Raw genomic sequence first — 110,127 nt, 5'->3', positions numbered from 1 at the left:
AATGCCCCTCATCAAATTCTGGAATTACCAAATACCCCGTATATAAACCACATTTTCACACTGTTCACTCTGAGTGAGAGAGAGAGAGAGAGAAAGTGTGGCGATTTTCAGCGAGGGTGGCGATTTTCGACGAAGGTTGCGATTTTCTGACGTTTCTGCTATCCAAATACCACGTCTCTTCTCTCTCTCTCTCTCTCTCTCTCTCTCTCGAACGACCTTTCACTGTCACTTTCACAATTGAGGGGCAAAACCCTAACCGTTGCAATCGATCTCAAACCCTAGAGCCCAAACCCTAGCGCCGTCGGTGACATCTGAAACCCTAGTGTGATCAATCTCAAACCTTAGCACCATCTGAAACCCTAGTGCGATCAATCTCAAACCCTACATCCGTCGGTGACGATCTGAACCCCAGCGCGATCTGTCACGCCCCAAACTCGCCCCTAAAAGTTTGGGCATGACCTATTCAGAACCGGACACTTAACCTGATATACAAAATATATGGGGCTTGAACAGAAGCATTTAACAACAGAAATTAATATAAATAAAAGAACTACATCCATTGAGCGACCACTATCATGCCAGGATCACAAACAGAACATAAGGCAGATAAACATACAGTGACGTGCATCAGAGAATTTAGCTATGTACATATATATATACAGACCCAGCCCTCAAGATTGGGCGTATAACAAAACATTGAAAGGTAAAAGGATTATATACATTTCAACCTTTTACAGATAATTAGGGTACAAAACCAAAAGCTTAGCAAAACCCTATAAAATGAGCTGCCTTCATATGAGTGCCTAGACCCTCTGAGGTTGACAAAAGAGGAATGAATGCCATGGGTTAAGACTGATCTCCAAGTGGAGTGCCTACAGAAACAAACATCACATAAAGTGAGCCAAGCTCAGTGAATAGTAGTACGTAACAATTTAACAATCAACTTGAATTACAATGTACATGTAAAAGGGCAGAGGACATATAGTTAACTTTATCCTGTAATTATTTTCAAAATGGCCTTAGGCCTAAACTTAAACAGAATGGCTTTAAGCTCTTGAACCGAGTGGCATTAAGCCCTTAAACAGAATGGCAATCAGCCCTTAAACAGATCGGCATTAAGCCTTTTTCACACATACATGAACTCAAGAGGTGGCTCGCACGGATTCAAGAGGTGACTCGCACCGTGCTGCACTTAGTTCCGTGCAGCACTTTGTTTCATACTAACAGATCACAGAGAATGGCCATAGGCCCAGATGCCACAGATTGGCCATAGGTCTCACATATATCACAGAACAGCCATAAGCCTCATAACTTTCACAAAATGGCCATAGGCCTCATAACTTTCACAGAACGGCCATAAGCCTTATAACTTTCACAAAACGGCCATAGGCCTCATAACTTTCACAGAATGGCCATAAGCCTCAGTTCACATATGTATGGACTCAAGAGGTGGCTCGCATTGCAGCACTTAGTTTCGTACAGCACTTTGTTCCATACCAGAAATCATTAGGTCTTAAAGACCAAACCATCCATATCATGTCATTACAGCATGCTTAACAAAGACAGAACAATTTACATTCTAACGTGGGTTACTTAATGATGTTAACCCTTTGCATTCATGTCGTAGATTCTAAACGACCTCAGGTCCATACGTAACACAACAAAATAATCTTGGATTCATACAAATACCATTGTTCAAGGATGAACATAAGTTCCATTTATTCTTTAAGAAGTAACGTAGTATGCTGATAGATAACAGAGGGTTAATATTTGTTATTGACAGAACAAAAGGATTCCAAAGTCGTACCGATGTACGCATATCTTTCAGCATTTTCATAAGTTCACATTGATTTCCAATCGTCATAAATGTTCGTGTAACACTTACAAGGAATACAGCGTTAGTGACAATAATTATCAATGGTAAATAAAATGTACATTTCCGTACTATTACTCACAGTGCGTTGATGGAGCAACAGTTCCTTCCGGTATGTGGCCTAGGCACACATACAACCCACAAATTAGTCAACTTCCTTTTCTTTTGAACTCACATTTGATTCGATAACTTCTAGTACATTAATAAGCATTTTAAAAAAACTTCAAATACCAATTCTAGCCATCCTAGAGGGTTAAACAGATAAAATGAAGCAGACAAAATTTTACAGCATGGGCCGCACGTGCAGCTGTGAGCCCCGCACGTGCGGCAGTGGCTCTCGCACGTGCGGCGATAGGGTCTCGCACATGCCTTTTTTTTAGTGTCAACAGCCAAATTTTTCCCTTTTTTCCGTACGTGCGGCCGTGAGCCCTACATGTGCGGCCGTGAGCCCCGCACGTGCGGCGATTCCCCTATGAGAGCAGTTCGAAATTCACACAAAGTTCAATTTTTGGGGAGCATGTACAAGGCTCAAAATAGACTCATTAATTGCTCAAACATGGTTCAAAAAGCATGTAAATAGGAATTATACACATGTATCAATCCAAATATGAATTAGATCTTTAATCTTAAACTCACCACATAACTTAATGTCAAAATATTTCCATCTTTCACACACATACTCATACACACACACACACATACACATACAACCATTTATTCATGTAGATGAGCTCAAGCTTGATGTTAATTTCTCACTAGATACTTCAATTCAATTCCAAAGCAATTCAACACAAGAGACAACAACTCTATTAATCATTTGATATAACAATATAGAGGAATTCCTACACAATTCAAAGAGAGGGCCAATTAAAAAGGATTAGACATACCTTGAGTTAAATCCCTACAACCCTCTAAATTTTTCCCAATTCTTCCTTGAAGAACTTTCCTCTTCCTCTCAAACTCTTCTCTTCTCATTCCTCTCTTAGGAAAATATCTTGAGTAATGGCTTTTTAAGTCAAAATGAGTCAGATATACAAAGAACATAGATATATTGCTAAAGGTGAGTAAAAACAAAACTTAATCAGTTTAATCATTCCAAATTGAATTTCACAGAAACATTTATTATTACCTAAAAATTATGTTGATCTCAAATATAAGATTAATTTCGGATTATTGATCTCCTAAGGCTTTCAATTCCTGATCCAAACATTTTAATTATGACAGATTTGTTTTCTTATTAAACAGATATGGATCTATAATCATAAGGTTCACTTAATTAAACTTAATTTCTCATGAAATTTCACAATAAGCATTTAAATGCGTAGAATAAAGGGACTGAAAGTATATCAGAAAACATGTACGAGAGTCGGGTTATTACACTCTCCCCCCCTTAAATAAGTTTGGTCCCTCAAACTTGTTCTACCATGTAACAGATTAGAAATCTCAGTCTCACACCCTTGTTCAATTCCGTTATAGATGTTCAATTACTTTCTCCATTCAAACCATTCACAGGTGAATCCAATATTTATCACAGTTACATAATAAACATCTCATAGTGTTTTCCAACTAGTCGTTTCAATGTCTATTTCAGGTGTGTAGAAATAAAATATCAATTCCATATATCTATTTCATAGGATCATAAGTCGTATGAGATGAGACCACAAAAGTTCACTGCAGAATACTCAAGGCATAATTCCCCAGTAGGCAGGGTTTATAATCACAATATTTTCCTATCAATAAGGTCCATAACATCAATTTTCAAAAAAACAGAAACATAATTGGTATCACTTCCTTAAGCACATAATGCATATATTCCCATAATAACAGAAACGTTCTCTACTATGTTTATGACCAAATTGATCCAGCAGTCACAAATGAGTTGCTTAGGTACGTAGCCACTAGCTTTATTATTAGTTTCTAGTATTTCTCTATTTCCGAAAACATATCAAAGTCATATCGTTATATTGCTTCAAAACCATATATACTAATTCTTAACAAGGTCAGAACAATGGGGAGAAGAATCCCAATCAATAGCGTTAATTCCTCACAGTTTCACTTCTAAATACTGTAGCACAAGGAGAACCATATTCCGAATCAAATAATGACGGTACTACCAAAACAAATAACATACAGTTTTACAAATTCATGCAGACACACCATTGTAGCCACTCGGTCATGCCATCATAAGTTCAAATCTGAACAATAAATACGACTATAACAGCCATTATTTTGAACAAAGGAAGCCACTAAAAAACAAAACCAGAAATCAAATTCAAAATCATGCTTGACAAATCAATCATAACCATAAGGTGTAACATCTTTCTTTAATAAGCATTTCTACTTGTTATAGCACATATTAATTTGGCCTCTTTTTAGTCATTTCAGTATTCCACTATTCAGATGGTTCTTTCTTTTCCTACTATAAAACACGAGATCAACCACATGGTTTCGTATCCATAACTTATAATTACCGTGGGTCAGCAATAGCCATACAGAAATTCTAGACCAGTCGTCTGGCTCAGTCAATTAACATAACAGAGTATCTAGTTACTTCACATACGTAAGTCCTACTAGGTTCATTCATAGGTCAACAATTTCATTACATATACAGTAATCACATCCATCCAGATTCCATAATGGCTAGGAATTCAATAGTATAGCGACAAAATGATTTGACCATTAATATCAAAGTTAGGATTCTTAGCAAAGTCAGTTCAATATGACAGTAAGTCAATTCGTAATCATATCATGAGTGTGGTACACATCGGTATAAGCATACAAAAGGAAGTAAATGCCCAGTACATGTCGTTAACCCACCATCAATATCGAATATCTCCATGTCCTTTCGTTTTATCAAAGTTTACCATATCCTACAGAACAGCTCATATTATAGCTTCCAATACAAAATAGAGGACTAGAGTGGCAATTTGTAATATTCAGTATTTACATATCTACACAGAAATACATCACAGAAATGATTCCTTACTCTTAAGTCACTCATACACCTAGGCAGGGTTTTCGTTCTTGCAGTAAATTATTAGATTACCAATCATATATTTTAGTCAGTCTCAAAGTAGTCAATAACTACCTATCCTTCAAATATAGAATAGGGATTAATTTAACAATTTGCAATATCTAACATTTGCATATTTACACAGAAATATTTCACAAAAATGGTTTCTCAATCTTAAGTCATTGATATACAGAAACAGGTTTTTTTTTTTTTTAATTCTTGCAATAGTCAATAACTGCCTCTCTTTTTACAAGTCTCATATAAGCAAACACGTAAGGTGGGTGAGGTCCTTCATGTCGTTCAACCATTCTTTATAAGAAATCCTGATTGCGGATTACAATTTATACATAACAGAACAAATTACAGATTACAAATAATAGAGTACAGATTTCAGATTACAGGTTTCCCTAAACAAATTAAGCATTTCTTAAAAGGGGTCATTATATGCATAACTTCTTCTTACAACCAATTGTACAACACAATTTCAGTTAGCATACAAACATATCGCATCAAAATACTCAAATGCTGTAATTTCTCAAAATCACAGATCTAAACATTGTTATGACAAGGAAGAATATTTCATTTTCTTTAGTCTTAGAAATATGCCATACTTAGAGTTTAATTACTTTATCTAAACAGATGATACGTAACTTCCAATCTAAAAATAACAACCGATAGCATACATCTTACTTAATCATTGGCATATAGATTGTCTTACCGATCAACTCGAACCCTCATTACACATTCACAGTGCAACACTGTTGATTCAACCCATCTATATGTCTTGCATTGTTCACCAATCTACGTAAGGTAAACAGAGGTAATAATTCCCATAATTATTCATTATTTAAATTTTCACAATTCCTTTCAATTTTCCTTTTCTTTTTTTTTATCTAACTAGGCGGAGGTAGAATCTTCCAGACCTTCCATCTTTATGCTCACCATGTTCTACGTAGCAATCAATCATAATATATTCAAGGAATTTACAACAGACATAAATAGTAACCATTGCAGTTAATGATATCACATGTACCTTTATCGTTGTATCAATTTCTTTCTTATACACTAAGGATGTCATGCATGATGCCTAAGTCTTTTATGGATTCGTGTGTGAGATAACAACTCGTGCTCTGATATCACTTGTCACGCCCCAAACTCACCCCTAAAAGTTTGGGCATGACCTATTCAGAACCGGACATTTAATCTGATATACAAAATATATAGGGCTTGAACGGAAGCATTTAACAACATAAATTAATATAAATAAAAGGACTACATCCATTGAGCGACCACTATCATGCCAGGATCACAAACAAAACATAAAGCAGATAAACATACAGTGACGTACATCAGAGAATTTAGCAATGTACATATATATATACAGACCCAGCCCTCAAGATTGGGCGTATAACAAAACATTGAAAGGTAAAGAGATTATATACACTTCAACCATAGACATACAATTAGGGTACAAAACCAAAAGCTTAGCAAAACCCCATAAAATGAGTTGCCTTCTGTAGACGTCCCCGAACGCCCCGGGAGGGAAATCCGTTTTGTTCATTTGGGGCTTACTACAGTTTGGACTCAATGTCACGGTCCTGTATCTAATCTCGCGGAGTGCAATGCAAGACCGATGAATCATCAAAGAGTCTAAATCCGGCAAATCGTTTTGAAAAATAGATTTTTAGAAAGAAGTGCCAAACATGGACTGCTTTGCCAAATACAAAATCGGCACCTAAATATTTTATTTTGGGAAATTTAGGAAATCCTGACTCGTTTGCCTAAGGCCACGTGTCCGTCATCACCAAAGTTGCCTCGGCTTAGGAACTTGGGTACGATTGGGGAAGATCACTTCGTGAGCACCCCCGCTCGCCCGATCAAAGATCGGCCTCTACTAACCATGATATCTAGTTTCGAAAACATTATGCGTTCTCATTCCAGTTATTAGCCTAGATTTACTATGTGATGCGCACAGCATACAAGTATAGACTGGATCGCCTGAATTGAAACAAAACATTTCATGTTTGTTTTTAAAAGCGGTTTGCTACTCGCAAGTAAGCTAAAAATGCAGATTTTGCCACCCTCGGGTGGGCTTAGAAAAGATGGTTTTGCCACTAACTAGTGGGCCTAAAACTCACAGTCAATGCATTATTCCAATTCAGATAATCCAACCTTCACCCACAAGCATTCAGGCAGATATATCACATAAGCACATAGCTTCATGGTAAGCATGCTATCATGGCAGTCACTCACACACATGCAAGGATGCTGAAACATAAACACTTACCGAGTACTCCAAGCCAAAACAAAAGCTATGTTAGAAATCCATGCATGATCCTAACTATACAGAAGTGCCTAATGCAACACAAGCAAAAATGCAACTACAATAGGCTCGGCTATTCTAAGATGGCATGTGATGATGTTACAGCTAACATTTATTCAACTTGGAATTGTAATACAATGCAGTTAGTATGATGCGCCGAGCCCGGTGCATGCAAGACAGATGAATGAATGCAAACATGCGAGCGTAAGTATGCTAATTGAAACATGCCCTAATCTAACCATCATAAGCTGATAAATAAAAGGGAGAAAGACGTGGGGTTGGAAGACATACATTACGCACACGCACACTTATTACAACATTACCCCCCCTCGAGGGATCCAAATAAATAATACAGTCCGAATAAATAACAGCTACAGCTAATTATTACACAACATTAACTAATTAACAAACTAGCTAAGTAAGCATGTAAACTAAATGAATGTGACTGCCTCGGCTCTGTTTTGGGTGACGATGGATGCATGCATGCTCGAGTCGCCTCGTCGGGAAATTCCATCACGATACCTCGTCTCACCTTTGTTTGCAACTAATTTTAGAAATTTACACAAGGCTCCAAGAGGCTGAAACTCCACCCTGGGAAGGTTGCCGACCAAGTATTGGCTTGGGAGACACCTGCCGACCCCCCTTTGTGGTGGAAACCAAAAAAGGTGGTCGGCCTGCCAGAAAACCTAGTCGGCCGACCACTTTTTGCCCCTAGATTCTGGTTTTTTTGCAACAAAGGCAAGAGAGAGAAAAGGCAATGTATTTTCAACAAATGTGTGCATGACCACTCTCCCCGTCCTTGCACAAGCTTAAGGGAGTGTAGTTCTCAATCCTCGTGCCACCAATCACGCATCTCGATGCATGATGGCCGAGGAATTAAATTGCACGACTCGATGTGAAATGAATGCACATATGAACACAACAAGGCCTAAACTCCATCATGAATAATCCAGAGCGTTGGCGACCGAGAATCGAGGCACGTTTCGTCACTTGGAGTACAAAACGTCCCTCGTTTCTCGTGTATGGACTAAACTCTACTCCAAACACAATGCAATATGCATGATATGCATGAATGCAATTCTAACATGCAACCTAGCATACGCAATGCTATGGACTAAAATGGCATACATAATGCGCGTGATATGACATGGCATACACAATGCTCTAACATGCAACCTAGCATACGCAATGCTATGGACTAAAATGGCATACACAATGCACGATGCGCTTACACCAATATGAGTGGACCTCAACCACACTCACATCAGTAGCCATATGAGGAAAATGAGACAACCGAAATACATGCAAACATGCACGAATGCAATGGACCGAACCTAAGGCATCAAATGCCACTCTACCAAAACATGGCAAGGGATGAAAGATGGCCTACAAACATGCAATTTCCAGCTCTGAAACATGATGCGCAATGGTTCCGAATCATGAAAATATGTCACACAATGCAAGCTAGATAACCCGAATACCGAAACTAGTGAAGCGGATTACACTAGAGGTACATAAAGCAATGCACGAATGGCAAAACCAACCCCAAACATACCCTAGGCAGGTCTGAAATAGTGGGGAAATGACCTAAAATGATGGCTCAGAATGCAAAGAAATGGAGCTCATTTAATGGTCGGTAAATGAGGCATACAAGCCCGACTCTCAAACGCATTTAAAGAGTGTGAAACATGGGAATATGGCATTCACATAAGCTCTGAAATGTGATGTATAATGGCCCCAAAACAAGAAAATGCCTCAGCATATACATGTAATGGACCTCGAAGCTCAAAGCTAGGCAAGTATATTGAACTACAAGCATGCAAAACAAACATCATTCGACCATAAGACCCAAAAATAGAGCTAGGTCAGTCCAAAATATGCACAAAATCAGTTTAAAGCAAGGCCAAAAAGAGCTAAAATCAAGGGTCAACAAAGCATACGAAGTAAGCTAGTGAACCATGATTTGCACTACAGCTATATGAAGCACATGAGAACTCACCAAACCAGCCAAAAATAGAAGTATGCCATGCCAAAATATGCCCAAAAAACCACTGAAACTCAGTCAACACATGCAAGAATGAAGTGCTCCTTTGAAAGGCCATACAAGAGGTTATTCTACACATGTATGATGGACACACAAAATGGTAAAACCACCTTTGAACAGAGGTTATGAGGGTCCTAAAACCCACTAAAAAGGCCCTGAAATTAGTCTAGGAAGCATGCAAGTGAAAGCCCTTTTGAAAGGCCTTGAATAGGATTGTTCTACACATGTATAATAGACATTCAAAATGGCCAAAAAGGCTCTGGACAGAGCTTATGCAGACCTTAAAACTCACCAAATAGGGCCTAAAACATGACTTCAAAACATGCAAATAAGGGGCCCTTTGGAAGGCCAACAAAGCCAATAAACAAAACAAGGGGTGAGAGGGTCACCCTCTCTAATTTTAAGGCTCAAAAACATATGTTAGCCACTGAAAATCCGCTAGATTTCAGTGGCTAAAAGGCCAAACCAAGGCCAACACAAATGCTCTAATGCATAGCTCAAAACAAGAGAAAATGAAGCATGCAAGGGGGTAGATGACCCCCAACTGAAAAATGACCTTAAACAAACATGTTTATAAGCTCAACACAAAAAGTTTTTAAGTTTATGACGAAACCCAAAAATACTTGCAACTAAGGCTAAACAATGAAGCAAAATAAGGGCCAAAAGACGGAACTAGTGTCTTACCCTTGTAGAGCAGAGGGCCAGCAACTTCTGGACCAAAATAGGAACTCTCCAACCTCTAAAAATGATCTCCTAGGTGCTTAGGTTGATAATGGAGGTGTTGTTCTTGGAGGTGTAGTGCAATGGGACCAAGAACAAGGGTTTTTGGAGCTTGGAATATAGAGATATAGAGGGAAAGTGTATGTATGCTCAAAATAGGTTCTGAACCCTAGCAATGGAAGAGGGCCCTTTCCTTTATAGAGGAGAAGGTCTAAAACTTCTCTAAGAAGCTTAAAAGCTAGCTTAAACATCCTCCATACACGTGTATGGAGAATGCATTCTGAGGTTTCCAGCTAGCACAGCTGGCTTCAGCTCATTGAGACAAAAAAGGAGAAAGCTGGCCGACCAGTTCAGGTGGTCGGCCGACCACCTTTTCTAGTCGGCCTGCTACTTTTTCTGATTTTTCAGGACAAAAAATTGGTCTGCCGGAAAGAAAGGTGGTCGGCCAATGATTGGGAAATCCAAAAGTGGTCAGCCAGGTGTCCAAATTGAAGCTCCAGAAGTTATCTTTCCAATGGAACCAGCCTTGCATCAAAATTCCTCCTGTGCAAAAAGTTATTCCTGTTTTGGTGAAGCCGCGCAGATTCGGTCCAACCGGGGTGATGCCCTACTTCAATCAACCATATCTCCCCCGTCCGGACTTGGCTTTAGGAGATTCTTGAGTGAAAAATGAAGCCCCGGAAGTAAGCTTTCCAATGGTGGTGGCCTCATAGCTGAAATCCAAGTATGCAAATGAATAAGCCTGATTCAGCAAGGACTGCTCGTCCCTCTCTTAACGGTTCATGCCCATTTTCTCCCCCAACTGGGTTTCTTCCCCCTTCTCTTCTTTTCTTCAACTCCAAACCCCTAAGTAACATGTTTTGAAAGATTTTTCAAAGATCTCATCTCTCTTTCATTCATTTCCACTTTGTCCTTGCTCGGTTTACCGAAAAGCGCAACATTTAATTAAATGTGTGCATCGGAACATCGTAGAAACTTTATTTTTAAAACATTTTGAAAGAGAGGGTTTCAAGGTCCAAAATCTTTTGATCAAGATTGTTTCGGTCCAAAAGGGGTGTGAAGTTGAGATTTGACTCTCTCCTTGCCGAAGAAACTGAACCTTTGCCTTGCACACCTTTCTCCACCAAGTAAACCATCAGTAGTTCCAAAGTCTTAAGGGCGGTCAAAAAAATGGGGTGTCTGCAGTTGCCCCTCTTTGACAGAACTTAAAAGTCAAGAAGTGACAGGAGTGAGTGTCAAAGCCTAGAGACGACCCATTTTTGACAAGGCTGAAGACTTGGACAAACAAACAAAATATAGATAAATAAATGGTTGTGCCCGTAGGCTGCCTATGTATCCCTTTGCAAGGAATCAAACCAGCGTAGTTCAAGGGCAGGATGCAAAATAATATGCGGGAAGATTTTGATAATTGGACTTATACACTACGCGAAGCCGGTTTTGAAAATTGGACTTATACGCTACACGAAGCCGGTCTGATAATTGGACTTATACGCTTTCGCAAAGCCGGTTTGATAATTGGACTTATACGCTTAGCGAAGCTGGTCTGAAAATTCAGGGTTTATGCAATGCAATGTAATGATACAATGCGGATGATATGCAATGGATAAGGTGCGTGGCCAAACCGTATCTTGCCTAGACAAGGCATGGACACAAACAAACCACATCTAATACGGAAATGGTGTCGTCACCCTCAAACCACAATCCCTCTAGTGGAATAGATGCGTACACAAAAATCTCATAACTATGCTTGAACGTGAAAAGTATGGGCACATACCAAACCAAGCTTAACATGGAAAGGCACAAGGCACAGATGGATAATGCAGTGAATGCATGCGCATAATATATGCTATATACAATGCGATAGACATACTAGATGACGTAGTAGTTAGGAAGTGAAGATACCTTACAGGGGCAATTGGCAATGACCTACCTCAGCAATGTCCTACCTCATGCTGATGTGGGAATCTTTCTCTTCTTCTCAATTGAACCACAGGTACTACTTTTCACCCTGACTATGGTTGCAGCTTTCCCTATTCTCCAACAGGGTGACAGACTAGGTTGATTCAGTATCCAAAATTAAGGCGCATACACATGTTATCTCAATCTATGGGGCTGCCATACAGATTTCAAGCCGAGGATATACCCCTGGGTATTTAAACTAGACTTTAGTCTCGAAAATCCCGAACCTTTGCATTCTAGACATGAGCCATTCAAACTCTAGTGTCCACCGTCTCAGTTGGTCCCCTAAAAACTCACTGCAAACACAGGCAGGTGGCTATACCAGACCACCAGAAGTCGTTCGGGCACGACAAACACCAAAGGAATTACACCTTTAGAGGATTTAAGGTCTCCTAGACCGGAGGATTTAAGGTCTCCCGGACCAGAAGATTTAAGGTCTCCCGGACCAGAGAGTGCACAAGACAGTGCGAGCTAAAGGTGTACAAAACAATGCGAGTAGGGTGAATGCACAAAATAGTGTGATACAGGTAAGGTGCATAAGATAGTGCAATGCAATGCATGCAAAATGCAATGGTGAATGCAAAGGGAAAAATACTCCAACCATGCTGGAATCATGAGAGGAGGAAAAACAATCAATCAGGCGCGCATACGACGCAACCTAAGTCAATTTCCAAACACACTGAAATCGTGTGAGGAAAGGGACACTCAAACCACGTTGAAAACGTGAAAGGAAGTCCAACAATCCACCTAGCGCGTCTACAACACAACCTAGGATAAATTCTAAACACGCTGAAATTGCGTAAGGAACGGGACACTCAAACCACGCTAAAATCGTGAGAAGAGGCCTGAAAACAACCGCCTAGGTGCGTACACAACGCAACCTGAGAAGAATTCCAAACACACTGAAATCGTGTGAGGAAAAGAACACTCTAACCACGCTGAAATCGTGAGAAGAGGCCTGAAAACAACCGCTTAGGTGCGTACACAACGCAACCTGAGATAAATTCCAAGCACGCTAAAATCGCGTAAGGAACGGGACACTCAAGCCACACTGAAATCGTGAGAGGAGGTTCGAAACAAAGCATCAGGTGCGTGCTCGGCGCAACCTGAGAAAGTCCCGGAGGACAACGATCCTAGACGTAGCTCGACGTAAAAGGATAAATGGTACAAGATAACACAAGATGCAAATAAACGCAATAAGTGCGATGATACAGTACATGTTACAAGCGATGTAGAGCATGATACTAAGGGAATGCAATAAACAGACAAAACGGCACTCTAGAAAGCACCTTATGGAGTGAGTGGCGGTAAACCGCTTTACTCTGGCGGGGAATGGTACTCAAGGAGAGCACTTCTGATCGCCATTCTGGCTTGCAACAGTGAAACAGTCAACACAGTACTCTGTTCACTTTGAACACACAGCTCGTATCAGCACACTGCTCATTCTGAACACGCAGCTCATAACACAGTATTCTATTTATTCTGAACACACAGCTTATACAAGACACTGCTCATTCTGAATATACGGGGTGCAATGACGGAACTTGCAAAAGTTGAAACAAACTCAGATGCCTGACATTTTCCCTCTTTTCTTTTGCTTTGCAGCCTGGAACTTTCATAGCTTCAGATAGGTCCTGGTTTTACTGTTCCCACATGACCCGGGTTGAACCCTGCGGTTTTTGAAACAACAAAATCTTGTTTTGCACAAATGTGGAGAACGACACGGCACTCTGAGCACAAAACGATTCATTTTTGAAATTGAAATGAGAAAAGGGTTCTCAACTGGGTATTGAGCCTATAACTGACCACAGCCACAACGACTCAACAACGGAAAATAAAGGTGGAACAACCTAAACACCACTCAACAAAGGAAAACCAACCTCAACACATCTATTGACACTCAAATGACTCAAAACAAGAATCGAGACAAACAAAAACACACAAGCACCACACTTAGCTGTGTTACAAAGGCAAGAGACCTCTTGGTGCACGAGGAGCTAGTTTCTCCGGGTAATGTTTCCCACCTTTCTCATTTGTGATTCTCACATCACTCGGCCCTCAGGCTCTGTTTTTCTGAATAAGCCATTTTCCTCACTTTTTCTCTCAACGCACATCTCTCTATTCTTCAATCTCTCATTTTTTATCCCTCCCCTGGGTGGTTGATGGGTAAGCATGAAGTTGCGGGCTCTTGCCCGTAGCATGCTACTAGATTCTTTTTCTTCTGCGCACAGCCAGTGAGTTCCTTCCACAGAGGGGTTGCCCTAAGACTGGGTATGTAGCAAATCTGCAGCTAACATTGGTTAACGATGCTCTGCTGGGGAGTTTGGGCGTGATCAGATCTATCCAGATGAGGGAGTGGAATATCTTGATCCATTCCAGTTCGTGCTTCGCACTTGATATGATACCTCACTGCTTGGAGGATGAGAGAGCTTTTCGGCCCTTTATTGTTAGCTTCAGTTATGCCCCTTTCTGGCAGGTAGAGTGCCCTTCTTGGCAAGTATGGTGCCCTTTCTGGCAAATGCATTGACAACGGGGAAAAGACAGGACACTTGACTCAACTGTGCCCGTAGTTCATCATTTTGACCATTTTTTATTTTTTTGGCATTCTACTAAAACAATTTTGACCAAAATGAGAGTTAGATTAACATGCTTGTTCAATTTTCTGATTTAAAATCATGCAAGTCAGGCTATGAACGTTGAAAATTTTCCTTTTTTGGGTCCAAGAAATGGTCCAGTTTTGAAAAATGGAATACTTTTCGAGAAAATCAGTCAACCTCGGTAAAAATTCTCAAAAACTATTTTTGCAAACGACCACTGCTCAACGAGCACGGAACCTACTCTTGAGATGCACAACCTCAGATCTAAAGGAAAATTGCCCCTTGCTTGAAGGACACTGCATGGCAACGGAAAGTTGCCCCTTGTTTGAATAGCGCCACAGCACATGGCAACCAGTCCTCACTAGCGCCACAACACATGGCAACCAGTCCTCACAGTGACAATTACAACCAAATTCTCGGATACAGAGAAGACAAAGATGACCAGAACCATCACATGGACACAGTCGGATTTGAAGTGTTTTATGGCTGGACTTCAGAGTGAAGTTGCCTACGTATCTCAAAGATGGGAATCAAGCCTTACGTAGTTCGAGGGTAAGGTACACTCATGTATTTAATCTCTCCTTTTGCGCTCTAACTTTTGTCAAGGTCGCCTTTCTGGGTTTTCAACCTTGCGAGCTCTGTTCTTCTTTTCTTTTCTTCTTTTTTCATCTTTTCTTTTTATTTTCTTCATTTTTCTTCTTTTCTTTTCTTCATTCTTTGCATTTTTCTTTTTTTTTCTTTTTTTTTGTTCTTTTTCTTCTTTTTCTTGCTCTAACTTTTGCTTGGGTCGCCTTCCGGGTTTTCGGCCCAGCGAGCCTCTCAAGGGTAAAAGTGTAGCTTTGTCTATATCAAATGGTTTTGAGATCCTGAAGTCATCTGAATCCAGGAGAATGGCTGCTGTTTGCTAACGATGCTGGAGTCTATCCAAAGGGGGGCTAAATCTGCCCCTAGTGTTGTGGGTAGGAACTTAGTTATCCTTCAACAATACTTTCTTCTTTCCTCCCTTCTGGGATTTGGCATTCTTGCCGATCTTTGTTAGCTTGAGAAACATCCCAATTTTTTGACTCTTCGAGCACATCTGACATCTTTGCCCCTAGTTCGAGGGCTTTTGATCTAGCTTCACAAGCTTCCATTTGATTATTTCTGACCTCCTTGCCCCTAGTTCATGGGCTGCTTCAAATCTGGCCACACAAGCTTCACATTGTAGTTGACCATTGAACATTCTGAATTTCAAGTTCAAGGTTTGAAAGTGAGGGGTCGAGTCTCGGGGCTGAGAGCGATCCTAGGCTGCACAATCTCAAGAGCGATTCCACACAAGTCTTCGCAGGACTGCGCAAAATTTTTTTTGAAATCTTTTAAGAAAGCGACTAATCGCTCGCGCTGAAGATAGTGTGGAACCAATCTGGATCAAGCCACAGTCCTTCTCAGTACTCACATTAATAAACACAATTTCATTCATTAAGGGCTTAGCACGCCTCTCTTTCTCTCAGTTGATCAAATTTTGCAAATCCCGAGGAATTCCTTCCTCTTCGTTTTCATCACAATGTTCAAAAAGTTTTGAAAAAACTTAGGTCAATATAATGAGTTCGAGGCACAGAAAAGTAGGCAAAAAGTACTGCCGTTTCATTCAAACTTTCTAGCACAAGGCAGAAGCAAGCACAAAAGCATGAAAGACCACTGCTGTTCATTCAAATCTGTTGGCATTACCGGCTCCAAAGCAGAAACAGACTCAAAAGAAAACGAAAAGACAAACACAAAACAAGCAAGTGATGTCTGAGGTAACACCCCCGAAATCACCCGACTTCAACAAAGCAGGACTGACTCAATACAACCAGATAGACCCTACTGACTTCACATGAAAAGACTGACTCGATACAAAACGACAAGACTGACCCAATACCCAAGTCAGAAAGAACAAAAGCTAGATCTCGCAAATGCTCAAAACAATGCGTGCCATTCCCACGTCTGGAGTAAATCGAGCGCCACCCGCAGCTGGTTCATCCCCCGATCACATGGTCACATTATCCCCCAAGTTCACCGATCCAGTGCCGATAGACTTTGCAGGACCTGACGCGACGATGACCTTTTTATCAATCAGATCTTGTATTTCATGGTGAAGACGAACACACATGTCAGTGTCATGGCCAGCTTGTTGATGAAAGACACAGTACTTCGCCGGGTTGTGGGAGAGAGAAAGTTTGTTTAGTAATGGCCGCGGCTCCAAGGCCTTCAGGTGCCCCTTTTCGATCAAGACCCTCAGGGTCGTTGACAAAGACATGTCCAGTGGGGTGAACACCCTTTGGCCCCGAGGTGGGTATTTGGCAGGTTGTGAGCTGGTTATGTTGGATGTACCGGCGAAGGGGTCGGTAGGTGCTGACTTTCGATGATCTCTTCCGAGTGTAGGATTGGAGTTGAAAGGGGTGTTTCTGGTACAACATCTCTTGTCTCGGCTTGCCCCTTGATTCAGAATGTCCCCAACTTGAGTGGCAAAAGTATCATCCACAGTTTTTGCGACTACTGCAAGCACTTGCTATTTGTTTAGTCCTTCGGCCTTCAAAGCCTCAACAACCCGTTAAAGGTGTTCATGGAGACCAATGCTTGCCCCTACCTTGTTCTTACCACCTGCTTCCCCTTTGCCAAGGGTTTGGCTTTCTTCAAATGCAGCCAGTCCCAAGATTGGGGAGCCTTTTGTCATGAAATTCCCGGCATGTGATGTGGTCGATGAGGGAGCCAATGTCCCGAAAGCTAGATCTGTCACAGTTTTTTGAAGATCTTCAATCATTCTCATCAACTCAGAAGTAGTGGGCTCACGGGTTTGAGATGATTGGGGTCTAGGTGCATCCATCATGCATAAGTCCATGCTTTCTGGAATGAACACCTTAGGCTTAGGTAAATGGGCCGGGGTGATGTATATGTTGGGGTCGAAGGTGGATGGTAGTGTATGGATGAGGTTGAGGTGGGGAGGTGACGAGTCAGTACTAACCTGAGGTCTTTTGGGTGGAGCTAGGGTCTCTTCATCAATAAGATCCTGAATCTTATGACGGAGGCGGATGCAACGGTTCGTGTCATAACCGTGTTGTTGATGATAGGCACAGTATTTAGCTGGGTCATATCTTGGTGGAAGAGGACTTGGAAGGGGTTGGGGTTCTAGGAGTTCTAAGTGCCCTTCTTCTCGTAGCTTTTTCAAAGCTTGAGAGAGACTCATGTAAAGATGATAGAATTTTCGGGCTTGGGGCCGATTTGCAGTGGGGGTTTTTTGGCCATTGAGGGAAGTGGTAATAGAGTCTACTTCTGAGCATTTCACAGCTGCACTACCATCAGTAGTAGCGTTGGAACTGCGAGCAACATTTCTCTTCAATGGCTCATTATCTTCTGCAAAGATCCCTTGTCGGATGGCATCCTCGATTTGAACCCTCATTCCATGAAGGTCTGGAAAGGTAAACAGTGGTAGTACGATTATTTTCTACAACAACATGCCATGTAAATTCTGAATAATCATCCTAATCTGATCTTTGTCGGAAGGCCTTGTAGTCATCATTGAGGCCTTTGCTCTCCATCTCGTCACGAACTCTGAGAAACCCTCATTTGGTTCTTGGCGGGTGACTTCGAGATCATGAGTTGTGACCTCGATCTGTGTGTTATAGGAGTATTGAGCAATAAAGGCCTCAGCCAGCTCTTCCCAGTTCTATTTCACAGAGTCCTCCAATTTCGCATACCAGATTGCGGCTATTCCAGACATGGTTCGGCCAAAGAGAGACAACTTCTGAGCTGTGGTCAAACCCATTGGCCTTAAGATATCAGAAAACAGGTGGAGGTGCACCCTTGGGTCTCCAGAGCCGTCAAAGCGATCGATATGCGGCATTTTGAATCTATCCGGCAGTGTCACAGCTGCATCGGTATACCCATCCTCGATGTCCGAGATGGACTTTACTCCCTGAGATTTCTTGAACATCTTTTCAAGCTTGCTCAACTTCAACGCTGTATGGTCTATCTCGAACTCAAAGGGAGAGTCCGGTAGGTTGATTGGTGCTTTAGACAGCTGGGGTAAGATTGTGGGCGGAGCCGGCCCCGTCGGAATGTCCGTACCTTCCTAGACATTTGGTGTCTCCCCAGGTGCTGGAGCTCCTGGTGGAGGAGGAGCTTGATGCAAAGCAGATGCTCCGTTTTACTGTTGCAACCTGGTGATTAGCTCAGCCTGCTGGGCCATGATTGCAGCCTACTGTTTGGCAAATTCCGTCTGGCGGGCAGCATCTTGCTGTATGAGTTTCATACTTTCTAGGAGTTGACGCATCATTTCCTCTATGAGTTTCATGTTCTGCTGTTCCAGCTGACTGACTGGTATATCTATCTCTGTGATAAAAACTGAGGCCTCAGCCTGATTGTTCACTGGTGGGGTGGATAAAGGCAACTGATCTGGTAACTGCTGAACTGGTGATCTGTGCCTGACTGGCCTTTTTACCCTGCCCCTGGCAAAGGAACACTGATTGCCCTTGAATTGAATCTCTGACCCGACAAAGTCTATCAACACAATTCCAATGAATCTGGGGGATCTTAGAGCCTTCTGAAGCTATGGTTCCAAGATTACCCTAGCAAAAGAGAAAACAGACAGCATCTCAGCCCAATTTCACCAGAACAGATTTGAGCATAGCTGAATGACTGCACTCGTTACTGATTTCTACCCTAAAATTCTACCTCAAATCTGATACCCTCGAGTAAAACTGATTCCCCAAATAGTAATGCTCGCAGGCCTGATGCCTGGACTCGTAAACTGATACATGCATTCCTGTAGAGACGCACTCTAAAAGCACATAGCAAGAAAATGAGAGCCAAAACACCCCCTATGGTGGGGTAGGGTTTCCCTGTCCTATTTTGTCAGGAGCTAGGGTTTCACTACACACACAGCGGTTTCAAACAACCTAAACTCGAGTAAGCAACCTATCCTAGCTTGGAATGAATACTATGGATTCCAAATATACACTAGGTCGAATGGTCAAAAAGGGTGCCCCGGTAAACCCAGGGTTTGTGTTCCCGTCGTGGCAGAGCCCGCAACCGGTCAGCCTTATGGCACGCTTCTCGAAGCGAGCCTCCGTCAAATCGTTCAGGAATAGCATACGGCAAACACGGGGCCCTAGGCGCACCAATGCACATGCAATGCAAAGAAACACATAAGTGTAATCAAAACAAGATATCATGAGTTCGAGTCAAGTTCTCTAACGTCCCCAGTAGAGTCGCCAGAAACTGTAGACGTCCCCGAACGCCCCGGGAGGGAAATCTGTTTTGTTCATTTGGGGCTTACTACAATTTGGACTCAATGTCACGGTCCTGTATCTAATCTCGCAGAGTGCAATGCAAGACCGATGAATCATCAAAGAGTCCAAATCCGGCAAATCATTTTGAAAAACAAATTTTTAGAAAGAAGTGCCAAACATGGACTGCTTTGCCAAATACAAAGTCGCCACCTAAATATTTTATTTTGGGAAATTTAGGGAACCCTAACTCGTTTGCCTAAGGCCACGTGTCCGTCATCACCAAAGTTGCCTCGGCTCGGGAACTTGGGTACGATTGGGGAAGGTCACTTCGTGAGCACCCCCGCTCGCCCGATCAAAGATCGGCCTCTACTAACCATGATATCTAGTTTTGAAAATATTATGCGTTCTTATTCCGGTTATTAGCCTAGATTTACTATGTGATGCGCACAGCATACAAGTAGAGACTGGATCGCTTGAATTGGAACAAAACATTTCATGTTTGTTTTTAAAAGCGGTTTGCTACTCGCAAGTAGGCTAAAAATGCAGATTTTGCCACCCTCGGGTGGGCTTAGAAAAGATAGTTTTGCCACTAGCTAGTGGGCTTAAAACTCACAGTCAATGCATTATTCCAATTCAGATAATCCAACCTTCACCCACAGGCATTCAGGCAGATATATCACATAAGCACATAACTTCATGGTAAGCATGCTATCATGGCAGTCACTCACATACATGCAAGGATGCTGAAACATAAACACTTACTGAGTACTCCAAGCCAAAACAAAAGCTATGTTAGAAATCTATGCATGATCCTAACTATACAGAAGTGCCTAATGCAACACAAGCAAAAATGCAACTACAATAGGCTCGGCTATTCTAAGATGGCATGTGATGATGTTACAGCTAACATTTATTCAACTTGGAATTGTAATACAATGCAGTTAGTATGATGCACCGAGCCCGGTGCATGCAAGATAGATGAATGAATGCAAACATGCGAGCGTAAGTATGCTAATTGAAACATGCCCTAATCTAACCATCATAAGCTGATAAATAAAAGGGAAAAAGACGTGGGGTTGGAAGACATACATTACACACACGCACACTTATTACAACATTACCCCCCTCGAGGGGTCCGAATAAATAATACAGTTCGAATAAATAACAGCTACAGCTAATTATTACACAACATTAACTAATTAACAAACTAGCTAAGTAAGCATGTAAACTACATGAATGTGACTGCCTCGGCTCTGTTTTGGGTGACGATGGATGCATGCATGCTCGAGTCGCCTTGTCGAGAAATTCCATCGCGATGCCTCGTTTCACCGTTGTTTGCAACTGATTTTAGAAATTTACACAAGGCTCCAAGAGGCTGAAACTCCACCCTGGGAAGGTTGCCGACCAAGTATTGGCTTGGGAGACACCTGCCGACCCCCCTTTGTGGTGGAAACCAAAAAAGGTGGTCGGCCTGCCAGAAAACCTAGTCGGCCGACCACTTTTTGCCCCTAGATTCTGGTTTTTTTGCAACAAAGGCAAGAGAGAGAAAAGGCAATGTATTTTCAACAAATGTGTGCATGACCACTCTCCCCGTCCTTGCACAAGCTTAAGGGAGTGTAGTTCTCAATCCTCGTGCCACCAATCACGCATCTCGATGCATGATGGCCGAGGAATTAAATTGCACGACTCGATGTGAAATGAATGCACATATGAACACAACAAGGCCTAAACTCCATCATAAATAATCCAAAGCGTTGGCGACCGGGAATCGAGGCACGTTTCGTCACTTGGAGTACGAAACGTCCCTCATTTCCCGTGTTTGGACTAAACCCTACTCCAAACACAATGCAATATGCATGATATGCATGAATGCAATTCTAACATGCAACCTAGCATACGTAATGCTATGGACTAAAATGGCATACATAATGCGCGTGATATGACATGGCATACACAATGCTCTAACATGCAACCTAGCATACGCAATGCTATGGACTAAAATGGCATACACAATGCACGATGGACTTACACCAATATGAGTGGACCTCAACCACACTCACATCAGTAACCATATGAGGAAAATGAGACAACCGAAATACATGCAAACATGCACGAATGCAATGGACCGAACCTAAGGCATCAAATGCCACTCTACCAAAACATGGCAAGGGATGAAAGATGGCCTACAAACATGCAATTTCCAGCTCTGAAACATGATGCGCAATGGTTCCGAATCATGAAAATATGTCACACAATGCAAGCTAGATGACCCAAATACTGAAACTAGTGAAGCGGATTACACTAGAGGTACATAAAGCAATACACGAATGGAAAAACCAACTCCAAATAGGCCCTAGGCAGGTTTGAAACAATGGGGAAATGACCTAAAATGATGGCTCAGAATGCAAAGAAATGGAGCTCATTCAATGGTCAGTAAATAAGGCATACAAGCCCGACTCTCAAACGCATTTAAAGAGTGTGAAACATGGGAATATGGCATTCACATAAGCTCTGAAATATGATGTATAATGGCCCTAAAACAAGAAAATGCCTCAGCATATACATGTAATGGACCTCGAAACTCAAAGCTAGACAAGTGTATTGAACTACAAGCACGCAAAACAAATATCATTCGACCATAAGACTCAAAAATAGAGCTAGGTCAATCCAAAATATGTACAAAATCAGTTTAAGGCAAGGCCAAAAAGAGCTAAAATCAAGGGTCAACAAAGCATGCGAAGTAAGCTAGTGAACCATGATTTGCACTACAGCTATATGAAGCACATGAGAGCTCACCAAACCAGCCAAAAATAGAAGTATGCCATGCCAAAATATGCCCAAAAAACCACTGAAACTCAGTCAACACATGCAAGAATGAAGTGCTCCTTTGAAAGGCCATGCAAGAGGTTATTCTACACATATATGATGGACACACAAAATGGAAAAACCACCTCTGGATAGAGGTTATGAGGGTCCTAAAACCCACTAAAAAGGCCCTGAAATTAGTCTAGGAAGCATGCAAGTGAAAGCCCCTTTGAAAGGCCTTGAATAGGATTGTTCTACACATGTATAATAGACATTCAAAATGGCCAAAAGGGCTCTGGAAAGAGCTTATGCAGACCTTAAAACTCACCAAATAGAGCCTGAAACATGACTTCAAAACATGCAAATAAGGGGCCCTTTGGAAGGCCAACAAAGCTAGTAAACAAAACAAGGAGTGAGAGGGCCACCCCTCTCTGATTTTAAGGCTAAAAAACACATGTTAGCCACTGAAAATCCGCTAGATTTCAGTGGCTAAAAGGCCAAACCAAGGCCAACACAAATGCTCTAATGCATAGCTCAAAACAAGAGGAAATGAAGCATGTAAGGGGATAGATGACCCCCAACAGAAAAATGACCTTAAACAAACATGTTTATAAGCTCAACACAAAAATTTTTTTAAGTTTATGATAAAATCCAAAAATGCTTGCAAGTAAGGCTAAACAATGAAGCAAAATAAGGGCCAAAAGAGGGAACTAGTGTCTTACCCTTGTAGAGCAGAGGGCCAGCAACTTCTGGAACAAAATAGAAACTCTCCAACCTTTGAAAATGAGCTCCTAGGTGTTTAGGTTGATAATGGAGGTGTTGTGCTTGGAGGTGTAGTGGAATGGGACCAAGAACAAGGGTTTTTGGAGCTTGGAATATAGAGATATGGAGGGAAAGAGTATGTATGCTCAAAACATGTTCTAAACCCTAGCAATGGAAGAGGGCCCTTTCCTTTATAGAGGAGAAGGTCTAAAGCTTCTCCAAGAAGCTTAAAAGCTAGCTTAAACATCCTCCATACACGTGTATAGAGGATGCATTCTGAGGCTTCCAGCTGGCACAGCTGGCTTAAACTCATTGAGACAAAAAAGGAGAAAGCTGGCCGACCAGTTCAGGTGGTCGGCCGACCAGGTCAAAAGGTTCAGGTGGTCGGCCGACCACCTTTTTTGGTCGGCCTGCTACTTTTTCTGGTTTTTCAAGACAAAAAATTGGTCTGTCGGAAAGAAAGGTGGTCGGCCAGTGATTGGGAAGTCCAAAAGTGGTCGTCCAGGTGTCCAAATTGAAGCCCCAGAAGTTAGCTTTCCAATGGAACCAGCCTTGTATCAAAATTCCTCCTGTGCAAAAAGTTATGCCTGTTTTGGTGAAGCCGCGCAGATTCGGTCCAACCGGAGTGATGCCCTACTTCAATCAACCATATCTTCCCCGTCCGGACTTGGTTTTAGGAGATTCTTGAGTGCAAAATGAAGCCCCGGAAATAAGATTTCCAATGGTGGTGGCCTCATAGCTGAAATCCAAGTATGTAAATGAATAGGCCTGATTCAGCGAGAACTGCTCATCCCTCTCTTAACGGTTTATGCCCGTTTTCTCCCCCAACTAGGTTTCTTCCCCCTTCTCTTCTTTTCTTCAACTCCAAACCCCTAAGTAAGGTGTTTTGAAAGATTTTTCAAAAATCTCATCTCTCTTTCATTCATTTCCACTTTGTCCTTGCTCGATTTACCGAAAACTGCAACATTTAAAAAAATGTGAGCGTCGGAACATCGTAGGAACTTTATTTTCAAAACATTTTGAAAGAGAGGGTTTCAAGGTCCAAAATCTTTTGATCAAGATTGTTTCGGTCCAAAAGGGGTGTGAAGTTGAGATTTGACTCTCTCCTTGCCGAAGAAACTGAACCTTTGCCTTGCACACCTTTCTCCACCAAGTAAACCATCAGTAGTGCCCAAGTCTTAAGGGCGGTCAAAAAAATGGGGTGGTTACACCTTCATATGAGTGTCTGGACCCTCTGAGGATGACAAAAGAGGAATGGATGCCATTGGTTAAGACTGACCTCCAAGTGGAGTGCCTACAGAAACAAATATCACATAAAGTGAGCCAAGCTCAGTGAATAGTAGTACATAACAATTTAACAATTAACTTGAATTACAATGTACATGTAAAAGGGCAGAGGACATATAGTTAACTTCATCCTGTAATTATTTTCAGAATGGCCTTAGGCCTAAACTTAAACAGAATGGCTTTAAGCTCTTGAACCGAGTGGCATTAAGCCCTTAAACAGAATGGCAATCAGCCCTTAAACAGATCGGCATTAAGCCCTTTTCACGCATGTATGAACTCAAGAGGTGGCTCGTACGGATTCAAGAGGTGACTCGCATGGCAGCACTTAGTTCCGTGCAACACTTTGTTTCATACTAACAGATCACACAGAATGGCCATAGGCCCAGATGCCACAGATTGGCCATAGGCCTCACATATATCACAGAACGGCCATAAGCCTCATAACTTTCACAAAACGGCCATAGGCCTCATAACTTTCACAGAACGGCCATAAGCCTCAGTTCACATATGTATGGACTCAAGAGGTGGCTAGTACGGATTCTAGTGGTGGCTCGCATTGCAGCACTTAGTTCCGTGCAGTACTTTGTTCTATATCAGAATCATTAGGTCTTAAAGGCCAAACCATCCATATCATGTCATTACAATACGCTTAACAAAGACAGAACAATTTACATTCTAACGTGGGTTACTTAATGATGTTAAACCTTTGCATTCATGTCGTAGATTCTAAACGACCTCAGGTCCATATGTAACACAACAGAATAATCTTGGATTCATACATATACCATTGTTCAATGATGAACATAAGTTCTATTTATTCTTTAAGAAGTAACGTAGTATGCTGATAGATAACATAGGGTTAATATTTGTTATTGACAGAACAAAAGGATTCCAAAGTTATACCGATGTACGCAAATCTTTCAGCGTTCACATAAGTTCACATTGATTTCCAATCGTTATAAATGTTCATGTAACACTTACAAGGAATAGAGCGTTAGTGACAATAATTATCAATGGTAAATAAAATGTACATTTCTGTACTATTACTCACAGTGCGTTGATGGCGCAGCAATTCCTTCTGGTATGTGACCTAGGCACACATACAACCCACAAATTAGTCAACTTCCTTTTCTTTTAAACTCACATTTGATTTGATAACTTCTAGTACATTAATAAGCGTTGTAAAAAAACTTCAAATACCAATTCTAGCCATCCCAGAGGGTTAAACAGATAAAACAGAGTAGACAGAATTTTACAGCATGGGCCGCACGTGCGGCTGTGAGCCCCGTACGTGCGGCAATAGGGTCCCGCACGTGCCTTTTTTTCAGTGTCAACAGCCAAATTTTTCCCTGTTTTCCGCACGTACGGCTGTAAGCCTGGCCGCACGTGTGGCGATTCCCCTGTGAGAGCAGTTCAAAATTCACACAAAGTTCAATTTTTGGGGAGCATGTAGAAGGCTCAAAATAGACTCATTAATTGCTCAAACATGGTTCAAAAGGCATGTAAATAGGAATTATACACATGTATCAATCCAAATATGAATTAGATCTTTAATCTTAAACTCACCACATAACTTAATTTCAAAATATTTCCATCTTTCACACACATACTCACACACACACACACATACACATACAACCATTTATTCATGTAAATGAGCTCAAGATTGATGTTAATTTCTCACTAGATACTTCAATTCAATTCCAAATCAATTCAACACAAGAGACAACAACTCTATTAATCATTTGATACAATAATATAGAGGAATTCCTACACAATTCAAAGAGAGGGCCAATTAAAAAGGATTAGACATACCTTGAGTTAAATTCCCTACAACCCTCTAAATTTTTCCCAATTCTTCCTTGAAGAACTTTTCTCTTCCTCTCAAACTCTTCTCTTCTCATTCCTCTCTTAGGAAAATATCTTGAGTAATGGCTTTTTAAGTCAAAATGAGTCAAATATACAAAGAACATAGATATATTGCTAAAGGTGAGTAAAGACAAAACTTAATCAATTTAATCATTCCAAATTGAATTTCACAGAAACACTTATTATTACCTAAAAATTATGTTGATCTCAAATATAAGATTAATTTCGGATTATTGATCTCCTAAGGCTTTCAATTCTTGATCCAAACATTTTAATTGTGACAGATATGTTTTCTTATTAAACAGATATGGATCTATAATCATAAGGTTTACTTAGTTAAACTTAATTTCTCATGAAATTTCACAATAAACATTTAAATGCGCAGAATAAAGGGACTGAAAGTATTTCAGAAAACATGTACGAGAGTCGGGTTATTACACGATCGATCTCTTCTCTCTCTTCTGCGATCACTTTCTTCACAATCTCTTCTCCGGTGGAGAAGAAAAAGGTAGCCTTCGGTGATAATGGTGGCGCTCTCTTAAAAACTCTCTCTCTGCTCTTGTTGTCTCTGTGCCTGCCGCCGCTAGGGTTTTATAGATCAATCTTTTTTCCTTTTTTTTTTTTTGTGTTTGCGTGGAGGTTTTCTGTGTTTTTTTAATAAAAAATAATAATAATTAATGAATAAAAATAATAATTGATGTTAATTAAGCCATTAATTGACAACTAATTAATTTATAATGAAAAATGAAATAATTTTATACTAATTGATACTATTAATAATTTTAGTATTAATTGATGGTAATTAAGTCATTAATTGACACTAATTGATTTGTAATGAAAAAATGAAATAATTTTATACTAATTGATACTATTAATAATTTTAGTATTAATTGATGGTAATTAAGTCATTAATTGACACTAATTGATTTGTAATGAAAAAATGAAAAAAATTATACTAATTGATACTATTATTAATTTTAGTATTAATTGATGGTAGTTAAGCCATTAATTGAAACCTAATTCATTTATAATGAAAAAATGAAAAAAAATTATACTAATTGATACTATTAATAATTTTAGTATTAATTGATGCTAATTAAGTCATTAATTGACACTAATTAATTTGTAATGAAAAAATGAAAAAAGTTATACTAATTGATACTATTATTAATTTTAGTATTAATTGAGGGTAATTAAGTCATTAATTGACACCTAATTCATTTATAATGAAAAAATGAAAAAAATTATACTAATTGATACTATTTTTAATTTTAGTATTAATTGATGCTAATTAAGCCATTAATTGACACTAATTAATTTGTAATGAAAAAATGAAAAAAAAACTATACTAATTGATACTATTATTAATTTTAGTATTAATTTATGGTAATTAAGCCATTAATTGACACCTTATTCATTTATAATGAAAAAATGAAAAAAATTATACTAATTGATCCTGTTATTAATTTTAGTATTAATTGATGCTAATTATATTAACTTTTGTAATACTAATTATATTAATTTTTATTAATAAAATATTTTTTTTTTAAATTAAAACTAAAAAAATGAAAAAATAATCATTTTTATATCATATAAGGGCAAAATTGACAATTATACAGTAAAAAGTTATTTTACAGCTTATTAACCAAATACTATTCTGCTGCTTAAATCCATAATCTCACAGCTACATCAAACAGGTTAATAGCTTATGTTCACAGCTATAAGCCATAATCTGTTAAGTTATAATCTATAATCACTTTTCCACAGCTTTACCAAACGGGAGCCTATGAATTATAAGTTTTTTAATCAAATATCATATGTCATATTAAAAATTTCAAATTCAATTCAAAACTCATAACCAAACAAATTTTACATACTCAAATCATAATTCCAAAACTTATAAACTCAAAATACAACTCTATTCTCAAATCATAATTCTAAAATTCTACCAAATGCTATCTTAGTTTTTGGTTATTTTAGTAGGTTAAAATTTTTGTGTTTGGGAATATGATTTGATTTTTTTGTAATTGGATGGGAAGTTTGTGAAAGAAAAAGTGAAATGATTGTGGATTTGATGTGACATTTTGTCTTTTTGACTATTTTAAATTTTTTTTTTTTTTTGAATTTTAATCCAAAAAACAAAAAATAACATTTGCCAAACAATGCCCAAATAACAATATGTTTATCACTATACAAACAGTGAGTTCTGGTTGGACCATTTTACGATAACATATAAAATATGTGTACAATAGATTAAAATAAAAAATATATACATCTTTCCTTGCAAAGGGTCTCTAAACCTGGTTGGTGTTGATGATTAGACAATAAATAATAAGAAAAATGTTTGGGAGCACTAATTAGTGCTCCCACTAATTAGGTGACAGTGGGTCCCGTCATTAATGATGTGATGTTTTGGTCTTGGAGTTGTATTTTTTTTTTCTTTTTTAATGCATTAGTACTATTAGTGGTGATATTTTTAGTGGGATGAATCATTGTTGTAAATAATAAATAAAAAAATAAAGTAATATAAAAAAGAGAAGAAGAAGAAGATAGGAGGCCACACTATGCATATATTTGCAAAACATGTCATATTTGAGTATAGTAATAAAAGTGAATTTGAGTAATCTAACGGATGATAAAATAAATATTATAAAAAAATTTATGAAATTATAATCCAAAAATGATTGTAAAACATACAATACAACACTATAAATTAATCTAAAAGTGAAGAATTTTCATAAAGACTTTTTATAACATTTCTTTATGATATCTAGTATTGATCAGTAGGGAGTCATGGCCACCCGTTGTCTATACACGGGTCTATCCCTGCACATGTTTAATATTTAGTTAAAAGAAATTATTTTGTTAAGTAACTTTTTTAAGATTCTCATTATAATTTTTTACTAATTTCTTTTCAAATTTCCGCTTGTCATTGATGTCTTTTAACCAGTGAAAGGATTTGTCCAACTAAAGACTCAAGTATGTAAATTACGCAAGAATTTCTCAAACAATTCCTTCCCACCATCATATCCATCAAATTCCATGGTGTTGATGTCAAAAGAGGAGTGGACCAAGATGAATTAGTTACCGCTTTTTTTAAAAAAAAAAAAAAATTCAATACGTAGAATATTAATTTAAAGGGTAAATTACACTTACACCCCTGAGGTTTGTGTTTGATACATATCATTTCCTGACGTTTAGAAAATTACACTAATCCCCCCTGTCATTGTAATTATTTAGACGGAATGAAGATATTGTACTTATGCACTCTCTCTTTTTTTGTTTTGTTTTACTTTTTATTTTTTTTCCCTTTTCTTTACTTTTTTTTAATATAATTTTTTTTGTTTTTCTACTAGGAGTTGATATTTTTTTTATATAAGTATGAACGTTTGTAAAATGAGACTATTATTAATTTTTAAAATGTCAGGGATGGATAGTAATTAAACCAAATCTCAAAGGGTGTCAATATAATTTTTCTTAATTTAAAATATATGAGATTATATAAATGGAAAATTAAAATCGGCCAATAACTAAAAAGCTAACAATCACAAAACCCAATAATCACCTTAAGAATTGACCCAACAACCACATGCAATCTTCATAGTGGAGGATAAATAAACGTCAAATGATACTTCTAGAAGAGGTAAAAATTCATGATCTAGGAGCGGCCTCTAACAAAAGTATGAAGGGAAAGACGCAAAATGTAGAGACCTAATAAGGGCCCAAAGACTTGGCGTTGGCCCAATAACAACTCATAAAGGGAATACCAAAAGAGCTAATTAAAGCAAGTCGGCTAAAGAAGCACAAGATAGCCGATCAAATAAATGAAAAGACATTTATCAAAACTAGACCACTCGATGTCTGACGGGGAACGTACTGATAAGTCCCATGTAACAAGTTCAAAACCCAATTAATCTCAAAACAAAATACTTGCACCAATTAATCCAACACATTTTTAATTGTTACCAAAAAATCCTTTTTTTTTTTTTTAATTTATAGACACTGTTCACATCTTACTACAGTCGGACTTCCGTTTAACGGTCGCCGGAGACTCACCGGAATGTCTAGAATATTGCCGGAAAAAAAAAAATTAAAAAACATGTTATGAAACTGTAAAATTTTACAGTTCTAAAGAATGTTATAAAACTGCAAAATTTTACAGTTTTCACCGCCTGTAACTAAAACTCGAAAACTGCTTGTTCAGAATTCGAAAATTTTCTCCATTAGAACAGAAAAACAGAAGTGTATAGCAGAGAGAGAAAAAAAAAAAAAAGAGATCGAAGGGGAAAGACGGATGTCTAACCAAATCTATGTAGATCTACTCAGATCTAATGTAGATCTGAGTAGATCTATATCAGATCTAAGTAGATCCATTCATCTTCTTCGTCGGAAAATATATCATCTTCTTCGTCGAAAAATATATCATCTTCTTCGTCGGAGCTGATTTCAATGCTTGGTGGTTATCAATGAACCCCGATCAATGGAGAAAGATATGATCACCGGTGGTCCTCTTCCATGACAAACACGGTGACAGAAAAATGTAGAAAAAAAAACGAGAGAGGAAGGGAAGCAAAAAGCAAAGAGAGAGAGGAAATGACTTTTGGGTGTAGTGAAAAAGTTATGGGATTAAATGGAGATCACATGTTTCCCATGGGACCTATGGGTAATTTCCCCATGTCTGACAGACCAATTGGATGATTAGATTTCAGCCTAAGAAAGGGAGTCTGGATCCTCTGCCGTGGAATCCTGCGACGTTTCCTGCCGGGTCTTAAAACGACGTGGTTTTGTGTCATTCTTTTTTTTTTTTTTTTTGCTTTTCTTTTCCCCCTGTTTTCTTTTCTCAAGAATCCCAACGACAAAGAACAGAGAGACGAAGATGGCCGACTAATCTCTCTCAGTAAAACACCAAAAAGTAGAAAACAATCGAGTCTCAAACTTTTCTGGTGGAATTCCGAGTGGGTTTGATTTTGTGGAGGTTCTAGATCTATCTTTGAATCTCTACAATGGGTCTTTGCCTGATGATTTTGGTGGAGATGGATTGATACAACAAGGTTTCTGGGTCTGTATCTTCAGAATTCACGAAAACTATTCCGGTGAATTCGTCAATCAATCTCTCATTCAATAATCTCAGTGATGAAATCCCTCAATCAACGTCGTTGATGAACAGAAAATAGATTTGTTTTCCGGCAATGCGGATGTATGCAGGAAGAATCTGAAGAAAGAAATGCACAATTCCATCAACACTCTCAATCCCACCCAATGTCACTTCAACAACATCAACTCCAGCAATCACAACAATACCCAAAACAATCAATTCAAACCCATAATCAAACTCATCTTCAACAAGCCCAAATGGGAATTAGAATCAACAACATAATGATTTTTTTCTTTCAAGCTTTTTTTACTTAAATGGATAATACTGTGTTTGATTTTGAATTAGAAAAAAAAAAATGTGAAATGGTCAGAACTCCATATATTTATACGCATTATAGATAAATGTTTGTATTTATGTTTTGTGAGGTTGTTCATTTGAGGTTTGTGGGTAATTTGGGTTGTTTGATTCTGATTCTCCATTCAAAATTCTCATTTCTAACTGGGTGTTCACTACTTCTCTATTTGGTTGATGAGAAAAGTCTAAAATTAAAGAACTACAGAGATTATTTTTTTCTGTTGTTTGTACCAGGTTGATAATACTACCTCTTTTTCTCACTCTCAGCTGGGGATGACACAACAATTAGGCTGATTTTGATCTTCCTTTTGAAACATGTTTGGACACCAAAATCAAGCGAGAAATTTATTTCATTTTCTAGATTTTCTGAGCTACCAAACATTGAACTTCAGAGTAAATCCTCTTTTTTTTGGGTGCTTTCTCCGCGTTGTCGCCCTCTTCGTCTCTGTTCTTGCTTGTTAGGGTTCTCACAGAACAGAAAACATGAGGAAAAGAAAAGGATCGGAAAAAAAAAAAATACTAAAACGACGTCGTTTTGATACCACGGCAGGAAAGACCGCAGGATTCCACGGCAGAGGATCTGCACTCCTAAGAAAGGATCCTTAGCATTCTAAAAGGAAGGTGAAGCAGTAAAAGTACACAACAATAACAAATCATTTCTTATATAGTCTATTTCTTCTCCATCAGATATTAATTTGATCATCAGAAGGATTTTCCTGACCAAAAATCATGCCGGAGAATTCTCTAATGGCAAGCGTTTTATCTATCTCTCAACTAGTGCAAAGCAATCTATCATTTACAATATCAAACTGCTCTTTCTATGAATTAAATCCATAATCTCAACATTCTTTTTTATTGGATATGTAGCAAACTCATAAATATGATGATAACTAAGTTTGACAGAGAGTAACCCTTTCTATGGTAGAGCTTATTTCTAACTTATTTCAGTTTTTAGCTTAATTTAAGTTATTTTGATGTGTTTGGTTCAACTTAACAATACAACTTATAACTTTTTGTAAGTTAAAAATCAACTTATTCTTTGAGTAGGGGAGGAAAAACTTAATTTATAAGTCAAAAATTAGCTTATGTTCGCAGTTATAAGGTATAAGCTGTTAAGATATAAGTTATAATCAATTTCCCACAATTCTACCCAACGAGGCCTATGACATGTTTATCAAATTCCTTTCAAAAAAAAAAAAAAAAAAAAAGACATTAAGATCTCCTGTACAGTATTAAATCATATTCCGCAGAGACAATTGGTTTGCATCCTTGGAGCTTAATACAAATCAATTGAGTGTTGACTCTTCGGACTCGGTTGGTTTTTCCAAAAATTAATTATAAATTCATGAAAAAATTATGATTTTATTTTTTAATATTTGTCAAATTTATTAAGAATTTTAAAATATTTTTCTAAATATACACTATTCCAATTTTCACTACAATAGAAAAGTTACATAAAATTAGTGAATTATAATTGATTATATTTTGACATGAACTTGATTATGACATAATATGATAACAAAATAAATAAAATAGGTCAAATCAATATCGAACCACATATTATAAAGTTAATACAAATTATACATATTTTAATCCCTTATTTAACCTGATTTTGAATTAAAAAAATATGTAAAATATAATTTTGTCGGTCAATATAGTCGTTCTAATTTTCATTTAAGATAATCTAACTTTTTTCGTTTATTATTTTGAAGTCATTTTAGTAAATAAATAATAATAATATATTAAATTAGTGTTTTATTTTTAGAAGAATTCTATCATACACTCCTCATACTATATGCATTCTTGGTTACGTCATTTTCTTTTTTTGTTATAACTCATTTTTTTCTTTAGTTATGACATTATTTTGAGATTTTGATTATGACTTTTATGTTTTATTTTAATTATAATTCAAAAAGTATACAGTTATGCTATTTTCTTCTGTTGTTGTAAAGTGCTTAGGGGTGTGCACCATACTCATTTCCTTTATTTTAACATCATTGAATGATTAATAATTTATATGTGTATTTAATTTATATATATAATTTAAGTTTTAGGTTGTCCGATATTTTTGCCCAATCCATTTCAAATTTAATTCAGGCTTTTAAAATTTTTGTCTGGTCCATTATGGGCGCCGTGCCTTTTTCGAGTCTAAGGTTCGTTTCCCACACAAATGTTGTGCAAACTTGCTTTAACAACAAAGAGTCGTTACTTAACTTTTAAAGGGAAATTAAGAAACCTTTAATAATGAAAACTAAGTTATGGACTTATCCGTCATAACCAGAAAATTTATAGATTCGAGAGCTTAGGTACAAAAAGCGAAGGTCATTGAATGATAGCACCCCATTTTGCTCAATCCGAAGATTGGCCTCTACTTACTTTCTATTTTATAATTTTAGTGGCTAATTATACACAAACTTCATTTTAAGCCTAAAAACCTAAAACTAGATGATTGAAGCCTCATTTGGCAAGTGATTTTTTAAGCCAAAAAGTCAAAAAGTTATTAAAATAGTCAAAAAATCAACAACTTATACCAAAAAGTTAAATATTCTCTTTTCACTCTACTTTTTGCACATCTTTTCGTAAAAAGTCAAAAGTCATTTCAAACATACTAGCTTTTTTTTTCATCATATTTTAGCCAAAAAGTCAAAAAATTATTAAAAAAGTATGTTTCCAAACGAGGCCTGAATAAATATAATTTATTTTGGATTTAAAGAAAGTCATATCTTTTTCTAAAAATGATGATTACAGAGTAAAGAATATATTTATTGATTTATGGCCTTAAACTTAATCCAAAATAAATAATATTCATAAAAATCATTCAAAACAATCAATTTTGCGGCGGGGGGGGGGGGGGAACACATAGACTTGGATTATTGAAAGAGACAATGCAACAAGGGCACACAAATACTATAAAGATTAAGAGAACTTACCAAGATGTCCGCTCAAACGTCTTACATGCATTACATAAAATAAATATAAACCCTAATATGCAACTAAGCACACACAATGCAAACCTAAGCCTTCTTTTATGACTACTAACATGATTTAATGCAAACAAAGCAATTAACACATAAAAGCTAAATATGTTGACTATTATACAATAATTAAATTGGGCTATATGCATGACAATATCAAGAATAATCTAATCTGTGGGTGTTGATTTTTGATCTCACAATTAAACATGGAACTTAGCTAGAGAGTACGTGACAGAATAGATTTAACCAAGCACTTGCCAACAAGAAGACAAAAATACCACAGTGGCTCATCCACCTGGGCCGGCACTCTGATGATCAAGTCAGTCAACTTATCACTCAAAGATATCAAACAAGTACTTAATGCACAAATAAAAGTATACTTTAGACCTACGGAGGTGCCTCACTTTTATAGCCAATAGTGCCCTCGTCTCCTAGAAGTCTCATTTCATAGGATTCAAGCACAATGCTTATCTTGGACTCTTAGTTAGTTATGAATGAACTCCTCAAAAGTCTCATCATTATCCGAACTAAGCTTATCACTTTTTTAGGATTCTTGTCCTCTATCCAAATATCTCGAATTCCGATATTACCACACCAAATCTCGGCAATACCATAATCATATCAGAAAATCTAGCTTGTCCACGTGGCACCTCGGCTAATACCTTGGTCACGTGGCATGACCTAAAAAATACACCCCCACATAACCTAAATATGCTGCAAATATAACCTAACTAAAACATGCAATAAAAAGCAAAAATATATGCAAATCTAAGAGCATACATGATGATTATGCTAGACTAACACCCTAATCATGATCTTCTAAGTAAAACTTGATTAAAACTTTATGAAATCAGAGAAAAAGATGAACTTATTTGTTGGTATGAATATTAAATCGAAGAGCAACCAAAACTAAAAGAAAACTTGCTTGAATACTTTTCTTAGGTTTTATTTTGCTTTTATTCAACTTTTTTCAGGCCTTAGACTTACTTTTAGGTGTTAGAGTTGTTATGGAGGGATGTATTTTCTGAGCCTAGGGCTTGAGAGAAGGGGAGCAAGGAATTTTACACAAAACTCACACTTTTTGCTCAAAAAGTTCCACCATCTGAAAGAGGAAGAAATGGGCTATATTTATAGGGTTAGAGAACTTGGAAAACAAGCCAAAGGGGCGTGCTAGGGTTGAACATTGCTCCCCCTTGCGCCTCCCTACAAAATTGCACTTAAAACTGAATTTTTGGGTGTCGGGAGAAGGTGTTGCCGTACATTTTCGTGGCACTTTCGTATTTTGAGCATGTCTCTCTCTTCTGATATTGGATTGAGGCGAATCAAGCGGTGTTGGAAAAGATAATTCAAAGGGATACAATTTTGTGTGAAATATCAATTTCCAAATTTCAACTTTTTTGTAGGTGAAAACAGGACATCAATACGAACAAACAAACAGTAATTTTAGCAAAAAAGTTTTTGGCACGAAAATGGCAATACAACAACTCTAATAACTTCAAACATCTTTAAGGTTGAAAATATGATACCTTTCATCATTGGGAAGCATTTCAAGTGCCTAAATCTTAACGGTCAGTCAAAATGAAGTGTCTACACCCATGTCAAATTCAAAATATATTGCCCAAGTCTTAAAAAATTTTGATTTGGACTTGGGTTGCTTGGGTTGACCCTGTCGGAGTTGTACCACTATGACCAACACAACATGATTTCCAATCCTATCGATCACATGTCTCTAATTAGTTTTCTCATTTTTTTTAATATCTAAATTCCCTTAAATTCATTCAAATATATATTCCCCTAAATTGAGATTCATATATGGGATGGCTTCTATCAAATTTTAAAAGTTTTATGAAAGTTATTTTTTTTATTATTTTTTTTGAAATTCCATCAAATATTAAGAAAGTTTCCTATTCTACAAACTTGGATTGTTTTTATTTATTTATTTTAATTTCACCAAATAATTCTATCATCACTTTTCAATTCAAGGTTTTGAATATTATTTTTAAGGACAAATCCAACTTCAATAATAAAATGGATAAATTAGTGATACCTCATTAAGCATAAGTTTATACAAGTTATTATTCTACTTGCAAGTGTTTTGTAGTTGAGGTTCTCGGATTTTTAAATATCTTGAAGCTGTAGGTCCACTATCCACGTTTTTTGTCACATGAATAGAAGAATTAAATGAAGAATAAAGCTTCGGACCCCTAGTGGGGGTGCTGGGGGTCGGCTGTGATTGGGCGAAAAAACTGCTTTTTTTTTTTTTTCTTTTTTTTGGTTTTCAGTCAATGATAGGCTGACACGTCACTGGGGGTTGTCAGTGGGAGTCACCCCACTGGGGGTCAGAAGCATGACTGTTAAATGAATAAGTATAGATAAGGGGAAAAAAATTATAGTGTGATTTTGCCGAAGGAATAGTAGAGCTGAATGAATAAGGGTAGATCAAATACAAAAAATATATAAACGTGGATAGTGGACTTACACATTCAATATTTAAAAACTCAAGAATCTCAATTACTAAAAACTTGCAAGTTTCTATAAATTTATGCTTAAGTAGGTATTACTAATTTCCCTAAATTCTAATAGATTATTGTGTGGGAAAAAACTTACCACGCGAAGGAGATAGTGCTGGAAAAATACTTTCACATTAACTGATTCTCTCTTACAAAAACAAGTTACTATCTCTCCGACTGAGGTGGTTAGCCGGGGGACTCTCCTATGTCTAAGTCAATATTTCCAAAAGAATTCTACATGGAACTGTGAGCTTGAATGCCAATAATCGTGTACTTGGTTTCCTTTGTATTTTTATTTTTAGATAATTTTTTTTTAATATTTTGGTTAATTTTTTATTTATATTTAGATGTATCTAATCTATATATACTCAAAAAGTATAAAATATTTGTGAAGAATTTTTTTAAAAATTCAATAAATAGAAAAAGGAATAGCAAACACTTTATACACAATGACAAATGCTTCATACATCAATTTAGCATCACTAATATATCACTAATGACGTGGCATCATGTGGACCCCACCATTGATGTGATAGTTTGGCTTTTGTTATTGTTGTTGTTGTTGTTGTTTTTTTTTTTTTTTTTTACATTGCTACTTCATTAGTAGTGCTTTTAGAGCTTTCAGGTTAGTGCTCTAAATTGGAACTGATACACAAATTACAAGAACAAACAAACAAAAAAAATCCCAATAAAACACTTACCAACACTCCAAATTGCATATGCAGCAGTACCTAACACAAAACTTCAAACTTTGTTCCAAATTTTCTTCGAAATCACAAGAACTTGGTTACCACTTTCTGCCCAAATAGACAAAATGGGGTAAACTGAAACCGATTTGGGGCTCTTATATGGGGCTAGGGCAAAACGATATCGTTTTGGGATGAAAGTGGCGCAAAAAATGAAGGTCTCCGTTAATTCATAAGATGGAGATGGACACAGGTATACATTATGACACGGAAGAAACATCAGAGTTTTAATTATGAAAATGGAAATACTGGCGTTTAAATTAAAAAATACACAAAACCTTGTGGGTTTTTTTTGTTTGTTAATTTGTGCTTTATTTTTTGAATACATCTAGATTAGATGTATTTAGAATTTTTTTTTTTAAAAAAAGACCAAATTATTATAAAAATTTACTAAAAATACAAAAGACAAATTAGAAGTTCAAAATCTGATTTTAAAACAAAGTAACTGATAGAAATATAAAATTATTACAATATTTTAATAACCAATTAAACAATAATTGTGCATTGGAGATGCTATTGAGAGTGTAAGTTGAATCCAATTATAAAGAAGTTGGGGATGATTTCACAAGTTTTGCATTATGCAATAGTGGCCTATTTTGACAACAATGTTAAAAGTTAGTTTTTTTTGTCCCTTTGACATTGTAATCATCTCTCTATTTTTCTTATATATTTCAACATACTTCTCAAAATAGGCAAGTATTAATGGTAGGTTTTATCCAATTAGATTTTGTGGACTTGTCCTATTTTAATGACGTAGGCACAAAATATACGTAAATAATTTATAAAATGTAAAATTAATTTAATAATTATAATTATATAATTTTATTAAATTATTTTTTAATAAAATAAATAATTATTTATAATATAATACTCTTACTAATCATTTATTTTTTTAATTTAAATTATAGATTAAAATTATCCAATCAATCACATATTTCTCTTTAACAAATAAATAGGCACATAAATTTTAAAACGGTGGTACTATATGCATCAATTAATCTACACATTAATATACCAACTAATATTATGATATAATTATTGACCATATTTATTATATAAGTTACAAATATTCAAAATTATACAAATATATCACATTATCTGTTAATATACTAATATGTACATTAATTTGGGCCTGGCTTTGGTCCAATCCACCATCGGACTGGACCGTGTTGTTGGGCCCGTGGGGGCCACCATGGGTCCCGTTTTGAAAATCTGAACCGTTCAATGTATAGAACTCGTCGAGTACTACATGTTTATAAAAAATCACGTTGATCGGATATTGATAGCTATGTGATCAAAATAGTTTTTTATCAACTGTTAATTTATTCACCGTTCATTTTTTTTTATACAAAACTAATTTGATCACATAGCTATCAATATCCGATCAACGTAATTTTTCATAACCATATAGTACTCGACGAGTTGTACACAATGCACGGTTTAGATTTTCAAAACGAAACCCATGATAAATCCCCATAGATCCAACAGCACGATCTAATCCGATGACAGACTGGACCACAGCTGAACCCTATTAATTTATACATATGACCTTATTCATTTTAAAAAATAAACAGTTTGAATAATAAAGTAGTAGTAGAGCTGGAGTTGAACTGAACAAAATTAACCTTGTGTGCAATTGGAGAGAAGCTAATACCTAAAATTGGTAGAGCTAGAGTTGAACTGAACACAATTAGCCTTGTATCCAATTGGAGAGAAGCAAATGTCTAAAATTGCACAAAGGGTTTGAATTCTATTCAGTCCAATTGGAGGATTCATTCATTGTTCCAATCCACATTGAGAGAGGTTCACTCATTCACAGTCAACTAGAGAGAATCCAATCTCCTAACGAAGGGGGTTTTCCACAAAATTTTGAAGTTCCATAAATGTCTCGCCGATTTTGCCACTGAAATCGAGTTTTTCCCTAATTCGCTTGGGATGTGAGCACACAAGACTCTCATCATCACTTATACATATACATATATATCTACATATATGTGTGTGTATGCTTGCTTGTACCCAGTTCATAATCTACTGGCGGCTTGCTTTCTCTGCTGTTTTTCACCGAGTTAGCTCACAATTCCCTCTATTCGTTTCTAGTTTCTTCAATTTTTAATTTGTTAAGATTTTTTTTTTTTTTAGGGTTTTGATGGTTTTTTTGTTTTTGTTTTTTATATATAGATTTTTGATCGCTCATTTGGTTTCAGGACCATTACATACATATACTGCATTGTTAAATTTTGCTGATTGTTTAAGAGGGGAAGATGGATATGGTGTCGACTTGCAAGGTATGTCGCATTTTAACTCAATTTTTATTATAATAGTTGTGCGATTGTAGGTTCATTTAGTTTGGATTGGGTTTTTTGATGATCGATTATTCAATTTTTTTTTTAATTTTTAATTTTTATTTTAATTTTTGGAAGAAATGTTGGTAGAACCCTGAATATATGAGAACCACTGTTACTTTTTTGATTGAATGACTTTTATGGGTAGTGTTTGGTTCACTGTATTCAAGGAATGGAATGGAATGGAATGATCATTCGTTCACTATCATTCACTTACAATGGTGAATGATGATTCAATTTGTAGTGCATTTTCCATAATTTTTTGAGTGAACCAAACACGAGAATGGACATTATGATAGAATGATCATTCCAGTCCACCTAGTGAACCATACAATTCCTTTTATTACATTTACTTATGTTTGTGATCGTGGTGTACACACACACATATATATATATTTTGATACCCATTACTCTTCGTTTTAGTCCTTCTTAGATTGTTTTTGGTTGCACTAAAATTTATATTCTGAAGTTGCAATATCATTAGTTTTGCACTCTTTATTTTACTATGCTTCTTGGGTTTGTTTGAGTGTATAAATTCCCTACTTGTCTTGCATTTTGGATAATACAAATAGTTGTATGCTTATCTTTCAGAAAAAGTTGGCTTATTTTCGAATTAAAGAGCTTAAGGATGTCCTCACGCAGCTTGGTATTTCAAAGCAAGGGAAAAAACAGGTATGCTGTTAGACATATGTTACACTTTACAATGTTCACTTTTCTTTTATGTATGTTCTGTTACTTCTTCATGTTACTCATTAGTCTTGAAAAAAAAAAAAACACTAATAAAAGAAAAAAAAATTGTCCCACTCGTACTGGCATTTAAACATTGTTTTTGATTCTTCATTTGCAAGTATGTATTATTATATAATGTTGGGGTTTTGTTGGTTATTTTTGACGGATTGTTGCTGCTTTAATATATGGTTCTTGGTCACTGCCATTCTGTTCCTCGGTTGAAGTTTGGGCTTTAGAAGGGTAGGCAAGTAGGGGTGTGCGCGGTGCGGATCGGTGCGGTTTGAGGGAAAAATAGAAACTGTATGGTGGGTGGCGGATTGATAAAAGTGTCACTAGAATTTGCTATTTTCCTTATCAAAAACCGGCGGTTCGGTTAGCAAATAATGACGGATTTGCCTTGGCGGTTCGGGCGGATTGACGGTTTATAAAAAATATAATTTAAATTACAAAACTTAAATAAAGAGTAAAAAAAAGACGAGAGATACCGTGACGTTAAGCATCTTGCGAAGCTTTCTTCTGATGGAGCAAGTGTCTCAACAATATGATAATATCAACGACTATGCCATCAGTTCATTACAAACATCTGTGGAAGCTACAATGATAAAATACAATACATAAAATTAATATCATTCAGTGTTTACAATATATTAAAAATGTTTACTGTTGAAAGGTATTTAGATTGAAAAGTGAGCTGATGTAAGTTTGCAACATGGCCAGAAAAAAAAAAGATTGAAAAGTGAATTGGAATCCAACTTTATTTTGGATTACTGACATCTTAAATTTCCCTCGAACAGTAATGTAATACTATATTCTAAGGTATAGAACAACAAGCAAAATTAAGTAAAAAAGAATTTTTAGAATCTTATAAAACATGATTTAATAGCGGTGCGGGTCGGTGCGGTTTGGAAGAAAAATAGAAACCGGCGGATTGATAAAAGTGTTACTAGAATTTGCCATTTTTCTTACCAAAAATCGGCGGTTCGATTGGCAAATAATAACGAATTTGCTTTGGCGGTGCGGCTCGGTGCGGTTTTGACGGTTTCGGCGGTATTATGCACACCCCTATAGGCAAGTACAAGTATGCTTTGTCAATATGTGTTATTTATTTATTTATAATTAATATCTTATATATGTGTTTTGAGAATACTCAAATTGCCAGTGTATCCTTCACAAATGTGTTGTAAAAGTTTCATCCTCGCCTCATTTGAAACATAGTATGTTTCTTCCGCTAGGCTATCATTTTGTTCCATGCTCTTGTAGTTGTGCAAATATAACTAATTTATTAATTTGTACATTGCTGCTCTATGTTCAATGGCTTTCTTTCTTTAAATTTCCTTTTAATCTTACAATCATAATAAAGTCTAGCACCTAAAAAAAAGTAGTATATCCATTCTTTATCTTAATGTATCTAGTATCATTATTTGTATGCAAGTGGTTTTATGGAGATTGTTTTTCTGTATATATGAGGTTGATTTACACATCTTGCAGGACCTTTTGGACAGAATATTAGCCTCGCTTCCTAATGAAGGTAAGTTGTTCAGCTCTGTAGTATCTTTGTTGAAGTTGTTATGTTTTGGTGTTTTGGATGGGGGGTCAATACCTTGCCAAACTCACGGGTCACTTACTCTTTTAATCATTATTTTAATAATATTTTTTTTGAATGTTGAAGACTTGATGATCTAAGTTGACCAGGTCTTTTAGTATTCCATATTAGAAGTCTGAAAAATCACATAAAACTGTTACCATGCTTTATATTTCTTGTCTTTGTGGTTACTTTCATTTAAATTGAGGAAATTGCAATGACCATAAATATGCATTGTATTTTGATTCTTACTTTCTTGTAGTTTAGCCAAAATGTTATTTTGATTTTTTATGTTGTTGGTTTTATTTGCCTTCCAACATCAAGTTAAAGAGTTACTAAAGGTTAATTTTGTGCACTTCAACTTATGCATAAGGTATTGACATAATTGTATTAGTTCTTATATTGCTACATTTGTATAGCATAATCATATTGTTATACATGGTATTATGATGTGTTCATATTTTGTGCATCAGTGGTGCATGCCACTTGGCTTGATTCCCTTGCCACTTTCAATGTATTTTTCGTTGTTGACTTTCCTTTTTATCTTTTTGAATGAAATGCACTTTTGGAGGAGTCATACTGAATTGCCGTGTGTGCTGGTTAATTCTGTATCAACTTTAGTGCTGTTGTCTACTACGCATTGATGGATGAGGCTTACACCTTATTCTGCATTTGATCATTTTTGTGTTGTCTTTGGATTAGATCAGTTCCAAGTAAAGCATCTTGTGTATTCTTAATTTGATGTGCAGCGCCAGACATGCATGGTTTGGGGATGACAAATTTTACTGCGAAGCAAAGGGTGGCAGAAATAATTGATGATACTTATAGGTGGTACTTCCATTTAATATTCTGAATAGACATCTTGAATCATGCTGCCATTCTGATTTATTCTATTTTAATCTTTTTTATTCTAGCTCACCATTAGTTGCTGCCCTTTCTGTATGTGGCAAGATTATATTTTCACCTCTATATAATGTTCCTCTGATCTGCACATTCATTTTGCTATCCTATTCTAGAAAACTGCAGGGTACAGGGGCCACTGATTCATCAATGAACGGAGAGAGTTTTTCTGAAATACACAATGTTAATTGTGAAGAAGTTGTAGGAACTATTTATTTGGATAAGAAGATTCGCTGCCCCTGTGGTAGTTCATTGCCAACGGAGTACATGATTCAGGTTGTACTATATTCCTTTGCTTGTGGTTGGGCATTTGTCATTTAATTTATATGTATAGCTATATTGTTGCTCTCAAAAAAAAAAAAAAAAAAAAAAAACCTGAAACCAATTGGAGGAGACATCTTGATTTATTATTATATTGCAGTGCGTCAATTTAAAATTGTTTTTCTACAATTACTTCTCTTGTTGCTGGTTAATATTACTCTGGAAGACTAGGAAATCATTGGATTCCATTATCTAGTAGATTATTTGTTGAGTGTGGAAGTAATATGCCAAATGAAGAATCTGGTCTTGAATATGTTTAGTACTTTGTGGTGAGCTATAGGTCCGAATTGTGAAATATATTTTGGGTAGTTTATATTTACCATAGGGGTAATTGTAGTCTTTAGGGTTAATTAGAATTTCACCCTGTTATGTATTTTGTGTAAGTTACGTTATTAGGTCTTGAGAACAGTTTAATGGAATATTACACAATTTTCTCCCTTTTCTATAGTTGTTCACACAATATTAAAGCTTAGGTTGGGAGAGGTCTTTGGTTTCAAGTCTTTTCATTTGCATTTGTTCTCCGTTTACATTTTGTTTCTTTCTATGTATTTATGTTTGCATTTTCATGTGCAAGACGAGATTGCACGTGAGGGAGGGTGTTGGATTGATATATGTTATTGGACCCATTTCTTAATAATTTAAGCTTTTGGGACAATTGGTGACTTACCATGGTATTATACCCGAATCATGGTTTGCAACACTAACGTCCAAAAACACATCGCCGAACCTTCGCTGGAATGATTGAAGTCTCTTTGTAGCTTTCTTTCTGGTTCGCAGTCCTACGTATTGCCTGTTAAGGTCAGACAGTGGGAAATCCATCACCCAATCATATTCCACCTCCGAATTGCATTCCATTGCATAGTTGCAACTGTAGTCAGCTACATTCAGTTGCAATCAGTTTGCAACCATTGCTGAAGCCATAATTAACTATCGCGACAATTCTTGAACATTGACTCGACCTGACTAGAAGCATTCTTTGTTCACAATTTCATGTGGAACGCAATTTCTGTTTGAACCTTGTTCGTATGTGAACTAGTTGGACTTTGACCCATAAACTTCACATTGGTTATCGAAGCATTCTCTCTTATTGTGGTTAGTTGATGGGAGTTGCAGATCTCTAGTTGCACTACATTCTCTGTCGTCATTGAAGTACTCTTTGCTTTGCCGAAGCCCCCTCTATGTTGCAACTTTGAACAACAAAATTGGGAACTGACCTGACCCCATTCATCCCATCTTTGAACTCTAGATCTCATCTTTGTCTGGTTAACATTTCATCTTTGACCAAATTGACCAAATCCTTGAGGAAGTTTGGCTAGATTGATGAACTTTGACCAAAGTTGACAACATTGGACCAAAGTTGACCTGCTTTGATTAATACCTTAGACTTAGATTTGTCCTATTATTTGGACATGTTCAAGGAAACAATCACATAGATTTAGTCTACGCTTGCGGTTCCTACCTCAAGCAATGATTTTCCTTTCTCAGTCTATGATTCAACGGCTACAATGCTTGTGTCTTTTTCTTTGACTTCCTCTCATGTTTCTACCATGTCCTCTATACATTCATGTTTGCATTGTTCTTATGCATCTAATTTTTTACCCACTATTGGGATCTTTGAATTTAGCTATTCTCATTATATGACACCAAAAACTTGTCCATTCCAAGTAATTTGTATCTTTTCCTTTTCTCCCATTTCTATATTTATTGCAACTGGTTCTTCTATGCATCTTGTTTCAGTTGGTTCCATTATTCCATCTACATACATACTCTTTTTTGTCTATACCTAATGTCTTTTATATGCTGGAGTTATATCTCTACCTCTTATTTGTTAGTCAACTTTATGATTCTGGCTTTGATGTTTTGTTCTCTTCTTTTGGTTGTGCTGTTCAGAACCAAAAGTCCAAGAAACAGATTGTGACTGGGCATAGGGTTGGTGAATTATACATTTAGGAGAGTTTACATATTCCCATTCAATCCATCTCTTCAGCATTGCCTTAGTTTCGTTTAGATCAGAGTTCATCTCCATTCTATCTTCGGCATAATAGGTTTGGTCACCTGTCTAGTGAACGTTTGAAGAGTTTAATTTAATCAAGTGTTTTGGGTAAAGTATCTTTCAGTGGAATTTCTGAATGCAGTGGTTGTAAATTTGCCAAAATGTCCGCTTCGCCTTTTCTTAAGAGTAGTTCTATTTCTACTTTTTCCTTTTTATTATTTATACCGATATGTGAGAACCCTCCCTTAAAGGTGCATGTTTTACTAAAGGTGGAGCTTTGTACTACATTTTATTTATTTATTGGTGGCTACAATCGCTTCATTGGGTTTATCTCATGTCTCACAAATTTGATTTCTTCCACATGTATCTTACCTTTCATTTCATGATTCAAAGCTATTACATGGACTTTTCAAAACAATCAAGGGGCAAATTACACATTGCCCACTTGAACTATGGCTCGATATCATTTTATCCCTTTCAACTAAAAGTGCCACATTTTACTCCATGAATTATCAATTTGTATAAATATACACCAACTGTTATTTATCAAAAAAATAAATATATACACCTACGTTAGCAATCTGTTAAAAAATGGATGGAATTTATCATAGGCAAGGCACGTGACATCTAAAATATTATGAAATGTAAAAAATGCCCTAATTTTGGGAAAATAGTAGGTTAATGAACCTATATTTTCACAAAATTATGGCATTTTTGACATTTCGTAATAGTTGAGATGCCAAATTAATAGGTAATTCTGTTTGCACGCCACAAAAAATCTCAATACATACCATTTATATCTTTCGGATATAAACTTTTGAACAAAAGTCAAATGTTTGAACATAAATTTCTGAACAAAAAATAGTTGTTTGGACATAAACAGCTGAACGAAATGTATATCTAAATAATTCATTTTTGTTCGAAGTTTATGTTTGGACGTTTGACTTTTGTTCACAAGTTTATACTCAAACAACATAAATGGTGTGTATTGAGATTTTTTGTAGTGTGCAAATAGAATTTCCCCAAATTAACTTATATTTTCCCAAAATTAGAGCGCTTTTGACATTTAATAGTATGTGAGATGTCATGTTCCTTGCATATGATAAATTTTCATCAATTTTTTAACAGATTGTCAACAGTAGGTGAACTTTAAGAGAAAAAGAGGAGCAAAAGAAAGAAAAAGAGAGATATTTGAGGGAGAGGGACAGAAGATCTTATGTTGAAAACAAAATGAAAACACAAGGAAATTGGGAAAAATTGGGAAAGGGGAGTGTTTGTTTATCAAGAAAGTGATAGAAAGAATTAAAGGAGAGAGATTTGAGAGTGTTAGAGATATATAGGTAGTGTTTCAAATCCTTGAAAGTGAAAATAAATGAAAAGTAATAGTTCGTCTTGGTGTTTGTCTTGAAAGAAAATCGAGGGAAAGAGAAAGAAAGAAAACGAGGTTATTCAAAAGGAATAGGGAGAGTTTGTATGTAAAGAAGATGCAAAATGAAGACTGGGGTGTCAACCAAGAGGGAAGTGAGGTAGTAGGGGAGATTTGTTCAATAGTCTCATGATCCTTCAAGCGCTCTTATAAAGTAGAAATGGTTCTTGTATACAAGTTGGGCAATAGGAGAAGTCTTACAAAAAAGGGTGGAGTGTCTGTGGCTATAATAGGTGTCAAGACTTGATAAGAGGTATAAGAATGTGTAAGAGTGATTAGATGGGAGATTGAATATAATAATGCAATCTAGGTCAACTTTGATCAAATGAGAGAGAGAGAGAGAGAGAGAGAGAGAGAGAGAGAGAGAGAGAGACATGTTTCCAAATATATTTCATGTATATACGGCACAATATAATAATCATATAAATGTGCAAGGTGGCTGGCCATAGGAGAGAGGAGAAAGAAAAGGTGGCAACTCGTTCATTTCGAATGCAATTTTATCAGATAATCCAATCGATGCTCAAATAATCCTGGCAATTGAATTAATCACTATAATAATTTAATTTGCATTGTTTAATACCAAATATATGCAATTATGTTAATCTCTAACATAGCACATGACTCACACAATCCAATTATCAGTCTATCTTAAACTGCTTCCGTCTTAAGTTTTGATTCATTTCAAGCAATAAGGAATAATTAATTTTCAATTAATTATTTTAATAAAATATATTTCTCTTTAATAATATATTAATAATGAAAAAAATTAGGGTCGCTACAAACCAAGTCAAACATATGTCATCTAATACTTGAGGTGGCTTGGCTTGTCTGCACCACTGCATATTTTAATACGGCAATCAACATCTTAACTGTAGTACTTGTTTATCTGTCCTCTTTCTTATATATATACACAGAGAGAGAGAGAGAGAATTTCTATTCCTTATTGTTTTATAAAACTTTCAGTGTTTGCTTGTTCCTGTTTTGGATAATTTTCTCTTGTTTATAGCGTGTTTCAGCACACAATAAATTTTCACTCTTGTTTGCAGTGCACAGACCCGGAATGCCGTGTGTTCCAACATATTTGTTGTGTTATTATCCCAGAGGATTGTGCAGAAAGCATTCCACCAATTCCATCTCAATTTTATTGTGAAATTTGTCGAATCAGAAGGGCAGACCCGTATGTACCACATTTTTTCCTTTTTGCTATTTGATAATTGCAAATGATTTCGAGATCTCTGATTGGTTAGCTCCTCTGTCTTGTTGCCACATAACAGCTGTGTTTATTTATTTTGTTGTTGCAGGCTTCCAATATGTTTGTGTTTTATCTAGCTATTGACTTGTTGAGTTTTTTTTTTTTTGTGCTGAGCAGTTTTTTTTATTTTATTTTAACCAAGTACATCATTTGTTTTGTCTCCCCCTTAAAGAGAGAAATAGCCGCCAAATAGTAAATGACTTTGAAATGTTTGATTGCTTAACCTAGTTGCTTGTTGCTACACAACAGGTATAATTTGTTTTATGTTGCAAAATTTCATGTGTTTGTTTCATTGAGCTATTGACTTGTGTAGTTATTTGGGCTGAACAGCTGTTTATTTTGACTAAATGATTTTGTTTACACCCTTTTAAGAAAGAGAAATAGGCAGAGGTTAAAGGGTTAGTATTGTGACCAACATCATGCATCTCTCTTTGAAGGCAAATTATTTTGATGATGTCCTTTGTTGAGCTTATTCTTGTCTTTGAAGCTATTCCACATGTTATGGATCACTTGCTCCTACTGTGAGCTTTTTTTTGTCTTGTTCAAGATTTGTGTTTTTTGTTGACTGATGACTACTCAATTGATTCCTAAAAGAGAGAAATAGTACATATGACTGTTCAATTGGCAAGACAAGAGTACTAGAATGGGAACTTTTTTCCTAAATTTCTCTACTCCTAAAAGAGATACATATGACTGTTTAAGGACTTAATTGTCTTTTTAGGTTTGTGTTAGATCCTTTTAATAATGGTTAGGATTTAGAGTTACTAGAATTGATTGTCTTTTTTTTTAAATAAATAAAAGATCATGACATTGACTACTTTTTAATGGGATTATGAACAAAATTTTGCATTTGGTTAAATTCTTTGATATTGGGGTCCACTAAAATTAGCACCTTGCCGGAGGTGGTTTCCCTCATTTCACTCAAGAAATTGGGTTTCAAATCTATTGAAGTATGACGTTGTCACTTCAAGCTCGCAACTTAATCAAGTACCAAGGATGTCATGACCCGAATCCGCCCCCAAAGGTTTGGATAGTAACCGGCTAGTAATCATGAGATTACCTACGGCCTCAGATAGAAGTTCAAACCGTAATTACGTATACGAGGCCAGAAGCGGAAGTAGAATAATAATAATATGATGTGTCCAACGAGCTGTGCATATATGGTATATCGGATAACTTATAAATTAATAATCCACATCCAAAATACATTCATACATACATGGTTACGTATTCAAAAGACATACATGAGTACAAATCATAATTATACAAAACCCAAATCTCTTATAAACAAAACATGATCAAACATGACCAACAAAAACAAAAAGTAAAAGCCTCGACCAAGAGGCACTTCTCGGCACTCATAGTGATTAGATTGCTGTTACGTCTCCGCCGATCAAGCTGCACAACACATAAACATATACACACATTGGAACACATAGCTTAATGGAATCATTTCTTTCTTGATCAATTTCTTTAAGTCCACACCTAACTTATTAAATCATTTATAAGGCTTAATTCATGATTAAGAATGCTCGGAAAGAAATAAGAATGAAATATGTACAGAATGCAACTTTTCAAAATAAGCTGAAACAAGGTAGTTTGCTCGAGCGCATAGTTGGTCGCTCTAGCGGACTGCATGGTCTACAAAAGTACTGGATGGTTGAATTCTAGGCTCGATGGTCGCTCGAGCCAAGTGCAACGAAAAACTGAGGTCGCTTGAGCGGACTCTTGGTCGCTCGAGCGGATTGCAAAGCTACTGGATGCTTGCATTATGCGCTCGATCGAAGACTTCATTGCTCGAGCGATGAGGTTGAATTTTGGGTTTCAATACTTGAAGAAAAATGCTCCAAGCTCAATTCCAAAGAAAAATTCATGCATGGCTTGCTCTAAAACTTGAAAACATGCCAATAAACATAATTACTTAATGATCTACAAACCTCATGCTCAAAACTTCATGAATTTAACAACTTGGAGCCTAAAACCTCAATTCATGTATGAGCTTCAACCTCTTTCCCTCTTGCTTTTCAAAGATGTGATCTTTAACTTTTAAATATATGAAATTCAACCTTCAAAACCTTGGAAATCAATGATGCATGTATGATTTAACTTTTAAATTCAACAAGGATGACAAAATTCAATGATGAATCACTTCATAGTTATGCATGCATGTATGTCTAGCTTCTAATTCCATCATCTTTGGTTAATTTCTTTCAAATTACTTGCTTTTAATCTCCAATCCTTCATGAATTCATTTACTAGGTGAGTTATCTTCATGAATTAAGGTTGAATTCCATACCTAGAGCCTTGAATTAGATGAAATACAAGCAATCCTTCCTTGGTTCTTCTTCCTTTTCAATCCTCTAGTTCCTCTTTCTCTAAGTTTAGAACTCACTCTCTCTCTATATGATACTCCAGCAGATTTTGGTGTATGTTTTTAACTCAACCTCTTGTCTTAACATATTTATATGTATAGGTTAGATTAGCTTAGGATGCTAATTAAGGATTAAGCTAATTAATTATGACTTAAGATTAATTAAGCAAAACTTAATTTTACTAAATTGAATCAAATTTTTAATCAAACTTCCCAAAAGGCTCTAAAAATTATGACAACCTAATTAAGCTCATCAATTTCGATTTTTGAAGTCATCTAGGCTTTCAATTTCAAATTTAGAACATAATTCCTAACAAATAATTCACAAATTAGACAGATACTTACAAATTAAACATAAAACACATTTAAAATTCAAATCTCACACAAATTAAAGAAATGTAATCATGTTACGTGGTGGGGTTATCACGAAGGACATTCGATGGCCATGTCCTTGAACACATTTAATGATTATTGAGTAAAGCAATTTAATAGAATCTTAATAAAATTGTAAAACTAAAAGAAATACTAATTAAATAATTGAAATCGTGATCTTTATTAAGATAATTTATATTATAGTTAATCTTTTACCCAAAAAAAAATACTGTATCAATAAAAATAAATCATTTAAAGAACTAATGTGATGGAAAATATACAAAATAGTTAGTAGTTGGGACATATAAACAGGTTGGACTTGATGCAAATTTGGCCTTATTCGATTTGTATCTGTATAAAATATTCTGTAGTCCTAATACACATCGAAACTTTTGGTTCTAAAGTAATAGACTGAATTTGATTTTGGTTACAAATTTAAACATTCTGTTAAATTTGGCCTTATTCGATTTGTATCTGTATAAAATATTCTGAAGTCCTAATACACATCGAAACTTTTGGTTCTAAAGTAATAGACTGAATTTGATTTTGGTTACAAATTTAAACGTTCTGTTCAAACTGTGATTGGAAGACCATCCTAAATTTGGTTGGTGGATTTATCATAACCGATTCACTATGTTAAAGTTGGAATTAATTTTTGTTTCTAGGGCAGAACTTTTGTCTTGCTTGAACACTTGAACACGATACCTATGTGTGTTATGACATCCTGTTCCTCCTTATGAGATTTCATTCCTGATTCTTCATTCTGCTGTCCTAATAGGGCTTAAGAGTTATGATAATGCTATCACTGAAATGAAATTTGTTCAGTCACCTCTCCTCCATGTAGATGTATCGATTTGTTTTAAATTTAATTGGTGACGTCTTATTTGATCATAAAGTGAGACTATTATAGTGGATGTTATTAGACTTTTGTTGGCCATGGGTTATTTTAAGTAGTGCTGAATTTAATCTTTTCCATTCAATAGTAGCTAATTATATTCCTCCATTGTAGCATATTGAGATCCATGGTTAAATTGCATTTCTTTGCTTGGTTAACAATGTTGAAAAGTTTTATGTTTTTTACCCCTAGGGTGCACGTCTAGTTGAGTTTTTTAGGGCCACTTTCAAGGGTTTTAAATCACCCATAAAACTGCTAATGTCTTGTATAAAGTCTAATGCGGCTTTCATATGCAGAGAATGCCTTGAGAGACGAATTACTTCCACGAAGGGTGATCATAGTAAAATTTGTTCACGAAATCAACTGCCATGTAGAGAAAGGAAATTATTCAAAAAAAAAAAAAAAAACTAGTTACTTCTTTGACACTGAAAACATGGTTTAATGTGTTGATGAGAATTTTGAGTTTACAACAAATTTCTAGATAATGTGGGATAAAGTTAAAGGATGCAGTCATCCAGAAGTTTGTGTTATAGGGGCAAGTAATAGAGTGACAGGACACCATTTGTACAGATGGAGTGCATTCTCAATGAGTTGAGTTAAATCCCCATAATCGAATTCTGGTGAAAGGGAAAATATCACGCACCGTATGGTGGTAAGTAGCCATCCCTAGTGAAAGGGAAAACGTCACACAATCACACACCTTGTGGCAGTGAGTAGCCATCCATAGTGAAAGGGAAAACATCACGCACCTTGTTACCATATCCCCCCTTCTATGAGTGCATGTTTATCTGCCATTTTTCTTTTCCCTGTTGTTACTAGTTTTTAGCAAATGCTCTTTTATTGGATACTTCACCTTTGGTGCGCCTATTGGCAATAATAGTTTGTTTATATTCTTTTGGACCCCATTGAGGGCAAGTAGCTTCTCTGGTTTCAATTTTTGTTTTCAGATTTACACTCATTTTCATGGTTTTTTACAATTTTGAAACACTAGTTTGTGAGTGTTCTGAAATATTTGTCCGTGACAGATTTTGGGAGACCGTGGCTCATCCATTATCCCCTGTCATGCTGGTTGCTTCAGATATTCCTGTTGATGGGTGAGTGTAGCGCAGATTCACATATATATATATATATGTATGTATGTATGTTCTTTTAGGTTGTTGGACAATCGACCTTTCTGCATGTCCAAAAATTTTCGGTTATACTTTTGAATCTATGTGATAATAAGTGCAATAAAAAAGGGTGACCTGGTCCACGAAGCTCCCATTAAGGTGGGGGCCTAGAGAGGGCAATGAAGAAGTAAAATTGCAGATTAGGTTTTTATCAGATCAGAGGACTGCCTCCTCCTTCTTTGGGTGTGAAATAGAAACTTACTTATAAACCAAACTTAGCCCTGTGTCCCAATCAAGAGGGGTCAGCTAAGAAACTTACTAATAACTTTTTTTTTTGAACGCGGACTTACTGATAAGTATAATTTTTTTGTGTATTCTTAACAAGGCACCGAGGGGACACCACCCAATAAAATAGGTATATGACAAGGAATACATCAGGAAAGGAAAGAAGTATAGAAACTAATAATACTCTAAAGAAGCTAAAGAATGATAAAATTGTCCTCTAAACTCTATTTGTCATGCAGTTAGCTTAGAATTCACTACTGATTAGCTGATCTGTGAAACCCAAGGATTGGATGCAGTGGTGCTTTGAGTTAAGTCCCAGATCTATCTGCTTTAAACATTCCCCTGTCAACTGGACCTTAGGCAAAAGCTATCTCCTTTGACATAAATGACGTCTCTGTCTCTAAGACTTAAGCAAAGGAACATTTCAGCATAACATGCCACATCCCACAGGACAAAGAGAAACTAGACATAACTTTTTTTGTACCTATGTCTATTAATCTTAGCATTGATCTAGCTGGCCTAGTCAAAATAATTAACAGTACTGTGAGCAGCTGCCCTTTGCTATGACATTTTTAAACGTCATGTTTTTGTTTTTGTTACCTTGTGCATGCAAGCATTGTTTTTAGTGGAAAACAATAAGATCATTATACATTACTGGGGTGCTTTACATGTATAATAAATTAATTTTTTAATACAAAATACTTAATGTTGTAAGCCCTATGTTGCTAGCTATTCTTCAGGAAAGCAGCTCCTTGGTGGACTTACCATTGGAAGGAGGGAGGTGCACTTTGGTGTAATACTAGGGATAATCCATCTATGTCTAGGATTGACAGATTTTTAGTTTCCATAGACTGGGAGAAACATTACTTGGATGTTACAATGTCATGCCTTCCTCGTCCATTTTCAAGTCATGTACAAATTATGCTCGACTAATGGAGCCTTTGTGCAGGCCCAAGTCCATTTGGATTCAAGAATATGTGGCTGAGGGAGGATGGCTTCATTTGACTGAGTTAGATGATGGTGAGGGGGATATAGGGTGGAAGATTCCCCAAACTTTTTCCTAGCTAAATGTTGAAATGCCTGAAAGAAGATTTGAAGAGGTGGAATAAGGAAGTTGTGTGGAGGTGAGAATGGCTGAACTGTTGGAAGAAATAAAGATAGATGAAAAGAAGGATGCTAAGGGCTTTTTGAAGTTTAGCAAGTAGAATAAATTTATGTGGCGAAGGGGATAGGAACACTTGATTTTTACAAAGGATGTCCAACACTCACCAATCACATTGGGTGGTTGACCATTGAAGTTTAGTCTTTGTCATTGGAGGGGGATATCTTTAATGGTATTGTGAGTTTATGAGAAGCTATACTAGGAGATGGAGATAAGGACGCCATCATTAGATGGTATATATTTTGTCACTATTGAGAGGGAGAGAGGATGGTAGAAAGACTGTAGAAATTTAATGTATAAAGAGAAAAAGAGAATTGTATTATTGATTGATATTTGTAATTGTTGAATTATTGAATGCTACAATGATTCCTATATATAGAAGAGTAGGTGGTAGTAGGTGGTAGATGGAGTAGGTAAAGTGGAGGTGGTAGGTGGAGTAGGTGAAGTGGAGGTGGTAGTGGTGTAGTGGGTTTAGTGGAGTAGGTGAGGTGGTAGTGGTGTAGTGGGTTAGGTTTAGTGGAGTAGGTGAGGTGGTAGTGGTGTAGTGGGTTAGGTTTAGTGGAGTAGGTTTAAGTGGGTGAAGTAGGTGGAGAGTAGGTGGTTTTTAACAGCCCCCCGCAAACTCAAGGGGGATAGGAACTAACCAACTTGAGTTTGGAGAGAGTAACAAAACAAGAAAATACATAAAAATAAAAGAGGATAAGAGACACTGTATGATCGTGTCAGACCATTGGTGAAGACACTGGATGGTGGTGTCATAACGTTGTAGAGGACACTGTATGGGGGTGTCATAACCATGTAGAGGACACTGTATGGTGGTGTCATAACGGTGTAGAGGACACTGGATGGCGGTGTCAGACCGATGTAGAAGACAGTTTATGGGGTCATGTCGGACCGTTGTAGCAGACACTGTGTGGTCGTGTCAGACCGATGTAGAAGACAGTTTATGGGGTCATGTCGGACCGATGTCGAAGACAGTTTACGGGGTCATGTCGGACCGTTGTAACAGACACTGTTGTGACAGTTGTTGTGACAGTTTACGGAGTCTTGCTGGACCCTTGTAGAAACTAACCGGAATCAATGTCGGGACAGTTTACAGAGTCTTGTTGGACCCTTTGAAGGAGCTAACCGGAATCAATGTCGGGACAGTTTACAGAGTCTTGTCGGACCCTTGAAGGAGCTAACCGGAATCAATGTCGGGACAGTTTACAGAGTCTTGTCGGACCCTAAAAAAAGTCGCACCCTCAAAAGGTGTGCCCAATCTTTCAAAAGGCGTGCCATCAAAAGGCGTGCCCAATCCATAAAAAGGCGTGCCATCAAAATGCGTGCCCAATCCATAAAAAGGCGTGCTATCAAAAGTTGCGCCCTCAAAAGGCGCGCCCACTTCATCAAAAGATGTGCCCGACAGAAAGCGTCGAGCCATCAAAAGGGGCGCCTGACACGCGGCGATGCACGTGATTGACAGAGCGCGTGTCGGCCTCGTCGTCTCTGTCTTTATAAACCAAAGCGAAGTCTGAGGCTTGGAAGCATAACAAACCAGTTGAAACCTCTTCGTTCTCTGTAACATTCTGTAACCAACCCTTCTCTGAAACACTTAGCAACCCAAAAACATGGCTTCTTCTTCCCGTTCAGCTACCCAGAACATAGCCTCATCTTCCCGTGGTCTGCTCACTCTCTTTCCCGACCTCAACGAGTCAACAGGAGAGATAACAGGTGCGGTGGCCCGTGAACCTCAACCAAACACCTCTGGTTTTGCTCCGTTGAACTTTCCGATGCGGTCGGTGGAGCAAAGAATGGCAGTGCAGTCGGATGTGGAGGCCAATCAGTATACATTGAAGTCATGTGTGGAAACCATGACTGCGGTTACAAATTTGTCGAACCGGCTGCAGAGTAGGTCAAATGAGGTGCAGCAGTTAAACGCCCAACTGGCTCTGCTCCAACGCATGTATAAGGATGCGCGAGCAGAGATAAGTGTGCTAAAGGCGGAAAACAAGGAGCTGAAGCGGAAGGCCACCGTTATGTTCCGATTTGGAGGGCCGCCATATGCTGTAGTGGAGGAGCAGGGTGGAGGCAACTTGCTTGGTGGTCTAGGAAACACGGAGGCAGCACCGGCAAGGGCCACCCAGGACGGAGGCAAGAAGAAGAGACCGGCGGCAGAGTAGAGAAGAAAAATCCCGCCTGTGGATGTGGTTGTTTGGGTTTGTTTTTTTTTTTTTTGTTTTTTTTTGTTTTTTTTTGGTGTAAAAGTGTGATCAGGGCGAAATCCCGATAGAAATAAAATGAGTGTATTGTGCAAATCCGAATGGCTTGAAGGTACAAGACTGAGCAGAAAAATTAGATGGAATGAATTTTTTTTTTTTATTTTTTTTTTTTTTTAATTTTTAATAATAAAAAATTGAGGTTCAAGGAAAAGTTGGGCTGTGGAAAGAAGAAAAAGAAAAAGTAGCACCCACATGAGTTCCATCCAATTTTTTATATATATAAGATAAAAAAAAAAAGGTTTGGACGGTGGAAAAATATTTTAAAAATAGAAAAAATTATATAATATAGTTATCTCTTTGAAACTATATGCTGGTGTTGATCAAAAAAGTGGGCCAAATTACCAATACCGCCAATCTTGTAGACATCCTGAAGTGGGAGACGAAGAGGCTTGTCTGATGGCCTCTTGGGCTCTGTAATCATGTCGAGGGCATCAAGAAGGGTTGGGCCCTTGTACCATGTTACCGGTGTAGAAGACACTGTATGAGTGTGTATATAGACTGCCCAAAAGATATACATGGATATAGATATCGAGCCCTCAAAAGTCGTGCCCTATTTTGTGGCTTGGAATAGCAGGGGATTGAAACCAGACGCAAGGAAGGCCGGTGTCGCGACGGAGCTTTGGCAGAGGGACATCGACGTGCAAGCGGTGGTGGTCTCCGGCGACTGAACAGGAGTGCACTCAGAAAGGAAATTTCAAGGTATGTGTAAAAAAAATTTTAGCAGATTAGGTTGAGGTCCGGCGGACGGCCAAGGCGAGGTTGCCGCCCGCCGGTGAAGCGAAAAATACTAAGTGCTTAACCTTGCTCTGATACCATGTAGAAATTTAATGTATAAAGAGAAAAAGAGAATTGTATTATTGATTGATATTTGTAATTGTTGAATTATTGAATGCTACAATGATTCCTATATATAGAAGAGTAGGTGGTAGTAGGTGGTAGATGGAGTAGGTAAAGTGGAGGTAGTAGGTGGAGTAGGTGAAGTGGAGGTGGTAGTGGTGTAGTGGGTTTAGTGGAGTAGGTGAGGTGGTAGTGGTGTAGTGGGTTAGGTTTAGTGGAGTAGGTGAGGTGGTAGTGGTGTAGTGGGTTAGGTTTAGTGGAGTAGGTTTAAGTGGGTGAAGTAGGTGGAGAGTAGGTGGTTTTTAACAAAGACCGTTTGAGGAGAAATAAATATTGGGGTGCTTAACAACTTGAGGACGAAGCTACTGGTTCAGATGGATTTTCTATGGCTTTTTTCCAACATTGTTTGTGGTCGGTGAGACATGATAAAAAATTTCTAGCATTTTCATGAATGAGAAGTGTTTGATACCTCTTTTATTGTTTTAGTACCTAAGAAAAAAGGTGTAGGGGATATTGAGGAGGTAGACCTATTTGTGGATGCAAGACTTGGAAGTGGGATGTGAGGTGTCATCTGTTGACATTGAGAAGGCATATGATCATGTTTGCTGGGGCTTTCTTGTGTTTGTGTTTTCTAAGATGGGGTTTTGAGAGAGACAGGCGATTGATTCATTTTTGTATTTCCATTATGAGATTCTTAGTTCTTTTGAATGGTGTTTGGAAGATTTTTTTCCCAAAGTTCCAAGGTTTGAGGGAAGGATGTCTGGTGTCCCTGCTTCTATTTGTTACCATTATGGAGGCTTTCAGTCACACGCTTCATAAAGTAAAGGAATGAGGGATCTTGAAAGGCTTTGAGGTGTGGAATAGGGGCAGAAAAGTCATATCCATATCTTATTTTTTATTTGTGAATGACAATATAGTTTTTCTGAGGCCCAAAAGGAGGAGTTAAGATGTTGATGTGTGCTATGTTTGTCTTGAGGTTGTGTCTAGTCTGGAATTAATACAGCCAAGAATGAACTTAGTCCAATGGGTGAAGTTTGTAACTCTAGTTCTATTGATCTGGCTCTCATTTGGGTGTAGGATTGGGGTTTATGCCTTCTTCTTACTTAGCTCTACTGTTGTGATTCAAATCTAAAGTTATGTAGGATGTTAACTTTAAGAAGAGATTGACTAATTAAAAGTAGTTTCTCTCCAAGGACAATTAACTCTTATTAAGAGTATGTTGTCCAACTTTCCTACTTTTTTCACTTATTTATTTATTTTTTATTGTTACGTTGCTGTGCCTATACTGTGCGAAGACTTGAGAATATGATGAGGGACTTCTTATTGGGAGGGTTGGGAGACAAATTTAAGTATCATTTGGTAGATTGGAAGGTTGTGACCTGGTGTAATGGGAAGTGTTATTTGTTCCCAACCTTGTGATGCTAGTTTGAGTCATGAAAATTAGCCTCTTCACAAAAAGTGAGGGGAAGACTGTCTGCCTACTACCTCTCCCAAACTCTATTGTAAGTTGAAATCTTGTGCATTAAGTATAACCTTTTTATTTTATTTTATTTTTTTATTATTATTATAGATTGGATGGTGCTTACTAATTAATTATGGGTGCATGGTTGTGGATTCTTTGAAAGTGAGTCTTTGCAGGATAGTGATTGTGGAGAAATATGGCAGTTGGTCGGGCGGGTGGAGGATTGACATGATCAAAGTCTTGTATGAGGTTGGTCTTAGGAATAGTATTATGGGAATATGGGAGGATTTCTTCAAACTCTCTGTCAAGGTTGTGAATGGTCACAAAATACGTTTTTGGTAGGATATATGGTGTGTAGACTGTTGATGGAGGCGTTTCTTGATCTCTTCCAGTTTTCAAGGGACAAAGAAGTAGTTGTGGCAGATTTCTTGAGCACCTCAAGCAGTGGAATTGTTTGGACTCCTTAGTTTAGAATAGTATTGATAAAAGCATGCTTAAAGCACAAAGCGCAACAAGAGAAGAGTTTTTAGTAGTTAAAGTGCAATATTTTTTGTGCTTTTTTACATTTTTATTTTTGTTTAAATTTTTTTTTTTATAATAGTTTTAACCTTTGCATCATGGTAGTATAAATACTGATAGTATGGTATGATGCACTACATGAGATCAAGAGTGTGGTGAAGGAAGGGAAATGGGTTTTAGTGCGCTGGTAGAGATCCATAGCCAACGACTACGAAAGTGTATTGTAATGTCAAGCTGTAACATGCCCCACCATCATCATTGAAGTTTACACTCGTTTTATGTTTCTGTACTGTATATACCTGTAAGAAATAATGTATAGAGAAAGAGAGAGAATAAATTGTATGTATTATTATTGATTGATATATTGATTTCTATTACAATGATTCATGATTCCTATATATAGAAGAGGGTGAGTGTGTAGTAGGTAAGGAGTAGGTGAAGTGGAGGTGGTAGTGGTGTAGTGGGTTAGGTTTAGTGGAGTAGGTGAGGTGGTAGTGGTGTAGTGGGTTAGGTTTAGTGGAGTAGGTGAGGTGGTAGTGGTGTAGTGGGTTAGGTTTAGTGGAGTAGGTTTAAGTGGGTGAAGTAGGTGGAGAGTAGGTGGATTTTAACAGCCCCCCGCAAACTCAAGGGGGATAGGAACTAACCAACTTGAGTTTGGAGAGAGTAACAAAACAAGAAAATACATAAAAATAAAAGAGGATAAGAGACACTGTATGGTCGTGTCAGACCATTGGTGAAGACACTGGATGGTGGTGTCATAACGTTGTAGAGGACACTGTATGGGGGTGTCATAACCATGTAGAGGACACTGTATGGTGGTGTCATAACGGTGTAGAGGACACTGGATGGCGGTGTCAGACCGATGTAGAAGACAGTTTATGGGGTCATGTCGGACCATTGTAGAAGACAGTTTATGGAGTCTTGCTGGACCCTTGTAGAAACTAACCGGAATCAATGTCGGGACAGTTTACAGAGTCTTGTCGGACCCATAAAGGAGCTAACCGGAATCAATGTAGGGACAGTTTACAGAGTCTTGTCGGACCCATGAAGGAGCTAACCGGAATCAATGTCGGGACAGTTTACAGAGTCTTGTCGGACCCATGAAGGAGCTAACCGGAATCAATGTCGGGACAGTTTACAGAGTCTTGTCGGACCCTTAAAAAGTCGCACCCTCAAAAGGTGTGCCCAATTTTTCAAAAAAAAAAAGGCGTGCCATCAAAAGGCGTGCCCAATCCATGAAAAGACGTGCTATCAAAAGTTGCGCCCTCAAAAGGCGCGCCCACTTCATCAAAAGTCGTGCCCGACAGAAAGCGTCGAGCCATCAAAAGGTGAGCCGGAGATGCGGCGAGGCACGTGAGCGACAGAGCGGCGTGTCGGCCGCGTCGTCAGTGTCAATATAAACCAATGCGGAGGCGGAGGAAACCAAACCAGACTGAAACCTCTGAACTTGTCATTCTGAAACAATCTGTAAATACTCTGTATCCAACCCTTCTCGGAAACACTCAGCAACCCAAAAAACATGGCCTCTTCTTCCCGTTCAGCTACCCAGAACATGGCCTCATCTTCCCGTGGTCTGCTCACTCTCTTTCCCGACCTCAACGAGTCAACAGGAGAGATAACAGGTGCGGTGGCCCGTGAACCTCAACCAAACACCTCTGGTTTTGCTCCGTTGAACTTTCCGATGCGGTCGGTGGAGCAAAAAATGGCGGTGCAGTCGGATGTGGAGGCCAATCAGTATACCTTGAAGTCATGTGTGGAAACCATGACTGCGGTTACAAATTTGTCGAACCGGCTGCAGAGTAGGACAAATGAGGTGCAGCAGTTAAACGCCCAACTGGCTCTGCTCCAACGCATGTATAAGGATGCGCGAGCAGAGATAAGTGTGCTAAAGGCGGAAAACAAGGAGCTGAAGCGGAAGGCCAGTTTTATGTTCCGATTTGGAGGGCCGCCATATGCTGCAGGGGAGGAGCAGGGAGTAGTGATCATGCCCAGTGGAGTGGGAAACACGGAGGCAACACCGGCAAGGGCCGCCCAAGACGGTGGCAAGAAGAAAAAACCGGCAGAATAGGCGAGAAGAAAAATCCCACTGTTCCGATTTGTGTTGGTTGTGTTTTGTTTTGTTTTGTGTTTTTTTTATTTTTATTTTTTTTTATTTTGTGTAAAATGCTGATCGGGGTTGATCCCCGGCATGAAGAAATGACAAGTTTGTAAAATGTTGTTTTTTTTTTTTTTTTTTTTTTTTGGAGTGTTTTGTTGAAAAAATAAAAATAAAATGAAAGAAAACAAGGGAGAAAGAAAATAGATAAAAAATATTTATAGATGGATTATATGAAAAACATCAGTGCGATTGTTTCAAAATAAAGTGGGGTATTTAAAAAAGAGGAAAAGTGACTTGGAAAAAATAAATAAAAATAAGTGATTTTTGAAATCAAATGGAGGAGAGAGAGGGACAAACCCATGTGATAAAGTGGAGAGAGAGTCGGTGAGTGGGGTGCAAAAGGTGAAGGAGAAATGATGGATTGAAAATGGTTTGGGTCAAAAGTGGACACTGTTAGTGGGGAACATGAGTGCATTGATTATTTGATATAATAATAATAATAATAAAAATAAAAAGTTAGAACAGTTGGAGAGAATGAGTGGAGTATGGTAAGGGTTTCATCCAAAGCCAAAATTCCTGCAGCGAATCACTTCGCAAATCCTAGCATGAGCTTTTTCTCTTTCCAGGCTTATTCATGAATTTCCTGGTGATTTCAAGAGCCTCTGGTGGCATTGTGGCAGAGAACACCCCAACCTGGATTTTGGGTGGCAGCAACTGAGAACACCCCAACCTGGATTTTGGGTGGCAGCAACTGGAAAATATCATAGATCTGATTTTTAAAAACCTCGTGACAGCATTTCATCAGCTTCATCCAAGACAAACATTTTGATGTAAACAGGGCGAAGTGATTGTCTCCGCAACATGTCAAACACACGACCAGGAGTACCAACAACAACATGAACCCCACTGGAGAGAATGCACTGATCTTCGCGCACACTAGTCCCTCCAACACAAGCATGAACCTTCACACTTTGCTGGGCAAGTTCAAGAGTGGGTGGAAGAACCAAAGCTTGGCACTCAACCAAGCTATAATCTAGCTGCTGCAGAATTCCAGAGCAGAATGTTGCAGTGTTTCCAGTTCCAGACTGTCTCGTCATATGAGGTGAAGAATTCTTCTCCATCAGCCTCACACATGACTACAGTTGCACAAATCTTTGTTGATTTTATCAGCGGAATAGGTTGAGGTCCGGCGGGCGGCTAAGGTGAGGTTGTCGCCCGCCGGGGAAGCGAAAATACTAGGTTTTAAACCAGCTCTGATACCATGTAAGAAATAATGTATAGAGAAAGAGAGAGAATAAATTGTATGTATTATTATTGATTGATATATTGATTTCTATTACAATGATTCATGATTCCTATATATAGAAGAGGGTGAGTGTGTAGTAGGTAAGGAGTAGGTGAAGTGGAGGTGGTAGTGGTGTAGTGGGTTAGGTTTAGTGGAGTAGGTGAGGTGGTAGTGGTGTAGTGGGTTAGGTTTAGTGGAGCAGGTGAGGTGGTAGTGGTGTAGTGGGTTAGGTTTAGTGGAGTAGGTTTAAGTGGGTGAAGTAGGTGGAGAGTAGGTGGATTTTAACAATACCTTAGATATATGTAGAGAGAGAATGGGTCTGAACCTGCTGTAACTTCTTGGGAAGAACTTTGGGACTTGGAAAACTAATATGAATTATCGAGACAAGTGTTTCATGTATTTGTGATGTTATGCATAAAATGTAATTTTAAAAAAAGGTTTTAATAGGATGGCATGATCGTGTTATGGCATGATCGTGTTTACATGCTAACCAATTGAAAATATTAGGAATAAGTTCTAAAATATTATATATATTTAAAAAAAAAAAAAAGACTGATAGGATAAGTGTTACATTTTCTTCAACATATACATTAAATTTAAAAAAATGTCATATTTATAAATAACTATGAAGCACGGACATGGACACGGGACACGTCAATTTCCAAAAAATGGGGACATGGACACGGACACGGCCACGGCAGGGGACACGGCAAATTTTTTAATTTTTTTATAAATATTTTTATTTTAATACACATTAATTATTTTATTTATTTATTATATTTTTTAAATAATGTGTTCCAATTAATTTTTTTATTTTATTTTACATACATGTGTTTATTTTTATTATTAATATGTATAAGTATATATTATCTTATAATATGTATTATATATTATCTTATAAATATATTATATGTTATATAATAACTATTATATAATATATAATAATAATAGTTAAACCCTAACTCAGATCACACCTCTTGTATATATATATGAATTAAGAAGATAAAAATGAGAGAGAGAGAGAAGGAGACAGAAGTGTAGCGATCAATCGCGATCGTGAGGGAGAGAGAGAAGGCGAGAGAGAGAGTGGCTTACCTTCGAAGTCGTCTGGGGTGTTCAACTGTTCGATCGACTGATGGAGCTTTGATCTTCGACTAGATGGAGCTTCGACTGGATTGACTGGATGGAGTTTTGATCAATTGGTTCAAGGAGGTGGTGGATCGAGTGGTTTAGGGCACTGATGATACTTTTCAGCAACACTGATCGACTATATTAGGCCAGCTAATTTTTTTTTTTTTTTTTATAAACTTTTTAAATATTACACTTTGACCCCAAATAAATATAACAAAATTAAAATTGAGCCTCGCCGTGTCCCATGTCGTGTCTCGACATTGACACGCGTGTCCACGCCGTGTCCTCTGCAAAAAAAATTCGTTGTCCCTGGCGTGTCGGACACTGCCACGGCACCGATTTTGGAGTGTCCATGCTTCATAGATAAATAAATTATAAATTCAAAACAGTATATGAAAATGCACTGGTACTGATATGTACCTTACCAATGATAAAAAGGTTACTATTACTGGTATGGGATTCATAACCTTGGTGCAAACTTGCAAGCAGAGGCAAAGGCAGGGCCAAGGGGGTAGCTGGCCCCCTCAATTTTATAAAAGTTTTTGTTCAACTTGTTTTTGTAAAATAGTTTCTCAAATTGTCCCCTCTAAAATTTTATATATGCCCCTTATTTTTTCCAATGTTATTTAAGGCGAAAGGTGCACTGAGGCACCAAGGTCTCCTAAGTCCTAGGCACGAGGCATGGGCTTTATTGAAGCAAGGCACATGTTATAGATATTGCAAAGAATATGAGAAATTTGTGTGTTTTATCTAACCAACCAAAGACATTGCATTTTTATTTGAGATTATTTTCACCCAGCGCATTACATTGTGCATAGTAATTTAGACTCTGTTAAGAATTTTGAATGAAACAATTAAACAATTAAAAGCAGTTAAGCAAATATGAATCAAGTAATTAAGCAAATTAATCAATTAAACATTTGAACAATTTAAGAAATAAAATAAAATAAATTAAGCCAATTAGTCATTAAATAATGAATTATTTGGTGCAACTTCTGCTTACAACTTATTAGTCATAAATAGTTTAAATAAACAAAAAAAAAATGATTATCTGGAAGCTAGGGAAGGGGTACTTTAGACTTTTTTATTTTATTTTATTATCAGTTTTTAGCTTACAATAAGTTACACCAAATAGGCCCAACAAACACTTTTAGATTGGAAATTACTATTTGCCCATTGTTACTATTGCCCCCGGGGGGGGGGGGGGGGGGGGGTGTGTGTGTGTGTAAAGCAAAAGCAAAAAAATGTTATGCAAGTCAAAATGTTAAAAACTTGGGTATGTATCTTCAATACGTTGGTTAGGATTGACGCTCTCTATATATTTTAGGGGCTTTGATAGGATGTTGGCAAAAGCATAAAATATTAACAGGCTTCATTAGATTAAATGGCTGATAGCATCTTAATATTGCCCCAACCTAAGCCAAAATTATAAGCCTTTATCTTAAATTGTCCCACCCTAAACCAAAATCCTGGCTTCGCTGATGTTTGCTGGGGGTATATTCTTGGTAAGATGTCCTACGCAACATCAAGAGGGAAGGGGTTTAGCTGCTAAGGAGCCTATTTTGACCTTGGATAACTTGTGGTTGAGGGGAAAGTGCTTTTGGATTGGTGTTGCATGTGTAAGTGTGTAGGGCAGGACACCAACCATCCTGGAGGTAAATGCAAGATGGCTTTGGAGATGGCCCTTTTATATGTATTTTTGTGTTAATAGAATGTGAAAGGACTAGAAGTTATTTAGAGAATGAGGAGAGTTCTTTATTTTGACTTCTCTTGTTGAGGGATAGTTTCCCTTTTGCTCTTGATTCTTAAAAAATAAATAAATAAATAACAGATCATTTCCAAAATTAACACTAACCACTTCTCCTACCGGCTTTCAATTTAATCGTTAAAACCTTAAATTACTTGTCCATATCCTCCAATTGTGCCAATTCCGAAAGTCAAGCAATTTGCAACTTTCGAAATCAAACCAGTTTAAGCATTTTTTCTTCAAGCATATGACTTTTGTTTATTATTCATGGCAAGTTATACGATCCGATGTGGCATGTAAGAAAATATTACCATTATTGGTTTCATAATTTAAAAATGTTGATTACATTGGTTGTGTTGGTCAGTATGAATGTTGCTTTTTTCTTATTTATGTTTCTTCAACTACTCCTAATATTAGACTTATATACTGAGATGTTTATGGCAATTCTGTAGTTTTTTAATCTCATTTTCAATACTTTTCAGTACAAACCCCCTGCTGAATGTGGAACAAACATTTGAAGTTACAAGCATAGATATAGCCTTGTTGCAGAATGCAGAGTATGAGGTTCAGGTTGGTTTCAAATTGGTTACCTTCCTAGATTCAGTTATACTTATTGATAATATGAGGTGTTGCATTTGGATGGATTTATTATTAAGTTTTGGGAGCTTCTTGTCAGGCTTGGTGCATTCTTCTCAATGATAAAGTTCCATTTCGGATGCAATGGCCACTATTTGCAGATCTAAAGGTCAATGGTATGCAACTTAATGATCCTTCAAATATTGAAAGCATGTCTCCTCACTTGTGCTGAAAGCCATTGCGTATTTTGAGTTCATTTACTGGAAATCCACTTTATAAACCACTGTTTTGGGGGGCATTTGAAGTGTTTTTTGCAAGGCTTGATTTGTGACCAGGGAACTTGTTACAAATTTATAAGATGTTAGTTACAACTGCTGCATACATTTTTTTTTCATGAGGGTGTACGCCCCACCAGGGGTCACTTGAGTCATATTCCTCATTTCATAGGGTGTACGCTTGATTACTTGATCAACTTATTTGTCAATACAAAAAAAAAAGAAAAAAAAAAACAAAAATTGTATAAGTAAATGGGTAAATTGTGCCATCTCACTTGATGTTTTAGAATCATGCACTTAGAGACCCTTCTTGTTTGGAAAATAAGCAGGCATGGACCTCCCCTGCCATTACATATTGTGTTTTGAAGTTAATAGATGAGGGATGTAATGGTCAATTAACATTAAAATAAAAAATAACAATAATCAATTAAATGTAAACCACTTATCTATGCAAGTTTTAAGTATCAAATGATTATATGGCATGTGGAAAATAAGTCAAAATATTATTTGATCCCCAATTGAATCAATGCAGTACAAGCATACTCTAACTCACAAGGGGAGAGATAATGACCCAACAAAATAAATAAATAAATAAAACAATGCGAACAACAAAAGCTGTTTTGCTTCCTTGTTTTGAACCTTGATTAATTTATCTATTGAGAATGGTGGCATGCCCAAATCTTTCACTTGAATACATGCAGCTATGCAAGAGAGTAGCTTATATGGGTAACCAGGTTGAGATCACAATTATCCAAAAACTAAAAGCATCGCATCTATAATTGGGTAGTGATGAAGCACACTTGGCCAACAGTGGGGTCTATTAATTATGATATTGTCATATGTTTGTGTGCTATTGCTTATGTTAAAATTTTCTATATTGTCATTTTTTCTCTTGGTTGTTGGAGAAAGATTGAAAACATACTGTTGAGTTAAAGGCCCCGCCCAGCTTTCTACTTTCACATAGACCCAAATGCCAATAGAGAGAAGCCCGAATATGTACACCGAATGATGAATACATGAAAGGCTTGGAATTGAAGGTTAATGGAAGAAAAACGAAGGAGAAGGGATGGCACTGTTGGTGGTTAGTGGTGGATGAAGGATGGTTTGGATTTGGGTTGGGTGAAAATAGGTTGAGGATGAGAGAGAGAGAGTATTTTTTTTATTTTTTTAAAATATTGGTTATCTTTGTCATTTTCCAATCTTTTTAAGAACATAATTTGGGTAAATTACACTGACCTCTCGTAAGGTTTGGAAAAAATACAATAAGCCCCATAGTTTTGACATAATTACATTGAGATCCCTTGAGTAACACTCAGCCCCCTTTTCGTTGTTTATTTTTGTGTTTTCGCACCATTTACATTGACCTCCTTTTCAGTAAAGTTAAATGGATTGAAACTAATGCAAATGGTGCGAAAAATAAACAACGAAAAGGGGGCTGACTGTTATATGAATTAAAATCTCAAGGGAGCTCAATGTAATTATGTCAAGATTGTGGGGCTTCCTATATTTTCTCCAAACCTCAAGGGAGGTCAGTGTAATTTACCCCTTATTTTATTGCATATGAGGGTTAAGAGGTTATTTTGTACTGTTAACTTTGCCAACAGTTAACTCTTCTTAGATTGCTATGGCAGGGGAATGTCCCTGCCTATTTTCGGAACAATGGGGGTCTTGGTGCTTGATTTTGAAACTTCAAGAGATGTTAATGCTATTTACCCTTTAATATACATATGTATATATATATATATATATAATGGTTGACCAGGGTTTAGTTCTATCCAATTGTACTTGGTACAGTAAACATTGACACCAAACTTTTATCATAATTACTATTTCATTACTCCTATCCCAAATTAGTTGTCCATCTCCCTTTTGGAATTCCCAAAAGTATTGTCCACTTCGAAAGCAAATAGACACGATTTATATCTTTTTTAAGTTACTTACTCGTTTTGTTTCTTGGTTAGAAGACAAGTTTTTTTGAGTTTTGCGTGCGTGGGTGTCAGGGGGTCTGGATCCTGATTTGTTTACTTTTCTAGATTTCCTTGATGATCTAATTGGTAAGTTTGTTTTCCCCTTTTGGGGCTCCTGAGTTTTGTATTCTTTAGCATCTTCTTGATGCTCCTTCTTCAATAAAGTTTATTTATCAAAAAAAAAAAAAATGTTAATGACGATAGTTTGAAAATTGATATGTTTCTGGTTGAATGTCATTGAATTACATGAGTGAGGTCTTTTAAATAGTTCAATTTTGTAGGATTGACAAATGACAAACAATTCAGGATGGTGAGTTAGTTGCTTTCAAACATCAGTAATTATCTAGCTTTGTATTCTTGAAGTCATGCATGTCCATGTTAATCATATTAATATGTTCTCTTGTGAGGCCCACACTCAAATTTTTTGCATTGTGCCTTGTGCTTTAGGCAACTGAAATGCTTGACTTCATGTTTTTTGGCTCATGTGTTGTGTTTTAGGCAACTAAAATGCTTGACTTCACACCTTTGGTGCTTCTTCTTTGAAGACACTACGTAATAATGTGTATAAATTTGTTTGTGTCTCGGTTGCATGAATTATATTTTTAAAAACTAGCTAAAATATTTTACGCTAAGATTTTCTTTATTTGTTGAGGCTGGGTCAAAATCACTAAAATGCCTGAGCCAACTGTGCCAACTATTGATGCTTGTCATAAGAGTTGATTGCTTTGAGCCCAAACTTGTTGGGATCTAAACTAGGCCAAGCCAAGTTTAGCCAGGCTGGATGATGTCCTGATGGGCTCACATTCCAGGAAACTTATTCAGCTTGTTTGGTTTTGATTTTCAGAAAACAATTTTCAAAAATTTTACTTTTTTATTTTCCATATTTTAATGTTTTCAATGATTTTTTTTAATATTTTAAGCATTTTTTATTTTTTAATATTTGTGAAAAAAATCTTTAAAAAATACACTAAATACCAAAAAATATTAAAAAATACAAAAAATTCAGTACATTTTTTTTTTTGTATTTTTGTGTATTTATTAATATTTTAAAATATATTTTCACAAATATTTTACTATTTAGATACATCTACGTAAGGTGCCTCTAAAAAAGTAAAACAATTACTTAAAATTTAAAAAATATTCACTAAAAACAAAAAAAAACACGAAAAACAACAAACTACTGAAACCAAACACACTGATTTCATGATATTATTGAAGCGAATAATTTTACCTTTTTATCATGTTAATTCTAGCTAATCTGTTGAAAATTTTAGGTGTGCCTATAAGGACGGTCAATAGACCCGGATCACAGTTATTAGGAGCAAACGGTCGTGATGATGGTCCCAAGGTGAATCTTCTCTCTTCCTTTTTTGTTTTGAGCAATCTTTATTCATTTCTGCAGAAAATATTTCTCATTTGAATGGATCCATTAACATTAATGAAACCATGTTGGAAAAAAAAATTATTTATCAAAAAAAAAAAATTGTTGAAAAAAAGAAATTACAAGGCAATTTTCCTATTGAAACATATAGAGCCATAGATATGCTCATATTTGTTTTATTATCTTTATTCGAGCATTGCTTGATTGCCACATATTTTTCCTTTTTGCATATATATTGGTTGCAAGCATAATTGAGCCATCCATAAATTTAAGGTTTAATTCTAAGCTAACTTTTTGTTTCCTTGGCAGATTGCATTTTACTTGAGCGAGGGAATTAATCAAATTTCTTTGTTAGGATGTGATGCTCGAAGTTTTTGCCTAGGTGTTAGACTCGTAAAGCAACGTGTGATTCAACAGGTAATCCTAATGATGCTATGAATGAGTTGATCCTTGATAAAATCACTATTGCAATATCTTGGGAAGTTGTGTTGTTGGGAATTGTACAAGATGAATTATTGTGGTAGTGGGCCTTTGGTGATTTGAATACTGTATCTATCTATCATTGATTGTGGCTTATATTGGAGAAAATTTATGAGTATTCTATCATAAATTCTGGCTTATTTTCCTTTTCATAGCTTTTGTTATTCTTGAATAGTTTGTATGTAAGGTCATTGTTTCCCTTAAATATGGATATACTTATCAAGTGAATATATATATATGTGTGTGTGTGTAAATCATGTTGTTCTAGTGATCGTGGGCAGGAGTCAATATTCTTGGATTTCAATCAAACAATAATCATGAAGGAAAGCAATCTTCTTTCACGCAATCTTTAATCTGTGCTTTATTATGACATGAGGGAGTAGTATTGTTTGACAATGAATGAACTCTACAGGCTCACTAGCTCTTGATATATTATCTATTTGGCTTTGATTTATATGTTATTAAGTTTGTTACATATTCCAAGAATTATCGATTTTTCCCAATATTTTCTACTTACTGTAGGACATTACAAGAAAATCTCTTCTCTTCGCTCTCTTGATTAACTTTCCTTCCATTTTCATCTCACTAAAAGATTTTGTTTGTTTGTTGTATTTAATCTCTAGATTCTCAGCTTGATTCCCAAAGAGCAAGATGGTGAACCTTTTGAAGATGCACTTGCCCGCATTTGTCGGTCGATTGGTGGTGGCATGGCCATGGCAAATGATGATAGTGATGATGATTTGGAAGTTATTGCAGACTCTGTTGCAGTTAATCTCCGTTGCCCTGTAAGTGGTTATCCTTTTGTTAACTTTTGGGGTTATCTTCCTCCACTTGCATGTTGATGCGTCTCCTTGGACGGTGATTTAGATAGATTGACTCACTTGAACATTGATTTTTTGAAATACTTATTTAATATTGAACCACGGAACAGACTTTATTCCATTGCACTTGAGTCCCCATATTCACCTAAACCATAATAGGAATCTCTGTCATTCATTGTTTAGTAATTTCAAATTTAATCCGAGCGTTGTTATCTTATAGTTATGTCAATTTGGGACTTGGACTGGATTCTCATCTTCTGTTATCTGTCATCATTTTTTATGCTGAGAGCATTGATTCATCAACAATGAGGGTTGCCATGACCAACATACCAATTTGTTTATGTTCAATACTTTGCTATCCACTTTTAAGTGGTAGAGACCTCCATTTGGGAAAGAAAAATATCAACATACATGGATTGGAGTCTAAATAAAATACATATGAAACTGACTCTGTAGGATCATCTCCCATTTTATACAATGATATGACCAATTGCATGAGGTTTAAAGAGAGAAGGTGTCTCTATACATATGTTATGTGCAACGAGAAACTATGTTTTAATTTCTTTTCATGGGACTTTAAAAATAGTTCCGAGGTTTAGGGTGTGTGGAGAGTCCTTTCTTATTGTTCTCTTGTTTCATAATCAAGTTAGTTACTTCTTTCAAGATGTTTTTCCTACTACTCAATTCCAGACCGATGCACAGGCACGGACTTGGGACATGACACGGATGACACACAAATTTTCAAAAAACAGGGGACTTGACACGTTGGAGACACGTTCAATATATATATAATTTTATTTATTTATTATATGTCTAAAATTAAAAAAAAAAATCATTGGCAGGTAATTAAAAATGCAAAATGACACTAACAAAATTTTTTTAAAAAAACATATATTTCATTACTTACATGTCATTCTAATGTGTCAACCATCATTGGTTACAAATTGATTTTTTCCTACAAATAAAAATTTGTTCCGGTAAAGTACCAAAAAAATTAAAAATGAAAAAAAGAGGGGAAAAAAAGAGAAGAATTTGAGGTATAAAATAAAAAAATATTGTAAACATCAGAGATTGAGAGAAGAAAAAGACAAGAAAAAGGAAAAAAAAGAAAAAAAGAAAACAAGAAACAGAGTTAAGTCAGAAGAGAGATGAATAGGAAGTGTGAGTGAGAGTGCGAGAGAGACGAATTGGTAAAGAGATATGAACTGCTAGAGAGACGAATAACAGAGAGAGAGAGAGAGAGGGAGAGACGAATTGCGAAGTGAAGAAACAAGAAGAAAAACGAAGCAAAGAAGAAGAAACAAAGAAGCACGAAGAAGAAAAAGGAAGAAAGAAGAGCATACCTCAATCTAGGGCTTCAACAGCTTCGTCTTCACCTTCTTAGGCTTCAATATCTCCTTCTTCACCCTCTTTCTCCTTCTCTCTCTCTCTCTTCAATAATTTAGGGTTTATTTCAGAAATCAATTTTTATGTTTTTTCACATTTACCCTTACGAGTTCTAAAAATTACATTTTGGACCCTGTAAGTGTCCAAACGTGTCCCGTAAGTGTCCATAATGTGTCTGGCTAGAAAAATTAAAAAAAAAAAACAAAAAAATGGGGACACCTCCCATAGAGTATCTGACACGTGTCCACCACCTGTCCGGCGCGTGTCCGTGTTCGACATGTGTCGGACACCCCTACACTGCCTCCAAAGAGGTGTTTGTGTTTTATAGATTTCAGATATAGGTTGACTTGAACATTTCTTAGAAAGAGCTTTTTCCTTTGGGCTATTCTCTAATGGATTGCAGAGCATACAACATTTTCCCTTCATTCTAATATGTTAAGGGTCATGCTAAGATGACTCTGGAAAGAAGATTCAAATTAAGGGGTCATGTTTTGTTAAATCTTAGTAGGAGTTTGACCTTTTGCGAGTCATATATCCTTGATTTGGTCTAATGTTACAAGAAAGGTTGCTCAATATGCTTTTGTTGTGATTGGGGAGAGACTTTTTCTAATAATTGTAGGAAGTCCGTAAACCCACATCATATCACTGCCCCAATGCATTTTAGCCCAACATATTTGAGGGAGTTTGTAACTTTTAGGTATTAGGAGTACGACTCCAATTGGTGCAACTTATTATGACTTTTTTTGGGTGCAGGTGCAGCTTCTAGTTATAACTTTTGAGTCAAAATTGATTTAAATAAGTTGAAAAAGTTGATTATTTAAAACTATGGAGGGGATGCTTTTAGATATTAGCTTGTCAAAAGCTAAACCAAATGGGGCCGTAAATATGCTAAATAGCCCTCCAAGTTGAACTAGAAGAGAGTGTTGAGTTGAAACACAACGAATTTCACAAAAGTAATTTTTATTAATCCTAGCCATCCATAGAGGAGGATGGCTAGGATTAATTTGATCCTAAGGTCATTATTAGTCTTCCAGAATATTTTAGGATACCCTCATCCTTCCACTTTATTCAAGAATTCTCTAGATTGTGCTAGTACATAGTGGATTTTTTTATACTTCCGTAGAATATTCCAGATAGTTCTTGACCTTCTAGATTTGTCTAGATTTCTCCAAGGTTCTCTAATATTCTGGATTCTTCTAGAATGTTTTAGAATCTTCCGGATTTCTCCAGAACTTTTCGTAGTCTTCTAGATTCTTCAACATTGTAAAATGTCACAGAAAAATTCTTAGGGGAGAGAGTGTGTGTAGTTGATAGCCTAGATAATTCTAGAAGAGTCAATGGTGACTCTTAACAGAGACTTCATTTCATAACACTTTTACCTAAGACCAAAACTACTTAGAGCCTTGGTAGTTGCAAACCAATCTTCCCAAACTCCATTTAAAAAGTGTAGTTAGTGAGTATGGGTATGTATCCATAGGGACTATTGTATATTTAATAACTATTTTAATTATCACTTGTCAAACTAGTTTAATGAATGGCTGGTTGATTGTTGGTGATAACAATTTATAAAACCCTAATTAAATAAGAAATAAAATAATATTGAATAATTGGATTGGGAACTTAAGGGTCCGAATCCACCACTAGTTTTGTACCTGAAATTGCAAACTTGAATTATGAAATGAATGAGTGACACGAGCCAATTCCTCAACTACAAGTTAGGAATCGGAAAGAAGAATAAAGTCGCATTTGAGGCGCAAGTACGCACTATCTCAACGGCACAGATTGTCCACTCTAAACTAGGGTTTGTGGCACAATCTATCTAGTCATAGCATAGTCCATCTTGGGTTCCGAATACAACAGAATGATAACAAAGTAAAACATTCATTCTCAGTCACAAAAATCGAATGAAGAGTAAAGATAGAAGAATATTAAATTGAAACTCAGAAGTTTTACAAAAATTACAATTAAAACATTACAAAACAAAATAGTACAACTCCAGTTACTTGGCTAGGGTTTCATCGAAACCCTAAGTAAGATGCTCAACCACTCATGGAGAAGGGAAGAGATGAGACAGAAATGGTGGTGATGGTAGTCTCCATTGATGATCAAAAACTCTTGCCTTGGCTCTAGTAGCCTCCCTCTTTCAATCCCAAAAAGTCAGAACCCTAGGAGAACCTTTTTTTCTTCCCTTTATTCTCAGAAAACTGAGTTGAAATTTTTGCGCATGCTTTTCAAGGTTGGCCGCATGTGCGGTGGGTTAGCGGGTGGTGAAGTTCCGTTGCTCGAGTGGGGGACTTGCTTGTGTGCCACTTTTCGCCTGAAATTGCATGTTGTTCACCAAACCCACGCAAGGACACTAAACACATCATCTCTGCCAAATAACCGTACTTCAAGAACTATAAATGTAACTTAAGTGGCCTCAATGTGGTGCTTTTCGGCCCATATCAAGCCCTCCACTCCATTTTCAGATGAACAACCACATAAGAAGAAAAAATTTGCATCTATGAACTATAGTTCGTAGTTGTGATGTGCCCTACCAAAGCAAGGGTCGCAGATGATACCACTCTATCCATTTAGCATTGATAGAGAATGATACCTCCTTGTCCATCATAAGTTTGTATAGTAGTGGATTTGTGATGGCTAAGGGTCCTGACCAGTGTTATCAAAGACACGCACCTAGGCATGAAGTGCACCAAAGCACCTCAACACCTCTTAAGAGTTCTGTATTTATTGTCAATTATTGCTATATTGTTCTAGGGTGCTTGTTAAAACTGTATTACTCCCATTGAACCATATGCAGCATGCCATTTCGTATTATACGTCACCATCAGTACTCAATATGTGAACTTCTGGTTCTTGGAGGTTACAACTTGCAACGAAAAGGAATGCACAAGATGCATTGTACCAAAGTTTTTCGTTTTCATTTTTTTTTATCATGGTAGTTTTGAAAGAGTAGTAGTTCTTATTGTAAATGTGTACGTTGCAGTTGACTCTGTAGTAATTGCAGTGGAAGTTTCGTGATTGATAGATGGTTCTTTGTTGTCTTGATAATACATTTCCCGGTCAACATCCTGTTGATCGTTGGCTACAGCTCTCTTCATTGGGTATTTTAGTTTGTGACTCTTTACATGTTGAAGACAATGAAAGTGCCTTGTTTTTTCATTTAGCTTTCCTTGTTCTTGCATAATCACCAACAATGTAAAAGTTGTACATGCATCATAAGTGGTGTCATTGATTACTAGCTCGTGTCTGAAGAGATCACAGGATTCAACTTCCAGCTTGTTATACTGTCATCTTCTTGTGTGTATTTATGCTTTGTGACATGGATGATTTTGTTGCTTTTGGATTTGATGATATTATCAAATCAATTGACATTGATTTGTATGTCTCAAATACAATTCATTTATGAATCATGGCAGATGAGTGGCGGTAGAATCAAGACTGCAGGTAGATTCAGACCATGTCAACACATAGGTTGTTTTGATCTTGAAACTTTTGTTCAGCTAAACCAACGTTCCAGGAAGGCAAGTGGTCAAAATATTTTACTATTTTTTCCCCTCATCTCAGTAACTATATATGTACAAGTAAGCAATGTCATTCTGGTTGCAGTGGCAATGTCCCATTTGCCTGAAGAATTACTGCTTGGAAGATATTATCATTGACCCTTATATTAATCGCATCACAAATATGGTATAGCTTATGATTGACCTTGTGAATGAATTTTGGTTCATGTATTTTTATTTCTTACTGAATTTGTGGAACCTGTCTTATCTGTGTACTTTTTAAATTTGATGAAACAGATGCAGGACTGTGGAGAAGATGTAACTGAGATTGATGTGAAGCCTGATGGTTCTTGGCGTGTAAAGGATGGATATCAGTTCAAGAACCTTGGACAATGGCACCTGCCAGATGGAACTATGTGTGTTGCCACTGTCGAAATTGGTTCCAACTTGGAAGCCTCAGGGCAGATGAGAAAGGATGGTATTACAGGCCATATTAATACCAAACAAGTTACAATGAGGAGCACTTCCTATGAAAGTTATGGAGATGATGGAGACCAGAGTATCAGCAAGGATGGCACTGGGCATTTTGATATTTCTGCCAACAATGGCCGTGAAATCAATTCTATTTCGTACAACATCAATGCTACAGCTCAGACCATGAACATTAATACTTGTGGGTCACCAGGGGATAATCTGGATGTCATTGTTCTCAGTGATTCAGAAGAAGAGAACGCCAATTTCACTTCTCTTGAAACTGTCTCCTTAACTCCAGCAGGTAATAATGGTGTGCATTTTTTGTGTGCTTCCCGTTGAATTTTCAATGCGTACCTGAAAGATCCAGCTCTTGATGTTTGTATGAAATCTAATTTAGGTCTCTTCAACAGCAATGACAATGATTTTGAGATGTCTCACCTTGCATTTGCTTCTGGTACTCGAGTAGGTTCTGAGTTCCAACTATTTCATACAGATAGAGATGCCTCAGACGCTTTAATTGATTTAGGGTACACTCCAGTTACCTCTTCTACACCAAGAGATGGTTACACATTGAATTCTAAGTGCACTATGGATGCCGGAACAGATGATAGTATGGTTAGTAATCCCCTAACTTGTGTTTGTATGGACTCTGCAACCTCTACTTTCAACTTACCCGCTCTGTTAGTGCAGGTTGATGTGGGCAACAATCATTGGATATCAAATGGTATTGGTGGTGAGAATTTGACTTCTTTTGGGCTTGGCAGCAATAGTGGTGGTGGTAATGGTGATGTCAGTGTTCATGCTAAGCCTACACCCTCAAACCAGTTTGAATCAAATGAAGGTAGGTGTGTCTGCATGGAGCTAATCTTGCCTTTCCTTCTTCAGCAGGATCTTATATACCAATTGAATGTTGAGAATTTTGACTTTTTATTTAGTAGTGAGTCCTATAAGGTTTTTCCATTTGTCTCTTGTTATGGATATTCTGTTGTAAATTGATGAATTTTCCTGAGAATATATTTGTCTCAATGTCATAAGAACCCTTAATTGATATCGGAACCAAAATTTAAACCTCACTACTGCATGCCAGGTTTTTCGTATCTTTATATTTGAATATTACATGTCTCTTGATGTAACGATTCTGCCTCAGTTCAATGCACAATGTTATGACCCCACTATGGGTAGGTTTGTGCAATTTTGGGCAGAAAAGTTGTTTCTGTTCTGTAGTCATAAAAACCAAATGATGGTTGAGTTTTGTAGGCTTTTTAGGTTGGTTGTACAATTAATATTCTTTTTTCTGGAAAGTGGGGTACTGGCATGCCAAATTTTCTCCCTGGAGATGCAAGGGTCAATATTTGACAACCTCATAATTGGTTGGCTGCACTCTCACATGCATTTGAAGTTTTTGATAATCATGTTTCTATTTTGTCAATTTTACTGAGTTTGGTTTCCACTATTTTGCTTATTGTTTTTCTTCAATGGCAGCTTCAGTACGTCCAGGTATGAATAATGGTGCCAAGTCTAGTGGGACAACTAATGGGAAAAGATCCTCTGGCCCTTTTTCATTTCCTCGCCAGCCACGGTCTGCTAGGCGTCCACATCTCCCTTAGATTCTGAAATGATTTACAAGGTAATTTGTCTTGCTTCAAGCTGGTTGCTTTGTTCACCTCAAAAAACACGGTAAAAACTAACTGGCTACATTATTGGGTCCCAAAATTCATGTGTTGTGATTTACATCTTCCCTTCCGCATCAGTTTGTATCAAAAAAACATAGGTAAACATTATTATACTCTTAATAAAGTTGAATATGGAGAGATAATAGAGATAGAAAAGAGAAAAGAAAGAACACAAAGGTTTAACGTGGTTCGGCTAATATTGGCGTACATCTACACACACTAAGCCCTAGGAGGCTACATCTTTCTTTCACACAACTTGATACTCTTGTTTACATGATACACCATATATATAGAGTGATAGATAGAATCAAATCCCTTCTGTTAAAGAATTGAAATAAATCAAAGATACAAAAGAATTATAATATGCACAAATCATGAGATCTCTATATATTCTGATATCTTTCATATCTTCTAATATCTTTGACAATATAATCTTATTTTCAATACTTCCCCTCAAATTGGAACACGGAATGGTTGAAGTGAAATGTCCAACTTCAAATCAAAAATAGGATGATCATTACAAACAACTACAATGAAGTTGTTGAAAGACAACAACAATTGTAATAATTCCCTTCAATGACAACTTCAAATAACATATATAAGGAATCATCATCTTGCAATAGAGAAATGTGCATGGAATTAGTCATGATGGCAGCAAGAGAAACCAACCGCGAGACAGAAAGCAACAAGGCCGAAGCAACTTGAAATCACCACAAACAGAAAGGCCCAAAAAAAAGGCGTCCCAAAAGAATGCTACCGAACACACCGGTAGCCCCAAAACAAAAAGGAACCAAATATGTGTTTACCACATTAGCATAGGGACCCTAAAAGGGTAGAGAAGTAGCCGGAAAACTGTGTATCACAGAATAATACTACCGAACACACCAGCAACCCTGAAACAAGTAAACATCACAAAGTTCGCTTACCATATCATCAAACTAGTTGTCAACACAAGGAAGAGGGAAAAACACCTTGATAATAAAAAAATGTGGAGTGAGAAAGCACTCCATAGAGAAACATGCCTAGGATTCAGTAGGCTCTGATATCAAGTTGAATTTTGTAATAAAGCAATAAAGTTGAATATGCTAATGTTAGGTCGTTCCCCTCAAGTGACGCGTTGCGCCTGCCTCCGGGTGTTTCGAAAAGTGAGCAAAGGGCGCCGCATCAACGCCTGGGTGCGGTGAAAAATGGGTAAAGGTTTTCGCGTTTTTCTGGACGAGCGCGGGTAAAGAAGCTAGTCCAAGACTATAGGTTTAGGTAACCACTTGGAACATAGGAACCTTAACTGGTAGGACGATGGAATTGGTAGATGTTATGATTAGGAGGAGAGTTAGTATAGCTTGCATATAAGAAACTAAGTGGACGGGAGAGAAAGCTGGTGGATTAGTTAAACTAGTTATTGCCAAGGGTAGATGTCATAATTGTCAAGGGTCTTGTGGAAAGTGTGGTGGTGGTCACTAGGAAAGGAGATAGGATTATGCTAGTTAAACTAGTTATTGGAGGGAATATAGTAAACATTATTAGCGCTTACGCCCCTCAAGTAGGGTTAGATGATCAGATTAAGAGGGATTTTTGAGAGCAAATGGATGAGATCTTACAGGAGATACCCGTAGGAGAGAACCTGGTTATAGGTGGAGATTTTAATGGCCATGTGGGCATAGATAAACTAGGTTATGAAAGGGTGAATGGTGGATACGGTTTTGGTGACAGAAATGAGGCTGGAGAGAGAATCTTAGATTTTGCGTTGGCTTCTGACCTGGTGATGGCCAATACTATGTATAAGAAGAGGGAGGAGGATTTGATAACCTTTAAGAGTGGATTAGTTAAGAGCCAAATAGATTACTTCTTAGTGAGAAAAGTGGACAGCCTAAAATGTAATGATTGTAAGGTGATTCCTGGAGAGAGTCTGGTCTCTCAACATAGGATTTTGGTACTAGATTTATGTTTTAGAGGCAATACCAAGCTAGGAAGGATGGTGGGCGTCGTAGGACGAGATGGTGGGACCTAAAAGGGGATAAACTAGAAATATTTAAGAATCGAATGGATAAGGAAGGTACTTAGGACTTAGAAGGTGATGCTAACACTATGTGGAATTGGATGGCCAATTGTATGAGGAGAATCTCAAGGGAAGTGCTTGGAGAGTCGAAAGGAATGTGACCCAGCTCTAGGGAAACTTGGTGGTGAAGGGAAGAGGTTCAAGCGGCAGTTAAGGCCAAAAAAGAGTGCTTTAAAAAGTGGCAGAAGGATAGAACTGAGGAAAACCTTAAGAGCTATAGATTGGCTAATAGGGAGGTCAAGAAAGTAGTGAGAGAGACTAAGTTGAAAGCTTATGATGACCTATACACTAGACTAGATAGTAAGGAGGGAGAGAAGAGGGTATACAAACTTGCTAAGATACGGAAGAAGAAAACAAGAGATTTTAATCAAGTAAAGTGCATCAAGAGTGAGGATTCTAAGGTATTGGTGAAGGATGATGAGATTAAGGAAAGATGAAAGAATTATTTTGAGAAACTGTTAAATGAGGAACATGGAAGTACGACAATAGGGGAAGAAATAGTCAGTAATACGATAAACCAAGACTATAAGTTCTATCGCAGGATTAGGAACTTTGAAGTGGAGATTGCACTTAAGAAGATAAAATCAAATAAGGCTTTAGGACCCGATGATATCCCTATTGAAGCTTGGAAGTGTTTGGGTAAAAAGGGAGTTGCTTGGTTGATTAGGTTGTGTAGCAAAATTTTGTTGACTGGGAACATGCCAGATGAGTGGAGGAAGAGTATTTTAGGGCCAATCTATAAGAATAAAGGTGATGTTCAGAATTGTAACAACTATAGAGGAATCAAGCTAATGTGTCATATAATGAAAGTGTGGGAGAGGGTGATGGAACGCCGATTGCGAGACATAACAGAGGTGTTAGAGAATCAATTTGGGTTTATGCCTGGTAGGTCAACAATGGAAGCGATCTATCTTTTAAGGAGAGTAATAGAAAAGTATAAAGAAAAGAAAAGAATTAGAGACATTTATATGGTGTTTATCGACCTTGAGAAAACATATGACAGAGTGCCCCGAGATATAATATGGTGGGTGTTAGAGAAGAAAGGGGTGACAAAAGGCTACATTGACGTGATTAGGGACATATATGAAGGGGTGGTGACCACTATTAGATCGCCAGCTGGAGAGACAAATGAATTTCCTATCACTATAGGGTTACACCAAGGATCTACCTTTTGTTTTTTGTAATGAATTAATAGGTCTTTTTCATATGAATTCTCTTTGTTTAAATCTTGATTTTGAATTGTACGACATTTATTGATTCTATTTTTCCATTTTGCTGCTATTAATCTAGACCATCTAATCTGAGATAAATGGTATTGATAATGACCTCTTAACCAGTTTTTCCATTGATTTATTCCAGAATTCCGAAGTTTCTTATGTCTTAATTCATAATGAATTATTCCTTGTTTTCCAAAATAATCTTTTATTGAAGTCTTAAGAAAAAAAGACGTTCCGTGATATTGAAGAATAGATCTTAACTTATACAAGTTAAGAACTTGTGTTTGTGATATTTTGTAAAATACATATGCTTGTGACAAGGAGGATAAGTCAAAAAAATTCTGTGAATTCTTATTACTAATATTATAAAGTGACTTTTTTATAGTCGAAATAAAATGAATTTTATTTTGATTTGTTTTATTAATTCTTAAGTCCTTATCTTTTTGCTTCAGTTATGGACGAGTTGACGATAAATATTCGGGATGATGTGCCATGGTGTATGCTTTTTGCAGACGATATTGTGTTAGTAGATGAGACTAGAGAAGGAGTTAACATAAAGTTGGAGATTTGGAGAAAAGCTCATGAATCTAAAAGATTCCGAATAAGCAGAACTAAGACAGAGTACATGGAGTGTAAATTTAGTAACAGTAACAATGAAAGCAGAGGAGAAGTGAAGATTGAGAACCAAGAACTGCCTAAGAGTGAACATTTTCGTTATTTATGGTCGATTATCACAACAGCGGGAGAGATTGATGTAGATGTGGCCCATAGGATTAAGGCGGGATGGTGTAAGTGGAGAAGTGCGTCTGGGGTATTGTGCAATAAACGAATACCCACTAGACTAAAAGATAAGTTTTATAGAACGGCTATTAGACCAGCTATGTTGTATAGGACGGAGTGTTGGGCAACCAAGAAACAACATGTAGATAAGATGAGTGTGGCTGAGATGAGGATGCTAAAGTGGCTGTGTGGTAAGACTAGACAAGACAGAATTAGGAATGAGTGTATTCGGGAATGGGTAGGAGTAGCACCGATAGAAGATAAATTGAGAGAGAATCGTTTGAGATGGTTTGGTCATATTCAACGGAGACTAACAGAAGCAGTAGTGAAGAGATGCGATGCTGTAACGGTAGATGGAAGTGTTAGGGGACGGGGTAGGCCTAGATCAACGTTGACTAGCGTTATAAATAGAGATATGAATCTACTTAATTTGACTAATGAAAATGGCCTTTGATAGGGTCGCGTGGAGAAGAAGGATTCATGTAGCTGACCCCATTTGATGGGACTTAAGACTTGGCTTGGTTTGGTTTGGTTTGGTGTATGAAGAGATAATAGAGATAGAAAAGATAAAAGAGAAAAGAAAGAACACAAAAGTTTAATGTGGTTTGGCCAATATTGGCCTACATCTACACACACAAAGCCCTATGGGCCTCATATTTTATTCACACAACTTGATACTCTTGTTTACGTGGTACACCATATATATAGTGGTAGATACAATCAAATCCTTTTAGTTAAGTAATTGAAATAAATCAAAGATAAAAAAAGAATTATAATATACACAAATCATGGGATCTTCATATATTCTGATATCTTCCATATCTTCGACAATATAATCTTATTTCCAACAAAGTGGATATCTTAATTGCAGCATCCAACACGAATTTCTTAAGTTCTTGTGGAACTAAGTTGATCATGATCCCAACTATGTAGCCCAGTTAATTTAACCTCGACGTTAATTTATTTTTCAAGATCGCAATTTTATTGATTTATACAGATGTACACAAGTATCAATTGATGCAACAGTTTCAGTTTAGGGAAGAATGAAGTAAAACTTTTAACTATTTCAGTTAATCATTAGTTGTCCATTGCAGTTTATCATTGGCAAATATTCTAAGAGGTGTTAGCAACAAGAGTTCCTCAAATATTACGAAAGAAACTTGGCAACAACAAATTTTGTCCCATCAGAATTTGCATTAATTACTTGCTCGAGACATGTAATCACTATTTGTTTTATTTTCTATTGTTAGATATAATATAGAATAGTGACTCACTAGTTCAAATAATATTTCTATGATATTATATTGAGATTATATATTCTATACTCGTTTAAATTTTTTTAAGATATGGATCACTTGATAAAAAAATTGCTTTAGATTAGAAGTGTTATTTCTTACAGTGCAAACATTTAAAACTCTTATCATAACCTTTCTGATTTCTTTAAGGTTGCGGGTCACTTTGGCATGAGGAATCAAAATGAGAATCACATGCTTTACATGGCAACGTAGGGGGGGTAGGCTTATATATAGATCATGTTATTAGAATGCATTTAGGCCATGTTTGTTTGGGCGGACTGGATTAGCATTCCCATGACTAATAGTCCTAGGACTACGAATCCATTGGATTATGTATCCTATCTTAACTAATAGTCAAGTTTAAAATAATTAATCCGTACTTCAATTGTTTAACCAAACATCGGATTAATAATTTTATTGGACTATTAATCCAATCCAAGCTCATGTCCACCCAAACAAACATGACCTTAGGGTACTAATAAATATGAGTGATTTTATATTAACAATTAGATATTTAATGAGTGTACTCATATTTATTGAGGTTATATATTCTATACTCGGCCGTTCTGAACCATATATTCTAAATGCATTTATATATGCTCTGCCATTCTGAACCATGCCAAAACATGAATTGTGAGGGTAATTGGTGCTCTTTGCAAACTACTGTGTACTTAATGTCAATTTTTCCTTCCTTATAATTCTGTTTCATTCTTTCTCACTTTACTGCCCTATTGTTTTTCAAAGTATATGTTATTGTTCCAACTCTACCCTTACATTTGATATGCTTTTATTTACAAATTCTTTACCCTTGTAACATAGCACGTGATATTTGGAAGGTAAATACTTGGACTTATTAAAGGTTATCCGTGGTATTTTAAATTGCTCCGAGGATCAGATTATTCGCTGGGCTTGTTAGTTCACTGCTCCAAATCATTTTCAGGATTTGAAGATTAGCAGGAAATCAAGTCATGGTTTGGGCTCAGTTTTGGAGAAACCTTTCTGTGTTAGAAGGGATTTTGTGTGCATATTTGAAGACCCTTTTGTGAAGACTTTTTGATGTATCATATTATGTGGTTCTGATATGTAGTCACATATTGGCCCTTTTGTACATTTGGTCAGGACCTGTAAATTGTATATTTCTTTTGCATATGAGAATGGATGATGACTAAGATATTTGATCTTATTATGATGTATGTTTTTGCTGCAAATCAAATAAACAAATCATAAACAGGATCACTAGTCTTTTTGTGTGAACATGCGTTTGGTTTGGGACAATAAAAACAAATTTATTTAAAATTATTAATATTTGAACATATGTTAATTATCTCAAGTTGTACTCGGCTTGGCAAAGAAGTAAACATGGTTGGAAAACAATCTTGCTAACGAGGCAACAGTTAAAAGATGTGTTTGGATTGTGGATTTGAGTATGGATTTAGAAAGGAGAAAGGGAAAAAGGTGAGAGAAATATAAATAAAATCAGCTGAAGTTTTTCTCTATTTCTTTCTCTCTGTTGTTGTTCCTCTAAAATTTTATCTAAATCTTTGATTTACTCAGTGTTAAGGGAAACGTTATTGTTAAATATTAATTAGCGCTACAAATAGTAAAAAAAAACATAGTGAGGACTAGAGTTGTGCAAAATATTGCTTAATTTATTAAAATTGTACTAATCTACACCGATTTATCTGCTAATTGAGGATTAAACTTTGAAATGTATAATCGGTTTTAAAATTGCTTTGTTCTGTTATAATTAATAAATATATTTTTTTTAACCTATTCACTCAAAAAAATATATATTTTTTTAACCTCCAATAAAATATCAAAGTAAAAATTGGCGATTTAAGATGTGAAAATTGTTATAAATTAATAATTATATATATGAAAAATATTATGTAAATACTTGATAATTGTTTAAAAACATTCTTTAGTCAACTACCAAATTGAAACCACTCCAAACCACCCAAATCTCGATTTAATTATTTGTCAATCCGTCATTCATGATTTAATTTATAATTTTACTCTTAAATTGTTTGAATCGCACCATGCACACAAGCTTAAAAGAATAAAGAGAAAACACTTAATTTATAATTTTACTCTTAAATTGTTTGAATCGCACCATGCACACAAGCTTAAAAGAATAAAGAGAAAACACAGATAAAAATAGAAAGGGAGGAAGTTATTTAAAGGACTAATAACGACACCTAAACAATTGTAGCATTATTATCTTTCTTTCACCATCCCATTTTCCCCCAAATTTCGAGTTCGGTTAGTAGTTTAGTAAAAATGACTCCTTATATTTTGTGGATTGAAATTGTCTTCAAATATTTTTTGCTGTATTTGAAAAAAATGTATGTTCAAATGCCGTCATGTTTCTTTCTTGAACACTATTTGAGAAAATCATCAGATTAGTTGTATTTCATTCGAAAAATCTCATGTGGAAGTTAAAGAGTTGTTTTTCAATTAAAAATCATAAAAGTGTTTTATTCATAACATTTAATGAATAATGATATGCATATTGATAAGCTTTGCTTGAAATTGAGAAATTATTAAATATTAAACTAGGGTGTTTATTTCTTAAGCCCTAAAAAGTGTGCTTCTTGCCATATTTTATGATTTTTGGTATAAAAGTTATGTTGATTAGCTAACTTTGAGATAATGATTGATTATTAAGATATATGAAATTTGGAAAAATTGGCTTAGTTTCTTGGAATGAAAAATGAACTAGTTAAAAGGATAGTTTGATTTGGAGTTGTGTTGGTATTTTAAAGATATATTTTTTTAAAGTTATATTTGATTATTAGTTTTATTAGTTCAAGCATTTAATCGATATTTTTATACCTTAAGTTTATACCTTAATTATTTGAATTGTATGGAAAAAAAAAAAAAATGGCAAGAAGGAAATGTAAAATAAAGAATGGAGTGGGCATTTGATGGGGAGGGACAGGGTGAGTGGTTGTTGGGGAAGGAAAATGAAGGCCTTTTATCATGCTCCAATTTACAAACATTAATTAGGCATAAAGTAATTAGCTTAGGCATGAGTTCTTTAATAAAACAATTCCTCTTTTACTTGATTCATTCTCAAAATCATTTTTTCATATCCATTTGCTTCCAAAAATGTGTCCATGGGCTATTAATGGTGGGGTCAGTAGCTTTTTTGAGTTTATTTTATTGTTAAATTAAATAATTAGGTTACTTTTCAAAAAAAAATTGCCCAGAATAGGTTAAAGCATATCAGATGAGTAGGGGTTGGTATCGACCTGTCCAGTTCAATTTTATTTTTTTAGAGTTTGAAAAAGTTGTTTTTAGCCCATAAGACTTGGCGGAGCCAACATTTTCAGATTGATATATTAATGGGCAAAGTTTGGAATTTATACTTTAACCCAACCCGGTGCGGCCCGACCTGCTATTAAATTAATTAATTATAATATATTAAAATTTATATTTTTGTTGAGATGTAGACTTAAGCCTCTTCCCAAATAGAGGCATTGATTTTATTAAAACTCATATTTGTGTTGATGTTTGATTGAATTTATTTAAGAAATCCTTCAATTTATACACAAAATCTTTTAATTTATAATGATGTCAGTATATGTATTTAAAAAATATAATGTGTGATCAAATTTAATTATGAAATGTTTTAAATTTTTTTTAACATATAGCTTAATGGGTGGATTTGGGATTTATAATTATTTTTTGGGGTGAGCTTGGGCAAAAGTAAAGGCCCGATGTTAGGGCCGGGCCAGGCTTGGGCTTAGATAAACATAAACAGAAATGATACATCTCTTTAATTTGGGAGTTCTTAAAGAACACTAATGATGTGGAAAATAAAAAAAATAAAAAAAAAACTAATGCCAAAACATCACATTACATGAGACCTACATACCAATTAGAGCTATTAGAGCGCTTAATTTAAAATTCTCAATCAGTGTGTTTGGTTTGAGTTTTTTGGATTAAGTTTTTGAAAACTGAGTTTTTTGGTTTTCGTGTTTTTTTGGTTTTAGTGAATATTTTTAAAATTTTAAACATTTTTTTTTACTTTTTTGGATGCACCTTACTTAGATGTATCTAAAAAATAAAAAATTTGTGAAAAAATATTTTAAAAAATTAATAAATACATAAAAATACAAAAAAAATGTACTAAATTCTCTCTTTTTTTTGTATCTTTGGTATTTAGTGAATTTTTAAAAGGTTTTTTTTCACAAATTTTTTACTTTTTAAGTATATTTATGTTAGGTATGTCTAAAAATTAAAACAATTGCTTAAAATATTAAAAAAACTCAATAAAAACAAAAAAAAAAACGAAAAATAAGAAAGTAAAATTTTTTGAAAAGTATTTTTTGAAAACTATAACCAAACAAAGTGTATTTTTTCAAATATAAAATTCCTTAGTATAAAATGTTGATCCGGCCCGACCGAACCAACGAATGATCACCTCTACATATGGGTGTCATTATAAATACGCTTTAACCCATCCTGAGCAATTCTTTGAAAAGCAGGTTAGTTATTTAATTTGGTGTAACATTGAAAAATGTCTCAATTTCTGTTTATTAAACTTATCTTGACTTTAGATGATAAAATGAAGTATTTTTAAAGTGAATCCAGTTTATATTGGGAAGTATGCCAAATTCATTATTTTTCGATAAAAATAATGTTGAAGTGATTTTAAAACAGGTGATTCTCTCAAATGTAATATTCACTCACTCGCATGTTAATCCATGAAATAAAATACAAACATATATGACAAGAAATAAATAAAGCATTAAGTTTACGGATCATAAATTAATTATATTAATTTGAACAACAAAGATGTGGCTCGCAAGCCTAATTAATCTATGTTCTACACTGCAAAATAAAAGTAGTGTTTAGAAGAGTTTTAGAATTATGATTTGAGAATAGAATTGTATTTTGAGTTTGTGAGTTTTGAAATTACAATTCGAGTGTGGAAAATTTGTTTAGTTTTGAGTTTTAAAAAGAGTTTTAAATTAAATTTGAATTGAGTGATGTGACATATGATATTTGATATAAAACTTACAACTCATAACTAAACACACAATCCAAAATTCTATTTAAAGTTCATAAAAAAATTTTAAAAAATTTCACAAATATTTTTTTTGTAATATAAAAAAAAAAACCGAACACTGTTCCAGTCAACCGATTGATCAACTTGCCGGATGACCAATGAAATGTCCGGTTAGCCCAAATTTTCACGCCTTGGAAGGAGTTTTCAAAAGTGAGTATGAAATTTGATGATACAGCGGGTTCCAGATGGAACGGGTCGAGCTGATCCACGCTTCCCAAACCGGTGTCCAAGTGATCAAGCCCACTAGAAGACCTGCACACGAGTTCAATGGAGAACGGGGAGTCCCCCAGTGAACCCTCCGACGAGCAAGTTAGAGAGAGAAATAGAATGTAGAGATAGATTAGAGATAGAAAGCTTAACATTCTTTTTGTCTTCGACGTCTGCTTATATCCTCTAGTAATCATTTTGTTGTCCCTTCCGACCTGTCTCCTTGGCCGAAAGTCTATGCTCTAGCTCACCTTGTTCATGGTAAAGCCGTTCTGTCCCGACGGAGAGGGGTTATCGCAATAAATGCTGTAAGGGGCTTTATTAATGGCGATGTGCAGTGACCATAACTTTGCAGGATCTTTGTCTGCTTATGTGGCTTGTCCTTCACCTGCCACGTGTCTGAATATCATTGGTTCTTAATGCCATGTTAACTTTCAGCTATGTTGGGTCTCATCAGTTGAATTATGCAATGGGCCCTAAGTGGTAGACTTGGGTTGTTCATAGTAGGCTATAGCCTTTATGGGCCTATCCATGTCAGTAGTCCCCTATTCCCAAGTGCAGCTTTAGACCAACGAAGGGAATAATTAAGAAAGTGAGAGTTGTGAGAGACCGACAGAGTGAAGGTCGACCGAGATGAGTGACCAACCATAAGGAGGACAGACCGCGAAGGGTGGCCGAGTGGAAAGACCGATCATGAGAAGGGCCGACCGCGAAGGGTGGCCGAGTGGAGGGACCGATCATGGGGAGGGCTGACCGCGAAGGGTGGCTGAGTGGAGGGACCGATCATGAGAAGGGCCGACCGCGATGAATGGCCGAGTGGAGGGACCGATCATGAGGAGGGCCGACCGCGAAGGGTGACCGATCATGAGGAGGGCCGATCACGAAGGGTGGCTGAGTGGAGGGACCGATCATGAGGAGGGTCGACTGCGAAGGGTGACCGATAATGAGGAGAGCCGACCGCGAAGGGTGGCCGAGTGGAGGGACCGATCATGAGGAAGGCCGACCCACGAAGGGTGGCTGAGTAGAGGGATCGATCATGGAGAGGGCCGACCGCGAAGGGTGGGTGATGTGGCGCGAGGCTCGAGACGCGGCGTGGCCGAGTGGAGGGACCGATCACGGGGAGGGCCGACCGCGAAGGGTGGCCGCGTGGAGGGACCGATCATGAGAAGGGCCGACCGCGATGGGTGGCCGAGTGGAGGGACCGATCATGAGGAGGGCCGACCGCGAATGGTGACCGATCATGAGGAGGGCCGACCGCGAAGGGTGGCCGAGTGGAGGGACCGATCATGAGGAGGGCCGAGCGTGAAGGGTGGCCGAGTGGAGGGATCGATCATGGAGAAGGCCGACCGCGAAGGGTGGGTGATGTGGCGCGGGGCTCGAGACGCGGTGTGGCACGTGTTTGAAGTAAAGTGGAATAGACAGGGAAGGGAAAAGGGCAGTGGATCATGGTCGTACACGGGGCAGAATCTCATAGTGGAGGAGGTTAGGCGTTGGGCAAGAAGTGAAACGATAGGTCATTACAGGGTGTTGAAAAGACAGTTTTGGCAGATTTTGGAAAATTTTCAAACTAGCGAAAATTAATTGTGACCCTTAGAATACAGGCAAGCCTTGGGCTTTTGGTATTATTCGTTTTACCTACTTTTTTGCGAAAAATCAAAACATTCCAAGTGTAAACTCCTTCGTTGCTAACGATACAACCCTGCAACACTTTGTGAATTTTCTTGTGCCCGCATCCGAAGCTATTCGCAGACATACAAGAGAGATGGCCCAAAAGGAAGCAACAACCGCAAGGGTTGATCCACTAGGTGACGATGACGCGGTTGGTTTGGCAGAATAATACCGTACGGAGCGTAGGGAAGGGGAGAGAGCGAGTGAAGCGGTGCGGGCTCGCCCCAGGACGATAATCTTGGCCGCGAGGCCTATCAGTCAGGTGGAACCAGACCATTGGCACACCAAGGCGGATAGGTCCGTGTTGACAGCAGAGGAGTAGGAGGAAATAAGGAAGAAGTACCGAATACCCTCGGACATAGGGCTAAGAGTGCCCACAACCATGGAAAGGGCATCGGATGTGCGACCGGGCGAGTTTAACCTTTATGAAGAAGCATTACGAGGAGGGTTGAGGCTACCCCTTCCTCAGGTCGTGGTGGATGTGCTAAACAGGCTAGAAGCGGCGCCAAGGCAAATGATGCCGAACGCTTGGAAGATAGTAATGACGTGCGCGAGTGCGTGGCCGCAGGCGACCGGAGGGCCGGCGATGACGGTAGAGGAGTTCTTCTCCTGCTACAAGGCCTCTGGTCAGCAGGAAACCTGGGTGACACTGTAGGCGGTGGCAGGGTGAGGTCTAGTAGCAGGTCTTCCATCATCAGTGAAGGGGTGGAGACCAAGATGGTTCTTTGTGATGGAGAATGGTGGGGCTGGGGTGCGTACAACGTGGAAGGTCCCCACCAAATCAATCGAGCCTAAGTTGGGTGTTGAGGCCGACGAAGACCGAGTGAAGAATGTGGGGGAATGGAGGGAAGAGAAGGGGGTGAGATAGGATGAGCTGGTCCTGCCTTTAACGTTGTTCCCCCTGAAGTTGGGACCGCAGCTGTTAGGGAAGGACCCAGCAAGGGAAGAGCTGGAGGCATAGAGGAAGGCGGAGGAGGAGGAAGAGAGGAGACTGTTCGCTAGAGCGGACAAGTACAAGGAGACGCAGCTTGGACCTGCTTCAAAACCAATCGCGAGGGAGCGAATCCGGCCGCGCCCCAAGCCGTTAGGGGAGAAGGATCTGGGCGGCTTTGAGCCATGACCGCCCCTAGTGGATCCTTTGAAGGAGAGGAACAAAAAGAAGATGGAGGCTTTGAAGAAGAAGAGGAGAGTAAGGGAGAGTGAGGGGGAACCTGCCCTGAAGAGGAGAAGGGAGAGAGCGGTGGAGAAGACCCCCGAAGTGGGGTTGGGCGAAACAGCAGAGGGGGTGGAGAGTGGGGCGATTGGCTCACAAGAACAAATGGCAAATGGGGCGATCGATGGTGAGTAGAGAGCAGAGCCACAACCTAACGAGGGTGCTGCGCCCCAAGGAGAAGGAGAGAGGGCTGGGTTGAAGACCGCCTTCTACCACGTCCCAAAGGTGTCCGGGCGAGTGGAAGGGGAAGGGAGAGAAGCCAGGATGGCTGCAGATCGCCTTTTGGGGGTGGTGGAAGACGCATCCGTTTGCTTAGTGGCTGGTTTTACTGAGGCTGAGCTGCTGAAAGGGTTATGCTCTACCCAGATGGAGGTGACTGCTTTAGCAGGAGCCCTGTTGAACAAGGCGGCGGCGGCGAAGGGTGAAGTGAGGAAGAAGGGGGAGAGGTTGGGGCAGGTGGACGCCTAGCTTGAAAATTTCAAGAAGGAGAGCGTAGGCTGGAGGAGGGCTGCGCGGAGTGTGTGTGCCAGGGTATTGGAGGAGACTCAGAAGACAAAGAAGATGGAAGCGCTGGCGATGGTGCAAAGCAACGTTGCCAAGTGTGCCCATGTTGAGCTGCTCGTGGCCCAGTTAGAGCTGGAGGCAGAACGCCGCAAAGTGGTGTCGCTCAAGTTCCAACTGGTTGGTGAACAGAAGAAACTGGAAGATGCCCAACAAGCCTGCACTGTCGCCAACGATCGGTTTGAAGAGGCCATGACCAGCAATGAAGATTTGCATGCTCAGTGGGTCAAAAAAAAGGAAGAAGCAGACCGAAAGATCGCTGAGCTGGAGTGGGATCTGGCAGACAAGCGTGCCAAGGCAGCGGGGTTGGAGGAAGAAAAGGTCAAGGCAGCCTCTGAAAGAGCAGCATACCCCAACTTATGCGTCGCAGCAGTAAAGCAGTTCAAGGGGTTTGCTGACTTTCAGATGGCTGTCGATGCCGCGATTGCCAACAACTTAGCGAGAGAGGGGTCTGAAGGGGCTGGCCCGTCGGGGGCGACCACTGGGAACAGGAGTGAAGAAGAAGTGATTCAAAGCTTCCAGCGGTCGGACTTCTACAAACACGAAATGGCTGAGTTCTGGGACAGCGGCTGGAAGATGTTTAAATGCAAAGCAAAAGAACTGTTCCCAGATGTGGACTTCAGTAGTGTAAAGATCAATGAAGACGACGTGGCCCAGACCCCCTTAGATGAGGGTGTTGAAGAAGAAGACCTTGTCTCAAGTGAAGAGGAATGATTGGCGTGAACAAAATTTGCACTCAGAGTTCTGGTTGTTTTGCTTTTTGTTGTTGTTTTTTGTTTTTTTTTTGTTTTTTTGGAATTTCTGTACTAAACTTATGTATAAGTTTGTGAATGAAATAAAAGTAAGAGTTGTGTTTGTGTTTTTATGTTATTGTCTATATTGTTTCAGGATCTGCAAAAATGAAAGTGGTGACTTACACAGGGCTTGTGTATAAGTTATTGTGAAGAGTGAAATAAAAGAAAACCTCAACACAGAGTGAAGTTTAAAATGTGAGAATGTTAAAAACGTGAAGTTCTGAATCACTACCCAACAAGGAGCCAGTCTGACTTGTAAGGGTCCCACAAATGAAGTTTTAAATCACGTTGTAAGGGTGTTGATAAATGAAAAAATGTAAAGAGTGTTAATAGGCGTGAAAACATGGGCCTGGAATTTGACTAAGCATGGTAACTATGCCACAATCATGAGGGTGCAAGAGCGGCCTTGGCCGAGCTCTTCCTTCGTGCTTAGTTTGGGTTGAGCCATGATTAACTCGGTTGGGCTGACTCTTCAAGTAACTTAGTCTGGTTGAGGCTTTTCATACTCAGTCTAGCTGAGGCTTTAAGTGACTCAGTCTAGATGAGTGCTTCATGCTCAGACTGGTTGAGGCTTTAAGTGACTCAATCTGGCTGAGTTCTTCATGCTCTGTCTGGCTGAGGCTTTAAGTGACTCAGTCTGGCTGAGTTCTTCATGCTCAGTTTGGTCGAGGCTTTTCATGCTCAGTCTGGCTGAGTTCTTCATGCTCAGTCTGGCTGAGGCTTTTCATGCTCGGTCTGGCTGAGGCTTTAAGTGACTCAGTCTGGCTGAGTTCTTCATGCTTAGTCTGGCTGAGGCTACAATCAAAGTGTTATTGAAATATCACACAGATAATTGAGATATAAGCTTGTTGTCATTAAGGTGTAGCCCAATTTACATCATATGAGAAGAAAATAAGGACATTCAGGTGCGTAGATTGCCAAAAAGGAAATACCGTAAAAGATTGATTCATAAATTGAACTTTGATTGAAAATAGCGCTTCAAGTGTTCGGCGTTCCATGGGTGGGGGAGATCTCGACCCTTCATGTCCTGAAGTCGGTAAGTGCTCGGATGAGGTTTGGCTTTAACAACGTAAGGTCCTTCCCATTTGGCTGCTAGTTTGCCTTCAGCCGGATTCTTGGTGGCGAGGGTTACTTTGCGCAAAACAAGGTCCCCCACGGCGAACTCCCTAGGTCAGACTTTGCGGTTGTAATGTGTTCTCATCTTCTATTGGTATGACGCCCGTTTGATAACAGTGGTTTCTCGGAGCTCTTCAACTAGGTCTAGGTCGGCCCGACGTAGTTCCTCAGTTAGTTCTGGATTCAGATGTAGAATTCTTAGGGTAGGTAGACCGATTTCCACTGGGATTACCGCCTCAATGTCGTATGTTAAGCGAAAAGGGGTCTCCCCAGTGGGGGTTCAAGTGGTAGTGCGGTAGGCCCAGAGTAGATTCGGTAATTCCTCAGCCCAGAGTCCCTTAGCAGCTTCCAACTTAGTTTTGATAATCTTGAGAAGAGAACGGTTGGTGACCTCAACTTGGCCATTGGCTTGGGGATGGCCTGGGGATGAGAAACATGGCTGAATTTAAAGTTCTGCATAGAATTTCCTGAACTTGGCATTGTCGAATTGTTTGCCGTTGTCGGAGACGATGGCTTGAGGGATGCCAAATCTGTATACGATTAACTGCTAGATGAATCTAGTTGTGTTTCGCTTGGTAATTGTGGCAAGGGATTCTGCCTCCACCCATTTAGTGAAGTAATCAATGACGACAATGGCGAGTTTGGTTTGGCCTCAGCCAGTGGGCAATGGGCCAACTAAGTCGATCCCCTATTTGGCGAATGGGTAGGGACTGGAGAGTGTGATCGATTCTGTAGGTGGAGCATGGGGGATGTTGGCAAAACATTGGCACTTATCACATTTGAGCACGAAGTCTGTCGTATCTTGATTGAGGGTAGGCCAGAAATAACCAGTGCGAAGTATTTTGTGGGCTAGGGACCCGCCACCCGAATGATTGCCACATACATCCTCATGGACTTCTCTCATCACGTAGGTTGCTTGAGCAGGATTGAGGCATCTCAGGTATGGGCGTGAAAAGCCACGTTTGTACAATAGACTATTGACAAGAATGTAATTGGACAACCGAGCCCTGACTTTGGCGGCCTGCTGTTTGTCATATGGTAGTTCCCCCGTTGACAAAAATACAAAGATGTCGGACGCCCATGGGATAGGTTCATTTTGGAGGAAGTGGACTTCCTGTTGGTTGGGGGAAATGGCAGAGTGGGTCAAGTACTCGAGGCGGACACCGTGGCTAAGGTCTAACTGGTCTGTAGAAGCTAATTGAGCTATCTCATCTACCTTGGAGTTTTCCGCCCGGGGAATGTGCTTGATATGGAAAGTATTGAAAAGGCAAGCAAGGAGGAGTGCAATATCCCTATAAGCCCGCATTATGTCTTCCTTGGCATCGAATTCTCCCGTAATTTGTCCGACAATAAGTTGGGAATCGCTGAAAACCCGGATATGGCTGACACCAATGTCTCTGGCTAGGCGGAGACCTGCTATCAATGCCTCATATTCTGCCTCATTATTGCTTGCACCGAACAAGAACCGGAGAGCACACTTAAAATAACTGCCCTCGGGGGCGGTGAGGATGAGACCAGCCCCACTGCCTTCTTTGCGAGATGATCCGTCGACTTTGAGGGTCCAAGAATGGGGGTCTTCTGCCTCAGTCTGGGGTTGAGGCGGCGGTGGGGTCGTGGTTGGAATGAGATTAGTGAATTCCAGGATAAAATCAGCGACAACCTACCCTTTGATCGCCGTTCAAGGTCTGTAGGAGATATCAAACTGGTTGAGCTCAACTGACCATTGCATAAGTCGGCCGGACAACTCTGGTTGTTGCATGATTTTCTTCAACGGTTGGTCGATGATGACAACAATGGAATGGGCCTGGAAGTAAGATCGGAGTCGTCTTGAGGCTATGACCAAGGCTAAGGCCATTTTTTCAAGCAATGGGTAGTTCTGTTCTGCTCCCCTGAGTGCCCGACTGATGTAGTAGACTGGTCGTTGGACAGAGCTGTCTTCCCTGATGAGTGCTGCACTAACTGCGGTGTTTGACACGACCAAATAGAGAAAGAGGGGTTCGCCCGTGATTGCCTGAGAAAGTAAGGGGGGGTTGGCCATGCATTGTTTCAACTGCTGAAAGGCCTCTTTGGATTCTGCCGTCCACTCGAAAGTTTGCCGAAGAACTTTGAAGAAGGGGAGGCACTTGTCCATTGTGCGGGAAATGAAGCGGTTGAGGGCGGCAACTCGGCCAGTAAGCCGCTGAACCTCCATAACTGTTCTGGGTGACTGCATTTCAATTAAGGCCTTGATCTTCTCGGGGTTAGCTTTGATGCCCCGCTGACTGACCATGAAGCCCAAGAACTTCCCAGATCCTACGCCGAAGGCGCATTTCTCCGGATTGAGCTTTATTTGGTACTTCCGTAGGGTGCCGAAGGTCTCTCGCAGGTTGACCAGATGATCAGTGGAGAGCTTGCTCTTGATTAGCATGTCGTCAACATATACCTCCATGTTCCGACCTATCTGATGATGAAAGATGGCATTGACCAACCGCTGGTAAGTGGCTCCGACATTTTTCAACCCAAACGACATCACACAGTAATGGTAGGTGCCCCGGTCGGTGATGAAGGAGGTGTGTTCCTGGTCAGACGGGTGCATCAGAATTTGGTTGTACCTAGAGAAGGCATCCATGAAGCTGAGCTTTGATGGCCGGCCGTGGCGTCAACCAGCAGATCTATGCGAGGAGGAGGGTAGCTGTCTTTGGGGCAAGCTCGGTTGAGGTCGGAGTAGTCGACACAGAGTCACCATTTATCATTGTTTTTACGAACCAGAACAACATTCGATAGCCATCTGAGGTAGTCCATATTTGTGATAAACTGTGCCTCAAGGAGCTTATCTACTTTAGAAGCAATAAGGTTATTGTGCTCCGGGTGAAAGATGTGTTGTTTCTGGCGGATGGGTCGAAAATGGGGCTCAATGCTGAGACGGTGGGTGATGAAGGATGGGTCAATACCTGGCATGTCAGAGTGGGTCCAGGCAAATACGTCGTTGCACTTAATCAGGAGGGCAGTGAGGTCGGCCTTGGCCTGGGAGGATAGTTGGCTGCCGATCTTGGCAGTTTTTGCTCGGTTGGTGAGATCGATGAGGACCTCGACGAGCTCTTCCATTGGTTCCCCTCTGACCAGCTCATCCTCGTCTCTGACGTCAAGTCCTTCAATGATCATAGCCTCCTTAAGCTTGACTTCTTTAAGTGAGGCGACATAACACTCTCTGGCTATGGTCTGCTCTCCCCTCACTGTGCCGACTCCAAGATCGGTGTGGAACTTGATGGCAAGATGGAAAGTGGATGTGATAGCTTGGAAGGCATTTAGGACAGTGCGGCCAAGAATAATATTGTAGGCAGAGGGGCAGTCGACAACAAGGAAGGTGCGTAACTTTGTGGTCTGCCGCGGGTATTCGCCGATTGTGATGGGAAGATCAATGGAGCCGATGGAGGTCACCCGATCACCCGTAAAGCCGACCAATAGGGTTTGGAGAGGGGACAGACTTTCTTTCCCGATCTTGAGCTGGCGGAAGCAATTTAAGAAAATGATGTCGGAAGAACTACCGTTGTCGACGAGAACCCGTTTGACCTTGTAATTGGAGAGGAGGGCAGAAATGACGAGAGGGTCGTCATGGGGGTAACAGATGCCTGTGCAGTCAGCATCCGTAAAGGTGATAGGCTCGGTCCACTACCTAGGCTGTTTGGAGGGTCGGTCCAATGTGACAACTTCTTTGTCTGAACCCTACCTGATTTTTCTGAGTTTTGCCCGCTGAGCCGAGCGAGATGGTCCTCCACAAGCAAGCCCGCTGGAAATAACTCTAATTTCTCCAACAGGTGGGGCGGGTGTCACGACCCCATTCCGCCCCTAGTAGAATGGTGCCATGATGGCCAGTAATTCGTGATTACCGAAGGCCAACTTCCAAGATTCACACACAATCAGAGTATACATATGGGGCTTACAAATGCGGAAGCAATAAATTTCAAGCTAAGTAGTCCATAAGAGCAGTGCATAAGTTTAAATGGAATGGCATACATCTTTACATAGCTTTAATACAACAAATGAAGTACAAAAACACATCTTGACCAAAAGGCTTCTCAGCCATCAAATACAAAATACAATGAAATACAACTAAGAAGCATGATCTTCAAGATGCAGCAAAAGTGCAAAGTCCAAAACAAGTGGCAAGTACATCTAGGCGTCACCGCCGTCCTGCTCGTCACCTACATATATATAGAGAGGGGTGAGCTTGGATACTCAGTGAATGATACAAATAATAAAGGGGTTTACATGAATAACATCTGAAATCTTTATCAAGTCAAGGCATAACACATCTTGTACAAAATCCAAGGGCAAATCAAGTTTATCTAACAAATCTTTCAAGTCTTGACAATTAAAGTCTTTTAGGGCTTTCTAGTTCCAAGGGATGACACTAACAAAGGTCGTGCTACAAATGCTTATAGTCCCCTAGCACGCACGGACTTTTCAAGATTGTGCTACAAATGCTTATAGTCCCCTAACACGTACGGACTTTTCAAGATTGTGCTACAAATGCTTATAGTCTCCTAGCACGTACGGACTTTTCAAGATTGTGCTACAAATGCTTATAGTCCCCTAGCACGTACGGACTTTTCAAGATTGTCATTCAGAACAAGGCTAGTACTTGGTATACAAAATAGGGATCATCATTCATGCTTCACAAAAATACTTTTCCAAAACAAGCAAGGCAAAACTTTATCAATCTTAATAACATAACTTTATTAAAAATACCACTCACCTAGTTCTTCAACGTCGGGGTCAAGCGAGAGTCCAAGTCCTACAAACACATGGCAAGGTCTATTGAATGCACTTTCAAACAAGCTCATATGCATACAAATGATCTCGGCATCCTTCAAAACTAAGCTAAGTCAAAACAAAACACTGTTTCTCATCTCGGGAAAACATGCTGGGCGATAACCAGGTCTAGGCCGAGGTCCCACACCTCCTTGCCGAGGTGCTGCCTCGATGGCCACATTCAAGGAAATGAGGTCGGGAAAATCTGGGTTTCCCTTTCTTGAAGGACATGACGAACATGAAGAACATGGACATGAGGAAGATGAATGGAAAGATCAAAAGTTGTTATTACAAAAGCTGAGATTTCATGCTATGAATTAAAAAACATGGACCTGGGTATCCATACTCGAAGATCCTATGAAAGCAAACACAAAAGCATGAATCTTGATGCGAACTTTCGGATCAATCAAGGCTTTTATTCAAGAGCACATGAATACTACTTTCTCTTTCTAAAACCAAACTTTCAATCAATGCATGGCTTGCAAATCAGGTTCGATCATGCAATGCAGCTAGATGATTAACAAGGACTACAAGAGTAGGTCAAGAATCTAACCTTAATATAGGAATCTAACGGTTGGATCTCTAGGAATCAAGCTCGAAAATCCACTCCTCCACTCTAAAACTCCTTCTTCCTTCTAGAGCTTCTCTCTCTCAAGGAAAAGATGTGATACAAAATGATAGGTTCTACTCACTGCCGGCTGATTTAACATTCAGCTTGGACACGTGGCAACGACTGGTTGATTCTCCCCGAAAAGGAGGCTGACAGACCAGACAAAGTATGGCGAAAGGGTGTTTAACAAGTAAAGCGGCATGGCATTCTGACAAGGTACTGACATCGGGTGAAAACATCAGCTCCGATAGGTGAGGTATCTATGATCCCGGCTAGGACGGACAACACTTGGCCTAGCCATGCCATACCTCGGCCTAGATGTGCCACACCTCGGTCTAGGTCGCACCAATCTGGAACAAAATCACTTGGGTTCAAGGATAACATCTCGACCTAGATGATACATCTCTCGGCCTTGATGATACACCTCAGCCTAGAAAATGACATCTCGGCCAATATGCCAGGACGAAGGTAGAGGTCAACCAAAGTGGTTTTAAGGTGGTTCTGACTTTAAGGTGACCTCGGCTAGACTCACTAGAAAGAACAAGGCTCAACAAGTAAATTTCACATAAGTACAAACCCAGACAAAATTCTCATTCTAGTTAAGACAAGTCAAGAAAATTCACTACTGCAACTTAGCAAAACAAGATTATACAAATGCTCATGCCCGAGGCTAAGGTGGGGAATGGAGGTCACTACAGCGGGGTTACCTTGTGCCCAAGGTTGTTGTGGAGGGCGATCATGACCTTGGTTAGGTTGTGCTGGTTGTCGGAGAGGGGTGCGCCTACGGTTGTTTCTGATGGGTTCAGTCCGTTGCCTCTGCTGAGGGCGAGTATCTGTGAATCGACTGAGACGTCCTTGACGAATCAAGCCCTCGACCTGATCTTTGAGGTTAACACACTCGTCGGTATTATGGCTGTGGTCCTGGTGAAAGCGGCAATATTTGGACTGGTCTCCCAGATTTGAAGGAGTTCGTGACGGTTGGGGCCATTTTAGGGGGTAGTCCCACTGGATCTGATTGAGGACTTGTTCCATAGGGGAATTGAGGGATGTGTACCGCTCGAACCGGCCGGGCGGCCGGGCTGGTGCCGGCTGGTCAGCTCGGGGTGGTCGATCATTGTACTGAGGTGTTTGGTGAGTGTACTGGGTATTTCTGGTTTCTGAGTCTTTTCTCTTCTCTCTGGAGGTCGGGTTTTTGGCTATTGGGTCTTGTTGGGTGGCTAAGGAATCTTCGGCATTCATGCATTTTTGGCTTTAGAGAATAGGATTGCCATGGAGGTCGGGGGGTTTTTTGAGAGGGAGAAAAGGAAATCAGATGACCGTAGACCGGCCATGAAAGCCGTAAGGATGACATTGTCATCGTTTTTCGCTACCTGCAAGGCTTCGGTGTTGAAGCGGGTAACGAAACTGCGCAGCGACTCCCCCTCGGTCTGACGGATATTGAGAAGTTGGGTTGTTAGACGTCGTTGGCATTGGGCTCCAATGAAATGGCTGGGGAAGGAGTCACTGAGGTGCTGGAAAGTGGAGACAGAATCTGCTAGTAGTTGACTAAACCAAAGTCGAGCTGACCCCTTGAGTGTTACAGGGAAAGCCCGACACATGATCTCGTCGGGGAATGCTTGGAGGATCATGAGGGTTCTGTAGGTCTCCAAGTGATCGACTGGGTCCGTTGTACCGTCGAAAGAGTCAATGGTGGGCATTTTGAACTTGGGGGGTAGAGGTTTGTCTCGGATGGAGGCAACGACGGCGAGTTGGCCGTGGTGGATGGTTTATGCTGTATGTTTTGCATGACTCCTTGGAGCTGGAGCTTCATGGCTCGGAGTTCTACATCCCAAAGAGGAATGTTGTTACCACCGGAGGGGAGCGGGGGCTAGATGCTACTGGCTTCTCCCTCTGGGGTTGGTACCGGGGCCGATGGATGTGGGGCCTGGGGTGACAGGTTTATATCCAGGAGGGGAGCTTGCAAGCCTTCCAAGTTTGGTGGGTTAGGTTGTAGGATAGTATAGCTCGGGGCTCGTTCTTGGTTTGGTGGAATATCTGGAGGTGGTGGAGGAGGCATATGAAGGTTTCTTTAGAGTAGAGCATTAATCAGGGCTTGGTTTTGCTGGGCCAAGCGGTTAATGCTGTTGGTGAGCTCGGTGAAATACTGTGGTGGGTTATTCGGATTGGGAGGGTCGGCTTAATGATCGGGAACATTGGAGTGAGAAGCCATCGATCTAGTTGTGACCATCCACCTTCACAGGTGGTAGGAGGACGTTATTGGGAGAGGGTCTCCGGCGACAATAAGCACAACTGGCGCGCGGAACAAAAACATTTCCCACAGACGGCGCCAACTGATGATACAGCAGGTTCCAGATGGAACTGGTCGGTCTAATCCACACTTCCCAAACCGGTGTCCAAGTGATCAAGCCCACTAGAAGACCTGCACACGAGTTCAACGGGGAACGGGGAGTCCCCCAGCGAACTCTCCGATGAGCAAGTTAGAGAAAGAAACGGAATGTAGAGATAGATTAGAGATAGAAAGCTTAACCTTCTTTTTGTCTTCGACGTCTGCTTATATCCTCTGGTAATCATTTTGTTGTCCCTTCCGACCTGTCTCCTTGGCCGAAAGTCTATGCTCTAGCTCACCTTGTTCATGGTGAAGTCGTTCTGTCCCGAAAGAGAGGGGTTATCACAATAAATGTTGTAAAGGGCTTCATTAATGGTGATGTGCAGTGATTATAACTTTGCAGGATCTTTGTCTGCTTATGTGGCTTGTCCTTCACCTGCCACGTGTTTGAATATCATTGGTTCTTAATGCCATGTTGACTTCCGGCTATGTTGCGCCTCATCAGTTGAATTATGCAATGGGCCCTAAGTGGTAGGCTTGGGTTGTTCATAGTGGGCTATAGTCTTTATGGGCCTACCCATGTCAAAATTAATTTTTGAAAATGCTAAATAAATACCACACTCAAAAATGAGTATAGAATTATATTTTGAAAGCTCCACCAAACGGAGCCAAACTGTTTTGGTTAGCTCATGACCAGTACCTAACATGTAAAGGGTGAGTAATGACACTCACTTGAAAGTAGTCTCATAGTTATATAAATAAATATGCGAGTTCAATGGCATAATATAGTGTGTAATGAATATGTTTGATCCTCAAATTGTGGAGACCTGATTTTTTGTGTGTAAATTCTCGTGAAGCCTAAAATTTTAAGAGTTCAATAAAGACCTTCAATTATCAAATTGTTGCGCTTTACACCTAGATTGAGAGAAACTCGTGGATTAATCAGATTAAACCCTAATCTATCCTGGTATTTTAATTATCACACTTAAAATCCTAAATAATTGTTATTAAACCCCCAGATATTATTTTATTACTTGAAAACCCTAACTTCCAACTAATGTTAAAATCGTTTGATTTCTCGCTTTCTTTACAATTTGATTCAATGGAATCCGAATTAATTCTTTTAATTAATTTCTCCTTAAAATATATCAAATTTAATTTATTACTTTCATAAATTTAAAACCAGCCCCTTACTTTTATTATTTTACTTCTTGTTCAACCCTAAATTTATTAAATAATATAATTAGTGTACTTTTCTTCCATTTTTATATTAATATTCGTATTAGATATATGATATATACAAAATATACTTTGTTGTACTTTGAACATGTCTTGGCCGGCCATAGCATAGTCTTAGATTGTCACGACCCAAACCCGGCCCTATGGGTTTAGCACCGTAACCGGCCAGTAATCTGAGATTACCGAAGGCCTGCAGAACAGTAATACAGTAAAACAGAGTACAGGGCCTGGCGGAAGCCAATACAGTAATTAAACAATGTCCAATGAGCTGTGACAGTCTGTATGCCAAAAAGATTTTTCATGCATTCATATATAAACAGTACAGAACAGTATGCACAATATTTACATTCATTCAAACTAGGGACTCAACCCTAGATAGCGGTACAGTGAACAGTCAGTCTATACAAAACAGTGAAACAGTACGGAAGGGGGAATTCTTAAAACGCCCCTAAGCCTTAGCAGATAGGCTCGGAACCTCGCAGTGAGGCACGAAGGCTGGCTTGACAAAACTGGAGTTACCCTGACGCTCCTAGCTCCGATCTGGTGCCTGTACACCTACATATATATATGAGCAGTGAGCTAAAGCCCAGTGAATAACATAATGCGTAAAGGGGTTTAGAATGAATGTCCTTACAGTAATGAAAACAGTTCAATTCAATCAGTATTCCAGTTGTTCAGTACAGTAAACAGTCATATGTGGTACATCCATTAGCATAACAGTAACAGTAGGTCTTAAAAGACCGAACAGTAATGATGGCCATCAGTCAGTAAACAGTAGTGGTTCCACGAGGGAACCGACAGAGATCTCTGTAACAGTAACAGTAACAGTAAACCGTAGATACTAAGGATGCCACAGTACAGTTCAGAAATAAAGGACATACATTCATTCAGTAAATAATACCAGTTCAGTAAACAGTTCAGTTCAGTATTCAAAAGATAATCAGTTGAACATATCTTTACACAATTGTTACTCACAGAGTTCGGGCTACAGTATGCTAGAGCGTGTCTCCCCAGTCGCCAACCCTACACAGTTCACAGGTTGAACACACTAAGCTACACAGTTGGGAAATATAATAACTTAATCCCTAATGCCTCGGTGTGTTCTACGTCTATATCCTCAACAAGATGTCTTAAACTAGGCCTAAGAATGCCTAGAATGGGATGAGGATGCAAAGATGTACATTTGAAAGCATTTTCAGAAAAACAGAGTCCCGCTCGAGCTCAGGTTTACCCGCTCGAGCGGACATGCAACAAAGGTACACGCTCGAGCGTAAACTTTCCCGCTCGAGCGTACTGTGAAAGTACTGGACGGGTGAAATCTCCGCTCGACGCCCGCTCGAGCTTGAGACATGACTTCGCTCGAGCGCCCAATCCTCCGCTCGAGCGGACTGTAAAACAGTGCAAGATGCTGGAAGCTCGATTTTCCCGCTCGAGCGGCACTTCCCCCGCTCGAGCGGACAACTGAAATCTGGAAATCCCAGATTCGATCTCCAGGTCTAAAACCAAGCTCAAAAGCATCAAAACCAAACCTCTTGGGCCCATTTTCTGGAAAACACTTAAAAACACATAGGATATCATGTTTCAAAGCTCAATTTTTAAGAAATCAAAGCCCAAGGGTGTTTAATTCAAACCCAATTTCAAATCATTTTCAAGAACAATCTTCAAACATGACATGCATGATCTTAAATCGTTTTCAAAGCTTTAATGCTGTTTCAAAAGAGCTCAAACCTTCAAAGATAAGATGAACTCATGGAGTATGACCAAAAGATGGACATGCATGTGAGGTATGGTGAACTACCACCTCAAAACTTCAATTGATGCTCTCAGGAGCCAATTCTTTTTCAAAACATGGTGAAATCATGGACTTAAACATGATTATGAACATGCATGTAACCTTTTGCCATGAAAACAACTCAAACATCTACAATACAAACATGCATGCAAAGATTGAGCTTCAATTCACCATTAATGGACCAATTCATGACTTAGCTCTACAACTAGACATGAACCATACAAGAACCAGTTCAAACACAAGAATGAGAAGATAAAATCCTTACCTAGAGCTTGTATTCAAGGTTTAGGAGTCCAATTAGGCAAATCTCCTATGATCTCTTCAAGCCTTTCAAGCCAATTCTCTAGAACAATTCTCTCTCTCTCTCTCTAACTCTCCTCTTGGGTCGGTTGAGTGCAAGAATGGGAGAAGAAAAGTTTGTTTTGATCAAGCACGTGGAGTGTAATAAGGCTCAAGAGGTGTGAAGTGGTGGCCACTAAGTGGCGAAACGGTAAATAAGTCAACTCTGCAATTAACTCATTATTTAATCTAATTTAATCATACCTAGTCAAATTTCAGATAATTATACCATAAAATTACATTAATTATGTGGATCATAAAACATCAATCAATTTCTAATTCGGCCGCCGATATGGCCTTCAATTAGCAGTTTAAACACATAAGCATGAACAGATAATCATACGGTCAAACAGATAAAATGCAATTTAACTAACATATACTCAATCAATTCGGTTTCCAATTTCAATCAGTCAGTTCAGTACTTTAATCAGTCCAATTATCAGTCATAATCAATTCAGTTTAACGGTAATCGGTAATCAATCAGTCAGTAATCGGTAAACAGTATGAGGGTTGTTACATAGATGGACTGAAGTTGTGATGGAAAATTGATTTATTTTATAGCGACCTGGGTTTGGTCTCCACTCTTTTATGCTCTTGAGTATTGAATTTACATCTGCTTGAGCTATTTTGCACCTTTCGATTATTAAATTGTTGCAGGAGTCTTGGTTTATACCTAGCACTTTTTGGCAGAATTCTGTTTGTTTGTAAGGTTACGTCCGCGACAGTGTTTGTCGAGCCCACAAGATTTGAGGTCATGCCCGTGAGGAGTCACCACTAGATATGGCCTTTAGGTATGTTGGCTTAAGAGTATTGCATAGCTTGCAGTGGCCTGCGAAGGAGGTCACGAACCATGTGATCGTGCCCGCGATAGGCAAGTCACACCCGCAATGTCGCCTGTGACCAAAACACACCTTTACATCCTTTGTATGGATGCGATGTGGGATCGCGCCCACGGGATGGTTGTCCGCGTCGGCGATTGTGTCTTTTGCACCCGTGATATTGAGTTTGCACCCGTGATGTGACTAACTATAAATATCACCTAAAATTTGGAAATATCTACTTTTTGAGCTCATCTCCTTCTCCTCTCTTTTCAATCATCATTTTTGGACTTTTGAGCTCTAAACACTTGGCTTCATCTAGTTCCACCCATTTCCTACCCCTAGTACTTAAGGCTTTAAGGTAGAGCATGTTGAGGGTTACACTTTAATATGAAAAGTTCGAGTTTCTATCTCCGTCGATTTTCAGGTGTTGCACTTCTCTCCTTTCACTTTGATGTAGGGATTTCTTTAATGATTTGCTTGTTTTTTTGGGTAAGTGATGATTTGCTTGTTATTTAGTCTTGTCATGTGTTATTTGGATACATTAACACTTGGGAAGATTAGAGTTCGATTGAAAGTATGTTTTAAAGCATAACGAGGGGTTTTCTAAAAGTTTTTCTTAAAAACCTTATTGGTATTGGAAACTTGAAGAAATGGTCTTTAAAATGAGAAACTCCAGTATTTTTACCAAAACCAATGATTTGTGCCCAAGATTGAGAAATGAATTATGTAGTTAGATTTATTATGGATTCATGGTTTTGAGCTATATGGAAATGAATGAGATTTCTTTCGAGAAATGTTGAGGCAAGACAATATTTATTGTGTGAATGTTATGGAAATGGTTGGTTATGCTCTTGATATATATATATATATATATTTATTGTCCATTATTGGAATATATTGAATAGTGATAACTATTTTAACTAATACCAATTCACTCATGCATTCAATTTAATCAATTGTTTCATACTTATGCATTTGAAAAGTATTGTTTTGAGAAAAATGGATAAATACCGTGGTGAATCTAGTTAGGAGGTGTGGTTATGGTTTATTAAGTTGGTTAGTGTATCCATGGTGAAAGTTTAGAAATCTAAGCGGTTAGGATGCCTTCCGTCTAATTAGTTGCCGGTAAAGTGGCTTTGGCAGTACTTTTATAGCCTACTTGTAGACACGTTCCTAGAGATTACCAATATGTGTATTTACTGCCCTGCTTTTAGTTTGAAGCAAAGATATCAATTGTGATTTGAACTCTGGCATAGCATTGTTTCAAAATGGAGAAAACGCAAGTTTTGTAACGACATTTCACATGCATTCACCATACACGTCATTAAACTTGTCTCTATTGGGCTTTAGCTTACCCTATGTGGAAAAAACATTTCAGGTGCTAATGGTATGCCTCCGCCAAGGAGATAGCTTGGGAGGAAGTTGGAGTTAAACGCTCATTTTGTATCTTATTTTTGTGTAAGCCTAGGCCTTTTGGTGTATCGGGCTTACGACTCACTTTTGTTATAATCAAGCACAATCTTAGAAACTTGTAGCCATTAAGGCATGAAATTGTAATAGTTTAGATATTAATCTTTATCTTTTACATGCTATAAATTCAGGAATTAGAATCATAGAATGTATCGATGCATGTGACATGATCTTGTAATCTTAACAAGAATATTATGAATATAATGTGTTGGCATTTAATTAAGCTTCTGCCTGTCATTTGAGCACTGTGGAAATGGATAGTTCGGGTCATATATTTTTGGGGACATATTTGATAGATGTAAATCAATGTATGGCTAAGGCATGGCCATACCCCAAATTTTGGGAAAAAGTTGTCCCTTTGTCCCTTATTAATTTCTTAAGCAAACTATGTCATGCCCCAAGTTTCAAAGATTAATTAGGTGAAAACTAATTAACCTAAGCATGAGGTTTTTAAGTGAAAACTCCATTTATTACTTATTCATTCTCAAAATCACTTTCCTTAGTCAATTCTCATTTAATTCTAAAAATTTGGTTTACCTTGTAAGATATGCGCATTATCATTTTCTTAAACTTAGGCAGAATTTAAGTGACAAAAGAAATGTTTCGGAATATAACTGATTTGCCTTGGGAAAAATGTATAACTCATTATTTTTAGAAATAATAGTTAAATGTTTTTGAAAGGCATGTGAAACACTTAATTACATAAATTATAACACTCTGTTCTCTTTGGACTAGTGTGATTGTTTTTTACTCTCTTATTATTGTAATTAGAGCCTCCTTGACTGACATTAGAGTATTGATCGATGTGGTATGATGATGGTAAAGTAGGATTGAAAAAAAATGTTTATTCGAATAATCATCCTTTGAATAGTCATCAATCTTTTACCATTTTCTCTCTTCACACTTTGAATCTTGATGTAAGATTAGAATCATTAGAAAGCTTATTTCTGGGACTTTGATTTAGACATAAAAACGACCAAAACGGAGTTTGGACCAGAGAGTTATGTTCGTTTGAAAAATTAGCACATGAGTTGAATTGCATAGTTCGCTCGAGCGGTCTTTTATTTTGTCTTCACCACTTTAGCGCAATAATGAGCGCTCGAGTGGTCTGTCTAAAAATCAGTACGTAAAAAGACCATTTTTCTCTCTTTTTCCTCACTTTTTCACACACACACACACACACACACACTCTCTCTCTCTCTCTCTCTCTCTCTCTCTCTTCTCCCATTCCATCATAGTTGAGCCCTAAGGTTCTTTAAACCTTGATTTCATCTCTTTTTATTGAAAATTTCACCCTAGTTCTTAAAAACTAAATGCGTGGATTGTCGAAAGTTTGGGTCTTCACCCTTCACCCTCATATTTGAGGTAGGAGTTCTCTTAACCCTATATATCTATGATTTTGATATGATTATGTGGTATTTTGGTAATTAGGGGATGTAAAGGTTAAATATTTTTTAATACAAATGTATTATTTTAGAAAAATGGATTTTCACTCAATCTTTTGAAATGTTTTACACAAATCTTGAAGATGTGGTAATATATTGTTGATTTGAAAGTGATGATTTTGAAAATGAAGAAAACCCTTAATTTTATTGAAAAATCCCAGGTTGGAGATTTTATTAATGGAAGGTTTTGAAATCAATTGGCGTTTTATAAGTGAAATTGAAATGAATCTTGTGTTAGAAAAACATGGAATTATTGGAACGATGTACATTATGAAATTTTGTTAATGGTGTTGATGATTATGGAAAATTGTTGAGGTTTATGAGATTGGAATTATTTCTATTAAAATGATGATTTTTAAAATATAGTGTGTTGATAACAAAAAATGATAATTGTTATGTCGACAGGAGAAGAAGACCTCTATCTTTCAAAGTGGATGATCATGTGTTTTTGAAGATATCACCTAGGAAGGGTTTGATGGGATTTAGGCGAAGTGGGAAATTCTCACCTAGGTTC

General features: G+C 38.0%; 1 protein-coding gene across 23 annotated transcripts; it reads left to right on the top strand.

Annotated features, from left to right (window-relative positions):
• Positions 1–39,747: 39,747 nt before the first annotated feature.
• LOC114289583 (E3 SUMO-protein ligase SIZ1) lies at positions 39,748–85,380 on the top strand. Of its 23 annotated transcripts, none has more exons than XR_014337894.1 (20): positions 39,748–40,246; positions 40,386–40,466; positions 41,115–41,195; positions 42,741–42,780; positions 43,584–43,662; positions 43,851–44,010; positions 48,521–48,651; positions 53,390–53,458; positions 66,743–66,830; positions 66,937–67,012; positions 70,353–70,426; positions 70,769–70,876; positions 71,563–71,724; positions 76,566–76,670; positions 76,756–76,836; positions 76,947–77,424; positions 77,534–77,738; positions 77,814–77,964; positions 78,606–78,750; positions 85,085–85,380. XR_014337894.1 is itself a non-coding variant. In XM_082882945.1 (20 exons), exons 2-19 carry the CDS (start codon positions 40,443–40,445, stop codon positions 78,728–78,730), a joined length of 2,154 nt encoding a protein of 717 aa, XP_082739071.1. In that variant the 5' UTR covers positions 39,748–40,246; positions 40,386–40,442; the 3' UTR covers positions 78,731–78,750; positions 85,085–85,380. The 23 variants fall into 23 exon arrangements, 20 of the variants coding, with proteins under 20 accessions (XP_082739071.1, XP_082739072.1, XP_082739073.1 ...); XR_014337895.1 differs by having other exon boundaries at positions 85,040–85,380; XR_014337896.1 differs by having other exon boundaries at positions 84,981–85,380.
• The last annotated feature ends 24,747 nt before the right edge of the window (positions 85,381–110,127 follow it).

This window comes from Camellia sinensis, chromosome 8 (genome assembly GCF_055761805.1).
Source record: "Camellia sinensis isolate YWXY chromosome 8, ASM5576180v1, whole genome shotgun sequence".
Classification (NCBI taxonomy): domain Eukaryota; kingdom Viridiplantae; phylum Streptophyta; class Magnoliopsida; order Ericales; family Theaceae; genus Camellia; species Camellia sinensis.
This window is presented reverse-complemented; position numbering and strand designations above follow the sequence as displayed.

Excerpts from the sequence above, each read along its gene's own strand:
- LOC114289583 (XM_082882930.1), top strand. The coding sequence starts at position 40,443 with ATGGATATGGTGTCGACTTGCAAG. Across the intron at positions 42,781-43,583 it reads AGCCTCGCTTCCTAATGAAG|CGCCAGACATGCATGGTTTG; the intron begins GTAAGTTGTTCA and ends TTTGATGTGCAG. Across the intron at positions 77,739-77,813 it reads CCGGAACAGATGATAGTATG|GTTGATGTGGGCAACAATCA; the intron begins GTTAGTAATCCC and ends CTGTTAGTGCAG.